At 40.1% G+C, this 110,287-nt stretch overlaps 13 protein-coding genes and 1 non-coding gene across 17 annotated transcripts; 4 read left to right on the plus strand and 10 right to left on the minus strand.

The window, feature by feature from the left end:
• The first annotated feature begins 19,473 nt into the window (after positions 1-19,473).
• lhfpl5b (LHFPL tetraspan subfamily member 5b) lies at positions 19,474-21,801 on the plus strand. The gene is made up of 2 exons (XM_026333053.1): positions 19,474-19,882; positions 21,554-21,801. The coding sequence occupies exons 1-2, from the start codon at positions 19,474-19,476 to the stop codon at positions 21,799-21,801; spliced, it is 657 nt and encodes a 218-aa protein (XP_026188838.1).
• Positions 21,802-22,504: 703 nt separating this feature from the next.
• Positions 22,505-33,885, minus strand: srpk1a (SRSF protein kinase 1a). Of its 3 annotated transcripts, none has more exons than XM_026331381.1 (16): positions 33,794-33,885; positions 33,224-33,278; positions 30,165-30,292; positions 29,821-29,929; positions 29,575-29,662; positions 29,228-29,315; positions 28,797-28,903; positions 28,036-28,201; positions 27,921-27,946; positions 27,558-27,783; positions 27,086-27,475; positions 26,824-26,924; positions 26,426-26,533; positions 26,189-26,258; positions 24,098-24,190; positions 22,505-23,841 (listed from the first exon to the last, which is right to left on the minus strand). In XM_026331381.1, exons 1-16 carry the CDS (start codon positions 33,804-33,806, stop codon positions 23,657-23,659), a joined length of 1,953 nt encoding a protein of 650 aa, XP_026187166.1. In that variant the 5' UTR covers positions 33,807-33,885; the 3' UTR covers positions 22,505-23,656. The 3 variants fall into 3 exon arrangements, 2 of the variants coding, with proteins under 2 accessions (XP_026187166.1, XP_026187165.1); XM_026331380.1 differs by lacking the exon at positions 24,098-24,190 and adding an exon at positions 25,068-25,160; XR_003297206.1 differs by having other exon boundaries at positions 23,787-23,841; positions 24,098-24,410.
• A 928-nt stretch (positions 33,886-34,813) lies between these two features.
• mapk14a (mitogen-activated protein kinase 14a) lies at positions 34,814-43,622 on the minus strand. Its single transcript, XM_026331382.1, has 13 exons — positions 43,554-43,622; positions 43,241-43,419; positions 40,901-41,030; positions 40,737-40,795; positions 38,994-39,105; positions 38,855-38,884; positions 38,487-38,534; positions 38,284-38,398; positions 38,118-38,189; positions 37,327-37,406; positions 36,248-36,326; positions 35,867-36,040; positions 34,814-35,713 (listed from the first exon to the last, which is right to left on the minus strand). Exons 2-13 carry the CDS (start codon positions 43,357-43,359, stop codon positions 35,649-35,651), a joined length of 1,083 nt encoding a protein of 360 aa, XP_026187167.1. The 5' UTR covers positions 43,360-43,419; positions 43,554-43,622; the 3' UTR covers positions 34,814-35,648.
• A 197-nt stretch (positions 43,623-43,819) lies between these two features.
• elapor1 (endosome-lysosome associated apoptosis and autophagy regulator 1) lies at positions 43,820-54,815 on the minus strand. Its single transcript, XM_026333608.1, has 22 exons — positions 54,705-54,815; positions 52,807-52,927; positions 52,497-52,677; positions 52,196-52,343; positions 52,026-52,106; positions 51,799-51,904; positions 51,548-51,697; positions 51,143-51,231; positions 50,749-50,926; positions 49,863-49,991; positions 49,593-49,683; positions 49,391-49,496; positions 49,139-49,276; positions 48,123-48,386; positions 47,854-48,030; positions 47,596-47,746; positions 46,924-47,017; positions 46,623-46,724; positions 46,299-46,425; positions 45,396-45,574; positions 45,107-45,272; positions 43,820-45,021 (listed from the first exon to the last, which is right to left on the minus strand). The coding sequence occupies exons 1-22, from the start codon at positions 54,789-54,791 to the stop codon at positions 44,926-44,928; spliced, it is 2,961 nt and encodes a 986-aa protein (XP_026189393.1). The 5' UTR covers positions 54,792-54,815; the 3' UTR covers positions 43,820-44,925.
• Positions 54,816-55,400: 585 nt separating this feature from the next.
• On the plus strand, positions 55,401-57,144 carry cfap276 (cilia and flagella associated protein 276). The gene is made up of 4 exons (XM_026333415.2): positions 55,401-55,616; positions 56,287-56,403; positions 56,518-56,633; positions 56,746-57,144. The coding sequence occupies exons 1-4, from the start codon at positions 55,542-55,544 to the stop codon at positions 56,840-56,842; spliced, it is 405 nt and encodes a 134-aa protein (XP_026189200.1). The 5' UTR covers positions 55,401-55,541; the 3' UTR covers positions 56,843-57,144.
• Positions 57,145-57,213: 69 nt separating this feature from the next.
• Positions 57,214-68,926, minus strand: smc5 (structural maintenance of chromosomes 5). The gene is made up of 24 exons (XM_026333414.1): positions 68,701-68,926; positions 66,989-67,130; positions 66,653-66,705; positions 66,289-66,451; positions 65,933-66,067; positions 65,460-65,600; positions 65,177-65,338; positions 64,905-64,976; positions 64,419-64,674; positions 64,118-64,272; positions 63,822-63,935; positions 63,635-63,729; positions 63,370-63,502; positions 62,754-62,927; positions 62,402-62,571; positions 62,125-62,248; positions 61,786-61,908; positions 61,008-61,133; positions 60,764-60,859; positions 60,237-60,341; positions 59,956-60,075; positions 59,496-59,675; positions 58,526-58,621; positions 57,214-58,023 (listed from the first exon to the last, which is right to left on the minus strand). The coding sequence occupies exons 1-24, from the start codon at positions 68,853-68,855 to the stop codon at positions 57,871-57,873; spliced, it is 3,243 nt and encodes a 1,080-aa protein (XP_026189199.1). The 5' UTR covers positions 68,856-68,926; the 3' UTR covers positions 57,214-57,870.
• A 1,590-nt stretch (positions 68,927-70,516) lies between these two features.
• LOC113146339 (small Cajal body-specific RNA 2) lies at positions 70,517-70,895 on the minus strand. The gene has a single exon (XR_003297344.1).
• A 1,259-nt stretch (positions 70,896-72,154) lies between these two features.
• Positions 72,155-74,165, plus strand: LOC113145190 (protein FAM107B). The gene is made up of 5 exons (XM_026331628.1): positions 72,155-72,223; positions 72,793-72,820; positions 73,349-73,499; positions 73,624-73,768; positions 74,064-74,165. The coding sequence occupies exons 1-5, from the start codon at positions 72,155-72,157 to the stop codon at positions 74,163-74,165; spliced, it is 495 nt and encodes a 164-aa protein (XP_026187413.1).
• Positions 74,166-76,316: 2,151 nt separating this feature from the next.
• Positions 76,317-84,122, plus strand: inavaa (innate immunity activator a). Its single transcript, XM_026332961.1, has 10 exons — positions 76,317-76,370; positions 80,577-80,672; positions 80,790-80,923; positions 81,062-81,184; positions 81,283-81,517; positions 81,611-81,664; positions 81,767-81,980; positions 82,280-82,429; positions 82,534-83,185; positions 83,375-84,122. Exons 1-10 carry the CDS (start codon positions 76,349-76,351, stop codon positions 83,465-83,467), a joined length of 1,773 nt encoding a protein of 590 aa, XP_026188746.1. The 5' UTR covers positions 76,317-76,348; the 3' UTR covers positions 83,468-84,122.
• A 1,520-nt stretch (positions 84,123-85,642) lies between these two features.
• On the minus strand, positions 85,643-87,579 carry LOC113145191 (lymphoid-restricted membrane protein). Its single transcript, XM_026331629.1, has 6 exons — positions 87,552-87,579; positions 87,397-87,469; positions 87,279-87,306; positions 86,313-86,453; positions 86,108-86,239; positions 85,643-85,801 (listed from the first exon to the last, which is right to left on the minus strand). The coding sequence occupies exons 1-6, from the start codon at positions 87,577-87,579 to the stop codon at positions 85,643-85,645; spliced, it is 561 nt and encodes a 186-aa protein (XP_026187414.1).
• Positions 87,580-88,769: 1,190 nt separating this feature from the next.
• Positions 88,770-91,215, minus strand: rpl10a (ribosomal protein L10a). The gene is made up of 6 exons (XM_026333663.1): positions 91,147-91,215; positions 90,662-90,733; positions 90,484-90,564; positions 89,380-89,528; positions 89,123-89,295; positions 88,770-88,983 (listed from the first exon to the last, which is right to left on the minus strand). The coding sequence occupies exons 1-6, from the start codon at positions 91,149-91,151 to the stop codon at positions 88,813-88,815; spliced, it is 651 nt and encodes a 216-aa protein (XP_026189448.1). The 5' UTR covers positions 91,152-91,215; the 3' UTR covers positions 88,770-88,812.
• Positions 91,216-92,243: 1,028 nt separating this feature from the next.
• fance (FA complementation group E) lies at positions 92,244-95,863 on the minus strand. 2 transcript variants are annotated; one of them, XM_026332802.1, is made up of 10 exons: positions 95,602-95,863; positions 94,333-94,912; positions 94,070-94,114; positions 93,917-93,973; positions 93,569-93,712; positions 93,364-93,487; positions 93,051-93,126; positions 92,879-92,945; positions 92,684-92,804; positions 92,244-92,580 (listed from the first exon to the last, which is right to left on the minus strand). In XM_026332802.1, the coding sequence occupies exons 1-10, from the start codon at positions 95,799-95,801 to the stop codon at positions 92,531-92,533; spliced, it is 1,464 nt and encodes a 487-aa protein (XP_026188587.1). In that variant the 5' UTR covers positions 95,802-95,863; the 3' UTR covers positions 92,244-92,530. The 2 variants fall into 2 exon arrangements, with proteins under 2 accessions (XP_026188587.1, XP_026188586.1); XM_026332801.1 differs by having other exon boundaries at positions 92,679-92,804.
• Positions 95,864-96,739: 876 nt separating this feature from the next.
• Positions 96,740-100,497, minus strand: mkrn4 (makorin, ring finger protein, 4). The gene is made up of 8 exons (XM_026332477.1): positions 100,069-100,497; positions 98,912-99,040; positions 98,575-98,816; positions 97,957-98,057; positions 97,605-97,858; positions 97,412-97,519; positions 96,966-97,065; positions 96,740-96,877 (listed from the first exon to the last, which is right to left on the minus strand). The coding sequence occupies exons 1-8, from the start codon at positions 100,137-100,139 to the stop codon at positions 96,740-96,742; spliced, it is 1,143 nt and encodes a 380-aa protein (XP_026188262.1). The 5' UTR covers positions 100,140-100,497.
• A 152-nt stretch (positions 100,498-100,649) lies between these two features.
• On the minus strand, positions 100,650-107,087 carry ppardb (peroxisome proliferator-activated receptor delta b). Its single transcript, XM_026332476.1, has 8 exons — positions 106,727-107,087; positions 104,950-105,318; positions 104,698-104,849; positions 104,454-104,592; positions 103,867-104,069; positions 103,033-103,239; positions 102,704-102,947; positions 100,650-102,393 (listed from the first exon to the last, which is right to left on the minus strand). The coding sequence occupies exons 2-8, from the start codon at positions 105,257-105,259 to the stop codon at positions 102,146-102,148; spliced, it is 1,503 nt and encodes a 500-aa protein (XP_026188261.1). The 5' UTR covers positions 105,260-105,318; positions 106,727-107,087; the 3' UTR covers positions 100,650-102,145.
• Positions 107,088-110,287: the final 3,200 nt, after the last annotated feature.

The following is a 110,287-nucleotide window of genomic DNA, read 5'->3' on the forward strand; positions in this document are numbered from 1 at the left end:
CTTTACTTAATTAAAAGTACCAATATAACATGTTGAAATACTGTTAAAAATAAAAGTCCTATATTTGTTTGAATTCACATCTCAGACTTTTCTCTGACTTGACCTTTTTTGTAAAATACTGAACAAATATAGCTCTTTGGACCTTAAAACAGTTGTTTAAATGAAACCATTTCTAAAAAATTTACAGCGGAAGTAACTTTGTCTTAAACATAATAACACAAACATCTTAAAGGTAACAAGGGGCATCAACTAACTCAACATCAGTTTGGGGGCACAAGCTGAAATACTTTAATCCTTAATAATGTGTTCTACTGTGTAAACATATGAGTTTTAAAGTAATACCTGAACATAAAGGTAAGCAGTAACACTACAGTTATACAGACAAATAAATGTAGTGGAGTAGAAAGTACAGAAGTACCAACAAACATAAAATGATAGTATAGTATAGGAATTAATTTCTATTACCCACTCTCAATATCACCTGGCATCACTACAATATAGTCTTCTCATTATAGTCTACTATAATTAGCTAGTTAAAGACTACATTAACTAGCAGAGACATGGTCTGAAAAACTACAGGAAGCTGGCTTAGCTTAGCTAGCTAGCTCATTTTCTAACGCCAAAACCCGCTCAACGTAAAAATGTGACACCGGTGATATTAACAAATATACTTAAACGGAAGTATATCTACCTATTTTTCACTGCAAACAAGACACAAGAAGAGTTTGAGTTTGATACAGGCACTGCGGCTCTGGGCTGTCGTGACCTGACGTTATTATAGCGCAATGACGTCACACAGCTGCTACTGACACCTACTGGTAACGACTGGTATCGCAGTATAGCGTTGTTAAAGCGACACCCTACGATTAAAATTATCGCTTAAAAATAGGGTTACGGAGTCCTAAAGAAAAACACAAACAACTACACTAATATATGTTTTACTTCGCAGCTGTTTATAGCTTAGTGGAGTTTTATCCATCGCCGTTTAGCGTTGTATTAGCCCTGTTCGTGATTTCAGCATGTGACAGGGTTCCTACGCGCACCCACAATTTGTGCCATCATCACCACATCGCGTTCAAGTCACATATGTCTGCTGACTGATGCACGACAACATCTTTGTCTAGTATGACAGAAACAAACGTTTGAATCCGACAGGTGCCTTCACAAACTTCGTTGATCCGCGCTGCATTTCTTCTTCGTTGGTGTGCCGCCAGTGACGTAGTCAGGTGACCTGTGTTGGTTGCCAGATTGGACGTTTTGAGCAATTCAGTAAGGGGATTCAAATTGATTTAAAAGGGTATATAATTCGAGCTACGTTTTGTACAATCAAGTTAGGAAGGAAAGAACAGACATGACCCAAAGGTAGCCTACTGTGGGCAAGTTTTTTTTTATTTAAATAAAACCTCTGATTTATCCTATATTTTATATTATAAAGTTTGTATGTTTTATAACTGCTTTTAAATCAGATGAATAAACAGGCATAATATGTGTTTTTTGATTTATTGTGAGAGAGGCAGTTTATGTCCATTGCAGATAAACTTCCATAAATAGGTAAAACACACCAGTATATGCAATGGTAGCCTACATAGCAAATAGGAATCACTGGTTGAAGTCAGTTTACTTAATTTTCCACCATGTAAGCAAATAAAGGTTAATAACAAGGAACACAATTCATTTAGTGTATGTAAATGTGACACACAGCCAAAACAATCTCCATGTAATTGTAGAGTTGGATGGTAATTCTCTTTGGGTTTACCATTACAAATGGCCCCTCATTAGATTCATTAAAATGGTAATCAATGCAGGATTGTTTCATATTTTCTGCTATTTTGCTGCTACATTTGCTTAAGATATTATCTGAATATGTATTCTGTCAAAAAAATGGTATAGAGAAAAGCATCTTGTGAGGTGGCAAGAGGAAACACACACTATGTGCATCTGCATGATTTTGACATTTCCTTTTCCTTATGAAAAGCCTTAGAAAAAGAACGAACACACTTGAAAGTCTAATATCATCTATCTTCTCTGCAGTCTGGAAATATTCTGTGCACTACTTTGAAATGAACATCTGTGAAGCAACGTACTGTAAATGTACCATGAAATAATGAACATGAAATCTCTAGATAATTGTTGCCAGAAGAGGAATTTTGTTTGTTTTTGTTTTGCATTTTGTTTCAGAGTTCAAAAGCAGAAACTTTTCAAGGATAAGCCTGCCATCTGTGGAAGTTTGTTGTCTCCTATCAGACAAGCTAATGAATACTGAATGAATTAACTTAATGTTAGGATGTCTCTCTTTTCCGACTGGGAATAAATAATGTTATAATGCCCAGACACAATGTTTAGTAATTGAAGGCACAAATCTGTTGCCCACTGGCATCAGACAGCAGCAATGCAAAATCACAACAAAGAGACTGATGGTAGACCTTCTTACTATCACCAAAATCAGTTTGCATAGGGCCTCTTTTTGTGATAAACATGTGTTGATAAAGTTTTTGCATATATAAATACAAAAACTCAATCAACACATTGTGTATTACTGTTGTCTCCAACATCTTTCTTCATATAGTTTTTATTTTCTAGCTTAGTCTGGAATCTTTTTGAGTATCTCCTGTGGGTATTTTTTTCAGTGAGTCATTTGGTAACTGAAAGTTCTCCATCCATGTTTATTTTTATCCTTTTGAAGTTAGTAGTATCACTCTTTTTGTTTATTTGTTTGAATTTTTAGTTTCATTATAAAAAAATCAGTGTTGATTGAATGAGAATGCTTTGAATAACTTGGAAATGGAAATGTATCTACATTTCGGCCGCATGAACCAGAAACTTAATTTAGTTCATCTAAAATAATTTCATGCATGGAAAAAATCTATGCAGAAACTACAACCTGTTCTTATTATTAACAAAACAAGGAAGAAAACAGGGACTAAACACAATGTCAAGGGCAAGTGCAAAGGTAAAATATCCCAAATATTTACACATCAGTGTGCTTTAGCACAAACAGAACCTCATGCTTTAAACACCATATAGTATCTTTTATATGATGCCTGAAGCCTGAACACTAAAAGATCAGCTTCAGTCTCATTATTCCATGATATGAATCAACAATCCCCTGTGCTGAGCTGGAAACACATTTGTCATTCTTAATTTCAAGTGATCCAATCACTTTGTCGGCGTTTTAGTTTCTCTGAACAGGAAGAAACAGGGAGCATTAAGTCCCTCCAGTGTGATGATGTTCAAGTTATAATGAGAGGAACAGAGTGTGGCTCAGTCATACATAACAGTACAGAGAACAATGAACAATTGAACTCAGCTGAGAAGCGGTGTTTAGTTGAGTACTGCTCCGCTGCACTGATGCGAGGTGGATGGAGTTTCCACTGAGCATTCATCTTCTACATGACAGAGACATGTGAAAACTACTGAGGGCATCACAGTGCGGGATTTGTTTAATTTTAGGATGATGTATATATGTATGGCATATACATGCGTGCATGTGTATGTATTAAAGTGACTGTCTGTAGCAGAGACCCATCCGTTACACTGATTGAACACGAAGAAATGTGGTGTCTGCAGCTGCTTCACCACCATCACTAAAACACTGGAGCGTGGCTGTTTTCAGTAGCGGTGACAGGAGGCAGCAGTGTAAAGTGGAAGGCTTCTTGTTATAAAGTGCAGTAGAGATATTTTATACTGTCAGTTATATGGTATGTTCTAGCTAAAACTTTGTGTAGAATTCACACACTGAATAATTTGAATGTTTGAATCTCATAAATTCTCCTCAAACAATTAAAGTTACAGTAAGAATATTTTTGAAAAGCTCAGCATCACGGATGTGACTCTGTGTAACATGAGGTAATTCATTCAAATCATTCTCCCTCAAAAGGAAAAAAAAAACAAAAAAACAAAGAAATCATTTCATTTATTGAGAACTGTCATGCATGAAAGAATCATATGACATTTCAAATAAAAGTCTGATTGCAAACAGTAGAGAAAAAAAACAGCTTGAACATTTTAATAAAAGAAAATAATACTTGGGGCATTTCTCATATCCTCTGACAGATCTGTTGTTTAGGCATTTCTGACAGCAGGGAGGACTCGGCTGTGTGGCTGGTCTTTTCTCTTCCCCCTCATATCCAAAGCAAACTTTAACTTTGAACTCAGCTTGTTGGGCAAATTGTATTATTAATGGTGATAATATAAGCCAAAGTAATTTCCTGGTTACAAATCTATGAGCTGTGAAATTTGTCATCTGATGTAATTTCTGTAGTAATGATGCTGAAGAGAGAGAGAGAGAGATGATTGTGAGTGATAAACAGTTCTGCATTGCAGGTCCTGTTTGCCTTACATATCACAGAAGGGTCAATGTGATACCGAAGCCATGACAGCTTAATATTTGTATTTTGTATTTCTCACCCATTGTCTTAACAGGTTTTGAATTTGTCTTAATAAAAACCAAAATTCATTTCTCAAAATATGACCTCACGTCATCTGATCTCACCTCATCTTTGGAGAAATACCTCTCTCACTTTCTGTTTACCCAGTGAGTAGCTCAGTGCATCCAGTTGCTCTACATAAATGCCAAGCTATAATAGACAGAAATGATCCCCAGAGAAGTCATTTAGGACTCCTCAGCTGGATGAGCCACCTCCCTCTGAAGCCAAGAGCCCATAAACTAGTTAGAGACATAATCTGGAAAAGTTAAGGTCCTTCACATCTGCGTGCCTCTTGAGGGTTTCTCTGAATAGTGAGGCGTTGCCACATGTCTCTTTGCTTCACTTCACAGGCAGCTCATCATCCACCAGCAGCCTGACCTAGATCCAGTCATCCCCACGCTCACATCAAATGCATATTCATCGGGCTCTCTTAATCATAAGACAGCCCCTTGAGCGCGAGAGAATGCTTTCTAATTAGTTGCTAACATCCAATGGTGGGTCATACGGCTGCATTTATTTTGCTTACCACGTGTTTTTGCGTCACTGTGCTGCTGCAGTCATTTTTATGCAGGGTCAAGAGTGCTGTGGACTGCCTTTTCTGCGGCCACTTGTTAAAAGAGCATCATGATGAGTTACTGTGACTCTTACTCTGCTGCATTACATTTGGCACAGACAGGATGCAGGCTTGAAGCTACCCTGGAAGCAGCAGTGCTTCAGAGAACGCATCACTTTGACTGACTGATTGAAGTTTGTTGCTGCTTACTCTCTGTGGACTAAATCCAAAGAGCGTGCTTGCCTTCTTCAGAATGTGTTAACTGTTATCTTCTTAGCGCAGAAACCTACTGGTCATTCATGCAAGCTGTGTTTTTGTGAATAAGAAAGTACACTCAGTAAAAAATGAACTTAATTCATAACACTTCCGTTTGTTACAGTTTACAAAATGACTGATTGTTGTGTCAATTGTAGTCGGGTAAAATAGCCCTTTTCAGCACAATCCACCAGGTACGGTGGATTGTATTTGAATGTTAGTCGTATAAAAAACATTCTCTGTGTAAGTCCATAAAGCCAGTATCTAATATTATCAAACATTCTGTTATTAGAATATAAAATAAATTTGGCACTGTAATAACCAAACTTATTATGGATACATTTACTATAGGAACAAATAACACATTTCACTGCTGTATATCTAAACTAGGAAGATTAATATTTTGAATTCAGTATGGCTCTTTCATTACAGTCTCATTTTCATAAGACTGGATAAAACCAGTAGAGGAGAAGCTGAGATTTTCTGGCTTTAATTCACTCATGACCCTGCCCATAACCAGGATTTTTTTGCCAGTACAACCTTAAGCTAACCTTTACCTCATCAGATAGATATTGTAGCAAGCAGATGTTGTAAAAAGGATGGCACTGGTAGTTAACTGACTGTAATCTGGGATTTTGCAGAACCATCTGACACTCCTTATGACTGGTCAATTGACTTCGATATGTAAAATGAGTGTAATACACCTTTAAATTTCCTGTTAATTAAGGCAGGTAGTCACTTCATCTATATGAGTCTAAAATTATAAGAAATAAGAGTCAGGTCAGATTTAATTTGTCATAAAGTTTAATAGTTAGAAGTCTTCTATACAATTTGATTATGTACAACAGTCAAAACACTGAGAAAGGGCCACATTTTCATCTGCTAAATTAGCTGCAAAATAAAATAGAGCTGCTCGTCTTCCAGTCTAAAGTTTGGCGCACATAGAAGCATCAGAGGGTTTCATGAGAAAAAGTCCTAATGTTTTCAAAAGGCTGCAAACAGAAAATGTCAGAAAGACAAACAAAAGCAATACAGGGCTGATGGGTTTGGCCAGTTTTCCCCAGAAAGAGTCAAAAAGAAAAAGATGCTTATTAACAAACGCACACACACACATTTTTCTATTCCTACACTTTCGAAAACCCTCTGCTTTTCTCAGTTGACTCTTTAAGTTCCTTAAGTTCCACTCAGCTCTGCAGAGCTTTGTTGAGTCTTTCTCAGCTAAAAAGTCAGATGGTTTCCTCAGCAGTTGGTAGGGACCAACAAGAGAATGGAGAGTTGTGTTGAAATCTTGTTTCTTCTATCTGCAACTGGTCAAGAAAATCTGTTATTTAAGCCTTATTTTACCTTTAGTTCTAAAACCAATCCTTAAACATGACACGAATGTTTCTTTCTGCCAAGGTTTAACTCAAATTGTAGACCCACAGCAGTACACTTACATGTTTGTATCACTGTACAAAACCGTCAATATCCTAGTTACATGGATCACCTTATCACCAGACTAGCCTTCAGAAGTTTTAAAAAAAGCCACAGATCACAATCTCCTCTATTGGCCAAAATGGCCTCACTGTAAACACACAGTGACTGCTTGGCATCTTCCACAGAGCTACTATTTATTTTCAGGAGCTGAACTGAAAGAAATTCCTTCATTATCGCTGCATGAACTGCAAACGGCACGGTGTCCAGTGTCAATCAATAAAAGAAAATGAATTGAATTACCTCAGAGGCAGGGAGCCTAAGGGAAATGTATCGTCTGTTCATGCACTGAATCCCAAGTCACAGCATCATCGAAATTTTCCATTTCAGCTTCTTCATGCAACAGCAACACCCCCACTAATCATTCTACCTCAGGATGCTAACTGAAGCAATTTAGTTTGTGTTGACTGAACCTCAGCGGCTCCACTGCTCATCTTTAATGAAATAAAAATGATTTAGATGCCTAATAAAAACTGCTATAAGTGGCAGTGGTATCATAACCATACCTGAATCTTTAGGGAGAAATGAAGAGGAAAGCTTCTCCAAAAAAAAACATTTTGACTTGTTTGACAAGCAGCGGGTCTAATCTTAAGGGCTGCCCTCCTGTAATTTTGTGTCTGTGTGGCACAAAGAGGCACACAGACCTTTCCCTCCTTCCTCTCAGAGTTAGCTGCGCATCTTGAGCAATGGAGTCTCTCATTACACTGTTTTCTCAAAGCTGTAGCCATGCAAATCATTGTATCTATCCCCTGTGCACTGCATGCAGTGTGAGTGGAAATGAATACACAGCCCATAATATGTGAACATTGCCACGGTAAGGCTCGCAGCAGGCACAGTGGTACATGAATGGCTCACTGAGGAGAAGTAGTGGGATTCCTCCCACACAGAGATTAGATGCAGGTGCAAGGTAGCACTGCTGAGCCAGAGATATAAAGGAAGGCTACCATTACAGCACACATCCCCCAAATGCTATCAAGACTGATCTGCCAATAAACTAGATAAATATAGAGTCCCCTTTTTCATGTGACACCTGCTTTAAAGGTGCGGTGTGTAAAATCTGAAAGATTTAGTGTCATCTAGCGTTGAGATTGCAGAATGCAGTCTTCTGAGCACCCCTCACACAGCACCCCAAGGTGCAAGGTGGCGGTTGCCTGTAAAACCAAACACGATTCCCTGTCTAGAACCAGTATTTGGTTTGTCCATTCTGGGCTACTGTAGAAACGTGGTGGTGCAACATGGCTGCCTCTGTGAAAGGAGACCCACTCCCTATGTAGATGTAAAAGTCTCATCCTAAAATTAAGAAAATGCAACAGATGGTATTTTCTGGTGATCACACACTAATGACAATATATATGTGAATAGTATATTCCATTTCTGCTAATATAAATGTTACAAAAAGAACCCTATACTATCACTGAAGATAAGTGATTAAGGAAACTAGTTACTATCATCTCCAAAGCATCATGTGAATCCCAATCACTGGAGTGGACCAGTGCATGTGTGACAGTGTGATTAATGTGACTTCACACCTTTTGTGTTATTTGACCCTCTTGGCGCTCACATCTAGATAATGAGGAAAGCCTGTTTGCCAACTGAAGTGCCCTTTCCACCTCCCCCCACCACTACCACCACCACATGCCCTCCAGTGCAGCCATCACACCCAGAAGATGCTCCGAGCAGGATTTGCCATTATGGTTTTCCTCATTACAAGAGCAGCTTGATTTGAGCAGTTGATGGGCATCCACATGCTCACTGGGGCCTGGGGAAGTCATCACTGTTCGGGGGGGGGGGGGAAATGTCATCAATAGAAAGGAGTTCAGGCCTGCTGTGGTGTCGTTAGCGCCAGCAGTCTTTAACCCATTCTTTTATTTTTTACCACCCCACATCCAGCCGCTGCCTCTTGACAATTTCCAAACAATGACAACTCGCTCACCTCTATTATATACCACAATCAAAACAGCCAAGAGGTGCGTAGGGGAAAGGAACTCATCAGTTACCTATTACACTTTTCTGTTATCATGCAATGTTTGCAGTTGTCCTTCACACTTTTCAACAACTGCAGTCGACATCTTTACATTCCCTTCATGTACACCCTCTGGGATACACATGTATGGTGTGTTTCCCTAAGCAAACAGAAGGTCAGATGAAAAAAGACCTGGATGCTGTGATGCTTAATAACTGACAATGTGTTGCACAAGTAGACAAGCTGAAATTCAAAGGCTTGTTCATGGTTAGCAAGTGCCTAATACAGTTCTTAGATACCTATTCAGACTCTCTAGTATCCAGGCACAGCCACTGCTTTATGTGATGGAGCACCTTACCTTACCTTCTTTGTTAAGACTAAGCTGTTTTTTATTTTTTCTGTGTTCTTTCTTACCTGCGCCTCCAGTAATGTGATAAATCAACTTACAAAGCAAATACAAGCTGTAAATCCAGGGGAAAAAAACATCTCTAGTAGAGACAAAATACACTATCAACAAAAAAGGATAGCCTGAGTAGCCAAATGTTGCTCAGGCTGAAATGTTGAGACAATGCACACCCAGCTTTAAAGATCGTCTCGGTCTCTCGCTGTTCCAGTTTGTGCTGCATGAATGAGCATATTCACCAGTCCCTGTTTTACCATGTTTAAGACAAATAGTGTTTGTTTGGATATAATTCAACTGAACAGCTTTTATGAAAACGTGTGTGACAGTGTGAAGAAGAGGCACATGATTTGATTCCTTATTACATATCATTGCCACAGGATTGTGAGAATGTGTGCAATCATACTGTTAAAGTGACAATAAGTATAGTCAAAGATATGTGTATGCTTTCCACATTCACGTTATTTTTGAGTGTGCTGTTGATTAACACCACTGTCCCACAATGCAATGCACAAAGGACGTTGTGAGGTGCAAATCACAGCTGCAAAATATTAAAATACATTATAGATGATGCTGAGATGGCTCCTGTAAGAACATTAAAAACAACAACAATGGCATTAAATCTAAAAGTATCTGTTGGAAGGAACCACCCAAATCAAGAAAAAAAAAATAAAAACAAGCCAGCTAAAATCATCTTTACCTTCCTAATCAATAAAATTAGTATGATCACCTAGAAACATTTTGCCAGTCTGTGTTAGAAGGTAACAGAATTCACCAATTCAGTGAGTTTCACTGCAGCACTGTGGCATCCTCTCACGGACAACAAACTCTGCAAGAAACAAAAAACTGTTCACCACATAAAACCACAACACACTGTTTTACTGTTGTAGAAATTACATAAACAAGATATAAGTTGTGAGCTTTTTGTAATTTTGGACTGCCAGGCTACTGTAGCTCTTTCCCCATGTTTCCAGTCTATATTCTAATTGTATACATATATATGTAGGCAGTAGCTTTCCTGCTTGGCAGTTTGTTTGGTGTCTGTTCACGCACATCAGTTTATATTAGGATGAAAGTAGATACATTTTCTTGCATGGTGACATAAGAAACTGCATAGTATGAATATTTCACAATATTGAATACAGTTATTGTATGGAATTGGGACATAGAGGGAGAACTAGAGGACATGCGGTAAACTAAATACCCTTCTGTAATCCATGGTGTGAACTTGAAGAGGAAAAAGAGTGAGGGAGAGATGAATCTGCAGTAAAATCCTTCCACAGTTCAATTAACAGCAAGAATTTCACCACAGCTCTCACACTGCCGCCTCACCAGGAAAGGGGGTTAAAACTCCTCCTACCTATCACTTCTGCTACAAGGTTATATAACTGATGTAGCATCACTTACACATACCCTGACTGACAGACATATGGAGCGACGACACATTAACCATCACAAAGAAATCTCACTTTAAACCTAATTGAGCGGCCTGCTAGAATAAAGAGAACATGCATTGCCGCGTGGCGTCCTCCTGTGTGCACTTGCCCTTATTCATGGCACTTGACAGACAGACATATTGATGGTGACATTTCAAAAGGGCACTGCACATCATGATTGAAATTATAGGTGTGGTTTCTTTAATCATTGGAGGGCCTCTGATATTATGCAAGTGAGAGTATACACAGATAATCAAAGTTCAGAGAATCATATCTTTGCGCACCACAGGGTTAGCCAGGAGAGGTTAGAAAGAATAACGATGTGATTCATTCCAGAGATAAATATGCCTTCCTATCACGCGTGCCCTTGCATAACTGCACCCCTACCTGATATCTCATGCAGCATGTGAGAGCGCGAAGATGAAGCCGGTGTCGTCGCACCAGTAGCAGCTGTGTAGGGAGAGGCACCGGCGGTGTTTTCACGGGGATTCAGTCTGTCAGGAGGACTGAATGATGACCCCCCCCCCCCCCCCCCCCCCCCATCTCACACTTGATATCATGTTCACACATGCAAACACAGACACACACACACACACACACACGCTGGTCTCCCTTGCCAGAAAACAAGGAGGTGCATCTGTTAGTCCTGGGAATAAACACATTACTCACAGATCCAAATGAGGAAGAAGGAAAGTGAGAGAGAAAGAAGTAGTTGTTTGAATATGAAATGTGGATTTTGTGTCTCAATACGTTCACTCTGGCGGATTCAGAAGCGTCTTCAAAGAACATCATACCACAAAGGAGTGATGCAAAATACACCCTGGGTCCTTTTCGACATCAAAAGATAACATAGGCATGCCCCGCAAGCGATAAAACCACTAAGGGTATGTTCAATATTGATTTTTAAATACCTCTGTCTGTCTATTGTGACTCTATAAACACTGTATGTGAATGCACCTGTTTGAACATTAAGGACAGTCTGGTCCTCGTCTCGCTGTTTGTATCTGAGAGTACAGTTTTAATCGATCCTCTGTGCATATACTCTAATAACTCAATAGACTCAATACACTTAATTGCATACTGCCCCCTCTTGGACGATCTTGGCTAATAAAAGATTTGTTGATCAAGGCAAGGAGAGGTCACATTAAAAATACTTTAATGCATTTTCTACATTTTGATTGATTGATTGATTTTCTTTCTTTCATTCTTGCACAACGTGACACCAGACACATTAAAAAAATTATAACCATTATGGATGTCTCAGTTTCCCCAAATACATTGTTAGTTGGGTGAGTGAGGGTACGAAAGCCCATTGTGCTCTTTCTCTCCGGTTTGACATAACAAGACGCCTCTGCCTGAGATCTGCTATTTTAACAGAGGTGTTTTGAAAGAAAATTGGCCTCAGAGCTGGCTGGACAAACATATGAAGCTGCAGTGCTGTAATGAAGAGGAGACAATGTTTGTGCCGGGTAAGGCTTCAGCAAAGGTGGTGGAGGGGGGGGGGGGGGGGGGGGGGGGGTGAGGCTTGAGTTGTTTCACAAGCTGTTGCTCGGAGAGGAGCGCAGAACTGTTGCGGCTCATCTCGTCATGGTCAGAGCTGCTGTAACTATTACAATCCCTGCACGAAACTCACAGAGCTCATTATCTTCAAACATTGTTGCTGCAGGGAAACAGAGTCACAATGCGGCACAGGGTCGGGGTTATTGATTCAACACGAGGGGGTGTTTAGGAGGATATTACAATATGCACAACTCCAGTGAAATTAAAACCACACAAAGGAAGTGATACTACAAAATACACTCAGGGACAGTTTGCCCTCCTGTAACAATTCTCCAGCATACTGATCAGAGTGGTTTATTAAACTGAATACTAAGTAGAGAAGACTAACTAAATCTTAAAGACTAACTAAATCTTAACATTCTCCTCAAAATCAGCATCACCTTCCTCTTCATCGATCATAAAAGACATCAGTGTCTGAGATTAAAAGACTGTTAATAGATGAGATGTCTCCTCAGCTTAACCTGGAGTGCAGTTGAGAAAAGGTTGTTTGAGAGCAAAGCCTGAAAACAAGCATCTTCAGACACAGTCGCATAATATTAAAGAGTAACGCAGCAGAAAGGACACATGATGGTAATGGAATATCTGTCACACTTCTCGACAACATCGTGATGTACTCTGCTCTTCGTCTTAGCACCAGACCTTAATCACATCAAGGAACAGGCATGTCGCCCATTCGATGAAAGTTGCCCATAAATGTAATAAAGCCGCCAAGGTTATTAGAAGTGCCACAGGCCATTTTACAATAGCTCACACACCTCGTATTCGATTATGGAGAGAAATATGATGAGCCAAGGAAGTAGAACTTGTCCATTTACAAAGGACCAGAGGAGTTTTAATGGCTTGTGACTGAATCCATTTGTAAACATTAATTCCTATAGCAATGAGAATCTGCAATGGCTCTGTGAAACCTCACAGCTTTTAAGGAGTGCTGTAACTCAACTGCCTGAGCGTATCGGGTGCCTGTACACAGCATCCAATGCAATGAAATATCTCTCTAGCTTTGATTGCAGGTTACATCTATCAAATTTCCTACTAAGTCAAGTTTTGGGGGGATTTTCCAGAGATCTACTTATCTGGTCAAATATTTAGTTTAATAATGTGACCCAACTTGCATACTAAAGTATAAATAAAGCAGGAGCTTTTCACCTTGTTGCCCACCTTGTGCATCAGGCTGAAAACAATCATCAGACAATGTATCTCACAGCCTTTATGTGCTGAACAGTCATTGTGAAAACAGGTGTTCTGGTTAATTTTATGCCACAGCAGTCATGAAATCCAATTTAGGCAAAAATTCTGGAGAGGATCCAACCTGACAAAGCAGGCAACTGCCCCAGAGCCTCCCAGGGTGCTAAAAGCCCCAGATTCGCTATGTGTCAGTCAGCTTGTGCTAACAAGATCGTGGGTTCTGTGCTATCTGTCCTATCTGGCTCTGTGCCTAATGAATTTGCATTTCATCTCAGAATAATAGACATATCAGCAAACCAGAAAGCCAGCAGTGTTCTCAGACAGGACTCCTGTTTGGTCTCTGGAGTTTTTGGCAAAATCGAATTTAGATGACTTGTTTTATAGCCAAGCTACATTTCATCCGTAACCATCTGTGAGAGTGGTGATGATGGTAGGTCAGTCCACCACTTCAGTCCACATATTTAAAAAAAAAAAAAAAAAAATCACAATGTCAATTCTAATTGGTTGAACTGCCATAAAATTATATGCAGACACTCATGATACCCAGAGGATGGAGTCTGCTGACTTTGCCAAGGCCTTGATGTTTCCAACACGTCCATGTTTTAACTTACAGAAAGACTGGTGCTCAAATGACTATGCCCAAAAACTTTGAAACTTTTTTTTTTTTTTTTTTCAGGTCAAATTTTCGGTTCGGTCAGAAATTACAGCACAAGCAAATAACATTCCCACCAGCCTCAGCGGTACTTTTTGTTCGCTGCTAATTAGCTAATGTTGGCAAGCTAAACTAAGATAATTAACACTACACCAGTTAAATGTTATCACATTAGCACTGTTGGTGTGAGCATATATGTCAGTTCGTTGATGTTAGCATTATGTTGTGCAAAAGTACAATCCCATAGATCTGTGAACATGACTCTTACTCTTGTTCTACGGTCTGCATGGAATCGAACTATTGAACTACTGCACAGAAGGGAACTCAACCCACATCATTTCAAATACATGTTTTCCAAAATAAAATCTCTCACTGCTATAAACTCAGTGGTATTCATTTTTATCATTACATATTCAAATGTTTTATTTATATATATATGTATATATATATATATATATATATATATATATATATATATATACAGTGGGTACGGAAAGTATTCAGACCCCTTTAAATTTTTCACTCTTTGTGTCATTGCAGCCATTTGCCAAAATCAAAAAAGTTCATTTTATTTCTCATTAATGTACACTCAGCACCCCATCTTGACAGAAAAAAACAGAAATGTAGAAATTTTTGCAAATTTATTAAAAAAGAAAAACTGAAATATCACATGGTCATAAGTATTCAGACCATTTGCAGTGACACTCATATTTAACTCACATGCTGTCCATTTCTTCTGATCCTCCTTGAGATGGTTCTGCTCCTTCATTGGAGTCCAGCTGTGTTTAATTAAACTGATTGGACTTGATTAGGAAAGGCACACACCTGTCTATATAAGACCTTACAGCTCACAGTGCATGTCAGAGCAAATGAGAATCATGAGGTCGAAGGAACTGCCCAAGGAGCTCAGAGACAGAATTGTGGCAAGGCACAGATCTGGCCAAGGTTACAAAAGAATTTCTGCAGCACTCAAGGTTCCTAAGAGCACAGTGGCCTCCATAATCCTCAAATGGAAAAAGTTTGGAACGACCAGAACTCTTCCTAGACTTGGACGTCCAGCCAAACTGAGCAATCGTGGGAGAAGAGCCTTGGTGAGAGAAGTAAAGAAGAACCCAAAGATCACTGTGGCTGAGCTCCAGAGATGCAGTAGGGAGATGGGAGAAAGTTCCACAAAGTCAACTATCACTGCAGCCCTCCACCAGTCGGGGCTCTATGGCAGAGTGGCCCGATGGAAGCCTCTCCTCAGTGCAAGACACATGAAAGCCCGCATAGAGTTTGCCAAAAAACACATGAAGGACTCCCAGACTATGAGAAATAAGATTCTCTGGTCTGATGAGACCAAGATTGAACTTTTTGGCGTTAATTCTAAGCGGTATGTGTGGAGAAAACCAGGCACTGCTCATCACCTGCCCAATACAATCCCTACAGTGAAACATGGTGGTGGGAGCATCATGTTGTGGGGGTGTTTTTCAGCTGCAGGGACAGGACGACTGGTTGCAATTGAAGGAAAGATGAATGCGGCCAAGTACAGAGATATCCTGGAAGAAAACCTCTTCCAGAGTGCTCAGGACCTGAGACTAGGCCAAAGGTTCACCTTTCAACAGAACAATGACCCTAAGCACACAGCTAAAATAATAAAGGAGTGGCTTCGGAACAACTCTGTGACCGTTCTTGACTGGTCCAGCCAGAGCCCTGACCTAAACCCAATTGAGCATCTCTGGAGAGACCTGAAAATGGCTGTCCACCAACGTTCATCATCCAACCTGACAGAACTGGAGAGGATCTGCAATGAAGAATGGCAGAGGATCCCCAAATCCAGGTGTGAAAAACTTGTTGCATCATTCCCAAGAAGACTCATGGCTGTACTAGCTCAAAGGGTGCTTCTACTCAATACTGAGCACAGGGTCTGAATACTTATGACCATGTGATATTTCAGTTTTTCTTTTTTAATAAATTTGCAAAAATTTCTACATTTCTGTTTTTTTCTGTCAAGATGGGGTGCTGAGTGTACATTAATGAGAAATAAAACGAACTTTTTTGATTTTGGCAAATGGCTGCAACGACACAAAGAGTGAAAAATTTAAAGGGGTCTGAATACTTTCCGTACCCACTGTACATGATGTGTCATCGTATTCAGTTTTGCCAGAAATTTCCTGTGGTGCTTTGTGGCACAAAGAGAAATTCTCATGCTAAAACAAAGATAAGGTTAAATATTCTGTGGTGCATAAAAATGGCAATAAATAAATAAATAAAAATTCTCAGAGTGACAGATGGTGGGATGATGGAGAAGACAGTGCAAACAGTGTCATTTGCCTCAGTAAAGTGAAACACGCATGCAGCTTTAATTTGTATTCAGGAGTTGGTGGCGTCTCTAAAATCCAAACTGTGAGTGCTTCTCAGTTAATAATAAGGTGAGGACATGGCAAGACAGTTAAACACCTATTCTTCTGCTATCATCAGATCTTTTCTTTGATGAGAAAGAGGCTTTAAAACAAAAATGACTTTAGAAAAGTTTTATTTTCTTCAACGTGTTCGCTGAATCCATCACATCGATGCTTATGATAGACATCTTACTTCTGTATTTAGGAGCTAAAACCCCGCAGCACTGCTCTGAGTCTAAAGCAGATGGTCATGGATTTGTCTGTAATGCATAACCAAGACTACTGAAGGCAACTGTAATGGATTTTTAATTTTGATAACTTCCCCATATCGATAAAGGCTTTCATTATTTTGAGTTTTGAAGAAACATGGCTCAGGTTTTTTGCCAGGAAATAAATGAATAGATTTTCTTGAAAGTGTGGGGTATATCAGTGTTTGTGTGTGCATGAAGCCTTGATGAAGTCCATCTTCCATCTACACGCCTCCTCTTCAAGGCCTTACTGCAGAAATAGGGAGCTTGATGAAATCTTGACAGTACATTCAGACTCCTCAGAAGCTGTCATACGTATTGTAGATTACGCCTCATTAGAGCAGCACTCAGAAGCAGCTCCTCCACATTTTCCTTCCACATGCTGCCTTTGATTAGTCTTCTTATCTAAATTTGACGTCTTCCCTCAATCTCAACCCCCTCGCTGTCTGTCTTCCAGGCAGAGATTGTGTTTGCCTTCTCCGTTACCCCCCGCCACCAGCTGACTGTCCCTCCTGAGCTGCAGGGAGCCTTCAGGGATCCCCTTGAGGAAGTCGGACAACCACTCATCCCTGAATATTGTTTCTCCACACATGGCACGGTGTCATGTAGGAGGCTCCTCAAGCTCCTTGTTACCAACACTGACTGGAGGGTGACAGACAGATGGTACCATGTTCTGTCCGGCTGCCCCTGTCAGCCTCGAGCTATAGCTGTCCTCCCATAATGAAAATGCCACTATAAAAACAGAAATAAAAATAATATCTGTAAGCGATGAACCCATGAAACCATGAAAACACAAACACACAACAATAGCACCAGGCAGCACCCATAAAGGCTTAGAACAGAGCAGTTTACAAAGATAATTGTCAAAGTTGAGAAAACTAAAACGTGCTAAAATAATTGGAAGAACTTTGCAAAATAGGTTTGCAAAGATGTGAGGGGAGTAGAGTTAGAATTGCCTCAAAAATGAAAATGTAATATTGACTTAAATCTCTGGAGTACAGAGCACAATGATGGGTTAATGGTTTTAACTTTGAAACTTTGTGATAAACAGAGTCCAGGATGTGAAGACTTGTGTCTGAAATAAAATCCCTAACTTCACAGTTTATAACAATGTCAGTTTTTTTGTAGAGTTGTTAGTGTTAACGGGGCCCGGTGGATTTCTTTTTTTTTTTTTTTTTTTTCTTGTTAGAAAATAACATTAAATTGGTTTGGTCTGAATTCAGCACAAGCTTGAGTTGAATGAACAGAAATTGGAATTTGAAATGTAAACGGTGGTTTATTATAAAAACCATAAGACTGCCATAACTATGGGTCTGATAACTGCTTCAACACTTTAATTATTTATTATTTAGAATAAAAGTCATTATTAGGAAGAAACTGAAAACACTGTTAAAAAAAATGTTTACATAAAAACACACCAGAAACAGTTTGATACACAAGTGTTAGATAGGATTCTGCTATAGACACAGACCATACTGTGTGATTTGAAGCTGCCCGTGTGTGTGTGTGTGTGTGTGTGTGTGTGTGTGCGGTGTTAGGTTTGTCACATATGTGCCATTTCCGAACTAACACAAACGTCACTGTTGTCCAGTGTACTGTGTTGCAGCTGAACACTGCCACCAACAACGATCAAAAGCCATAATCTGTCCATGTGGTTTCGTCATTTATCAAAATAAGATCCTTATTGTGTTTCTGTCAGTGACAGTAAGTTTGCAGATAAAGCTGCACTCCAATAAGGAAACAATATTGAATTTAATATCAGCAAACCTTTATTTTAAGCTCCCCTCTCTATTGGCTACAAACCACAGCAAACAATCAGGCAGGATGGTCTTTGAAGCTCACAAAATATTATGACATTTAAACAATACTGGAAAAAAAATGGAGCTCAAACCAAATTTAAGAACAAAAATGGAACTGAAGTGTATATGTTTGATAAATAAATATCAAACATTAATGAAGCAGCGTTTCTAAAATGTGCAATTCATGACAGTGTTGTTGTTAATAAAGCATTTACCAATTCTTTATCAGTTTTAAGCCATTAATAAGACCCACCCTGCCAGGTTGTGCCTCCAGCATGACAGTTTTTTTTAACTAGCTAATTCATTCATTACTGAGACCCCTCCAGTGGACTAGCACCTCATCAGAAAGTGGTACCAAGAAAGGGATGATGTTTTCTCCTTAATTGGCTTGAATCTAATGTAACATCCTGTTTGTTCTGCCTTTGAGGGTTAGATGGTAAATGGCTCATACTGCACTTTTCCACACTCAAGTGCACTCAAAGTACATTTTCTACTTGCCCATTCACACACACACAACACCAATGGAATAGCCACTGGGAGAAAGTTGGGGTTCAGCGCCTTACCCAGGGACACTTTGACATGTCGACTCTAGAAACTGGGGACTGATCTATTGCCCCATAAATTAGAGGAAGAGCAGCTCTACCTCCTGAGCCTCAGGGTTGCATACCAAGCTATGTTCTCGTAGAGGAGCACTCGTCCATCCATTCATTATCTATACCTGCTTATTCCCAAACTATAATATTCAAATTCTATATACATATATAGAATATATATCTATATTATTAATATTTAAACTTGCTTAAAAGGAAAACAGGCTTTTACTGTTACAACTGAATTATTTAAAAAAGAAATCAGGAGGGCTTGAATGAAAAAAAACAACAACAAAAAAAACAGCTGCTCATTAACATGTAGTAAATAAATTAAATTAGTCTTAAATTAAGTTTCCAGTTTGTGACGTCATTCTCGGGCACCTGTCGATGGGTGACGTCAGAAGCGAGGTGCTGTCCAGGGTGCTGAATCCTGAGCCATGTGAGCCAAAGGGAGCAATCAGGTGTGGGTTGTTGACAGACTCGGGACAGTAATACAATAACAGGTTGAACCTTTTTTTGTTTGTTTGTTTGTTTGTTTCCTTTTTACAAACATGGATCTGCTTTCAGCACAGGAGGCAGCCAAAATCTACCACACCAACTATGTGAGAAACTCCCGAGCCATCGGCGTCCTGTGGGCCGTGTTCACCATCTGCTTCGCCATCATCACGGTGGTGGTCTTCATCCAGCCCTACTGGATCGGGGACAGCGTCAACACCCCGCAGGCCGGGTACTTCGGCCTCTTCTACTACTGCATCGGCAACGCGCTGACCTCGGAGCTCACCTGTAAGGGCAGCGCGCTGGACTTCGCCTCCATCCCTTCACCGGCCTTCAGGACTGCCATGTTCTTCGTTGGGTGCTCCATGCTGCTCATTGTCGGCACCATGGTCTGTTTCAGCCTGTTCTTCTTCTGCAACGCCGGGAACGTCTATAAGATCTGTGCGTGGATGCAGCTGGCCTCAGGTGAGGAAGAGTGTGGACATCATCATCCTACTAGTGTACTTTTGTGCACTGTTCAGATTAGGATTGTACACAAAAATAACATATATATATATATATATATATATAATGTACAATCCTAATCTGAACAGTGCACACACACCAACTATAACACACATATTAACACATATATATATGTGTGTGTGTGTGTGTGCACATATATATATATACTAGATATATAGTATATAGTGTATACACATATATATATATATATATATATGCAGATACTAGATAACAGCTACATCAAAGTACTGCTAAAAGGTTAGTGTGCCACTAAGACATCATCATTTTGCATCATTTAGTGTATAGGTTAATAGAGGTCACTTGATTTTGTAATTCAGTGCCAATATTAAAACTAAAAAAAAGGAGTTGAGAGAGAAATCATTATAATGTTGATTATTTATTATGAGGCAAGTGTAGGCCAATGTGGTCAGGTTGATTATTCCTGCCCTGAAGGCAGCATTAAGTAAAAACACAGTTTAGAATTTAGGGCTAGGGTCACAATCTGTGGAGAAGCACTACACAGGCAAGCAACTCTACCACTTATTCTTCTTCACTTAGTCATAAAACTACAGTGCATACAAATCTTTACCAAATGTCACGTCACCACCTGGGTGAGCACTGTGTTTCTTTAATGAGTCGTCCTTTATCCTGAGTGTGAGGTGAAAAACTCGTCCTGTCGTGAAGCGACTTCTCTCCTCTCTGGTTTCAGGCGTGATGTGTGTTTGTTCTGGATGTGTAGCTCTTCACTGTGGAAGCCAATAAGGGATCCAGTTTCAGCCCAGACTTTGACACCTCTGATGGCCGATCGGTTGCGCGTGACAAGATCAGGTGTTGCTTTGTTGTTAACTGGTCTAAACTTGAAACATACCAGGGCCATAGGAGCAATAGTTAAAAACCTATTTGTCCAGTGGTGGAAGACGTATATAGATAATCTACTTAAATAAATACAGTATTACAACAATGAAAAAAATGCTTCTTACAACAAATAGCCAATATCCAAAATCCAAGTTAAGTAAAAGAACTTAATAAATCAGCATAAGTACAGTCAGAGGTCTCATTCTGCAGTAAAAGGTCCACTGTGACTCATGTTTGTATGACATCAGTAGATTTTTATACTGACGCAATAATGTGTGAGCATCATTTTAGTGATGCAGCTGGTTGTAGTTGCTGATTCCCAACATAAAGATCAGGCACCACCAAAGGGTCATAAGAGAAATTTAAATATCTAAGAGGTCGTAGGATAAAAAAAAATAAATAAATAAAGTAAGAAAAATAAAGCTCAGTTCTTGAGGAAAGCTAATTACTGATAGTTATATTATTGGGCTTCACTTTAACCTTGAATTTGCTTTGGCAAACCCCAAAGGAAACTTTACCATGTGAAGAGTATTTAACAATTAAGAACGTTTCTTAACATTAGATCATACAAACAGCACCACTAGGCACCGTTGCCCTGCTGCACTATGAATAAATAAAACCTTTGGCACTTTATAGGGGTACATTCATTCCTATCCTGCACTCAAAGCTTTAAATAACACTCCCTGATAATTGCTTATGTTCACCAGATGGTGTAAGAGCAGAACAGTGGTGATTATTGCAAGAATCCACCATTTCTATGTCCTCCTTTCCCTGCAGCTGTGTTGATGGTGATGGGCTGCATGATCTACCCAGACGGCTGGGACTCTCCGGAGGTGAAGAGGATGTGTGGCCAGAGGACTGATAAATACTCGCTGGGGAACTGCACAGTGCGCTGGGCCTACATCCTGGCCATCATCAGCATCCTGGACGCTCTCCTCCTGGCATTCCTGTCCTTCACTCTTGGAAACCGGCAGGACAAATTGTTGCCAGAAGACTTCGAGATGGAGGGAGCAGGTGAGGGTTAATGCACATTGATGAAGATTGTGGATACAAAACAAAGCAGGGAAGTTCCTCCCTGCCTTTGAGCTTGGTTTCCCTGCTCTGAATGTCCAGTCACTTCTTTTTCCAGAATACTTTAAATACTTTAAACTGGATTACTTTTTGTTTTTTTTACAATTGATTTTTTATATTTACTCTTTTAATACAGCTCAGGTAAACATTTTAATATTTCTCCCACATTAAGCTCAATTACTTTTGTAACGGCATATCCACTTTTTATTAGTGATGGTGTTTATTCGACAGTATTTTATACATACATGAACTTGCCTCATCACTATGCATTCGAATTATGCTGTGTACTTTGAGCTCTGAAAAGGCGAACCTATTTACTTTTCTCACTATAGTGAGCAAACTTAAGTCCATTAGATAATGATTTTCCTGTTTTACAGAAAACCCCTGACGAACACAAGAGTTCAGACTTGTGCATAGAAGGACTTTGATGGCATTTAAGGATCCAGACAAACATCTTAAAACAAGATGCATCGAAGGGGCGACGTTCAAGTGTTCACCTCTTTTTATTTCGTTATAGTGGAATAAGACTTTTAGTAAATTGTGTAATTTGTAGTCCTTCACTGCTTCACAGAAAATAACCTACCACAGTTTTTATTCTGTACTTCATGTCAAATTCCCAATAAACCCAGAGAAACAAGCTCAACAAAGTCCAACAAAGTATTGTATGAACATCTGTTTTATTGTATGGTGTGTTGCACAGTTTCGTAAATTGACAGCTCACACATAGTCCGGTCTTGAATTAGACACAAATGTAAATTTTGTTTTTACCTAGGCCTAACCAGATACATAGGCTACTCTGATATGATCAATTTGGGACACCATTACATAACAGCAGATGTGTAATGATCCTTCAGACATTATTGAACAGTTGGCCATACAACTGAGCTTGAACACATCTTCCATACACTTTTATTAAAACACAGCTACCCAGCTAAATAATTTTAGCTAAGATATAAGATCTGTTAAAAACTGTACATAACTGTAATATACATAAAGGCAAACTCTTTGGTACAGATATATACAGTTTATTTTCACTTTTGTCCTTTAAATTGGGCTTCTTAACATGTTATCTTGGTGGAACCTTTATAACACTATATTCCTGAATTGTAATAGGTGTATGAGAATACCAGCCTCCCATGAGAATGAAAGATTTCAATTATTAGAAACTAACAGCAATTAATACCCGGTGACAACTGCATTTCTGTGTGCTAAATGATATGACCTACTTTATCAGTGGAAATCTCTGTAAAAAACTAAAGAGACTGAACATTGCCGCAGTCAGTGTAAATGTCAGCCCAGTGTGCAACTTTCTAAGCCTACTTTACAAATACAGAATGTATACCTTACATTAATAAGATAAAAGTAAAAAGATCACAGCACTAATGAAAATGTACATGAAAAAAGTGATTGAGGGTCCTTTTTAAGGAAACAAAAATGACCGATAAAAGCTACATATCCTTGATTTGTTTGGGTTTTAGTGCAGGAGTGTAACAAACAAGGATGAGTCACTAGCAATACAATGACAGGTTGGGTGTGTGAACGGAGAACAACAGTTGGAGCCAACATGACCACAAAGTAATTTCATCCACTGGATTCCTGACGTTATCACACCAAGAGAAGAACCAATGAATACAAAGCAAACATACATAAAAGCATCAGCTCAATAACGACAACATAAGAAATCCAAAACAACGAAACAAAAACAGAAATAAATATTCATCTGATATGCCCAAACTGGAAAGTGATCTGTTGCAGTCTGTGGTGAAAGGTGGGAGGGAACGGAGCTGAAAAGGCTGGGGGGAGTCTCCACTAGAGGGCGAGCCAGGGGTGGCGCAAGCACTCTGCAGCTGTGGCTCTCTTCTCAGGGATCAGCTCCAGCATGGGAAGCAGGAAGTCAGTAAAGCACTCTGCTTCTTCACGTGGCCACTCATATTTGTCAATCAGCACTTCCAGCAGTCCCCATGGCTTCAGCTTGGTGATGTGTTTCAAATCACCTGCAGACAACCAGAGTGCTGTTATCAGAGAGCAAGGCAGCAACAGAACACAAACTACAAAGTGTGAACACAGTACAAGGAAGTTACATCTAGGAAAACATTAATATCTAGATATATATCACTATCTGTTAAATGTGTTTTCAAAAGAAACTCAACTAATTTAATGTGGAATAAATTTAAGACAGATCAAAAACACAAACTGTCAATAATCTCATAATCATCTCACCAATACTGTATTTTTATTTTTATTTTTTACCTTTCTTGGTGAAAAAATCCTTGGAATATTTGCCGGACAATATAAGCTTACGTGGGATACTCCCCAGCAGCTCAATGATCAGAGCTATGTGGTCTGCACAGCAGATGGTTACAAAAAGAGACGGAAGACAGACAAGAGATTGATCAGACAGTGTCCCAGTCACAGGCCCGCCCTGGGTGTGTGGGTGGATGGCTCAGGAGCAGACGGGCCAGGTTGACAGCACATTCAGGGGCCAAAGTGTTGCAGAGATCGGGGTGAACAGACCAACAGTTGTCAAACACGGCCACCAGGAGCTGCAAGGTTCTGTTTCCAGCTGTGCATCAAGAATCAATAACTTCAGTTTTGCCATTGCTACTAGATACTGGAGGGGACACAAACTAAATTTCACCAATGATAAATTCACACAACTATGGTGGAAGATAAAAGGATTTTCTTTGAGATCTGTGATCAGACGTCTAGCACAATATTTTATATGTATATAGTTGTCTTTATATGCTAACTAAATATTTCAATTGCTTACATCAAGCTAAAACTACTGATATGAAATGTACTTTATTCCCATGTATGAAAATTCATTGGTTTACAAATCTGTTACAAGCCTGTTATATCACAGCTTCATCTTCCTCATTTTTACAGAATCACTAATGGGCACAAACAGAAACCTTGAGATTTTCATCACACTCTAAACATGTAACTCTAAAAACCACATAAATAATATTAATAATAATAATAATCTGAATATGTGCAATAAAACAAATATTCCCTACACTAAATATTGTCTTTGTCAGACCTACTGACACTTTAATTGCTGTCTGATGGCACTGTTTAAAGCAACAGATATTCACTGGTCCGTATTTATTATTACACCAGTAACACTGGCAGACCTGAATGTGCTGACAGAAAGATGTACCCGTCACCCTGCCATCCACCACTTCTTCCAGAGCAGGCCACAGACAGAGGGGTGGCATACCTCTCTTGGTGAAGTATTCCTGTGAGTATTTCCCGCTCAGAGCATAGTGACGAGGGATTTTACCAAGCAACTCAATCATTAGAGCAAGATGGTCTGGAAATGAGGCACATCAGGGGAGGAAGGGGGAAGATAGGAAGTCACAGGGAAACAGTTGGGAGAGGAGGAGATGGCAAATGGGAGAGCAGACAGGAGAAAGATGGAAAACAGTCATATGGAACAATGTATTAGGAACAATGGATGATGATAGCCTAGTACAACAAAAAGCACAGATATGGGTAGTCTTATTTTTTTCACATGAAGCTATTACAAACATTTGAACTCATGTAGGCCATTCACTTTCATATGAAACCAAACCATGAAAATTGGGCTTAAAATAAAATCCAGCCTTCAAAGCCACACAGTGTTACACCAAGGTTCTGATACAGGATAAGTGGTTAGTAAGAGGGGGAAAAAAAAAAAAGAAGTATTTTCATGTGCTGTAGGCGAAAAAGCAGATCCACAGCTGCAAGACGTGTGCCAATAAAGTAAAGGTTAAATTCCAGCACATTCAGCTAAGCAGCACATTTTAGCAAAGAAAGCATCAGGAGGAGAACAAGACAATGTGAAAAGTGAGTGATGAAGAAAGATGAGTAAGGAAATGAAGAGATGGCCCCAGCTCCAGTGCAACAACAATGTGGTTTGAGGTGTTACAGAGGAAATAAACACAGGAATGGTGGTATTCATCACATTATTCTACACCTACATTTATAACTTGAGACTATCTGAAATCACTGTAATGGAGTGTCTCATTTAAGTGTCAACACAAAAATCAAAAGTGCACTTCAATCTCTTATGCAAACTAAACAATTTGAAGATCATAACTTGGCATGCTTATTGTGAAATCCTTCTTAGATGTGAGGATATTTTCAATAACTCAATCACACACTACCAGTGAGACAATTTAAAAGAAAAATGTTACAAAGCTTTTAAGAAATAACTGCTAAAGACCAGCAATACTAAAAACCTCTTTCCAGTGAAGCATATATTTTAAATACAACTAAATATAGCATTCAGATTTAACGCTGTGCAATTGTAACAGGATAAAACAGAGACTAGACCGGAAGAAGTCATCCCAGCAATACCTTCATCCCTGGAATAATCTTCCCCAGAATGTGGTTCAAACAAGTAGTCCCCTGTGGCAAGCTCAAAGGCCTGAAGAGACAACACAGTCGTTACAAACACGGGAAAGGAAATGTATCAAGATGCCCAGTTACACCCACTTCATAAAGCTATTCAGGTCTTTTCAAGGTGCACTGGACTGGACTTTTTTTCTTTAGGTTTTGAAAGAGTGCAGACATTTTTTAAGTGAAACTTCTCACCATGCAGGCTGTGCTCCATATATCAGCTGATGTACTGTATCCAGCACCAATAAGCACCTCTAAGGACCGGTATTGCCTTGTCTGGATGTCTTCTGTAAAGTGTTTATGCTGAAAGAAGGCGATTAGAAAAAAAAAAAAAGCCTCAAAAACAAGTCTTTACTGTTCATGCAACAGACTGTTCCCTGTTGTAATGGGAGAAATACATTCACGAATTATAAATGTGTGCAAACTCTAGAGAACTGAAAAAAAAAAAAAAAAAAAAACCTCAATCAATACACAATAAACACAAAGAGCAAAAAAATCTTTCTATTTTGGCAGTTAGATGGCATGATGTGTCACTAGCTACAAGGCTTCATGCCTAATCAGGAAATCCCTCAGGTCATTAGCAGACAACTCACCACCCAGCAGGCATTTCCCAAGTCTGCAATCTTGACCTTGATCTTGTCTGCATTGAGTGGCTCGAGGGGGTTAACTAGCAGGGATCCTGCTTTTAGCTTGCCTACATGAGAGCAAAGAGAAGAATGAGCTCAACATTGAATAAAAGATGAGTCACATTCACATGGCTAAGCCTTTAATCAAAATCCAAACCAGCCCAGCCAGGACAGACAGCTACCACAAAACCTTTGTATTTAGTAGATGTATTGATTTTGTCTGACTGACCGTTTCTCAGGCTTTCCTGGGCTCTATACTGACAGTCTGGCAAATCTTCTTGCTCCTCCTGCAAAATGCTTTGCTCCAGCTCTCCATCCTCCAGCCCATCAGAAAGGTATCTCTCTGTGACTCCACTGCTGTGAGCACCCCTGCATTCAGTCTCAGTGTCCAGCTCTTTGATATCTGCAGGGTCCACACCGTTGCACACAGGGTAGATGGAGGACTCCTTGTGGTGCTGCTCCTGGCCCCCGCATTTCTCTGTGTGCTCTGCATTGCCATTGTGTTGGTCTTCATCACTCCACTGAGACTGCTCCTGGTCCACATCTACGTGGCCATTACAGCTCATCTCTGGCAGGCCCTCTGGTCCTACCCTCATGACATCTGCATGCACACTGCTCTCTGACAGAGAAAAGAAAGATGACAATTCTTCTGTTGAAATTACTCAAACTGGGGATTTACTTCTGTCGTGTTTGCTGCTTACCCTCTCCTTCCTCGTTTCCCAGCTCCTGAAAAGACACCTGTCTGAGAGGAGCACACACCCGTCCCTTTGGAGACTGTGGGTCCTCATCATCTTCATCTTCCTCCTCTCGTGTCTCTGTGGTCTTTTCCATTTCCTCCAGGTCCATGATGCACTTTTCCAACAGTTCTGCTTGACGCTTCTGCTTCTTTTTTAACTTCTTCTTCTTGTTCTTGGACATTTTTACTGTCTGTTGGTAATGAACACAGGAAATAAGAGCAGGCTTTCATTAAGAGCTGCACATTTGGTATTGGATTGCATGGGTGCGTTAGAATAAAAATGTGGGTGGTTGATATCCTATGCAAAAAGTAAACTAAAGGGCTGTACCTGTTTTGGAGCAGGTGCTGTGCTTACTGAAAAGAGAATATCAGATGTGCAAACTGTTACCAACATGTTCTTATGAACGTAAACATAAATGTGTCTGTGTTTGTGGGTTTCATACTTGCTGAACCAGAGGGAGGAGGTGCCCCTGCTCTCTGCCACTCTGTGGCCTCTGCTGCAAGCTTACGAACATAAGGCTCATTAACGCTCAACAAGATATTCTCTGGCTTGATGTCTGTGTGGATGATCTCACACTTTGTGTGCAGGTAGTCCAGACCCTGCAGTACCTGAAACATGAATGCATGGGAAATGGTTAACTGATTATTAAACTATTAAACTTAACATTTGAGCTTGTGAAATAAACTATTTTGGGTATTTCAGTTTTCTTGTCTTCAGGTGTCTTGGTTTTCTACACAGGTACAATACATGAATGGCTGATACACATGTGCATCATGGGAACACAAATGCAGTCAATCAGAGCAAAATATAATGAAATTAAACAATGAATTAATAATAAATGAATTTCCTATTTTTGATAATGATTTATAATGTGAAATTATCCCCACATCATTTAAGCCTAATACTAATGTGAAGAATAATGCTAGAGTCAATGTAAATGTAATAATAGGAGTGAATCCTTTAATCATTCCAAAAAAGTAAACACTTCATATTTTTTTTAATCCAATTGTCATGTTAATAGACAGGTCTGACTTGCTCACTGCTCATGAGTTCAACTATCACAACATGCTCTGCCCTATTTGGTTCCACCCCTCACACAGCCTGGAAGCTACATGGCTCATGTGAACTAGTGGAAACTATGACTGAACCTTCATCACGAGGCATCGGCACACAAAAGGTGTGATACAGTGAATCTCAGGTTACCTGTCGTATGATGCTCTTGACACCTGGCAGAGGCAGGCCTTGGTAATTGGACTTTATTATCCACTTTAATAAGTGATGCCCCAACACCTCAAAGACCATGCACACATCTGGGACATGAGCAGTCAAGATATAACAATACAGTAATCAACGCAATATAAGTACAGAAACAAAACAAAAAAACACTGATAAGAAGCAATTTACTGGATATGTTTTTTGCAGTTGTTTTGCATGTGGAGGACCAATACTTACACAGATATGTGGCCAGAGGAATGCACACACTGCAAGGGAGTTTTAGTTACAGCTATAGCTATCCCCATAGCATTATCCTAAGAATTAATAAGAATTAGTTTTGTCTTTCCAAAGGAAACAAACTAACCAAATATGGTCATGGACGACCAGCAAGTATTAGTAATTTTAGCTCTGAAGGATACGAGTCCCATTGACACCAGAGATCTTAAAGTCATCTAGCAGCTGGACCACCATCTGCCGGTTGGGATCATCAGGGTCTGAGTTTCTTACCTGGGAGCAACAAAAAGTAACAATGCAATTGAAATCAACAAATACAGGACTGACATATGTGTCCATGTAATACTGGTTGAAATCAAATGGCTAACACATTACACAGTCTGTTATGGCTTGCACTCTGAACCAGATCCTGTTGTGTTGTGCTTATAGGTTATCATGATCTCCAGCTGTGCCTGCAATGGTGTCTTCAGTATGCATTTGTGCCCATTTTCATCTACAGAACCTACTGTGTTCCATTTATTCAGTTACTTACAGATCTGAGGAGTTTGATCTCATCCACGGCAGTCTCTGTGTAGTGCTCTGCACTCTTCACCACTTTCATTGCAACAAACCTCTTCACCCTGCAACCACAGAGCAAGTAACGTTCACTCACAGGAAGCACCATACAAGGTCCTACCACAATAGTGTCAAAGTAAGCTGTGAATATATCTGTTATCCAACTTCAGGCCTCAAAAACAAAACAGTGCTGTGAGAATGTGCAGTAAAGTTTTTCTCATACTGGATGTCCCAGGCAAGCCACACAGTAGAGAAGTGCCCCCAGCCCAGCTTCCGGATCACATGGTATTTTCCATTATAAAGGTCTCCTACTTTGACATGGTGGTAGCCACCTAGAAGAGAAGAAAATGCATTTTGTTTGCATAGTTCAACAACTAAAGTGGAGACAGAGATCAGTGCTTTTATGAGCACTGTAATAATTGTTTACAAACTAAAAGAGGAAATACTCTAACTCAGATGATGTTGTTAAATTTAGGCATTAAACTGTGAAACGCAGTTACCGGGGAAACTAAGCAGTACTAAAATGCTCAACTATTCATAACTGCATTACAATTGCGTATAACTCGCCTTTGCAGTAGTCATTAGGGTCTTCCTGCTCCTCATCATCAGAGCCAAGAATTTCCTCAGGTTCCTCAGGTTCCTGAGGTGAGGCTTCTAGCTGAGGCTGTTGGCGAGTTCTGGGATTGGCTGGCTGCCTGATAGACAAACACACAAATCATCACAGGCTTTCTTAGGACCGAACTTTATAACATACTCTTTCCTGCATGAGTAGTGAGGTCCTTTGAGTGTTAACCTTCACAGAACTTTATTTACATACATACATTCCTATTTAACAAATATTTGGGATTATAGAAATTTCCTGCATATTTTCAAGAATTCTGAATTTTCTTTGGCTCCACCCAATGACTTTAACCACACCTCAATCCTGCTTAACGCATTACAGGTAACTGTTCCAAAAACAAAACAATGGAGCATTCTCACAGGGCAGCTATCCTGGCCAGACACCAGACCTTTAAACCTGACACAGGCTGTTAATTTCTATCACGTCACCTGAGAAGTTGTGAGCTTTGGTGTAACTGCCTTTAATTGTTTTGGTTCAGCCTTGGTGTCACGCAAAGAAAGTGTCCGTCCCAGTTGAACCAACTGAATTTTAACTACTTTTACTTTTCAGAATCCTCCAAAAGTCGACTCATTTTAAATTAATGAATGTGAATAGTTAAACAAACAACAAGACGAATTTTAAAACAAGTCAAGATAATTGGTTTTAATCTGCATCTGAACAAACAAATAAGAGCTTGCACACAGACTGTAAGCAAACACTGCATGCAAATCTAACTTATGATTTAAAAACATTAAGCACCATCTGATCTTCTACATTTTGTTAATGCTGACTATAGGCTATAGAAGAATTGGGGCTTCAATAAATGGTATTGGTAGACACTCATTAAGAAACTAGGATGAGGGCAAAGAAAACTGCAGCTGGAAAAAAAACTGCATAAATCATCATTAAGAAAAAGATTGCAGTACAAGGCCAGAGACAAGATATTGATAAAACACCAGCAAGAATACGCCCCAAGGCTTAAAAGAATACCACAAACAAAAAGATCCACTTAAATCTTAGTATTTAATACAGCAGAACCTCAAAAACTGACTGGGCTCATCCTGAAACACACATTAAATATTCTAATTATAACTAACAGTTGCTGACTTTTTTCAGTCTTTATTTGCTGGTGTTTAGACTAACTGTAGATAAAGCTTATCAAAGCCAGCATCAGCAAAGTAGAGCATGTGTACATTTTGAATATATAATACCCTGTTTAAGGAAATATACTGCTGCTTCATAACCGGAATGTACCTTTTGACTGAGGTTTAACTCTCATTTGACATTTCATGAATTTACTCATCCACAGCAGTTGTGGCATTTCAAGCAAAGCAAATTAGAACATTTCAGTAACATGTTATGTAAAAAAATAATTCAAAGAGCTCAGAACATCCCTGATGAAATAATATATGCAATCAATTACAGTAAAGTAACAAAAAAAAAAAAAAATCACATTGGCATGTGAGCACTTTGTCTATTTATATATATGCGAAACATCCTTAAATATGTGTTTGCCAACCGTTCACTTGCTAACATTAACTTGACAGCCAAACAGCCTGATGTTACTTCCTCCACAGAGGAGATTAGGAGTGCTCATCACTACTGGAGCCAAAAGAGCTTAGTTCACATTCGAATAAATACCTAAACTGGTATATAGTGTCTCACAAATGGGCTGCTGGTTTTCAGATAATCTGCAAATTTATCCCTGACATGGCTACTTGAAGACTACATGCTCGAGCACCGATGACAGAACCAACAGATGCAATTAATTACTGGATTTTAAAGGACACACTAGTTTTCAAATTTTGATTTTCTATGAAACTGTAATGCTGCATTTACTCTTTTTTTGCAATCAATATTTGTAGCAAATGATCAGAATACATTCTAATTCCTAATCTTCCCTGTTCTTATACTCAGTCACAGCCCCTTGTTGACTATCAAAAAAAAAAAGGAAGACAGGAATGAACCAAAGGGAATATACTTGGAGCATCTGGAGCCAAACACATAACTCCACTTAGCCACTGTTTTATAAAAACAAAAGAGCTGCTCTTATTTTGGAGTGGATGTTTCATATTTTTTGCTGGATCTCATTGTTTTAAGCGTAGAAGCAAATCACTGCTGTGACATTCACATTTTTACATGAGACCACTAACAGTAAAGTAATATTTTTACCAACAACTGATTCAGACGTACATACAGTCTATTACACTGGGTCCTCAAGATGCCTAGTCTTTTATGCATATGGTACTCTTTATGGAAGGGCCTATGGCATGGAGTGGTAAGTTATATTATGTTATATTTAGTTTGTCATTGTCATATAATGTGTAAGCGTAAACGACATGCTACTTTCAGCTATGAAGATAACACTGTCAAGAGGTGACTATCTGCAATAGTGCTGTTTTCAGTGAGACACCATGCTTCGGTGGGCTGATGTGGGCTTGTTCATTCTATCGTTTTAAATATAGCCAAGGCTGTTACGCAACATTGGAGCATGCCACTGATGGCATGATTGTTAGATTGTTACACCAAAACTATTAGTATTGGAGATCAGCACTTGAGCAGTCTATTTTAAACTCACTAAATATTGCATTGTCTTAATGCAATCATTCAAAAACAACGTTCAATTGTAGGACATAGCTGTAAAGCAGTTTATTTCAAGCACAGCATACTGCACATTCAAGATGAACGCTCAGAACTTATAGTCCATTTAAAAAAAAAAAAAAACTGTTTAGAGGTTTATGGATTATGCTGCAGCCCTTAATTAAAAATGACAACCAGCCCAATACGCTCAGCCTCATCACTGATTTGAGATAACGCTACGTCAGGCTTTCACTTTTTTTTTTTTTTTTAAATCCCTGGTTCATGCACAGACCAGTATGCAGACTGTTCATGCAGTCGAGGATCTTCGAGATCCTGTAAGCGTATCAACCTGCAACAGCCGCCTCTGACTTACAAAAAGCATGCTAGCATAGATATATGTCATGTACAACAAGAACAGGGATAAAAAAATTTAAAAAAAACTCACTTTTTGTTGGTCTTCTTGGCTTTCGCCCTCTTCTTCCTCGCCTGGAGTGCCAGAACTGTCAGACAAAGAAACAGTGACATTATTTTCCCCATTGTCTGGCTGCTTCAGATGCAGCTACTTTGTCAATAACCAGCTTATTGTAACATGTTTGCCACTACATGTAACCGAAATCACAACTGCATCTGTCGGTCAGGCACCGGCTTGATACTGGAAACCATTAACTAAGGTTAAGTTGCACCTTGGTACCCGTCCTTTACGCAACGTTTGCGTGGCATGGAGTGATTTTACACACTAATAGAGGAGCAGCAGCCGGTGAAGGCTGTCGGTGTCTCAGCCCGTGTAGAAAATGGAAACAGCTAGAAAGCTAAACGTGGCTAGCTAATCCTGACATGTTCCATTGAAGCTAAAGCTAACGTAGCTGAACGGCGCGTTGAATTCAACCACCGTATAAATGCAAGCTCCTCGGCTGAACTTTACATTTGCACCTGCGAGGGAACATCCATTGCAGTATCGACATACACGCGGGCTAAAGCCGCTCACAATGTGCGGAGCGTTGGTGTGAAGGTTTACCTTTCCTCTCCATGTCGGCTGGGCTTCGTAGCTTAGCCGTTAGCTACACCACCACCGAGCCAACGTCCCACGCATGCGCATTGGCTGGTTTTGCTCGGAGGGGGGGGGACGCTTTCCTGGTGATGTCTCCACCTGAGCTGCAAAACAGTTGTTATGGCTTTCCACTGCACTGTAACTGCAAGCAACGACCTGCATGGCTGGATCGATCTATTAGAGGGCCTCGGGGCAAATAGTTGCTGTTGGCTCATTATTGTGGCTGCGCTTTCTTTAGAAATTGAATCATACGCCCTCTTTATAAGACAGAACTTGCTTTGATATTAGGTTAAAATTTCTTAATGCAGTTATTTGATTTACCAACACCTACATCTATATTCAGTGAACCTGGGAGTTTTATGGCACCTGGGCATTAACTACTTTGCCCCAACTTGGAGAAGGAATGAATATGTTATTTATCATACCAGTCCCTTTATTCTTTGTAATTTGCATTTTCGTTTTCAGAACATGTCTCAACACAATAGCAGTGCAGTTAATATCTGGGCCCCTACACAAACATTTTGTCACCATCATGCATCTGTAGCTTGGTAGGTAACATTGACAAGTCACAATATGGCAATTAAAATCCATGAACACCAGTAACAATGACTTCCCATATGAAAAAAGTAACTTTATCTCTTCAATCAAAGTCACATTTCAAGATCAAATGTTATTTTCATGTTTGAGACTGACCAGTCGATCTGTTTTTGTTTCAGCTTAGTTTTTGCGTTTATCACCGTTTTGCTTCGGCAAGACAGACACAGCACCTGCCATCATCACAGGGTGCTCTCGGGAGAAAGTCAAAATATGCATGAACGCAATGAATTTTAAAAATGCAAAATAAATGTGCAAATCGCTGTCCTCTTAGGAAAAAAATTTATTCATTCATCGATGTTCATGGGAAATCACTTGGGACTGGCCCTGCTGATGAAGATTAGTTTTGAAATTAGCAAACAAAACACGCTGTAGAGGCAATTAACAAAACAGTTTCTTAAAAATAAGTCTTTATTTTGTTAAACAAAGAAAGTAAGATTGTAGTTATTCTACCAGACAGAAAATGGTTTAAGGGATTTGTTTTGACTGTTTATAAATACCACCCCCCCCCACACACAAAGTATAAATATATCTGACATCCCTCTTTTGGGCATTTAAGCATTATTTCTATTACATTTTTGTAAACCAACAACACACTCAGATGCACAGATGCGCGCGCACACGCACACACACACGCACACACACACACACAGTCTTTAACCGATGTACATGCTAAAGGTGATTGCTTCATAACATAAACCACAACAAGCCAGAGATTTAAAAAATATGACAGATATTTACACATTTTGAGCAGACGCCCATGAATATGTTTTCCTCTTTAGGTGACTTGTTGAAAAGTACAATCCTTTCAAGGCACAGGCTCAGATTTTGCTGTGTAGCCAAACTATGATGAGTCTCATAGGGCAACTAAGATATCAATATATTAATTAAAATCTGTGAAATTCACCTACCGAGCACCAAAGTTTGGTGAACTACACAGAACAGAAACATTTTCAATTTGTCACCTAAAAACATCAGATTACTTCTGTTGCTGATATGAAATCCTTTGCTTTCCTGTGCTTTAAGTGACAGCCATCCAGGGTCGGTGACAGACTATTCTACCATTATAACATATTACACATTTTTCAATTGATAGAAAGGCGCTTATTCTTAAATTACTGAATAGAAAATTTAAAAACAAAATAGCACAGCGATAGGTCCAGGTGTTTCAGCATCTCAGTCACAGTGATTAGTCATATACTGTGGATACTGTGAGTAATGCGGTTCATTACTCCATGTCATCCTCGTCAAAGATAGGAGGTTCAAAACTACACATCTCCGTGTAGGTTAATCCTGCAACAAACAAGAAAACATTATGACATCAGAATATCATATCAGGGCTCCCCTACTGCCATTACACCGTGTATTATATATTTTGACAAGATTTCAGGGAAAGGAATGAATTTCTTTTTTTTTTTTAAACATTTTTATAGTAAGATGGCATACGTTTCCATTGTTCAATCTTCAGTTCACGGCTTTCAAAGCTTTGGTCATATGGCTCAGCCTCAGGTTCATCATCTGGGTCATGGTACAGAGCGAAATAGGGGTGGGCCAGAGCCTCGGCTGCTGTTATCCGCTTGTCTGTGTCCAAAACCAGCATTTTCTCCAGAAGGTCCACAGCTAAAAAAAAAAAAAAGAATTAAAAAAACTGATCTGTACAGAACTTCATACAATGTCCATGCTCCATTAAACACCCTAGTGTCAGCTTTTCAACCAATATTCCTCACAAAGGGGGAATTTAAAAATTACTTAAGTTGCTGTTAGCAGGGTTTGCACCATAACACAATACAGCCAAAGTTGAGCAAAGCCTGTTCCTTTTGGTATTACCTTGTGGGTTTGCACCGATGAACACATCAGCAAAGTTCCTCTTGGGCATCTGTGGCAAAGAGCTGATGTAGTTTCTGGCCTGGGAAAATACGTACAGCGAATCAAATACCAGCTTCCACTTGCAGAATCATGTCACCTACGTTCAGTACTGCCTGTTTTGTAACGTAGCACCACGTCACTGATCAGTGCTGTTTATGGTAAACAAGGTCTTCCTGTTACAAGTAGCAGTCACTTTTACGTAACAAATATGGCAGAAATTATAGCAACATAAAAAAACTGAAGTTTTGAGGAGAATTATTGTTGAGGCACCTGAGGTTTCAGGCAAGTTTTTCAGATCTGTTTGCCTGCTACCACATGGTTACATTAAACACAAGCAGCGCACACGCACGCACGCACGCACGCACGCACACAGCAAATATGTGATATCCCTGATGTGTTGCCTAGCAGCAGCAAGATGTCTCACCGTGACTGAAATCTGGGTTAGAGGAAGAAAAAAACAAAAACAGAGGTTTGCTTACTTAAACAGTGTTTACACTGTGTATATTATTTTTCAAAGCAACATTTTATTAACATTGTTTTAAATTCTATTTAATAACTACATATTTTCAAAGACTTTTTTTTGTAAAACTGAAATACCTAAAAATATAAAAATAATGAACCTCTGGTATCCTGTAGAAAAGGAAAGGCCCTGCTCTCCTTGTTCTGTGTCACAAGTAAATCACAGAAGAATCTTTAACCCAGTTGCAACACAAATGCTGTTAGTAAACACTGTATTACTAACAAGAAGAGTAGCTATTACACACCATGTGCATGTTTAAATTTGTAAACGCATTTTATTAATGCTTGAATAAAATGAGAAGCAAAGAGCCTCAAAGCTGCACGTGGCAACTGTTACAATCACATGCACCAAGCACCCCAAACACAATTCTCTCAGCTGAAGAGAGAAGAAGCAAGTACCAATCCTACAAAGTTTAAGGGGCAGGACCATGCTAGTTAATTAGGCAGCAGCTACATCAGTTTGTTGCACAGTGGAGCAGAAACCAGTCAGAGAAAAAACTTGCAGGACTTTGTGGACTCACTGATTCCGAAGATAATTTCATCAAGAGCTCAGGCCGTGGTGTTCCAACGAGCATCATGATTAGCTTCAACTGGTCAATGTCTACCAGCATTCAGTAAAGGAATACCAGACACTGGATGTGGGAAAATTTCTAATCTGACTTTCTATCTGAAACTTTGATCACTTAAACAATGTGTAATACCCTGACTACACTACTTTCACATTTCACACAACTTGCATCAAAAGAGGACATCACAGAAAAGAGCACAGAAGTACTTGAAATGCAACCAGTATTTTTCTATGACAGCTTACACCAGGCAACGAAATGATGGAACAGCCTGGATGTTCAAGTATATACAAGCTCAGCTGCTGGTCTATAAAGAATGATGAGAAAGTGATAGATAAACACGGTTCCAAGTACAGATACCGCAGTTAGGCCCATATAAACATGGGCAGCAGTGCAGACAAAAAGTGGACCTGGGCCAAGGATGCACACTGCTGGTGAAGAACTGAAGCATTTCAATGGAACACATTACAGCAGAGCCTATGTGTCATGCCCAAGGCAAGCGTGGAAGCAAGTACTAACATATGATGCCTCAGCCATTGGCATTTTGGAAGAAAAAAGCAGAGTTTATAAATGACAGAGAAAGGAACCACTGAATATCAGTTTGTGCTGACAAAAAAACAAAAAAAAACATTGTAAATCAGTAGTACCACAACAGTGTCAAAAAGGTTTCCAACTGTTTTTTATGCAAATGTGTGTGTCAGAATCTCGTCCGCTATGTGAGTTCTACACTGAAATGAAAAGGATACGGTCAGCACCAGGAAACAGAGGTCGTCCAGTGAGGAGCTCTGCCATTATACACCCCACTGACCAAATATCCACTGAAACACAGAAAAGCAGGGCACGATCATTAAGATTCACTCCATATATGCAGGTTACTGAAAAGGACAGAGGGAGCTTTTTAATGTCATCTACCAGTCATATTGTAATGCATCCAGTTCAACACGATCTCCGGTGCACGATACCAGCGGGTGGCCACATACCCAGTCATCTCATCATCGGTGTGCCGCGCCAAACCAAAGTCCAAAATCTAATTTCAATGCAGAAACGCAGAGCTGTTAGCAGAATGATGACGTGTCTGCATATTACGTTGTGACTGGGAGCAAAATTTCACTGACCTTTAGCTCACAGTCTTCATTCACAGCCAGGTTACTAGGTTTTAAATCCTGAAGGAAGAAAGGCCATAAATTATGTAATTTAAGTTTTGACCATGAGCATAATTTTGGAGAGAATCTGGTTATGGAGAAATATTCCCACGTCTCATAAAAGAAACAAATCTGCCCCATCTTTGTTAATATTGAAAACAAAAGCCTTACATTATTGATGGGATGCAAAACAAAGTTCTTGTTTATGACTTCCCTTTCCTTCAGTGTTTGGACAAGGCTGACTGCCAAGTAAAAGATGTCATAAACCCTAACACACTCCCCTCCTCAGTTGGGGTCAAAAACAAACCATTTGTCAAACAAAAATTAAACATGGCACTTACTCTATGAATGATGTCTGCTGAGTGGATATACTGGAAAGAGACGAACAAGGGCGTTAAATTGTGACATCAATTTAGAGATTTAATAATGTACCACTGGAAAAAAGTAATGCATTCCTACGCAGAGCGCCGATTACCTCACCTTTAACCCTCGGAGGATCTGGTATATGAGGAATTGCACATGTTCATCTGTGAGTTTCTGACATTTCACTATGTTGTTGAGATCAGCCCCCATTAGGTGAGTCACAAAATACCTGCAAATCGGGAAACACAGTTGTCACAGGTTAAACAGGCGAAAACATGACAAGGTGTTTTCTCGCTTCATAAAAGGCCAGAAGGACATAAACGAACATATTTGCAATTCCAACAAATTTCCCCAGAGTTGTTTGCGGTCTGAAACTAATTTCCCCATATGTGCATGTGAGCTTAAACTGGTTTAGCTGAAACCTCAGTTCTCTATCATTTCTCCTCATAGGCTCTAAAAAGGCCGAGCCCTTCGCAAATGGAATGTCATTTAACAATACTCTCAAACAAATGGGCTTAATGCAACTGTATCAGCGGATAATTCAAAACTAATCCCAGAGCTGTTTAAAATGCCCAAACAGCACTTAGAGAAGAAGGCAAGAGCAGGATGCTACAGTGGCAGTTTCGTAGCCAAAACACACAGAGACGCGCAGCTCAACAAAGAGCTATTTCATGAACGCTCGTCTATTCTCACACAGCTCACTGGGTGGGGCCTTAAAATAAGTTATGCTTGAACATGCGGGGACACAGACACTCTGCAAAGTTCACCCGCCTTGGAAAAAAAAAAAAAAAAAAAAAAAAAAAAAAAAAAAAAAGGATATAAATAGGGATCTCTGGTTTTCTCTGTCCCAAAGACACAGGAGCATGACGGGAGCTGTGATGAGCCTTACTGGAGCTTTGTGACTCGGTGTGTATTTCCGGAGCAGGGAGAATCTGCATAAACAGCACCTGCATATCTGAGATTTTTTCCGCTATTCCACTCAGTTTTCAGATAAAGAGACGCATATCTCCTTCTGACAACTTGCGACTCCACATTTATTCTTCTATGCAAAAGTAAACTTCACAGAATGAGTATCAGTTTCCAGACTATCCAGCAGGTCTCTCTCCCTTTTTCTTTCCCTCCAGCGTCCAGACTCCAGTGCTGTCTGCATGTGCGACCCTGTACTGCCTCTAGCCCTCCATGCATGACATGTATGATAGGTATTAGACGCCAGTGTCCATGACCAAGGCTTCAGATATGAAGTGGGTGGTGCACTGCTCACTGCTCCAAAATAGTTAGGATGCCTTAACTGTAGGGAAATATTTTCCATAAAGCAATGCACAAAGTATAAAAGGAAAAAAAACATTCTTATGTCAAGGATCAAGTGGAATTCTTCACAACTCGATCTAGATACTAATCAGTGTGGGGAGAAGAGGAAGAGAGAACAGTATGCTGTGTGAGGACTGAGTCACCGTCTAGTTGTCCACTTCCCATTTCGAACAATTTTCAACATCAACAAACAATAACTACCTGTTTGCCAAACAGCAAAGCAGCTATTGCATGTTGCACATAGCCAGAAATCAGGAAACACAGGGAAGGAAGCTGGTGGTGACATAAATCTTCTAGCAGTAGGAGAGAGAGAGAAAAAGCAACAAACAGAGCTGAGAGTCTAAGAAATGTTCCAGTGTGTTTAGCCCACTGGCAGGGATCCAGGTGTTTCCCAGCCACAGCTGGGTCTGTCTGCTGCTGAGAAACTAAAGGCCGCAGTTGCTATTGTTAAATTATGCACAAGTGTTGCTGAGGTGACAACCGAGCGTCACAGAGAGGGAGCTTAAAGGTAAAGGCAACAGCTTTGAGTTTGAACGAACACACCCAACTTACACATCAGTAAACTCCTTCAGAGAAGTAGCTGGGCTAAAGACATCTAGAAGGCCAATCACCTGCAAAAATAGAAAACGCATTATCAAGTTAACACATCAAACAAGAACTGTTTAGCTTTGTATGCCTAATAATCAGCATAGGAGAAGAGAAACAAGTCGACTCACATTTTCATGTTTCATGTGCTTAAGCAACCGCAGCTCTCTGTATGTCCTTTTGGCGTGGATGGTGGACTGAAATGGCCGAGACAGCTTCTTCACAGCGACCTTCAAACCAGCCTTCACATCATATGCTGAACTGTTAAAAAAAAAATAATAATAATAAAAAAGTGGGCCAACATTCAGTGCTCACACAAACAAGTCTTTGACTATTACTCAGCACTGAACTAGAAAAACACTGTGTGATTTTTATGTAGAGGAGAAAAAAAAAAAAAAAAAGAAATGCATTTGCTCTGAAAACTGAAGTAGGTGCAGTGTGAACTGCTGAAGGCTGAGAAAAAGGCAGGCATCAGCAGAAAATGTCATCTCAGCAGAATGGGAGCAGCCAAGCCTGCAGTCTCCCTTGCACTGTGCACACTAACTTTCTCTAAACTAAACTCGACACTTCCTCCAGCTACGCTCACCTAATCCACAGTCACGACCGCTGGGAAGCCACCTGTGACTGCCGCCGATAATCGGAGGCCCGAGGGTCACCGCGGCTGGGGATACAAGTAACGAGCCAAATTCTGCGAAGCCGTACGGTGACTTTGATGGTGCTCAGCATTTTTCCACTTTGATAACTAAATATGAATATTGTGGTTCAGTAGGTGGAGCAGGTCATCCATTTATAATAGGTTGACAGTACAAACCCTGGCTACTCCTGTCTACATGTCAAAGACACAGAAGCCCAAACTACTGCAGATGGTTAAGCAGGAGTGTGTGTGTGTAAAAGACAAAATGTAAAGTGCTTTGGATAAATGTATTGTATAAAGTCAATTTGCCACTCTATTTATAAAGATAACGCTCCCGTGTGAGTAATTTACCCATTAAGATAACTAATGGTCTTATTATATGAATATACAGTTGGGGGCATTCTTGACAGTGTACAACACCAATTAAGGTTGTGCAAATCCAGTCTGAAACACACAGTGACAGACTTACAGTAAACTCAGGGCAGAGTACAACATATAAACACTGATATAAAATACAACCCAGTGCACTGTGTGGGAGGAGGAGAAAAAAAAACTATCAGCCAATGAATCTAACCAGTAACAGATTATCCCACTGCCCAGCAACAGCACAGCTGCCCGCTTCCATTTGCAAAACAAACATCTGCTCTATAAGTCAAGTGTCCCACTGACAATGTTGTGTCCTAGATAGTATCAGCACAGCCTATTTAATCACCACATACATGCAAAGGGTCCATCCCATGAAAGATTACCCACCCACAACCAGGCAGCATTAAAGAAAGCCACCTCATCACGAAGGTCCTCTAATAAAAAGCAAGGCATGATTTCATCTGCACTGCAAATGACTCTGTGCTGCCTATTGGTTAATCATTACAGGAAAAATTCACTCCCCAAAAGATGAGTGGTTATGAAGGTTGAGGCACTATATTGACATTTTGAAAAGAAAAGCTGTCCTTGTCTGTATTACTCAAATCACACAATAACAAGTATTTCCATTTTGAACATGATCTGTCAATTTTTACATTTTTTTTTTTTTTTTTAAAGTAATAGGTTTACTTGTCAGTGAAAAACTTTTTTGACATTTAACAACAATGAAACAAAACACATCTAAAACCAACAATTACTCAATAATTAATTTATTAAAATAATATTCTGCAAATATTTTGATGAATTTCAAGCAAAGAAATTTAAAAAAAAAAAACAGTTAATATGTATTGATGGCAGGCTTTTGGTCAGAAGAGGGTGACAACTGTTTCATAGACTAAATAACTGATTTACTGAAAAAATAATTGCTAGATTATTCAACAATGAAATCTGTTGCAGCTCTGGTCACACCATCTATTACCCTCATCTCAGTTTACTCGCCTGCTGGTGGGACTTTACACTGAAAACGCAAATTAAAACTGTTTTTTGGGGGTGGGGGTTCTCAAAAATCCTGAACCTGCTGCTACCAGTTCTTAGAAATACTGATTTTGGATCAGTTCGGTGACAGCAACATGCCCACAGATCAGACAAAGATTCACATCCTTCTCAGCAGGTCGATGTTTTTTAAAGTGAGCAGTTTCCTGTAGTGTGGCCTGTATGGATATACGAATATATATATATTTACATATTTATATGAAGTTATAAAGTCTAAGTACAGGTCTTACAAGTAGCCAGTACGAGGTGGAAAACAAGGCAACAGGTTTTTCTGCTGAAAGACTCGTCGGGGCTGTAAGTCAGGTCCAGCTAACTTAACTTTAGCATCTGCAGCGCAGGCCTCGTCTAAATGAATGGAGGTTCAGAGAGGTTACCGGACTGCGCACACACACACACAAACTTCACACATAAACTGATTTACCACACGGATCCGTAGGCACCAGAGCCGACGGGGCACAGGTTCTGGTAGCGCTCCGGGACTTCCCATATCGTCTTGTTCACCTCATGTTGATAAAACTTGGGTCTGTCTTTCTGCGACATTCCTGCAGAACCAGCTGCCGCCGACCACCGACTGCACTTTCTGCTCCAGGTAAACTTTCCCTAAAGTCGAGAAAACAAGAAGCTAAATAAAAATGTCCGTCGTCGTTTGATAACTTTATACAACCTAAAGTTACGCTGCTGCCTTCTTGCGAAACAATGCAGATTCAGCGCCTGCAGCGTGCACGTTTTCAAACCTTCGCACCGCTTGTTCCTCAGTCCTGAGACAGCTCCCGAGATTTCACCCTGCTTGCAGCAATTCAGACGATCTCGCGATAACAAAAAAAAAAAAAAAAACGAGACGAGAAGTGGACAGAAAGTAGAAGTAGTGTTGCTTTCAATACTACCAGAAAAAATAAGAAATGCTCAGATAGGGCTTTTATTTTGAAGTATTTCTACGTTGTGTACATTACAGAGTTAAAGATAACCGTAAAAACACCTCACGACAAGTAAATGGTCGTCCTTTAGAAGTATTTATAGTTAAAGTAAAAGTAATTATCAGCAAAAGGATATCTAAATTGTAAGAAGTACTTGTCATTATGTGACAGAATTGCACCAAACTTATTTTGCATGTAACATCTCAAGTAAGTTTGAGAAGTACAATATTTCTTTCTTAATTACAGTGCATAAATTTGACATGGGTGTTAACGGGAAAAATAATTCTTCCACGGACAATTGTATAAAATACTTCAGTGGCACCGTTATGTCCAAGCAATAGAGTTTTTAATATTAACATCCGGTGAGTCTATTTTAATCCTATCAATTTAGGTATAATATCCTGTATATTGAGAAATCTGCAATAGCCTACTTAAAACACCTATCCATATTCTTCTTTTTAATTGTTCATTCTCTTTGTAGTTTTTGTAATTAAACAACTACAATAATATGTTTGACAATGAGCCATTTTCGTCCACTCAAAACACCAATAACAATATAATGTTGTAATATAAAAGCAAGTATTATTTACTACGATCTGAAGTGATTATTTTCATACTCCGTGATATGATCTTGCAGGGTGTTAAAAGTCAAGATGCTTATTTGCAGTTTTATTTATTTTTGTTGTTGTTATTTTAGAAAATGTCTTTACTTCACAATAAAACCAGATTATATCATCTTAGATTTAACAGAAAATGTCAGCAAAAGAATTCATTATTAAACTAACATTACAAAACTGAACTTTATGGCTTGGCTGCTTTAACAAAAACTGCATAGCCTGATTAAAAACAAAATAACAATAAAAGGAAATGAAATACACAGTGGCAGCGGCGTAAAAATTACACTCTCACACATCTACAAAAAATGTAACCTTTTTCACAGTTCGGGTCTTAGATCATTTTGAAATGCACCCTGGGCTTGAAAATAATAGAATATCCCCTAAATGCAGGCTTTGTCTTTCAATATTGTATTTGGAAACCTGACATATGATAAATAATACCTTATAAAACTGTTTCATTATATTATGTTAACTCCCTCAGTAAGCTTGTGTCTTTTGTAACAAATGAAATACATTCATAGAACATCTGCTGGAGATGCATAAATGTTAAACCATCTGAAAGTTAACACGTCAATTCAATCTCTGATATATACATCATCAGAGTCTTCCTCCTCTCGCTGGTGGCGTGACGATGACTTTAGAGGAACCGAGTCAAATCCATCTGACGTCCTCTGAAAACACAATGATAATAAAAAGAAGCGTTAAAAGTTGTCTTAAACGTAGTTGCACGTGTGCTTGAGTTAAGCTGTTACTGACTTCTCTTGAGAAGGACCGAATTTTGGTGAGGAAAGATTTCTTGGTGAGGTCCATGAGTTCGTCCTCTGCGTCCTCTCCCTCCATTATCGCACAGCTGTCTGCAGTGGGCAGCTCACACTCTTTACTTCCAGAGGTCATAATCAGCTTGGAGTACTTATACTGTAACCTGCAAGTGGAGGGTGACAGAAATAGCATCTTGTCAACACAAATTACAGCTTAATTGTTCCAGTGTCATTTGCATTAAGGCTTCAACAAACACCAAAGGGAACGTGAAGCTCGGCAGCCTCACTTGCGTGTTTTCTTCCAGAAGTAGCAGCTTATACTGATGAGCAGCACAGCAGCGATCGCTCCTGTTGAGACGCCAAACTTGAGCCAGAAATCCAGCGTCACACAAGCATTGACTTTTTGTGCTGGTAGGGACTCTCCTCCGTAACACTGCAACGGCTGCTGCCACACATAGGTGGTTTTCTGAAACACACACACACATAGAGACACTGCGATTTGTCTTGGCCGGAGGTGACAGCTTGAATTCGTTATTCTCCTTACTGAAATAGTTTGACATTTTGGAAATATGCTTTTTCAAGAGTTAGTGAAGAAGATTCATGTAACTTTTATGTCTGTTCCTTAAACATGTAGCTACAATAAGCAGGTATTTGGCTTAGCTCAGCACAAAAACTGGAAACTGGGGTATAAAGTGTTCGCTTGGCTCTGTGAAATGGAAATAACATCTGCCCACCAGCACCGCTAAACCTAACTAATCAACATATTATGTTATGTATTTTTAATACAATACATGCATTATTTCTTAAAATGTTGAACAATGACTTTAAATCTCCCTTTAAACATTAGATTGTAGTGCTTCACTATATACTGTATACTCTATACTATACATAGATGCTATATATGTATCATATATATATATGTATCACATGTACAGCACCATGAGTGAAAAGCAGAAAGTCACCATTTCAGGCAAAATTATCACATGTGAATATCTCAATATCATTTTAGACAATTTTCCTCTAATTTAGTAAAATTGGTATTTTTAGAATCTCTATTTATTTCCACGCAGCGTGGGTGTGAGAGGGATCTGTGATGGATTTTGTGTGAGTTGAGTAAAGGCAGCAAAATGTTTTTTCTTTTGTTTTTTTGTTTTTTTTTTGTCACTGTGTCCATGCCTGAGCAACATTACCTGTATTCCCTGGATACAAGCGCTGACGATTTCTCTGTAGTGGTTTTTGGTGCAGAGTGGACATGCATGCTGGCTCTGCCACAGAAAGTGGAAAGTACAACCATCACACGTCCCCTCTGAACAGTTACTGTGGAGGAGAACACGGTCAGAGAGATGTTTTCAAGCCTAATTACCTCCAAGAAGTCACTTTGTTCGCAGCTTAACTTCAGAGAGCCCAGTGTGTGACATGTTAGTGCCAAATATGGCTGACAGATATACATCATCTGTGTCAAATGTTTAATACTTCTGAGGTCAAAAGTTGAGCTTGGTCGTGATGTAAGATACCTTGGCAGCGTGATGTGGTCTTTAGCAGCCACCGTGGGATTGCATCTCAGTCTGATGGTAGCTGACCTGCCGTTTTTACAAGCCTGAGTCGTCTCGCTGGACCTGGAAACATCACAAACATGACGGACATAAAAGTCTTAGCTTCCGGCGTGTGATATATTCATTTTTCATTCTCTATTAAGTTGCATAATTGAACAAATGATTTTTTTTTAAATCCAGCATCAAATGTTTGCTATTAAAATCTGTATTTGAAAGCAGCACAACGGATGAATAAAAGTAAATTGATTGTGACTGTATTTACTTGTAATAGAATATTACGTCTGGCAGGCTGGATGCAGTAGGAAACAACCATTCTGGAGAAGAGATGCCGTTCAGGGTCGTGTCGGTGGTCACGCCTTCAAAAGACATGTAGAATACTTTTGTTAACTGATAAATGACACTCACACATTGTAAACCTGTGGCTCCCAACCTTTTTTTTTTTTTTTTTTTCCCCAGCACACCCAAAAAACTTTGCCCATCTTGGTTCATCACAGGGTGTATATATGTCTGTTAGGTATGAAAAGTTTACTCAAAGAGATATTTTCTTTTCCATTTTTAAGTGTTTTTAGAGGAGAGAAGAGATAAAGACATACTCTCTCTGATGGCAGTAGAAGTCAAAGGATTAACAAACTCATTCTGATTCATCCTGATAAATATTATCAGAATTTATCAAGTGGATAATGCAAAACCAGTCACCAGAGTCATCCTCTGGTAATCATGAATAATCAACTTAATATAGAAACTTCTTTGAATTGCATATCTCAGGAATAGTTTTACAATCTAAATCAGGTAAGCCACTAAAAATGTTGTTTCGATTTTTTCATGCACTTTTAACACACATTTCAGAAAATGACTAAGCCTGGTGTTAAAAAGACTTTTGACACTGCTCAGTATAGCTTCACATTTACAGCAAATGTTGCTGTTCAGTCCATACCAATGAGTGAGTCACCAATAATGAAAGGCTGTGAGGACACCATGCTCTGACTCCTGATCTCAGAGGGAACCACAGTGGACCGACAGACATAACCTTTGACTTCTTTCTGACTCTCTGTAACGTTGCCCACACATGTAGCTGGCACTCGTCCCTGTGGGAGAAAGGCAGCACATTAAAATTCACATCAAACTACATTTTTACCAAAAAAAAAAAAAAAGAAAGAAAAAGAAAAACACATCAGGATCAAAACCTCCTCACCTCTTTTCCACACAGACCCACATTAAAGCGAAGGAAATATTTCAGGCCTCTGATTGTGAAGCGGGGACTGCTGTGGAAGCCGGTGACGTTGGTCAGAGCGGAGAAGTCATAGTGCAACAGCGCTCCTTCGCTCATCTGCACGGCCATCATACAGTCACTGACACAACCTGAGTATGCCTGGAGGATGAAGTCACAGTGTCGATAGAGTCATTTAAAGATATTTAAATAGAAATGGTATGGAAATGGAAAAGATATTTCATTCTCTGCACCTTGTTTCTCTTTGTGTTTGGTCCACACTGAACACAAGCGGCCTTTCCAATGGACTGCTCGGCCCTGATGAAGGTGTTTGACGGGCAGCTTTCACACACCCCTGTCCCGCTGACCATGTAATGTCCAGGTGGGCAGGGAACACAGGCTGAGTCGGCCTTGGCTGAGCTCAGGGCACAGCGACGACACTGCGAGGCCACGCCCCCGATCACATTAGTGATGTGGATGGAATAGATCTTTGCAACATCCGCGCTGTACTTCCTGTCCTGTGGCAAGAGAAAGAAAAGGTATTGTTCAGCTGCTGCATCACAGTACATGCAAAATATTCTGCTTAAAAAGGATTCAAAAGCTGTTTTTGTTTTTTTTTTTTTAGATCAATCTAAATCTTAAAGTAGTACAGACTTTCATTAGGTTGACACGCAGAGTTCAGTGCAATAACTGATGCAAATCCATTTTCTAGCACACTGCTAGATAAATGTTCAACATTTATTGTGACAGTTGGTGCTTCTGCTTCTTGCCTTTATTCCTCATGCATCCCATAATTGAGTTTATACTATTGTTCTACACCAGATAACGTGAATTGTATCTTGAGTTTAAGAGCCAATAATATTGTTTTCATTTGGTTTCCTCTAATATGTAACTGTAGTTTGTTAAATTGTTTTTTACAATAAAGTCCACTGGTGAACGCCAGCATGTTTGAGCCACAGCACAACAACACACACATGGAAAGAGGGGAGTGAGACTTCAAATGACTGTAACTAGGTCATTTTTAACTTTACAGAAGAAAAAGAAGAAAACACAAACAAGATTATACATGTATAAGATAAAAAATGTGTACAAATCAAAAAAATATATTCACTATGATAGACTGTTGTAACACTGACTTTTGCTGTCTTCACTCAATGAACATGTGCGCCACATTAATTACAGTGAAACCTAAAACTGCAAGCCAGATGTGAAAGTCTGATATTAATAAATGACGGATGATTATATAAAGCTTGTTCCTATTGAGTCTCACCGTGCTGAAGTCCTCTGTGCGCTGAAACGTCCAGGTGAAGCTGAGCGTTGTGTTGCTCTGGACCAGGTAGGAGTATGACTGTTTCCCTTTGCTGCCTTTCCAGTGCTCCACAACATCATTATTAAACTGATTGTATCCCTGCAGAGAGAAGCGTTCACCTCATATTTATTCATACAGATGTCAACCTCAACGTCCCCGTCGTCACCTGAAGCATACATGACAAAAAAAAAAAAAAGTACTTTATTTACTCACCGCCAGGAAGAAAAAGTTGCAGTCAGCTGAACACAGGGTCTCAAACACGAAGGTGATGCGAGACAGTTCACTCATGTCACTGTCTTTAGCCATGGACTGAGGGAGCCTGTGGAGACCATTCGCATTTCACTCAACTCTTCCTATAACAGGATATTATGTACACAGAGCGTATGTAGATTTTTCTGTGTACGTTTGACTTCACCTGTATCCTGAGACACTGAGCGTGAGCATCAGGTAGTCTGTGTCCTGATGCCCAGGGGTTGTGTAAACATACTCTCCAGCCACCTCCCATGCTGTCATTTCAAATTAAAAGAACAATAACACACACATACACACAATAGTAAGCAGCTATGTTCAAATCAATGATTCACTCACTTGTTTTAATATTGTGGTGCAATTTCTGTATTAATATTTTTGACAGTAATGATTTTTTTTTTTGACTCTGAGGTCAGTTTACGATTAAGTCTCTTACCTGTGCGGTATTCAGAGTCGCTGAACTCTTGTCTGTAAATAGAACTCTTCATGTTGTTTGGCATCCTGTTCCACCATTTGTACTCGAAGCCCACCACCGACTCGGTGCCAACGGGGCACTTAGCACAGGCTGAGGAAGCAGTGTGTTATTATGTCAGTGTAGGTTTTAGCATGCCCAGATTTACGCTGTTGCTTCTTCAATATGCTGGCCATTTCCAAGAATAACAAACTTAAACGTATCAGACGTAGACTGTGACTTTTTACCCTTTAACTAGATACCCATTGCACGCACATCACACACCAAATCAAATGATACAGTTCAGCCCCTAGTGTACCTCCAGATACAAGATTTCAAAATGTATGATCGTTTCCCTTGACATGAGCTTTGTGCAGTCTACCTAAATAATACCTTTCTAAATATAATGTATCCATGTGTGTATATGTACTCTATGTGGGCATGTATGCACAGTACCTGGAGGGGAACAAATAAATGTAGGGACATGACTGTATATGTGCATATGTGACCATATTTACTGTATATTTTTCCATACATGTTTTTGGACTGTGTTAGACACACAGAATGGCCCCTGGCAGGTTTTGAACCAGGAACCTTCTTGCTGTGAGACAAAAGTGCTAACCACTAACCCGCTGTTCCACCAGGGAGCCATTGTTCAAAAATTCTAATATACATATCATTCAAGGTGTCTGATCCTTTTTGGTCATTTCAAGTGTGAATAATTGTCTTGGGGAAAAAAAAGTGTAAGTCTTAAATAAAACTAAATTTATTAGAGTCAAATAATAAACATTTATGGAGAGTACACACATATATATCACTGGACAATAAGCCCATCAAACTGACATAAACATAAAATGTGTTTCTAGTTCACCTGTTCCATTTGAGTAGAAACCATCACTGCAGGGCTCACAGGTGGAGGAGTTTGTGACAAAGAAACCCGGATTACATGGTGGACACGTTTGCTTCTCCCCCGACGCAGGAAGCGTCACAGCTCCGTCAATTGTCTCAGTACAGATCTTAGGTTCAATCCATTTGTACATGAGCTGAGTCTGAGATGCACAACAAGCCAGATGTGAATACTTCAAAGAGCCCACCAGTGGCTCTCTGACAGATTTAATCAGCCCAAATAATTCATATTTAAGGAAACCTAATAGTCACACCAGATGGCTGTGGTAAGCGGGATTCTGAAATTCAAATCCCTCAGTGTGATCACCTCTACTGAACCTGCATGAACGCTGCCTCCACATGTGTTTTTTCTACATTACCTTTCCCTCAGAGTCACAGGGAGTGTGGGTGTAGAAATAGTCGCTGTTTGTGCATGCAGGTCTCGGTTTGCAGCTCCCAGAACTAGCCTCTGAAAAAAAAAGGAGAGAGAGAGAGAAACTAAACCAGGGGAAACAGCTGGTGGGAACAAGGGAAAACACACAGCTCACATTAAAATCCACTGATAAGACAAACCTTACACACTCTGTAACCACATAAGCAGTAAATCCAGTATTTCTATGAAGAATACCACCGATATATATATATATGTGTGTGGCATAATGCAAATATGTAATGGTTGTTAGTTCTGACATATCATACCTACTAGAACTGTGTCATTAAGAGCCCTCTGGTGAGTGATATTTTTCTCTTTGTGGACAGAGGATTAGAAATGCAAATAGGAATACCTGCATATTTGTCTGGTTCACACTGATGGCAAACAGTGGCACCCTTTGTGGAGTAGGTGTCTGCAGGACAGGGGGCACAGCGGGCAGATCCTGGTTTTGCACTATAAGTGCCGGGTTTACAATAGAAACACTCTGATGTGTAAGCCACCCCTGGAAAAAAATAATCAATCAACTTTTAATGTTTAACTGGGAAAAGGAGTGAACAAATGTTTAAAACTGCTGCACGTGACACACCGCAGGTGTTGCTCTACCTGAGATGGCAATGTTTTTTAACAGCACAGGCTTGACAGCACTGCCTTGCAGGGTATACGTAGTAGTTCTCCAGTACAGCACATTGTTGCCTTTATTCAGCTCAACCTGCACAGAGTCAATATGAAAAATGACAGAAAGAGAAGAGAAGAGACCGAGAGGAGCTGATACAAAATGAGAGGAGGTGCCAGCAGGTGGAAAGAACTGCTAAAGCTACTCCTGAGCAAACCTTGTATTTACTCCAGTTGGTTTCAGAGATCTTCACCCACCGGCTTTCAGACTCGGTAGACTGACACTGGTCATTCTGAACCTAGAGACGGTTAAGAAAAGAGTAAGCGGGTACCAAATATTCCCTCTGGAGACAGCCATCTGTGTCAGCAACAATCAATTCACACTTACAAAGAACTCAAAGTAGATACTGCTATCAGGGTAGAAATATTCAAAGGACACAGTTCCAGACTTCTTCAGGTTCACGGCATAGGACAGCGTTGCAGTGCACTCATCCGTGTTTGAGGCTACATAATCACCCTTTGGTGTCCAGGTTGAACTAGAAAAACATCAGCAGCAAAAACATCATGAAGAGATTCTTGAAACCAAGAAATATTAGGGGCTTTGATCTACCAAATAAGTCAAGGCAGTAAAAAAAAAGAAAAGCAACTGTATTTAAAATAAAACAACATTATATGAAGTATAAACTTACTTGGAGCAGTTTGTGTGGGCATTCCAAGCGTTCAGTGTCACTCCATGGGTGACAAAACCTGTCGGCAGGCCGTCCCACTCATCAAAGGCGACGCCAGTGCCCAGAGAGTAGGTGCCTGCAGCGCACTGCTCGCACTGCTGTGACTGCATGTCGAGGAACTCCCCCTCACTGCAGGAGAATGCTACAGGAGAAAAAAGACACACAAAAAAAAAAAGGGCACAGAGAAGAGAGTCTTCATGAAGACGTGTTCATGGTAATTTGTTATTTACACATTAATGTATAAAATGAGATGTCAAAGTAGGATACTCACTGCACTGAGTTCCTTTGACTGGATCTGGGAGACCTGTGCATGTGTCAGCTTTGTTGGGAACCGCCACTCTCCATCGCGACTCGAGCACGTCACACTCTGTGTACTCAAAGTGATAATCTGACTGCAGAGAGAAAACACAGGTGTGAGTTTCCCACAACTGGATAAAAACAACCATACGCACAGGATACACACTCAGAAAAGAGGTGGATAAAATTAATTATAATTAAATAGTGATGCAGCTAATGATTAATGTCATTTTCAAATGTTTTGATTCGTCCATCTTACAGTCCAAAGAGTCGATTATAATGTATGACCAAGAAAAACATCAACTCATTGTCAAAATTCGACTGAGCAATTAATGCAGTAGTTACAGCTTCATAAAGACTTCAAGAGAGCATGCCTGTGAAAACAACATGGGATTGTATGTAAAAAAATAGGTCATGAGATTATTAAACCTCTGGATTTATTCCAAAACCAGACCAGCCTCTTTTACAAATAAAAGTCGAGGCTAATATTTGAGCAAGAGATCCTCTCAACTGTTTTTTTTTTTTTTTTATCTCAATTATCAAGGATGTGCTGCAACTCTGCACCTTCAGGCTTTATTTACTCAGCCATTGAGGAGAACACACTTTATCTGATCCTTTTGTAAACATTTAATTTCAGTATTGTCGCAGGATTTTGGAGACAGCAGGACGTTAGGGGCGAGCCTCTAGCTGCATTTTTGACGCCTTTTGTGGATATTGTTACAGCAGGTGTCTGACAAACACTGTTCCACCCTTAACAATGTAATTTGGGATGTTAAAGGTTATCTTGTTAATCTGATACTGAGCTGAAACACAGCATAATCTTAAGGTTTGGTCACTGGGCAACAAGTGGATGTAATATTCCTAGAAAGGTCACTCAGCACTAATGCAAACCCACACAGAGCCTAATGGGATTAATGGTTAACAGAAGCACAGCAGAGATCCACTGAGCCTGTGTTTTCAGTTAGTGCTGTGGTCATGGGTCTGGGTGGAAGGGATCTGTTGTAAAAATTCAACAAACTGGGGATGTGACGAGGCGTAATCGCCTCCCTTAAACAAACATGAGAAAACCAAGGCAACGGGACATCATGACCACTGTGCCTCATGGTCAATGAAGTGGCATGGAAACAAACTCACCAGGTCGCTGCTGTAGGAGATCCCTCCATAAATTACACTTTAGTATCTCCCTTATTATAAAATAAAAGTCTAGGTCTCTGGTTTTAAACACTCTTATGCGCAAAGTATGGTGATAAAAAAGAAAGTGTTCTCAATATTATCAAACGGTGCTGCTGTTATGCAAACTGCAATGAGATATAGAAGATGAGCAGAACACAGGAGGCAGCGTAACATATGGAAGTTCTAGTAAAACAAGTTTGTGGCAAGTGAAGTGAGCATGAGTAACTCAAACACTTGCAAGGGAAACATATGTTTAATTCCCACACACAATATGTGAAGGAGGACAAAGTGTTTCGCTGGTTGTGCTAAAACAAACAAATTTGCATCAGAAAATATACAGTTTTTAAAAATTATTTTATATGATTTTGCTTAAAGTCAATTCCCCAATAAAAAAATTTCAAATGCGGGGCTTGAACATGTTTCCTTGCGTTATCAGACATATGTGTAACTGAGTGAAGCTGTTTTAGGGACTTTAGGTGAACTATTTTTTATACTGGTTAGTAATTTTGCATGCAAGCATGATTTTCTCAACAGTGTCTCACAGGTTTGATCATTTGCCGGATTTTAAACTAATTGATTGTCCATCAGCAAATGCATATAATACTGGTCTGATGAAACCCAACTGAGACAGCTCAGACCTTTAGAATAGAACGGGTTGGTATTCAGAATGAAACAATAGATACAACAAAGTCTCCTCACCTCTTTGCACAAGGGCAAATCTGCAGAGGGTTGCGCAAAATGCAGCCAGAGTACGAAGTGGCTCAGGTGTATCAGGCCTCGCTGCATTGTCGCCTCCTGTCAGTGTTGAAGTGATAGAGATGGAGGAGCACACCTGCGCCCTCAGGTGCTGGCGATCCAGGGTTGGGGGCGGGGCTTCACTCTCAGCCCTGGGCAAACACTGGGAGGTGATCGGCTTTTTTTTTTTTTTTTTCACTGAATCCTCGTTTAACGACTCAGTATTTTAGCCAATCTGCTAATATTATTTTGCCATAAAATTGGGTCTATCGTTTTCAGGAAAAAAACAAAATAAAAAATAACTACTGCAAATTGTGGCCTTCTTTTAGCAAACTGACGGTCTGACCTATTTATTGTATAAAATGTGTACGCTGAAATCAGGATAAAATAAGGCAGGTTGCCGCACGGAAATGATAATACCAGTTTTATAATACAAAAGCCTATTTTCAAAGCAGAAGAACAACAATATTCGAAACTCAGTTTAAAGATGCATGAAGCATAACTGCTTAAGCAAAGTACAAGTACTTCAAAGCTGTACTTAACTATAGTACTTAAATAATGCACCAAGTTATTTTCCATCGCTGTAGTAAACACATCTGGTGTACAAATTGACATGTGGCAGGAGGGAAGCGATTTGTTTTTGAAAAGGCGTTACCGGAAGATCGTGGTTGCTTAGAAACCAGACTGTAAACGTTCCAGAGTTAGAAAAGCGAAGAAGCTAACTAGCTTTACAACAGTAACAACAACAACAACAAATTATTTCTGGGCGTTTGTTTGTCGAGCATCGTGTTGTTACTCGGGATGTCCAGCCGGGATCCTTTCCCTTCCCCAAAGCTTGAAAACGGCTTCACTCTCAGCGGCTTCAGACCGCAGCAGGTGGGTCTGTTAGCTAACTTAATAAAGGCTCAACTAGCTAAATGTGCAAATTTATTTCAAACACACATATGTCCTGGCCATTATTTCTATACTGGATTAAAAACACATTCTCCCTAATTAAACAACACACAGTAAAGCCAAGCACCAGATTCTGGCTGCACAGTGAACCTGGGGATTTTTGGAGGCCTTGAGTTAATTAGCCAAACCTTTGGAAGTTAGAGGTTTAGACTCATCCCTCCAGGTGTTCAACACAATTTTTTTTTTTTTTAATCCTACCCCAAAAAAACTGGCTTATGTGTCTGAGGTCCTCATCTGAACAAACTAGAGGCCTACTAACTGTAAATAAAACATTTAAACTTTAAGTTTTTTGTGTGCTGCAGTTTCTGTGGCCTGAAGTAGCTTTCCTCTATTACACAACTAAGCTCAGTATTAAAACCGAACAAAGTTTAAACCAACGGTGAATAAAGTGAAATAATACAAATCAGTAGTTGATGCCAGGTGTTCATTAGTTGGATTTCATTCTAAACGCATCACAGTTCATTGGCTCAGGTCTAAACACGACTCTTAGTCCAAGTTATCAATAGTGTGGTTTGCATTTGGTATAATTTTATCAGATAAAATTTCTTTTTAAATTCAGACTTAAATGTTTTTCTTGTTTCCCACTGGACAGAGAAAACCCTATGATAAACCAACGCACATGGCCCAGATGGAGGAACCGTGGAGTCGCCTGCATGATGCTGCTACTTTGGCGAGCACCCGGCGGAGTGTTATGCACAATGAACATCAGGTAATTAGATATTCTAGAAAGCATGATTTTGATCTTCACTTATGAAATCAGAAAATATATCATAGTAAACACACCTTCAGAACTTTGAAGGGACCACTCATTTATTGACCTCAGGCTCCAAACGACAGCCTTGACCTCCAGCTGAAGTCGGTCTACGATCACCACAAGGACTTCTTCTGGAGTAAGAACCAGATTCTATACCAGAAGGAGACCGTCTCCGAGGACCAAAAGTGGGTGTTTGTGATGCTACGGTCATAGACTGGCAGTACAGCATCACTGTGTTGGCAGTGCCATTTCAGGAGTCACCTGTGCTAATTCCTCATTTTTTATATTAATTTACAGAAAAAAGGAAACCCAGGACACCCAGGAAAAGGAACACCAGAAAGACATCAGAGTGTGGGTTGACCCACTGAGACGCTCCATTCACAGCATCAAGTAAAACACAGGCTGTCAAGCTATACTGTGATCCCAAATCCTTGCAGCAGATGGCAGTGTGTAGAAACTAAGATTAACAAAGCTAATGTTGCTAAATCAAACCCACACTGGTGTAATCTGACTTCAACCTAAGCCCACTGAGTCGAGGCTCTGGCTTTAGGTTGTTCTCAAATACCAATACAATGGCCTTTTTTTCCCTCCATAGACATTTTATAGGGGTAGAACAGGAAGAAAGATGAAGCCCCCAATATTAATGGATGCTACCAACATCACAGTCGGGTAAATAAAAGATGCTTATTCAATGCATTTTTTTGTACAGCTTGTGTTTTCCTGAAATACCATGCACAAAAAACAGAAAACTTAAAAAACAGAATATAACAATAATAGATGCCTTTACTTTCAGAATGCAAACAAATCTGATTTCACAATCAATTTATCCACTAAATTTGCCACTAATCTCCACAAATCCACTAAATACCTAGTGGAATGAAAACATTTAGTTCACTCATCTGACATTATTGAGATAAAGAAGGTAATGACAGTTCAAATTAAGAGTATTTTTACATAATGTACCTATTAAATACACAGGTGTACTTGTGTTTGTTGATGATGGTGATGTTAGTTTCACACCTAGATCCCCCTAAAATTTCATTTACCTTTAAGGCATGAGTATGTAACATATGTCCCTTTTCTTCATATTTTTGTTGGATGTTTGATCAAAATAACATGAACCTGTTTTGGATGTAAGAACTAACAATATATTTTTTCCTGAAAAAAAAAAAAAACCTGCCAACCTTCATAGGAAAGTTCATGTTCAGGCATGTTCTAAATAAATTTAGCACATACATTTACAACAGTAAAAGGAGAATATTTTATTAAAAATGTAACTGTTGCAAAAGAAAATGCAAAAAGAAGATAACAAATATAGTATTCATACAAATTATAGAACATTAATATTCTGTTTAAGAGCTTAATACAGCCCAAATTATATTTTGAGCTAAACAAACTGAAGGTTAAGTGAACCGAGGCAGGTCATTTCTGCCCACCAGATCCTTGCCGGGATTTTCTTTTTGTGTACCGTTTGATGAAAGCCTTCTCATCCCACTGGTTGGGGGGCAGCATGTAGGCACCGTTATGGACGCACAGGATGGTCATCTCCTCGGCATACTGAAGATTCTGCAGCAGCTAAAGAAAAAACACAGCAGGGGAGCAAGTTCAGCAAGAGGAAAGACAGACAAATTAACGGCTACAGACACACACACACAAAAAAAAAAACAAAAAAACAAAACCAGCACATACAGAAATTGCATGTAAACATTTTAAAAATGCAATAACTGCTGTTGCCCATTTGGGGGCAGTAGAAACCATTTTCTCAGTAGAACCTGGGCTACTTCAAAACATTCTGCTGTAATAATATGTTATACGATAATAAAAAGAAATGTCACAACAAAATTTTAAATAATTTTCATTTTTAATGCAACACATCTATATGGTTTGTTTTCTCAGAATACAGCTGCCTGCTGTGGCTGAAACTAGAGCAGTATAGAACACAGCAGATGTGTGTACGTGTACATGTATATATACACACACACACACACACACACACACACACACACACACACACACACACACACACACACACACACACACACACACACACACAGTCAGGTTAAAAAAAAACACTCACTTTGGGTGTTATGAAGAAGTACTGGGATACTGTCTGTTTGCAGGCTGTGCGGACAACAATGTCAAAGACTCTTCTCTCATTTATAGGATCCATTCCCTACACACAAGAGAAAAAGATTCGGTTGCATCCACATAAGCAAGCAGAGGCTGTTCTTTTAATGCTTGGAAGTATGTGAGTAGATGGTAAAAATGAAAATAAAAAGGAATCGTATTTACAGAAAAACAAAATTTCTGTTACAAAATCCCAAAAGACAGTAGGGGAATGTAAACTGCAGTTCCCTTCAAATCTCTTTGTTCTGCCTGTAGACAGGAGGTACAGTTCATGTAGACAAAGTAAAACGTTATCTGCTATGCTAACATTATTTTTGTGTAGAAAAGGTCACTTTGTTAATGTACTGAAACATGAAACAATTCAGAACAAACCAATATGAAGCATGATTAATGCATTTCCCTGCATGTATTTGTTTCCTCATTTGAAGATGTGCTGCATCTTTTAACTGTCTAAATCTGACTGAAAGTGAGGGCATGTGCTCTCAGGGTGTGTTATGCTTCTTTCGTGACTCTTTGACTGTTTTTTTAGTTTCACATCTTCACCAAATTATATGTATTTCTGAGCAATAGCCCTCAATGCTTTTTTTAAGCCCTCTGAGCTCATTCTTCTCCCATTTTTTTTTATATACACTTGAATTATTTTTAAAATATTGCTCATTTAGGTACCCAGCACTTAGCTTTTCAAAGACAGCTCTTTTCTTTAGTTACTTTGTGCTGTATGATTTCAAACCTGAACGTAATGCACTAACTTGACCACAGAGACTGAAGTGGTTTTGTTTTGCGTGTGGCAATTATACACAAAAACCATGCCTGGTGTTCCTGGCACAAATTAGCTTCATCTGAAGTGCAGCTCTGGTTTTTAGGTTCATATTGACAAAAAAAAAAAAAAAAAAAAACGACTGTGTGTGCTACTCCAGTACCTGGTTGATCTCATCCACCACTCTGAAGGGGCAGCGGTTGAGCTCCTGCAGGGCCATGAGATAAAGCATTGTAGAAACGCTGCGTTCTCCTCCGCTCTGATGGTAGGCTGTTAGCTCATGGAGCTGAGTGCTGCTATGAAACTTCACCCGAATTCGGATTCCATACTTGTCATATTCATCCTACAGTGATCAGATAGCATTTTTATTAATGGAGTAAAAATAATATTGTCTGACACCAAAAGCAATGGACCCAAGTTCCATCAGCAGTTTTAGGCCTCAATGAGGATTTAAATAACCTCAAATGTTACAATCATACAAAGCGTTTTTTAATGACTAAATGTACAAAGAAAAATCCAATTTAATACAAAGTCACTATTTCAGTGAATAAAAGGCAACCACTGAAATCCCACTATTACTATGAGATGTCAGCTTAAGATGGTTTTTATGTGTCTGCATTTACCTCGTTCTCTGAATGCAGATCCACCTCTCCTGCACACTGCATTGAGCGGAAGAAATCGCTGAACTTATCATTGATCTGTTCAACGAGCTGCTTCAGAGGGTTCAGCCAGCGTTCTTTAGCCTGTGACACATACTGAAGTGACTATGCGTACATTTATACACAGGATGTCCATTTTTGTAACATCAGAAATGTCTGAACTATATTTCTTTAAAAAAAAATTTTAAAAAAAACCACATACACACACAATGCAGGGGAAGCTACTACAGTAAAACAGCCACTACCTCTGTTATATTTTGTCGATAGGTATTCAGCGCATTGGTCTTTGCTTCCAACTCTTTCTCCAGATGTTTGATCTCCTGCTCTCTCCTGTTGTACTCATCAACAACCTTTAAAGTGAAGAAACAGAGCATAAAAAAAAACATTTATACTTCACAAAATAAAGTCATCAATAAATTTGTTGATTACCATAAATTATAAACCATCATAATAAAATGGCTTTGTATATCTGATCAAATTTTTCTGTGGGGATTAAAAAGGCAATTTCAAGTTCTAATGTTTCCCAGACATATTTTCATAATGTGAGCATTTTAATTGCTTGTGAGGGCATCTTTCATAATTACAGAGACCACAATTTTGAAACCACAACTTCACTGACACTTCAAGACATTTCAAAGAGTTAAAATTGAATAAACAGTGTTTTCTTCAGGGATTTCCAATGAGATAGGCTGAAAACTCTAATTCTGAGAATTAAGTATTAATCGTGTTTGTAAATGCAAATTAAACGTTGATTCTTATGTGCTCTTCTTACAGTTTCACTGAGACTAGTGAAGCACTCAGCTCTGGATCGCTCCTCATTCAGCATGGCCTCGATCTCATCCAGCGTGTCAGGCAACTTGCTGAAAGCCTTCAATAAAAAACAAGAACCTTTAACATTTTAAATTATAATACCATGCTATGCTCAAAACGCCCCCACAGCAGTCATAGACCACTACACAATAATATAGCAACAGTCACTTCATTCAGCACTGCAATGAAATGTGATAAATACTAACCTTACTCAGGTTTGCAGGTAATGGCTCACCAGCCTGTATGCTACACTTCAACTTCGCGGTCTTCATCAGGTTTGTGCATTGTTCTTTCAGCTGATTCCTTCTCTGCTCCAGAAGACGTAATATTTGCTGGAATAACATTCAGTTAGTCAGTTAGCATAAAGTGATGGTTTGCTGCAAATAGTAAATTATGCAATACACAAGTTATTGTTACAAACATATATGCCAAGTGTGGATGCTTGATGACATAGGGCCTTTGACTCCTGGTCATCTGAGTGAGCAACATACTATCAGAGAGTTTTTGCAGGTTTTAGCAACATAAACTTTAAATGTTAAGACCATTTTGAATGCAATTTAAGAGCTATCCCATATCCAATGAAGGACATGAAGAAAAAGCAGCTGTGTATTTATGTAGATTATGAATAAATTCATTTGTAAGTGCTTCTTTTGTTAATCTGTGGTCCTTGGACTTCATGGGAGTCTGGTATAAATAAGATGCTGTCTGGTGTCTTAACGGTGCTGCAGAAATTGGTGTGGAGTGTGCAGGGCTGTGGTCTTGACGATGCTCCTGATGTTAATGAATATTTGATGACAGGCAACTGCGAGAGGTTTTTTGTAGCAGCGGGTTTTTTCTAAGTTCCAATGTGACTCCAGTGCCTACAACTCCTAATTTTATTTTTTTATACTATTTATGGACCCGTGGAAAGCCTGTGTCAAACCTATTCTGCCTCACTGATGTTGCAAATGTATGCAAGTGTGTGTGTTTGAGAGAAATACTCACATCAACGATCTTAAGTTCAGAGGCACCTTCTCTACAGTCATTCTCCAGCTTGGCCCTCTCTGCTGTCAGCGCCACTGTCTCCAAAGCCAAGTACACTTTCTCCATAGTTAGCTTGGTTCTTAGCTACAGATGGATGGAAAGACAAGAAAAACAAAAGGGCACAACACGAGTCAAACATTTGATACAGAAAGGAGGTCATGAGGACACAGACGAACTTGATCAGAGACAAGCCTTGAAGTACAACTGTTTAAAAAAAAAAAAAATACAGGCCAATTAAGATTTCAAATATCATCCTACCACAGCTATCATTGCAGACATAAGCAGGTTCTTTATCCATACCTTCATTTGGGCCATGAGCGCAGAGACTATGGCCACCTTTTGGGAATTGACAGCTGCAATTTTCACGTTTGTGTCCTCTTCGATCTTCGTCAGGTCAATAGCACTCTGCTCCATCTGCCTCAGACTAAACACGAGGTTAGGCCAATTCTTAAAATCAGTCTAAATTAAACTACTACATAGATGAGCATATGTGAACAGTTCAACATATGGCATGATAGATGGGGAAAGTTTCAGTACACCTTACAGTAGTCTTTGGAACATTTTAAATGAGGCTTACCTGTCCTGCTTGGTACTGATTTTCTGCTCCAGCTGTCTTTTTTTGCCCTTTAATTCACAGAGATGCTTCTTCTCTGCCAGCAGTTCATTATCCCGGCGATCCAGGACAGCGGCTTCCTTCTGCAGAGCCTTCATCTGTTCATCTATCTGTTGTAACTGCACCGCACAGGCCTGCTCACAGCGGAGGCAAACAGTTAAAAACCAGCCTTGGTTAAACACTTAACCGATTACCCCTAACATACTGAGATGTGTCAAGGAGGTGTACGTTTACAGGAATACCAAATTTCTAAAATGTTGAAGTAGAAGAAAAGAGTAGGACAGCTTCTCCAAATTTGCTCCTTCGTCTCCCTCACCTTCATCTTCTGCTCTTGCTGCCCTTTCTCTTCAGCGTCCACAGTGATGGTGAGATACTGGGAGGCGTGCACTGCGGAGTTACTGGTGCTGATCTTGTTCGAGTAAAAAGACCTCTTCACAGTGTACCTCTCGTCTGTTGTGTAGAACACTCTGAGGTAGGGCTCCTCAATTACCTGTTGAGAAAGAAAAAGAAAAGAAAAAAAGAAAGAGGTCAGCAGGGTTCCCTTTTAAATAAACATGGACACAGACATACTACTCCAGGCAGTTGTGAAGTCTCTGCGGTCCAGCTGGGAAAAACAGACCTGCCAGATTTAACTTCAAATCTTATAGTAATAAACCACATCACTGATCAAAACAATTCAATTTTCATTTCAGAAACAAATTTCTTTGACATCAAACTCAATAATGTGACTTAATGATATTCGGAGACATTTGATGAAAGTAAATGAGATGATATCATTTTCCTGGGTAGTGCCAATTTAAGAGCCTCACTGACATAAACAGTCTCTACCTATACAATTTCTGTCCATCCAATTTCACCAAATTGGCTGAATTTAAAATGACATTTATTTCCCTAATTCCACAAATTTGAAAAATGTAGGAAGTGGAGCTGACCGTTTTAATCATGGCTTTGGTTTGCTCTTTGCCCACAGGCACATCATGGACCTTGTACTGATGACAGAGGTAACTCATGACTTCATCCGGGGCATCAAACATCTCACGCAGGTAGGTGAAGAACCCAAAACGCCTGCAATAAAAAGTAAAAATAAAAAAAAACGAGGGTAGTGCATATAAAAACAAAAGACAGTTACACAAATGAATACACTTTATATCAATTTTAGAGTTCATTACAGTTGAAGCAAAATGGATTTTCTCTCACCGGAGGGACTCGATATTTCGGGATGGCGGACGCTTAGAACACGATTCCTCTGGAGCAGAAATGGAGTTCACCTTCAAGTTCATCTTATCACGGACCTGAGGGCAAGTACAGGTGAAACTACATTCTACACTTGGATAACAGGACTGTCTGACATTAAGGAGGATTTTCCACTCAAAGTCATCCTGACCTCCGTCATGAACTTCTCCATGTCATCTTTCCTCTGGAAAACAAAAGCCCGCAGGTCGTGAAATGAGATGTGGTTCTCCACATACTTAGCAAAGCGATGGTCTTTCACATTGATCTAAAGCAGAAGAAAAAATATATATATATGAATTTACATTTATAGCTGCTTCCACATATATTCATGTTAACCTTAGGGAGTGAAATAAAGCGGTTATTAAATGTTTACATACTGCATATGAATCTTACTGTAAATTATGTTGCTTAAGCAAAATATTACCCGCATGGTTCACTGGAACTCACCACCAGCATCATGGGCTCGTGGACGTTCCCTTCAAACAGGTGTCTGTTCTTTCTGAGCCACTGAAGGGCAGTATAAGTGTCCCTATGGCGCCCTCGCAGCTTCTCTTCTTTGGCATTCATCATGTTGTTCATGTCATTGAGCTTTCTCTCCAACACTGCCAAACAGAGGAAAAAAACATGATCAACACAAAAGACGCACTTTGTCCTTAACTGATAATGCCAGAACCCAGTGATTAGCGTTTATAACAATAAATGTGTTTTATTGTTAGATCTTTCTTTGTATGATTTGTGGGATACTCACTTTTGGACTCAGCAAAGAGGTTGTCCTTCTCTCTGCGCAGGTCACCCTTATCTCCCTCAATCTTGGCTCTCTCCTCTTGGATACGTCTCAGCTCGATATTGACGACATTGATCCGTGGCGTCACGTCTGGTTGGTCGCCAACTTTGGCGAGCTCTGCCTTCAAGTCCTCAATCGTCCGTCTTGTGTTGCTAATTCGCTTCTGATGGTCCTCCTCCTCCATCTGCTTTAGTCTCAGTGTTTGTTTAATATCGTCAATCTGAAGAGAAAAAACATGAAGATATGACAATCATGAACAATCCATAAAAACAAATATTAAGCCTTTATTCATTGACAGTAAATGATTATTGCAACTCAGAAGCAGACAAGTGTAATTACTCAAAAAAAACCATGTGTTTCTACAATTTACGATCTTTAAACATCTAAGACAAGAATGTGGAAGACAGGGTGTATTTTCACTGTTGAGGGCTGTGGATTTCTGAATCACACCTCTTTGTGTTTTCGATCGAGCTGATCTTGTTTCTGCTTGCACTTCAGAGAAGCCTCTTTAATGGCGACAGTCTGAAAAACAAGAACTTGGTTGTTACCAACAGGGTCTCATACAGATTGCATTCTAGTATTTCATTCTAGTATCTACACATTGATTCAAATCAGATTATACATTTAGCAAAATTTACAGATTTCATTCAAGTTTTCTGTTTAGACCCAGCTGTCATACTTTAGGTGGATCTATCAGAGTGTAACGATATTTGCTCTCACACCTTAGCCTTTATTTGTGCCTCAGTTGGCTTCAGTCGGTTATCAATCTCCTGAATCTTATTCAGCATGGGTGCCTGGGCCTGCTTCAGGGCAATGAGCTGATTTTTGGCGTCCTCTCGTTCTTTCTTCACACTCGCGTGTTCCTTGAGGGTGGTCTCATACTCCTAGTGCCACAGGGAAACAGAGACAGCTAACACAATCAGAAGAATCCAGGTTTTATTACTGAATGCATACTGTGTTTACGTGTCTCTTCTTTATAGAGTATTTCATTTTCAGACCACTCACCACCCATGGTTTCTTCTTCTCGAGCAACTCAATCACATCCATATGCCTTTTCTTTTCGTAGTAACGGTTCACATCGTGTTTATTCCTCTCATTCCTCTGTTTGGCCTTCTCTAGGAAACTGGCCTTTTCCTTCACTGCGCTCTAAAGAGAAACAATTTGAAACACTGAAAACCCTAGAAGAGTGTGAGGCAAAACTGTCTTTACATGTTTTTAATAAGAAGCAGTCATAATATGTTATGACTGTGATTTTATTTCTTAAATTGTAGTATAGTAGCCACAAGAAGTCCAATTCCATGTCAAAATTAATAAAACTGTTACATTTTGTTTATAGTCTATTTCTATAGTTCTCAAAAAGTCAATTTTTCACAAAAGTTTGTATTTAAAACATTTTTCACCACATTTTCCCCAATATCGTAATGGGACATAAAAACAGGAACAAGCCATGTGGACATCAATATAAGCTTTATTTTTACCTCCAGTTGACGTTCTTTGTTGCGAAAGTCTTTGAGCTCACAGTGATACTGGTACATCTCCGGTGGTCCCACTGACTTCTCGGTTGCCTCCAGCAACTCGATTTTTGACATCTTTGCAAACTCTCCCACCTTTTCCTGTAGATACAAACCAATCACATCAAAAGGAAAATGGAAGTCAGTAGGACTAGTGTCATTAAACATTAATTAAACATTTACCACACTTTCATTTTGACTCCTCTGCAAAACTCCATAAATAATACTTGAACTGTATAACTGTAGACCATAGAAAATTTCAGCAGTTTTTACTCTTATTACCTGACTGTTTTAAGGCTTATACTGTAGCAACACAAATGTACCTGAGGCAGAAACTGGCAGAGGTTGCTGACTTGAATGCGCAGAGCCTTGACCTCCTCTTCCACTGTTTTCTGGTTACAGTGTCTTCCATTCAGCATCCACAGAGTCTGATTGTTCTCCACATGAATCTCTCTGTTAATCACTACATTACCACTTTTCTTGTACCTTAAAAAAAAAAGAGTGTGATTCTCCAATCAGATACATAAAACACCGGAAAATTTTATAGAATGGCACACTATTCATAAAATCATTAAATCTATCACAGTCTTTAAATGAATTCATCATCTTCTTCTAAATAAATGGAACACCAATGAATTCAACCTTATAGTTAGTATTAGTGAAGTGTGTCTACTTCACACCACTCACAGTTCAATCTCAATAAATCCTTTGGGACACCCACGCTTGACATACAGTCCAACCTACAGAAAAAAAGAAACTAATATTTTAACAATCATAATCAGAAAGATATGAATATTTTTGTCACCTAAAATAACTATAATAAGACTGGGTGACCTTGATGCAGGGATCTGAAGCAAATCATAACATCCAATGCAAGCGGACAATAAAAAACAATCAAATGACACTATGCTTATTTCATGCTTCCATCATGCATTTCAGTTTATTAACTGATCTTCTGGAAAGATGTTTCAGCCCAAAAACATGGTGACTATATCGACCAGTGGTTATGACACTCCTACCTACCTTGTCACCTCTACCCAGGATAGCTGTCTTGCCAGCCAGACCCAGACAGATGGCACAAACTATGCTGGACTTCCCAGTTCCATTGGCTCCAACAATCATGTTCAGATTAGGTCCAGGGTAGACCACAGAGTAGTCATAGGTCCTAGTAAAGCACAAGGTAGATATGTAAAATTTTCTTGGCATATTTTAAAGTAGAAGTGGACCACTTTGGCCAATATTAAAACCTCCTCCACTAAAATAATAAAAAATGTATGTACTTTTATGGATTTAAAGATAAGAAAGAGCAGGCGATACACTAATTATTAATCTACAAATCTTTTTGGGTTCATGCTAGTGAGAGACTGTCCTGTTACAATGACTAAGGGTGTTTCACATCCTTCAAACTGTAGGATTCCATTATTCTGGTTTTACTAGTAAGTTTTTTGACAATCCAGATCAACCATGCTGAAGACTCCAAGGCTGAACACTTGTTTGTAGATCCTACCTCTCAACTCCATGTACGTCAGCCGATAAATAACATGAAAGAAAAGCACAGAAATGCTAAATATGTGTTCTATAACAATGTCACTATTCTGTAGTTTGTCCAACAACAAGTGGTGGCAAGTTTATTTTTCTAGTGTAAAATGTCTTCTACTGTCGTAGCTGTTTAAAAAACTATTTTAAAAGGTACCTCATCAAAAATGTTCATGCTATTGGCCAATAATTATATGTCAAAACTGGTATCGGCCTCAAAGAACCTACATCCATTAGAATATAGTTTGCAGTGCTGTTAAAGTGTATTGTGGACAAAATATTAGAAACACTTCTCCACAGTATCATTAAAAACAGCCTCCAAAATGACCTTTAATGCAAATTGTAAGATCTATTCAAAACAGCTTTAACCAAAGCTAAACATGGTAACCTTCATGAAACGACAACTGAGTCATGACTGTTGTGTCAGCCTGAAGAAGTCTTTATTAGACATGTGTCTAATAAAATGATAACTGAATGAAAAGGACCAGCAAAAGCTATGGATTCTAAACCATTAAAGACCATCACATAATAATCACATGACTGCAGCATATGATAATGATAACAAACATACAGCTAGTATCATAAAAGTGATCTACAGAGACAGGAACTTTTATATCTGATGGCAAGGCCCCAACAGATCTCAACATCATGGAGTCAGAATGAAATATGACAGAATGAAGATAACATCCAAAATTAGCTGAAATTGAAAAGTTTTTGTGAAAATTGTAGAAAAGACCATGAACAAGATTTGAGGGTGAATCGTCCCAAATCTCTTATTTTTGCTCTGAGTAGCAAGGAGGCTGCCTGGAGCAGCTATAACCAAGCACACAGGAGTGCATCCTTTGTGGAAGTCTTTCAAGTAAGGACTGACACACCGCCTTCCCGGAAATCAGTTTTCTGCACATTAAGGATCATGTCAGTTTAAACCTGTTGTCTAGAGTAATCTCTATTTCCAGGTTCTCCTTGAACATTTACGTAGGTGGGACACGGAAAAGACGCAAGTGTGGAAAACTTGGATGCGGTACTTCGATTTGGGATTCATCCACGGATTCCACTGCTATATACATTACTCATAGAGCACTGCGCTAACTGGTTTCTAGCGACTTAAAGGGAACTGTTTGCTAACTTAGCCGCCTAGCTTCCAGACTAGCAGCGGCTCATTTAGCGTTAACCAGCGAAGAACACGTGACGTTACTTACAGGAAGTTTTTCATAGTGATGCGAACTATGGCTCCTTCCACAAAAACATCCCCTTCTCCGCTCCCATGGCGCTGTCCACCTGACAACACCCCACCAAGTGCTGAAGTGCTGCTGTTAACATGACTGAGTCGCTGTCTTTTGCTCGGCTCGGTCATGTTGAGGAAAATATGTGGACCAGCGCAAGGCTGCTACGAGAACGGTCGCCCACCGTTGCGCGCTTCGTCGAGTCGTCACTGCGAGCTGGTTGGACAATAGAGATCACGTGTACACACAAAGCTGTGGCGTCTCGTAAACGTTCTTTAAGATTAGTTATCGCGACGTCTTAGTTTATTTAAAAAAACACCATGTAACAAAAACAAAAACCATTAGACAGCAAGGTCATGACAATAAATCCAAATGTAAAATTGATTCAGAATAGGTTTTAAACTAATGGTTGTGAAATTGACGTGAACTGTTCATTAACTTAGCCCTTCTTCTACTGGTTTCAACAAAAGGACTCAAACATATATGAAAACATTTTCCTCATACTATGAAACTTTTTTTTTTTCACCTGTTCTACCTGTTCTGGGTGGAATTGTAAGTGAAGAGGACAGACAATGAATGATCCTATCACAACATAAAGACCAGATTTTATTTTTATTGTACAATTGGTTTTAATTAGGGTAAATGTGTTTGTAATTATCAGAACAACACAAATTCAAACAGTAGTTTGAGGTGCTGTTGACCTGTACTGCCTTATGCTGGGAGGTACTGGATACTGGAATATTTAGTCCATCCTCAATGTTGTAATTAGGTTGGAACATATATTAGAAACAAACAAAAACATGAATCAGTTTAAACTATTATTTACAACCATTAAGTAAGAATGTATTACAGGGTGTTAACACTGCCTTAGCAATAAGAGGCTATATTTTCAATATACAGCGGTGTGAAAAAGTGCTGGCCCCTTTGGATTTTGTTTTCCCTTAATAAAAACCGTCATTTAAAAACTGCATGATGTGTTTACTTGTGTTATCTTTGACTAATATTTAAATTAGTTTGATGATCTGAAACAAAGTGTGACAAACAGTACAGTGCAAAAGTTTTAGGCTCTAGATTCTAGATTATGGCTGATCTCACTGTCACTGGGTGTGTCTGAGATTTGATTAGCAGAATAGAAGCAAATGGGGCAGACTAAACTCACAGAACATGTTCCCCAAGACACTGGGAAAAACATAAAAGCCAAAACACGTTAAAAAAAAAAAAGGTTGTGTGAACACATAGCTACTGTGACAATTAGTGTTGTATGCTTTGTTGATTAAACTGATTATAAGTATAGCTGATACAAAGAACTTATGCCTTAAAAAAAAAAAAAAACCCTTACTTTACTTTTAGTGTCTCAAACATTCACACATTTGTTGCTCAAAACAAGGTGGACAAAATACAATGACTTTTAAACATCCATCCATTTTCTATACCCACTTACTCCTAACCAGCGATCTGCTGGAGCCTATCCCAGCTCTCTTTGGGTGAAAGGCAGGGGTACACCCTGGACAGGTCACCAGTCCATCACAGGGTCACATATAGACAAACACAGACAATCACACTCACTCCTATGGGCAATTTAGAGTCACCAATCAACCTGACATACATGTTTTTGGACTGTGGGAGGAAACCAGAGTACCTGGAGTAAACCCACACAAGTACAGGGAGAACATGCAAACTCCACACACAAACGAAGTCAGGAACGAGCGGCATCTCGTGAGGAGTCGTCCTAAGCGGTTTCAAACCGTAGAGTAAACTACCCTCCAGGGTCCCTGCTGCTTTTCGGTTGTGGTTAGATCAGAATCGCCTCTGTACTCATCGCCTATAGCGAAGCCTGAGCCGAGCCCAAACTCACCCAGAGCTAGTATATCTGATCAATTCATCACCTCTGACCACAACACGAAGCGTGGAGGCCCTGGAGCTTAAAGTCGCTTCCGCTCATCGCCACGGAGGCTTGGGAGCGTTTTTCCTATCATCTCTGATCAGAGCAGAGCCGAACTCTGACCAGATCAAATAAGATCAGTGTGTAGGTTTTAAAAGAAAAAGACAGACACACACTCAAACAGCACCATTCGCTCACTCAAACACTCACTCAAACGCTCACACAAACATTCCACACGCAAACCAGTCAAACAATGAGGAACAAGGAACATCCGGGTCGGCTTTAAAGCAAAAGCCGCATGGAATCATGGGGCATTGAAAGCAGGCAATATTTGTATATCGACCCCGTGTGGCCATTAACGGGAAAGATCTTCAAGCCTGTCTAGCTATTTTTTTTTGTGCAAAATTTCAGTTCTACAGTTAAACAAGTCTATATAAGAAAACCAATAATACTAAAACTAAATAAAAATCATTACTCAAGTCACATCTAAACAGGCCTTGAAACTAATATCAACAAAGGAAAGCTGTAAATATTGTAGGACATATCTAGTTTAAACAGTTGTTTAAACAACATATGTGAACATTGAATAAGTTTTGAATAGGTCACTGAAAGGGGATGTGATCAAGAATGACAAACACACTACCACATGAACACAATAAACACAAAGAGTAAAATCTTACTGCTTCATATTATAGCAAGTGTATATTTGCTTAAAAGTCATTGTTGTTAGAATTCTGACTTTATTAATGGACTAGGTGAGGAGCCAGCCGGTACCATACTAGGTTTTAAGCTGCATTTGTGTCAGCGGCAATTAACTAATCTAGCTTCTTATGCCTGGGGGGGGGGGGTAATCTTGAATGGCGTAATAAGATTTCAGTGTCTACTACACTATTGACTAGTGCTAGGTGGCACACTGATTCTGAGGATTCATCAGCAGCACCATGTTAGATGCAGACACAGACAAAAGACAGCGAGGAGGTGTGATTCTTTAAACAATGGAGTAAAACAGGGACGTTTATTGCCATGGAGGGGCTGACTGCAAAAAAAGTAAGCTTTTACACGTTGCTTTCCTATGCCTTGAGGTCAATGTCTGGTCTGCTGGCCATCTGTCAGAGGTTTAGCTGACTTTTGCCAGCTTGTAATTTATACCTGTGGTTCTTTTTTGTCCAGTAGACTTTATATCTCTTTAAATGTTATCCGTTACATGATAAGAAATTTAAGTGTGTGCCTTCTTACATTTGTCACTTCATCTGATAGTGGCAGCACACTTATTTATGGACAACAGCACCAAAAGATCCGACATGTATTATTTAGCCACCATCACACACTCACCTAAAATCTCACCTAAATCCAATCCATGGAATCTTGTGTTGATGTTTCCAAAGATACTAGGTCAGCTAGCCACAGTACAGTTGAAAATTTTTGTGCTATGAGGAAGAAACTGTTAGTAATCATGTGGAATTATTTTGCCCTGCAGGCCTTGGAAGGACAGGGTTTTCTATCTATGGCTTTCTATCTCCCAGCTCAACCTCTCTGCAGGGGCTCGAGATGGGAGAGGATGTGGCGGCTTATGTTGGTAATGGGAGCAGTAAAAAGCACAATCCCAAAATACAGAGCGTGGGTCTCATAATGATCAGCTGTAGGGCAGTTTAAGAAAGAAATATGAGCTGGTTATCAGCTGGTTTCACTTTGTGTGAAAAAGGCTGCTCAGGCCAGTTACAGCAGCATCTACCATCTGTTCCCTGATCAGTATGCTCCTTTCTCCCCTATCTTGTTTCAGTGTAGCAGTTGTATCTGTGTGATGGATGACATGTTTATATCCCATGTTGTTATGAGTGCAATTAATGCAGATGTGTATTTACACTGATTTGTTTGCTGAATTACTTGTAATATTTTGGACCAAACCAGCCTCTCTGACAGGCTGAGCAAACCATTACGTCACCTTTGCGTTCCAAGTAAACACAGCTCACCTGCTTAAGCAACACAGCGGGTACTGTCGCTTTTAGACTTCATCTAATTACCATCTGCCCTGTCAGGCGAAGTTCAAACAACAAGTTTTCTATGTTAACAATGTTAGCTCAGTCTGTGGCTGTGAACTAACATAATATAATACTTAATAATGTTGTTAAATTACTAACAGGGTGTTACTTCTTTTTTCTTCTGTCACACCATTTTCTACTTGACAGAAACCAGGATACGGATATCACAAAAAAGGTATAACACAGAAACGCCAAACAAAAATGGAAATACAGTTTATGATGCTGTGGATTAGAATATTTAATGAACTGAAATGAAAACATGAATCAATCTGTTTGAATGATGGATTGATAAAATTGCTTTGTTTGATTGATAAAATATTGTTTCATAGAATATCTGATATTATGTTATTATCTTCAAGGTACTTACATGAATGAAAAGTGACTGATTCTGTTATTATATATTTCAATAATGCAGGGTGAGATATGTTTATGTTGTAATTCCTCCCAGAATGGAGCATAATCCTCCAAGTTGTCACTGAAATTTTCTTTTTTAATCAGCTTTTAAATATTTTACCTAAAGACTTTGTCACGCAAAAAATCAAGCATAAATAAATACTCACTTACTATGTAGTTACTTGACAGTGTAGAGTTAATGTTTTTATATTTGTCTGTTTTAAGATAAGCTTTACTTCACTGTTAATTTATCAAATCTACAGCGTAAAAGGTAAAAATCAACATAAAGTAGCTGCTTCGTCTTTCTCAGAGACCTCAGTTGGCCACCCACCACTGTCCCGTCAGTCCACAGCAGATTACAGCAGCAATGACAGCATTCAGCCCAGAAAACTGAACGGCTCCTCAGTGGAAACACCGAGCTACCAGAACCTGCACCGGGAGCTGCTGCTCAGCCATAAACGGTACAGGACAGAGGTCAAACACAGAAAATATCTTTGATCTTGTCAACATCTGCAACAGTGCAGAACACGGTGGCTGGTGTTTGTTTGTGTGTGCGTAAAACTGTGACTCTGATGGACCATGCAGGGGCTTGCTGCTAGAGGAGAAGCCGGAGCTGAAGCGAGTGTTGGAGCAGCGCAGACTGGAGCTGCACAAGGAGGAAGAGATGGCACGACAGCGCCCATCAGATCTGGAGAAGGAGCTCCGCAAGAGGCAGCAGAAGCTGCAAGAGGTCAGAAGTTGAAGCACACACCTGAGAGGCATTTCACAAAGTTATTATTAAATGCAAATATCTTTTCTTTGGCACAAACACGCAAGAGTTGTTTATGAAGGGGGTTTGAGCATTTAGGACTCAATAGTAGTAGTAATTTATTTTACCTCCAACCCCACTTCTACCGGAGATTATTTTTTAAAGATTTAGACTCTGGATCATTAACACAGATTTATAGACAGACAGACAGACAGGACAGAAAATGTGGTCTGACAGACTGGGCGCAGATTCACCGACATCTTCTTTGTTTTTCCAGTATGAACAGGAGGAGATTAGGCGGCGAGAGAACCAGCAGAAGATCCCAGAGTTTGTCCGTGTGAAGGACAACCTGAGGCGCACACAGACATTGGAGCAGTGAGACCCAAAGGATGTCATCAGCTTCTTCTGCATCATGCCATAGTGGCCCTATCTTTATGTGTACTGTCTGCTGGCATTTGTATAAAAAAAAACATCAATACATCTCTTAGTGGATTTAAAATTTTAAATGTCATAATTTGTCTAAGGCATCATACGAACTAGGAAACTCAAGGTCCATATATAGAAATGTAAAGCTCAGTCACAGTTGTGTTTCTGACAAGGAGGTGAAAGCTCAGTTTTATTTATTATCATGTGAATCAGTATATGCTAAAGAAAACTACTAGTTCAGATGCTGGATATTTTTTTATTTTTTATAGTCATTATTCTATTCATTTTTAAATCAGTGATGCTTCTTCCTGGGGCAAAATATTCTGGTTTGCTTATTGGAAAGGTCATCAGTTAAGGGGTTAGGGTTATGGTCATATGGTCTTTACTTTAAAAGACAATATTTATCAGACTGCTAACAGAGACATTTTTCAACAGAACTGTTTTGTTTTTTTTATCAGTATAAATTCCCCTAGTATTCCAAAAGTGAGTTTGTTTATCTGTTTCTATTACGACTTTTAATTTTTAGTGTGTCCGTGTGCTGGGGAAATAAAGCCTTTATGGTTTGCAGGGATGCTTTGTTTTGTTGGACACAATTCAAAGCACTGGGGATTAATTTGCATGCAGCTCTTCTCCCCAAGGACTGGCATGGTTCTTTCACATGGATATGGCACTTTGTTTAATTAGCTGATCTTTTCATTCCATCACGGGACGAAAGGAGAAAGCACAGGCCATCTGGAGCTGGCTTTTCAGGATATATAGGCTAGTAATACCCAAAGGCCTGATTAAGGCACTGGAAACATTTGTGTTAGTCAGGAAAACCACCAGATGAGGGTGAATACAAGTAGCCGCTTTGCTTTTTCAGAATTTTATGTGAGTTATTATAGATTGCATCTGCATATCAGAAATGAACAACAACCTAGTTTTACACATTGTAATGGGTGCAAAACACATTCATACACAAACACACACACACACACACACACACACACACACGTATTATTATGGTAAAATTATACTGTCTAAAATTAAAGGACTCACAAAAGTGTTCTTTTATTATAGCTGTAGCTAAAAGTGTCAGTTCCCTCTTACCTCAAGTAAATAACACTCAGTTCTTCTATGAAAGCACTAAAATCAAAGGGTCTTTTGTCATGCAGCTGCATTTTCCATGAATAAAACAAATAATCAGTGAAAAAACAGATTTCTTTCTTATTATTTTCTCCTATAAATCACCTGGAAAGTTAGCAGTACCCCTTAGAAGTGGTGATAAATAAGTGGAGAGTAATGATATTTCAAGCATACTACTGTCTACTGTGTCCTCAATCTTAAGGTCAGTCATCCAGGCTGATTAAATGGAAGAAAAATGCTCATTGTGTTGTTTGGTATCATTGTGTGACCCACACTAAACATGAGAACAAAGAAAGAAAACAAATGGGGAGATAGTAAGAAAATAATTGACAGTTGCTAATATTATGAAGAAAACTTTGTTACATGGGTCTTTAAATGCTAAAATGCACGCTGACAAAACGCAGCGCTTTTTGGATGGATGATTTATTTTTTTAAGTATATTCTTGCATTTAAATTCTTGGATTTGGATCAAACGTCACATTTTGTTTGCCGTCATTATAGGAGAAGGCAGGCTGGTGTTGCTCTCCAAGACTATCACCACCACTTACATCCCAGCTGCCCCCCCCCCCTTTTTTTTTTTTTTTTTTTTTTTTTTTAACCACAACTTTGTGTCTCCCATTCATCTTCTGTGCCTCTTTTCAAATTAAAAGCCCCCCTTAGTCAGTCGCGTGCTGTGTCAATACGCAAAGCGTGTCTGGAAAGTCAGCAGCGACGGGTCGAACCATTGACAAAAAGTCCGGGGAGATCAGTGGCAGGAAGAACTTTACTTATCCTAGTTAAAAATTCGGCTACAAAAAAACAAAGATCATCTACGAGGTTATACAAATATATTCAGAAAGTTCCAAATAAACTCGAAGATAATTTATCGAACAAAACAATACGAATAGCAAAACTCATTAAAGCCGTTCCCCCCCTACGCCCAGAAAGTGGAGTTGGCTGAAGCAGATGTCCCAAACGCTGCTTTCACATCTGACCAGAGAAAGTGCAAAGGACAGAGAAAGGATGCTATAAATGAGACATAACAGTCCACAAGGTAAGTACGAATGTTTTCAGTAGGTTATCAGCGTGATGTAAAGACAAATAATGGTGAAATAACGAGCAGCAACGATGGTACAACCAGTAAGAAACAAGGAACAAGTTAATGACAGAGCAGTTATCTAGCTCAGTTAAATGAATCAGCTATTTCGTCTGTATAACGTGTCTTTATGAAAAGCATTCACTTTTTGTCAGTATCGTAAAATAAGAGTAGTGGGAGTAGTATTCAGATTCTTTACTCAAGCAAAAGTAGTACTACTGCATCGTAAAAAAAAAAAAAATACTTAAATGATCAAAGTAAAAGTATTCATTATGCAACATGGCCCATTTCATTGTCTTATATAATGTTGCTCCCAATTATTTTGATGCTTAGAAATAAATATATCTATATATGTTTTTAGGACTTAGGGCTCTTCTGTAAAGTTAGTCACAGGACAAGTTAAGACTGTGATTTTTTTTGTTGATTTTTTTTAATGTAGCTTAGAACAACTTGATCCTGATCAGATCTAATATACAATAAAGTATCATGTTGACATTGAATGCATATTTTTAACTAACAATAATAGCTGAGTAATTTGTATAGTTGTTTACTGAAAGATACTTTCCACCACCAAGGAAATTTACTTAAGTTCTGTGTTTAACTGCAGTAAACAGTAACGTAGTCATGCAGTATTTCAACTTTGTCCTAATTTCTAATTTTTACTACACTTCAGATTGAATGTTTGTACATTTTACTGCATTTTTTGTAGCTTAGTCACTGCATATCCATTCTGTATAAGTAGTACATTTATTTTGATACATTTCAAGACATTTTGTTGCTTCTGCCTCTGTATTTTAACTCCAGTTAAAGTTTAAATGCATGAGTTTTAATGGATTATTTTTATAGGGTGGTATCATGGTTTTAACTTAAGTTAATGAGCTGAGTATTTCTTCCACTGCTTACAATAATAATTTGTGTGTTAATCAACTGTAGAATAGTATTCAGGCATCCTCAATCATTTCAACTATAGCGCTAAAACATTGTAAACACAAAATAGCGACGGTGGAAGCCTGTGTTTAATCATTTGCTCTGTGTTGCACCATGAATATGAATAGATTGTTGTCACAGATAAACAACACTGTAGATTTTATGTGGGGCAAGTGGGCTGGCCTGCGGACATTGGTTGCAGTGTCAACAGCAGAATAAACACAGTCTCCTAGAGTCCACAGGTTGACAGACATGCAATGCTGCTGTGGTGCTATAAACAACACTTCAGTGCTGTTGTGGCCCTGGACTCCCTCCCCTAGTTCTTTTGTCACTTATGGGCACTTATGCGTGAAAGGATGTAACCACATCCTGTCAAAGGTCTGAGATGACCAATAGTGTCCATTTAGAAATGATGATTCAGAGGGACGAGGTGTCACAGTCCCTCACCAGCCCTTCAGCCTCTGGAGAACAATAGAGCATCTCTTCTCGCTTTCTGTATTTATGCGGCCACTGGGCTGTGACAGTGCTGGTGTGTCTGGCTAACATATGGCCTCCAGTGACTGAGAGTAGTGCTTATTACCCCTGCATTGTCTCTGCTGGAAAACTAAGATCCCTGCACTGCTTGGCAGGGTTGGTCTGAGTGAACGCTGACAAAGGAAAGTGGCTGACGGTGTTTGAGTCTTTCTTCTCACAACTATGACTGTTGAGTTTTATGTTATCAGAACTGCCTAATTGCATTTGCTGTTGTCTGTGGGGTTTCCAAACTCAGCAGTACTTTTCAAGGCAAAGACCTGACATGCTTTGTAATACAACACTTCTTTCTTTTTTCCCCTCTCCTGCTGCTCCCCCACATTGATGGACTTTTCTTCCAGCAGCCCATATTGTGTACAGTGTGGATCCATTTTGCTGAATGGATTTTGGCTTTTCGTCAGACTCTGAAATAAGGCATGCTGTAAAGTCGTTTGGTTTCTTCCATAGTATCAGCATTCAGTGGAGAATCTTAATTACAGCCTTCGAACAGGCCTCGGTCTGGTTTCAGGCATCCCTCACTGTTTCCACGGCAAGGCCGGTCCCAGTTGGTAATTCCATTGCCAACCACAGTGGTAATGAGCAGGGTGCTGGTGGCGGCGTTCCAGGAGATCGTAGCTCCACGGGCTCTTGGGAAAGGGTGGGGGGGGAAATCTGGGAGACAGTGAATTCACATTATGATCTCTTGCTATAAACACCCACTTCCTCAGATGGTCCAGTAAGCAGTGCAGATGGGTGGGGATGGTAAGCTGTCACATTCCTAGATAGTTGTCATCAGAGGTGATCACACACTCCTCCCCATTAAAATGTTATGACTACATCAATCAAGTCTGCCTAGTGGCGACTGTGCTATCAGCAGCTATCCCTTCAGGAAATGGCAGGCTATTCAGCTATATCTGAGTAATTTCAACACTCCCATGACTCCAGATTGTTATGACAAATGGCATCCATGTCTTGGCAATAAGCTGCAACTTCCAGTGAGATTCGCTGTTTTACCCAAACTCACCCACCCACTCACCCACTCACTCAGCCTAGACCTCCAACCACAGACTCTTGAAAACCTTCAGAGAAAAGTTATAGGGTGTAAGTGGGTAAATTCCACATTACCCTGCCTGTCTCTGATTACCAGGCTGGAGTCCCGTCGCTATCGTTAGCTTTAGATCACTGTAGTGTGGAGCCATGTGCCTCAGACTACAGCTCTGACCTGTCACAGTAAAAACCCACTGCCCTTTTGCCCACCTCTCACTGTGATCTAGTTTCAGTAGTATCCCAACAATGCTGCATAAAGCAGGCTTGTCAGCAGATATTGCTCCGGCAGCAGATTATTGAGGCTGGTTGGTGAATACAGGGCCTTTGTTGCATTGTTGTTTTTCTGACTCGAGCTGACGGGCTATTCCTGATTGTGCTGCCGGTTGCCCAGAGCTGCATCAGTTCACATGAGTTGCTGTGGTGAATGGGTCAGACCTAAAGGATACACAATAATATCCTGTTAAAAGATGTTCTCATCCACATGGGCTTTGAGTCTTCCTGATCCCCACAGGAAAAAGCCAGATACCGATCTCCAAACAGAGGGCGAGACAGGAGCTGAGGTTTATACACTGCCGCCTTAGCAACACACTCATTCTGGTGTTTATCCATGACTAATAATACATCACTGGCTTCTCCTGTGAGTTTTGTTTACATTATTATTTTAACACAGAAGATGGTCCAGGAGTTATCAGACTTATGAGCTGAACCCATGAATATGTGGTATTGAAGTCAGCCAAGTGAATTACATTGTCAGGTTGGAGCCCACAACTTTGTGTTTTGTGATCTTCAGGCATTTTTAAGGAAGGGTGGTGGCAGACGTGAGTTTCACAATAAATGAAATGACCTAAAAATTTAAGAAAATAAAGGCAGCATTTTCTGAAAAGTCCTCCTGGGGCGATTCACCACAACAACCATACACAGCTCTCCTGTCCTGGTTTTAAAAGCCTCATCTTATCCCCAGATTTTATCGCCAATCATTGTTTTCCTCTTCTTGTTGTTGTTTCTGTTTATTGTTAGTCAGATGCTTGGTGGAAAACAACAGTGACCAGGCCCATAAACATGAATTGTGCTTGTCTGTTTGTGAAAGTGTGTTAGTGAAACGGGCAGCGTTGCACAGGAGTCAGCAGGGACCTTGTGAGCTGATGCTGTGTGGACAAGCCCAGCATTGAGACATTCTTCCACTTCAAAGCCCCCAGAGGATTTTCTACACACTGGTTGAATAGGAGCTGAGGGAGGTGGGGTGTGTGGGGCGAACAGGTGCAGCCCATGAGTGGGGTAATTCCTGCTGCCATCTGCTTTCTTTATCAGGGTCTGGGCTCTTTAAACGCCCTCTGACACGCCTCATGGCGACACGCTCCCCTGGCCAGCCGCGCTGTGCCCCGTCACCATGGCACCACGTTTCAGATTAACCCCCCGCACATGTGCCGAGTCAACAGTGGGGGTCTGCCTCTTTTGTGTCAAGGGAGGGAGGAGGAGGAGGAGGAGGAGGAGGAGGAGGGAGATAGAGACCTGCATGGATAAGTGTGTGAAAGGAAACTTGCCACTCACTCGCTTTTGTTAAGTAAAACAGCAGGAGCAAACATGAATGAAGCCATGTGGCAGGAAGACAACAGGAGAATCCATATTCTTTTAAGTCATCTAACTTTTCTAATCTGTAAAAAAAATTGCTTATTTCAAAAGGTGTTTCAGAAGCTGGAGAGCAGATAGCAATGATGACGGCCATCGAGAGTAAAGAGGAGATCAGTGACACTGACAGTGGGATTATCTTGCACTCTGGTAAGAATGCCGTTTAAAGAAATATGCAGTACATTATCAGTACAATACAGAATCTGATTTCCACATACTGTACATATTGGGGCTACAGAACTCTGATATTCTGTGTGTTCACCACAGGTTCGGACAGCCCCACGTCCCCGGTGAAAGACCTGACCACCCACACCAGAGCCCTGAAGCTGAAGCAGCAGTCTCTGGAGGAGCGCTTGGAGCTCTGCCTGTTGGAACTCAGGAAACTGTGCATCAGGGAGGCAGTAAGTAAGCTCGAGGATGTTAGCTTATACACACTATCAAAATACTGCACTTTGAGTAGTTGTGAGACACATTATTACGTTTTAATGCGTTGGGTCTCTAAGGGTCATAATTTTGCTTCTTTTGTGATCAACCCACAGGAACTGACCGGTACACTGCCCTCGGACTATCCTCTCATGCCTTCTGAGAAGCCCCCACGGGTCAGAAGGAGGATTGGAGCTTCTTTCAAGCTGGATGAAGGCCTGATCCATCTGGATAAACAGGTATGGGGTATATTTTCGGAAGAAACTGAGTCAACAAAACAGGCTTATTGGTCAGCTTAAACTAAATGTCAGAACTTGTATGTTCTCGTATATTTTAGGATTCAGAGTTGCAGGTATTGGAAACTGACTTGGCTCTCCAGCGGCAGATTTACGAGGCGGCTCGCAAACTTTCCCTGGAAGAGAATCTCAGTAAACCGCAGAGGAAGAGCCGTCTGCAGCAGTGCAAAAGGGAGGAGAAGAAAGTGAAGGAGCTTCAGGAGGCTGTGTTACAACACAGGATCAAGAGCGAGTGCAGCTCACCATGCATCAACAACTCAACCAACCAAAACAAAGGTGCGTGACACTGCTGCCCCCTACAGGCCAAACCTATGAACACAGACAGTTGGCTGGATGCTCACTTTTCAAATATTTGTTTTCTGAATGCAGATCTTAGCGTGTCTGATGACAGCTCCCTGTCTGATGTGGTAGCCCTGGATGATGGTGAGTGGGGAGTACACATCAGGAAGTCAGCACCCTGCAAACAAATTCCCTGACAGTCCTTTCTCGTACTGACTGTTTGATGTTCTCTCTGACCATCCGCAGAGGTGGACTCACCCAGCCCTGCCTCTCCCCAAGTGCTGGACACTACCTACTCAGACTGCACCCAGCTGTCAAACAAAACCCTGCAGTCAATAAGCCAGCTGTGTGTGGAATATGAGCGCTCTCCTATCCAGAACTCTCCCTGGAAGGAGTCCAGTCTGGACCAACCCTACCAGAAATCCACAAAACTACGGTCTCCTTCCAGCAGCAGGTCCAGGTAAGAGTCTGAAGTGTGTTAACATCTCTCTTACTCTGTTGGCTACAGTAAAATCTCATTGTGAGATAGGGCGGTTCTACTTTACAGAAAGTAATCTCAACAAATAAATAAATTGTATGCACATTTTAGAAACTACGCTGTTTAATTGGTTGAAAAAATGTCTGGCTGTTTGGATAAAAACATTTGCATTTCATCTTGGCAATAAAAAACATTAAAATGATGATCAAACACAATAAGCAACACGCTTACACGTCCCGCTGCATGTCTCATGTCATCCCTTCTGTTGTTGTTGGTTGCAGTAGTCCAGCAGGAACTCAGGTGTCTGCAGAGAGTTGCAGGATTCCTCTCACTCAGTTTGTCAAGAACTCTGCCCTGCGTCAGAACCACTCCACCAGCGCCCCCTCCACCCCGGAGCTGCATGTGCGTCGTCAGTACTCACAGTCCTTCAGGTACACCAGGAAATCATGTCAGACACATCGACTGAATGATGTTTAAAGAGTATAACAACCTGTGTTCGACAATTTTACATGATGTACATGGCGTTTCTCCTCAGACTTCCAAAAAGTAAGCCCCTTGGTGAGAACAGTCGAGGGCGAGCCAGGCTGCCCCAGCGGCTCTGTGTGGCTGACTTCACGGTACATTCTCCAGAATATTCGCTGATGCGTCAATACCAGTCCAGCTCTGAGGACAGCAGCTCGGAGCACTCGTCCTCCTCCTACATCAGCTCCCCTGGCAAAGATGCTCCCACCGAGATCACAAAGCTGTGCCCGCCGCCTTACGGGTTTCACTTAGGAGTGCAGAAGAAAGGGCTCTCCAGCTCACAGAAGAACAAAATCCCTTCTCAGCCGAGCCATGTCAAGCCCACAGCAAAAAACAGCACTCTTTCCCCACAAGACCTAACCATGGCGAAGGGCTTCCTGTCCTCCCCTCCTGTGCCAGAAAGCCCCCATCAAAGACAGTGGCAGGAGGGAGCATTGTCCCCGAGGAGAATCCTAAAGCACCCGCCACCTTACACCAGGCTGGTGCGAACGCCCTCGCTGAAGGAGTATCCGAACCACGCCATCAGGCTGATGCCTAGGGAGATTGTGTCAGAGGAGCTGAAATCCTGGCACCAGAGGAATCAGCTACAGAAGTTGTGGCCAAGCTGCACGGATCAGCAGAGTGTCATGAGCCCCACTTCACCTCACCTGCCCCCATTTAAACAGGTTGGTCCTAATTATCCAACAAAGCCATAACATTTGTAGCATTTTTCATAAAAATGAACTGAAACGATTAACTGATTAACATAAATGCAGATTAATATTCTTTCAGTCTACTCATCTATATAAAGTATATTTATTTAGAATGCACAAAGTGATTTCATTACTTTTTTTTTTTTGTTGTTGTTGTTGCAGGGTTCAGGAAACGTGATCCTCCAGAGAGCTGCAGATGGGACTCCAGTTCAGTGGTTTGTTGCAGAGGATGCTGAAATCGTGAGTCAGGTGTAGCTGGACCTTTAACTCCTTTGCAGTATGTAAAGTAGAATGTATGCTATTCAGTTCTATTTAATCTTTGTATTTATTAAGGTTTGGACTCTCTGTGAGATTGTATGTTAACATGATGCAAAAAACATGGACCTATCAGTGCACCGACGAGCACATTTCTCTCCTTTTAATTTAAAACGTATTGTGAGGTGTTTTATGCCAGTTTTATTTATTTTAAAGAGACTTCTAAGGAATAGTTCCAAAAATGAAAATGAAAAGAAATGAGGTTCATGGAACTTCACAGACGTGTCAGATGGATCATGAACGTCCTGTAGTTTCGAGGATTTCTTTGTGGCTGGCACACAGTTTGCACATAAAATTGACCTACAGTAGTTTTCAAATAAGTTTCCCCATTTCTAATATAATGACAACATTATACTATATTTATCTTTTATTTAAATATTCCCCTTCACTACAAAGATATTAGAAAACTTGGATATGCTTTTGAAAATGCATTGCTCTTTTTTTTATATAGTTCAAATGTAACATCTGTCTAGCCATGATGTGAAGTAAGCTAAACCTTAATGTTTGCTGTTAACTCTGTAATTAATCACTGATGCCTTTAACAGTGGTTTTCACTACAGTGTGGTGTTTTGCTACTAACCAAGTGATTGTATCAGTTTTGATATTTTTTTTGTATATTTATAATTAAAAAAATGAGAATGAAAATGATCTTTGTAGCATTCCGCTCTTGAAGGTGAATTTAAAAAAAAAAAACACAAAGTATATAAGAGCACATGGATGAACAACCAAAAGCGTCATCAGATTATTTATATCCATCCATTCATCATCTATACCCGCTTATTCCTGTTCAAGGTCACGGGGATCAGCCAGTTTATACAATGGACATTTACATATTCGTCAAGAAGGATCATGGGTCAAGTGCTTCATTGTGAAGCTTCCACAAATAATAAGTCAACGTTACGACACAGAACAGCACAAACAGGTACATGCAGAGAAGTGCCCAGCGACAGTGATACAGCCAGCGAGCCAGAGGACGATTCCGCCACAAAGATCCGTACCTGAGGAGAAGAATAAGTGTCTGTCCAGCGGAAATCGTCACCGCAGTCATCAGCTCTAACAAATATGTTTGACTTACGTGGCCGCAGACATCCGTCTGTAGGTGTTTGTGCTCTTTTTATCTGCCTTTGGCTTTGACAACACAGCTTTGCCCTTGCGTCTGTGTCGCAAAGTATCCAGAGGTGAACTGCAACAGAGTACAGGTCAATTATTCCAGCAAAGTAACAAGTAACAATGATACAATAATTCAATTCCTTAATTATGGCTGTACAAGATTATTTGACAGGTTTACTTAGGCAAATCTCCTGGGGTTTGATTGTGGACTGTCACGATTTGTGAGATTTGCCAACATATGACATATAAATATTATATTTCATTTTCAAAGAGGAACAGAAGTTTAGGAGCCCCTTCCAAAACCTACATAGTGTTCCGCATTTTTTTGGTGGTGCCGTGTTGCTTCGAGGGGGGTCGCTCTGGGTTTGGGATGGGAGGAGCGTCCGGAGGAAACTGAGCAGGTGAAATTTCTGCATCAAGTGGCCTGAAAAAAAAAAATCAAGAAAAGAAACCAAGGTGATGCACGCTTGCTCGTCACGTGGCCCAGACACAGAGCATAAACTTGGAGTCTCCAGTCGACCTGTCATCCACTGAGCAGCTATCGTCCTTGGTCATGGCAAAGCAGTTGGTCTCAGAACTCAGGGATGGAGACGGGCAGGAGAGGTAGGACTTTGTGCTGGACATCTCTCCTTGAGATGCCTGCTTCCGCAAGGTCTGCATCTTCGTCTCCTAGATACAAGAGGAAGACATTTAATTTTTTTCTAAATACCCCAGAAGACTTTATTAGGGTCACATCTTTACCTGTGTCGAGGTGGAAATTAGTGATATACTGATCCTTCGACGCATGCTGCTCTAAAAGAAAAAAAAGGGACACAATTAAAGGGAAGAATGACAATGGGGCAATCCTACTGTTATTATATATTATATATTGTACAACAAGCCAAATATCTGCACACCTGCTGAGAGCTTCTCTTTCTGCTTTCACTTTCCTCTGGATCTACAATAACACAACCAGACAGTCGGTCAAATAATGCGCATGGCAGCAACACAAAGAAAAGGAGCCACTCAGAGACCTGGTGACACTCTGGGGTCCATGGTCCATGAGTTCTGCTGCTGGATGATCTTCTTGGCTTCATCCAGCGCCGCCACGTGTCTGTCATGTCGCCTCCTTAGATTGTCCACATGAGCCACCATGAGCTCGACTGCCCGACTCACTCGAGCCTCCTGCCCAACACAGATAATAAAATACCACAGTATATGAGATTATTGTATATTCAGGAGCTGTTTTTAATTTTTTTAATAAGGTTAGATTTTGGGTTGCCAGGTTCTAAATCCCTATTTAACTGAGGCCTCCCCCAGATTTCTTTATTGATTTGTTAATATTGTTTATGTGTCTGTTTCTTCCAGCTGCTGTGTCCAAAATGTGTATTGTTGTTCCAGTGTGATATCTGCTATAAAATGAAATGAGATAGCAAAGTACTAAGCTGTCAAAAAACAAAATACCATAGGAGTAAAGGAGTTTAGGTGTACCTGGTGTACAGCCCCAAGCACCTCAGCTGTGTTGAAGATTCGTTCCACAGTCCCACTGAGGATGTCCAGGGACAGCTCCAGCCTCTGCAGGATCTTACTGCGCTCACTGTCCAAACACAGGCCCTTCAGTGTCTGAAAACACACATAAATACATGAATGCCTGTTCTCTAGTGACTTACTTCAGATCATCTGTCATACACTTTACCTCCAGCGTCTCCTTGCCTCTGGTCAGCTCCAGCTGGATGTTCTCCTCAGCCAGATTGCGAGCGTGCTCCTCTGCCTGCAGCCTTTGCCTCAGGGTGTACCGATCGCATCGGAAAGCCAAGGCGATCTGACAGAAAGCTGTCTGGGTGCACAGTCAGACTCGGCTCACTGATATGGCTCTCAGTTTTTGATACATCAATGAAGTTTTTACATTTTGGTTTGATTTAATGACAGATCTTAATTCCTGTTCCTGAAGAGAAACTATATTACATTCAGCTGCAGGTTTTTTAGGGTGAAATGACAATGAAACTAAACTTGGAAAAACAAAAGTCAATTTGAATTTGAAGAGAATATTTAAAGACATATGCTTTAACATAACTTTTCTGTGAAGTAAATGTACCAGAGCCTCACTATTTAAAAGTGCAATGTGTAAAATGTGAAAGATTTAGCACCATCTAGTGGTGAATGCAAAATTCTGAGCACTCGCTCACACCCAACACCTAGTTTCCAGGTGTGAGGGAGGGTACATTAAATGTCACTTTTAAAACAAAATATGATTCCCTGTTTAGAGTCAGTGTTTGGTTTGTCCATTGTGGGCTACTGTAGAAACATGGCAGCTCAACATGGCTGCCTCCATGGAAGGAGACCCGCTCCCTATGTAAATTGAAAAGGCTCATTCTAAGATTAAGATTAAGATTCATATTTACAAAATGACATATTTATGAGACCTCTCCAGAGTGTACCCCTGCCTTTCACCCAAAGTGAGTTGGGATAGGCTTGAGCAGACCCCTGTGACCCTAATTAGGAATAAGCGACTATAGATAATGTATGGATGGACGAACATTATATTTAAATGCTATATTCCTGTTAATACATCTTTCATTTCACCTCTCATGTCATTTTGGTGCATTTATATATACAACATATACTCTCGTATATAATGGTGGACAAGAAGTAAGAGGCTTACCTCCAAATCTTTCTCTGACATCTCCACACTGCAGGATTGAAAGTTGAATTAAAGTCAAATAAAAGTGGGATTATTTAAATATATTAGGGTGGTGTGAATGAAAGCCAATAAATAGTACCTGTTGAGGCCTACACGCTCGATGATGGAAAGCTCATTCCAACTTGTGCCTGGCAGTGCCTCTTGCTTGGTTTCTGTTTTCAAAATAAAATTTAATGTGAATTTAGAGTCAATACACTGGTTTCTGGTCTTTTCATGAACATTTTTAACAGTTACCTTCTTCGCTGTCCTCACTGTCCAACATAGGGGACAGATGAAAAATGTTTGCGTCCGCATCAGGCTGAAAGAAGTTTTTAAAACGTTACCTTTGTCACCTGTTTACACAATTATTAAATACAAAGGGTTTATCTGTAACAGCAATAAGACTGGGCAGGACAGCTGGCAGATTTGACTCACCTCAGCGTTCATTACATCCATATGCCTTACACAATATGATCCAGTTGAAATTATGAAAATTGTCTTCAGTCAATGGTGGATTGCTAAAATCAAAACTACATCCTCCCGAGTTCCTGTGTTTGTGTGTATGGTTAATTTCCACCCTCAGTCTTTCTCCTGTACTGAGAATAGATAATCCACTTAAGGGATCCACAGTGAAAGCAGAGCAGGATAACTGGCCCAACAGATTCATGGGTAGCTGTGGCTCTCTCTACCTGTTGCTGTGTTTTTATCTATAGCAATTAAATGCCATTGTCATTGAATTAAATACTGTATGCACATGAGTAAATCCCAACAGCTGTCAGCTCAAAAGAAATATTTGGATTTCCTTAATGGATCAATGCAGGGAAGGGGGTTTGAAAAAAATGTTCACAGTAGACTTAACATGGAAAATAGTGAATAGGTAAATATAGACAGGGACATTAGAAGTACAGAGAAAAATAATCCCAGTAGTGTAACTTCTGCTTTAATGTAAATGAGTATTTTTGAGCCTAGTTAAAAATGGTAAACAGAAGTGATTTTACCTATTTTGAGATTAACATTTTTTTCCCTATGGATCAATCTATTTTTGATCTTTGCATAGAAAAGTGTCTAAAGATTACAAGATTGATGTATTTGCAAACAGCTACTTTACATAAAAAAACACCTTAGTAAATGAACCAAGTTGTAAAAAAAGGGGGTGGAGTAAAAACATACTGCAAACATTTTTAAAGTGCAAGGATAAAAGGTGAACGGCAGTGCCTCAAATCACTTATAACTTCCAGATACCATCAGAAGTGTCCTAACACTGGCAATTTTGTCACTACAAGCATGCTTTTCTGGTCTTTGCATAAATTCAAATAAACCTTACCTATCAGTGATCGATTTAGCTTTATGAAAAAAAAAAAAAACTTCAGTAGAATATTGAGACTGATTAGGTTAAAGAAAACTCATTGTTCAAGCTCATTAAACTCTAAGCTATAAAAACAGTTCCAAAATAAGGTTGACAAAACAAGTTCACTTTGGAGCAGCTCCACATTTTTATTAATAGAAAAGCTGAAATTTAATAGAGGCGCTGGGGTTTGCCCATGGTGCTCTTGATGTAGAGGGCACGCACGTTCTGCCAGTTCTTCTTCAGCAGAGACACCAGGAAGTTGACAGCCAGGTGGATGTTATACACGAGCTCATCCTCTGTCATCTTCACGTGTCCAACAGCCACAGCCAGACACAGCACCTAGAACACCAAGTAAAGATCAATATACAGTACTGTGCCATAACCTAACAACCAATCGCTTCTTTCAGCTCAAACAGAGCATAAAAGAAAGTAAACTGAGGAAAAATCCATTCTAACATGAACTAGGAGCTGAACATACCTTCTTCATCTGGAATTTGATGGTGGATTTGACTTCATCCACCTTGGTGTTCAAGTTCTCGTTGTGGGTGAGCAGGGAGGGGAACTTGCCGGCCTTGTTCAGTCCAGGGCCCAGGATACGGGGAATCTGCTTAATCAGAGACTCTGAGGCCAGGAAGGCATCATACTTCTTGGCTACAAGAGGACAGTAAGAATCAAGAATCATTTTCTTTTTCCCTTAGAACTGATGATGTGTCTCGTGTCATGTTAGCTTCATACCAAGCTTTTTGACCAGTTTCTTGTTCTTGTTGAGCTTCTTGAGAGCCTCGATGTCCATGTGTGGCATGTCAGCAGCTTTGGCCTCATCACAGTGCTGCTGGTCTCCCAGGATACACACAGAGAACTTTGGTCTTGGGAGAGTCTTCAGCCTGTGTGTTAACAAAGCAGTTATTGACAACGCGCACAACCCCAATCCAAACCCAGTGGCATCAAATGAAACTATTCAGATTATAAAAGTATTAATCATACACATAATATCCATGGGCAATTCTGCACCTTTCTGTACAGTGGTTTGTTTTCTTAAAAAGCAGCTCAGCCAATATTGGACAGTTTACAAATATTCAGCACAGTATAGGTGTGGTTGCATCTATTTTTTTATATCCATTTTGATTTTCTTTAGTCCATTTCATTTACGTAAAGAACTATCTTCACTGTCATTTTTGTGACAAGGCCTTTGGGATTAAATACTTTATCAATTAATCCTATACTTCAAGCTACCATACATGGATTTAATTAGAACTAGGTTGGTTGACTTAACGTTGTCATACTTTAAGGCTGAGGACACACTCGACGATTTTACACCCGATTTTCTACCTCCAGCCTCACAACAGCCAATGACAGCAAACAAAAATAATTAAATCAAACTGTCAGACTTTACGATTTGTTGAAACTGCCAGATCTTACAATCATCTATGTCCTCAGCCTAAGAGACTCAAATTATCTGCCATTCCCAAATGATATCTTCCTGATTTTACTGTGTAGCAGAAAAATTCTTACCCATACCACCACCATGGCTGGCGTCCAGCTGACCTCTTTCATAACAACGTAAAATGGTCGGCCCGAGGACGTGAACTCACCAGTTCAGCCACTCAAAGCCTCCCCTCATGTTTTAAGACCCAGGGTAGGGGTCCGTCTGCTTCGCCTTCAGCCAAGGCTGAGCGGGCTCAGTCAGACTACCCAGAGTACTTCTCCATGTCTGCCCCTGGCCTGTCTGAATTAATTTACACTTTGTCAAGTACCTGTCACATAAAAGCGTGTTCTCAGACTCAGACAGGGCTGGAAGCAGACAGAGAAAAGGTTGGGTGAAACAGCGAAAGGTCGAACCTGACAGTGCCGGAAAAACGCTTGTCCTTCTGAGGATCATAGTTTTTCAAGCTGATCTGCAGTTCCACCGACTCCACAAACCTGCGAACACACAAGTTACACATGACATCCCCATGCTGCATTTTATTTTAAAAGACCAAGTGTAAAATGTTTAGGACACTTCTTGGTGTAAACCTACTTCCTTGGCTTGGCCACAGAGCCCTGGAGAACCTCCTTCACAGCTTCATACAACGTGTCCCTGGAGACCTTGCTGTGAAGTAGAAAATGTTAGGAAGCTAAAATTAGTCAAATGCCTCGTTAAACCAAGTTCTCCGACAGTGCTGTACATTAGCATCATAAAACAGGTACAAAGTATAATAAGACCCAAGTTAATATTCCCCGGGAGAGTCCATCTAAACGTCTGATAGTGGATTGTAAACTTAAATCTGTTTAAAAACTGCGGATGATGATGGATTACATCTTAAACTGAACGTGGTGTCCAACTCCGGCAGATGAACCGGCCGCATACGAAACATTTACCCCAATATAATTCTGAAAAACTCGAACAAATCTCATAAGCGACGCGACGCTACATAACATAACACATTTGGGTCGTTAACACGACTCAGTATAAAGGGAACAACAGCTTAATTTTCAAAAATTTATGATTCATATGAGTCTAACCTCATTTTGGCGGCTCGTCCCTCTCGTCTCGCTACGGTGAAAAGGAAGTACCGAGGGAAGTGACGCAAAATAAAGGCGTCCCTCGTGACATCATAAAAACGCGCAGACGATTTTTTTTTTTTTTTTACAATAAAGATTATCGATAGTGTTATTCTTAAATGTTATATAACATTGTCGCTTAACTAACAGTTGTAATATCATCATTTTAATTTTTTAATTCATTTTTTAAGCAGAAAAAAAATCATCTGGTCTTCCAGTGACTTATCCAGTACTTCTAGGAGCCAGGAGCAATCCCACATTATATGATGATTATAAGTATCTGCTCCTTTCCATACGTCACTCCGTTATTGACATTCATCATTCTAAGGTCCAACTGGCATTTAGATGGCATTTACTTAGATGGTACTTGGTAGCTTTCTTGTATATTTCAAATATCTGAGCAAAGCTTTGCTGGGAATTTTGTGGCTACTACAGTAAATTCCATTAACCTAAAGCAAAGAAAATGCAAATAGTACAATTAATACACTTGCACAGTCCTCAGAAGATACCTAATCAGGCAAAAGTGAAAACCTGTCTGGGGGATCACAAGCTTCAGAATACAGACCTCAGACTCATTATTTAGATGAAGACAGATGTATCGAATAAAAAACAACAAAAAAGTAGCAAAATAATGGAAAATAGAAGAAAACTCTACATCACTAAGCTCCTGAGCTCATTGTTTACTATTATGAGTCCACATTTCCATGAGCCAGACAATGAGCTTTTAACATCAAGAGCAGGTACCGCATGTTCCTCAAGGTTCACTGCCAGGCTTGTTTTCCAACCAAACCTGCCCACTGCTGATTTCATGAATCAGGTGTGTTCAGTCAATCAGAAGCAGACAAAGTGAAATGGTACCTTCCAGCTTCTGATTGACTTTTAATTGTACAGAGCTGTGTAGTCACTTAGGTATGAATAATGAATAAGGCTCAGTGAAACAAACAGAAATTCTATTAAGACATATTCTAAGCAACCTATAATTTACATGGCAATAGACTGTGAATTGAAATGTTTTATTTGTAAGTCAAAAAGTACACATGAACTTAGTTTAACAGCTTTATTAATATGTATGGGCAAGTACCCCTCAGGCAACTTCTCCTGTGAGGCATCTATAAGTGGAGTCAGGTGTATAAAGAAATAAAGAAATATTGACATCACAATAAAACTCAGAAACTGTACATGAATAAATAGGTATAAATGTCCTGCAATTGCATTATTTATTATACAGAAATTATTAAATTATACATATGCTGTGAATTAATGCTTAAGGGCTCTTAAAGTGTTATCACTTCATGTGTGTGTGATTCTTTTCAAAGCAGCTTGGAGAGACTTTTTCAGGAAGGTCTCATTTGAAATCAGGCAACCTGACAAGGACTGTTTGTGTGCAGAAGTCACCTGGAAAATCAAACCAAAACATAAAAGATTACAAATCTAATTTTACCCACTGTTATTATGTTCAAATTAACTTTAAAAAAAAAAAAAAAACACCTTACACAACTACTATATTTGGTGAGGACTGTGAGCATCATTTTTGCAAACTTCACAGATTTTATGAAATGAGGACCCTGGCTGACAAGCTGTTCGGTGAATTGTGCGAAAAGTTCTTCATTCAAGTCAGGCTGAAAAAAAAAAAAACAGACATCTCAATAACAATGAACAAGTGTTCTTACAGCAGAGTAAACATCCTGCTTACCTTGGAGTCTAATAAGCTGTGGATAATGGAGAGCAACGCCTCACTCCACACTATGTTGATTGTCATTCTAGATGAAAAACAAAGTAAATGATGGAACCCACAAACAACATATGGCAATTTGACTCCTTATTGCAATTAAAAAAAACACAGAATTTAAACAGTTGTATCTCACTGAAGCACAAGTAGTCTGTAGTGGGAATCCAGGCAGTCTTCTATTAGTCTGCTCAGCAGCTCAGCCTGTGGACTTCCTGAAAACAAAACAAAGTCAAAAATAGAACATCAATTGATACTGGGGCCAAAGACTGGGTAAAAGGTCCTGGCGCAGCACTCTATATCATCAAAGCATCTCTGTTGTTTATGCACACATGAACGCTGATGCTATAACTCTACACCAGCTCTAGGAGACTGCTCTGACTGATCCCTCTAAAATAAAAAGCATTAAAAATGTATGAATTTACTCAGCTGTAGCAAAAGCTTTTCCTCACCTATGTTCTTCTCCTGGAGAACCGGGCCTATCAGAGCGTGGCACATTGGTCTGGGATAGTGGTTACACAGCGATGTTGCTGTTGTAACCAGGCACCTGGAGGCCGGTTCAGACAGGGACAAGACCTGCACATATCACACCAGGACATCTCATGAGTGTCTAACAATGGAACATAGCTTGAATCCTCTGGAAATCCAGTGAGTTACCTTCTCCAGCAGGAGGCTCTTGATGAGTGTTGCTGCTGTGCTGTAGCTCAGCTCAGGGGAGAGAGCCAAAACACTGCTGCACAGTTTAGTTAGAATCTGCTCTGGTAAGTCAGGAAAACTGAGTGTGCTACACAACACCTCCACCTGCACAGGAAACACACACATATGGAATTACCACCAACGTATATCTGCAAGCAAATGCATGACTGGGAGAAAGCATCCTGAACGGCTTTCCCATACAGATTAATGGAGTGAATAAAGTATTACAAACACCTCAACATTTAATGCAAAAATACAAAAGTGTTAATGCTGGTGAAAAAGTCAGATATATAATTTTTGACAACTTACTTGGGTGGGGTCACAGTCGTTCAATACTTTGAACACATCCACCGGGCTCTGGTCCCACTGAAAACCAAAAATAAAAATGACTTTTATAGTAATGACAAATATCACTTAAGGTCTTAGCTGACTGTGTTGTCCAGAAAAAAAAAATCTTCTTACCTCTGTTGGACTTTCCAATAATTCTTTTATTTGAAGAACAGAGAGCTAAAAAAAAAAACAAAACAAAAAAAACAGATCAAGTTTTGTTATTTCAACTATAACCTGTAATAAAGGTGTTGTCAGTGCACTTAATTTGATGAATGGAGAAAATTCCTATCAAAGGGGGTATCTAAAGATCTGAAACTTATTGAAAAAAAAACAAACAGGCAACATTTGAATGTTAAATTTCACTGTAGTCAGGACAGACAAAGCCTGAGGTCTACCTTTATATGTTCAGGCAGAGTATCGCATGGACTGTCAGGTGCAGGCTGCAGGTCTTCAGCAGGATTTTCACCTGGAGCATTACTGTTCAGCCTTCCTGATGTCTCTTTATGCACGCTCCACTCTTCTGCATCAACGCTCTTGCTAACACAGACATCCATCTTTATCCGTTTACTTCGCTGTCCGATTTCTTCCCCATCTGACTCCACAGAGACAAAACTTCCCTTCCTTTTCCTTTGGGTTCCCAGCTTCTCTGACAAATCATACGCACTGGCAGATTTTGCTATTTGCCCACCTAGATACATCCAACCTCCGGCTTCACCAAAACCAACCAAACGCTGTGACAGTTCCTTCAGTCTCTGGCTGCAATGTGGAGTGTATAGAGGCTCTTTGGTGTGGGTCCCCAGGCTTCTCTCCAGCTGTTTACAGAGTGTGGTGACCCAGGCATTCGGATGAGGGTCTTGGCTGAGGCAACTGAGTAGCTGCAGAACAGAGATCCGTGGAAGAACAGAGTGGACTAGGTAGATGAAGGACAGCAGGTTTTGTTTGAATAACGGTGGAAACAGGCACACCAGTGGTTTACTAAAAAAAAAAAAAAAAAAAAAAAAACTGTGTGAGGTACAGACGTGGGTATGTGACATAAAGTATATGTCAATTATTTTAGGCAGAAAGTCCAGTAAAAAATTAGGGCTAATCAATGAATAGAAAAATAATCTACAACTATTTTGATATACTGAAAATTTTACACAAAATGTGTATTTAGTAAATAGGAAAATGCACTTAGAGTACAGAAACTAAAAGTACTCATTCATTGCTCTGGTGCTATATATACACACACTTATCACAAAAATCAATACAAGTTTTATAAGAAAATGCTATATTAAGTAAAAGGGTTGGCGTTTTTATACAAAATGTATTTTAGCAATTAAGTTTGATTTTAAGTTCACTAAAACTGTATATACTGAGCTATTTTAATGTACAACACACTACTCATCCTAAGAAACTCGTGACCACACCCTCCCCCATTCATTTAGTTCTTTGTTTAAAATATCGTAATGCTAACCTGTCAAACATCTAAAAACTTCTGTCCTTCTAAAATGTAGCGAACTAAAAGTGGCATAAATTCATAGTCAACGCTGTCAAATATGGCTGCTCCAAGCCGTTTCTATGGCAACGGAAAAGTCTCGTATAACCAAGTCAGCTCTTCGTTAACGTAAAACCTTAACCGTAAAGTTAACGTTACATCCCGGTGAAACCCCACGCACTCTTACACGGTGAGCGGCCGGTCTCCAGCCTGCGGACAGAGGACTTCGTCCCGACACAGCGTCTCTATGAAGCTGCTCAGTGATACGTCAGGGTTAGCTCGCCGCTGCCTGTGGAAGACGTTCAGCGCTCTGTGGGCACCGGAGGCTCCGGACATCAGCGACCGGACCAGCAGCATCGACTGGCTATCAAAACGGTTCAGAAACATACCGGTGTATGACCCCGGCCGGTGAGGCTGCGGGACGTGAACCAAACTATCGCCTCCGCGCCAGACTTGATATTTCTTCTTCGTGAGCTTTTTTTTTTTTTCCCCCCCCGTGCACCACATCCCCACCTGGCGACAAGCTCCTTCATCGTCATCGTTTTTAACAGTAAAACAGCACGACACGCCTTTTCAGTGAGAAAGTGTGAAGCAGTATTTTATTTTCTGTGTACAAGTACAACTCGCTTAAAAAATAAAATAAAATTTAAACATTGTGTTCCTGCCAATTCTAGGATAAGAGTACTATTACTACCAATAAGACAGACATTATCAGGATGGGGTACAATACATTTTTTTTTAATCTTCAGACAGTTAAAACCATGCACAAAACTTTAAAATAAAAAGGTACCAATTTCTGCAACAATTAAGAAATGAGCACTTAATTAGTATAGAGATGAAGGGGAAAATGAACAATCTGCAACATGTTTGAAGCACTATGGCCATGGAGGGGTTAAAAAAAATAAATCTAAAGACCACAGATTAACCACAAATCATTAGAACAGGGCAAATCTTAAATTTTAATCTCCTGTGCTCATATCTAAAGTGGGGGTTACAAACCATGTGCCATGGAGAGCCAAGTGTACCTGTTGTCATTTCCAGGTAGACTGTAGAAAGTAATTCACAGACTAGTTCCCCTCTGCTAGTCGGAGTGCTGGTTAGTGAAATTATCAGCTGTAGTCAGAAAATCCTGGATACACCTGGCCTTTCACGGCACATGGCTGAAATATCTGATCATGACTACTCAAAAGTTGTTTCCATACGAGGAGGACAAAAGGTTAAAGACATATAGCCAAGTGTTCTCTTGAGGCCAAGGGATTATCTATAGCTAAGGCCCCATTCAGTGGTTTTGGGCACTGAAAGAAAAAAAAAAAAAAAAAGTAAGCTCAGAAACCATACTCTTCTGACAGATAGAAAGGGAAGTCAAAGTCATCCTCATCGTCGTCATCCTCATCAAAAAGGCTCATGGCTATGAAAAAATTAAGCAGGTTGAGACCATCGTAGCTGTCATCATCATCAAGATACTGTAAAATGTAAAAAAAAAAAAAAAAAAAAAATTAAACATTTCACACAACAGCTGGGAGACGCCTGGCAATTACTTTATATATTTACCAAAAGTGATCCACGATGCACAGGTTTGTCATGCCGATAAAGGCAATCCGTTTTAAAGGGACATCGTCTATAACGTGCATAGTAACTGCAGCTTTTCTTACTAGAAAGAACCAGAGGATTTCATAAGTATTATTGTTAAACAGCATTTATTAAGCTTCACAGTCAGATGTGTTAACTGTATTCCACATTAATCTTCCTTAAATTCATACTGCTAAGCAAGCCAAAGTTCATTCTGTCATTGTATTCTGTTAGCTACATACCAGTTAAACCTGACAGTTAGTGGATGGAAATATTTAGTGATGATTACATCCCCACCCTACTAGTCTGGTTGTTGCAACCCATTTTAATTTAGTTGTGTAAAAATCTGTTAGTACACAGAAACCGCTCATGCACAAAGCTCTCGGTGTAATTAGTTTCTGCAATCAAAACTGAATCACACATCGTACCTGAATTTCTCCTTGAAGGCAGCAATTACACCTTCCTTGGCTTGTCCTTCAACCCAATATTTGTTCGGCACATAAAAGCCAGACTTCACTCGGCACTGCGGGCAGCTCCTGAGGAGAATTCATTTAAACAGGGACATCAACTCAAATTCCTTTACAGTGTGTTGTCATATATTAAAATATTACTGAAACCTACTTTACAACATCCAGCCCAAGGTCTCTTGTTTTCCTCCAGGTCATTATGCACTGCAAACAGAAGGAGTGATTGCAGTTTGGCAAGATACCAAATACATGGTTTCTTGGGTCCGTCTTTTCATACACTTTGTCCATGCAGATGCCACAGGTCACATTTTTACTCTGGAGAAAAGCCTCTTTTTCCTCTACTTTCTCCAAGGCACGAGAGGCTGCAGCTGCAGCCCCATTCTCTGTGGTCTCTGCAGAAGAGGTATCCTGAACACAAACTTTGTAATTAGCTAAAGCCTCCTAGGTTTAATCTAGGTTAGCGTACTGCTCTATATTGTAGAATGCAACCCAAATTAGACGCAAACCTGCTCATTTCTTCCATCAGATGCAGCGGCTTGATTCATGTCAGAACTTTGGCCCAATTCCCGAGAAGAAGTTTGAGAGTTAGTTAGACTGGAGTTAGTATCTGCTTAAAAAAAAAAAAAAAAAATTTTTTAAAAAAAGCATGCATATTATGGGAATAGCTGATCAGGAGGAAAAAAAAAAAAAAAATGCTGTTTAATTATTAAAACGATCGTTACCCACGTTGAGTTTAAAAAATAAAAAAGTCAAATCAGATTTCTGCCATATTCTGCAGACTAATCACATTGCAAGGTCTCATGAGACTCACAACTGTATGCAAGGGAGAACCAAAACATGACAGAAGCTGTAAGGACTGAAGGCAGATGGGTGGCAGTATTTTGGATTTGAAAAGTAAAAATTTTATGGAAATACTCCAAATCTCCAAAGCCATTTGAACAGACAACTCAATCTTTTTCATAACCAAGCAGAATTGGTTTTGAAATGGAAATATTAAATGAGTCAGTAAAAATCAAATCCAGACTGTGTTCATCAGAATCAAATCATGAAATCGGTAGCGATACCCAAGCCTATTATCCACAACCTGGAAAATAAAATTCCTACTGTAACTAAATTTCCAATACCTTGTGGTTGTTCCTCAGCAATATTTACTGTCAGCTGGCTAATGTGTTGCTGATCTGAGGCATTAGCCACTGACTCTGATCTTCTGCATTCCAGCCTGGATGTTACATCAGTCTGCAGAAGAGCAGGCACTGACCCTCTTCTGTCTGGTGTAGCATGAGCCACACCGGAGGAGACAATGGGCACTGAACCTCTTCTACCTGCAACACCTGTATCAACTTCAGGCTGAAGAACATGAAGATACCTAGGTCGGGGGAGGGGGGTGGGATATATGTGCATGTCATCCTTTTTCATTTAGTTACAGTGCATGCAACTGCAGAGACAGCAAAAGTAGCTTACCTGCAGCGTTCACCATACTTGCAGCCACCTTTCTGAAAGTACCTACATATTTGGCCTGAAGGGACAGTTAGCCTTTCATGTCGATAGTTGCATCTTGGACCGAATCTGCAAGAGCCATTTATGAAACGCCTGTAATGGGGGGGAAAAAAGGAAAAAAAGAAAAAGAAAAAAGGAGAGATCACATTTCCAACATGTAGCATTAGTGTAACTATATGAAGCAAAGTCAAGTCTCTGAATGGTAACAGTCTATTACAGGACTATGGTTATGACTACCAATTGTTTTTTTTAATTAATTATTCAGTTAAGCTGTCTATTTTAACTAGTTCAATTATTGAATTATGGAGAAGAAGAAAAAAAAAAAAAATCCTTCCACAACTTCAAGTCTAAAATTATTTTCAAATGTCTCGACGAAAAATCAACTCATGCAAAATAAGTTTAGTTTATAAGAACAAAAATAAAAGCAGATTGTGCTTATTTGTGATAGACGTTGCTACGTTTTGAAGTTGAAGCATGTGTTTAGTGATTCAAGTCGCAAACAAAATCAAGTCGTTACAAGCGAAACATAACAACAAAAATACATAATGTGAAATGAAAAAAAAAAAAAAAACTAGACCTGTTAACGCCATTGAAAACACCAAAACAAAAAACACCGTGTGTGTTTACGTAGTGTGGGAAAAATCAACTTTGAACGGCTGTAAAAAGCTAACCAATGGTGACCAACTTTGCTAAGTAGTTAGTTAACTGTGTTCACATTTTAGCTTCATGTCGAATGTGATAACTAGTAACCATCACGAGGCCAAGGGTAAGTCGTTGCCGTTTATTGACTTAGGTACTGAGCTAATGCTACGTTAACTCACTTTAAGCAATATTTTCACTAGAGCGAACGTGACCTCCACACACCCACAAAAAGTTCCCCAAGCTAACTCTTTCCCTAAAGGCCACACCATGACCATGTTAACGGGAAACATCAAGTCTTCGCTTAAAAAAATATATATATATCTCGAATAACAAAATATCACTTTTTCAACATAACAGCAACATTTGAATATAGCACACGTTCTGCGCCACATAATGTTAGGTGTTGGTGACGTTTCTCGGTATTACATATTTTTGTCAATTATAGTGGCTTTAAAGACACCCAAGCTCCTTTTACCTACCTACACAAAGTCCCACTACGAGCCGAGTCCATCCTCCATGTGTTTTGAGCATGCCACCAAGCGCCCTCCATCCTGCAGTCTAAATAGATAGCAGCCGGTTGCTTTTTACCAATTATCTTATCAACCAACCAATAGAAACGTGACGTTGCACGTACACGTTTTGTACGTAAACTCCCGTTTATCCACCAGCTCTATTCATTTCTCTGACTACCATTTAATCATTTATTGCAATCACTCTAAGGACTACTTCAACAAACTACAGTCCAGTTTAAACGTATACAGGCACCTACAACCATCCTCATATTAAAAACAACTGAGGAAATTCTCTGTTAATATTTCCAATGAAGCTTATTAAGTGTAACTAGGTTACATGTGACTGTAAAGATGAAAATATTTCTATTTTCTCTTTAAAAAAAAAAAATGTCACACAGGCATAGAGGTAGCGCAGATACTTTGTTTGGTATACTTTCTTGTTTTATGCATTCATACCCTTTGCTAACTTGGCACTCATCTGCACATCAGCTAATATCAAATTTGCAATATGTATAAAAGAAAACAAATTAATCAAAAAAAAAGTCAGATTAGATGAGACAATGGAATAATGTCACAGATTATACATCAGAGGTAGATAGGGATCAAGACAGAATAAGAGCACAATAGGAGATTTCTGAAGGTGGATTCGTACACCAATACTGACATTCAGAATAAGGACACTAGGATAAAACCACCTGCATAATATGGAAAAATGTTGGAAACATAAAATCTGGATACAGCATTGTAAGGCTGGTACACTCTGTATCTTCCCAATCAAGACAATTCAGACACAGTACACAAGATGGCTAATAATCTCAGACTGTGGAAAGGCTGGATGCGATTTCTAATCGTGACTTTTCACAATGATGTTATCACTCTACAGTCTGTTGTCTTTAGATAAATCCTGCTATGGTGTTAATCCAGCTTTCTCCTGTTTGATGATATATCTGGAACAACCTAGACTAAATAGGTAGGCATACCATACAAAAGAACACAAATACATGAAACAACGTGAGAATTCATGTTTTGCCCTTACAAATATGATCAACAATTACAAATAATTAGTAACATAATTATAAAGAATAAACCTAGAACAAACCTAAAATGTCATTTTGATAATTTGCATGTCAAAAAAAACCAAAACAAAAAAAACAAACAAAAAAACCCCCCCAGAAAAACAGGCTGTCCCTTGTATTTCAACAGATCATGTGTTTGTAGTGTCAGCTTCAGAAACAAAATCTGTGTAACATAGTCTAAGTTACCCCTTGGGTAGATGGCTTTAAGACAAAACCTAAAAACCTTGGTTTTCCACATTTATTGACAAACTGAAATGGTATTGCACAAAGAGCACTACACTGCTGGAGCCAGCCCAGTTTGTGTTCTTTAGACCAAATGGAAAAAACGGGGGTCGCTGATGATGATGATGATGATGATGTAAACAAAAACCAAATTGTGCATATTCACCTAGAGTGTGAGAGCATTAACTCTTCCAAAGACACTGGCATCCAAAGAAACTCTCTCACAGTAGAAACTGACAGCCTCTTTCTATTTTAAATATTATATTGTATATTGTGTAACAATATGAAACGCTTTCCCTTTACAGTAAGACACAGTCAGGGTGAGGGAGGAGAAGCTCTCTCTAGATACTGCTCAGGGGCCAGCGGTGGTACAAGGATGAAATAGGAGCAGCCTTGGTGAGAAAACATAGTCTCTCTGTTAAGTGACCGTTGTGGGAAACTAGGATTTGCAGCAAATGATTCCAGATGTTCATCACACACACACACACACACACACACACAAACGTGCATGCACACGCGCCCACACGCACACACCCACACACACATTGTACTTTACTCTGCTGAAGGTAATGCCGACATTGTGAAGACTGATGATTGCATTAGCACTACCATGTGACTTTGCCTCATCTGCACGTTAAAATCCATGCCCGTACGAGGAACAGTGCTTGAACTGAATGCAGTGTTTTATTATGAATGTAAATTCAGTCTGTAACAGTATTGCTGAAAGCAGTCCGTGCTGGAGAATACTAATACATGTCTTTATAGATCTCCTGTAGTAGAGGGTGGAGGGAGGTCTCTGATTCAGTTTTTTTAATTTTTTGGACAAGCTGAGCGTTCTCAGTAACCAGCTGACGAAGGTCAGCCATCTTCTGTAGCAGCTTTGGAAAGAGGTAGGCAGAGTCAGAGTGGTTTGCTTGAAGGTGGAGGTCCAGGGCCTGAAGGATGTTGTCCTGACTCTGCTCCACCTGCTTCACGTTCATCAACCCGGGACGATCTAGGAGAACAATAAGCCAAGAAGGGATGGTTTTTAATGAGTCACAGTTTCTTTTAACACGTTTTCAATACCACACACCAAAGTATGACAGCATGATGGAAAAGGGGACACTATGACCTAGAAATATTATTACATTGTAAGTTTTTACAAGCAATGATATAATTAAATGAGTGAATGCCACCTGAAACCAGTGCAAGTGGCATAAATGAATAAAAATAAATTATTCATATTAGTAAATACCTTGGCTAAAATTGAGATTTGCACACACATGACATTATTCAAACTTCAAAAGAAAACCCTTGACTCTCACCTCCACAAAGAATAATGGCAGCAACAAACAGAGCCAGGTCACTGTCATCCAACTCCAGAGCATTAAACTTAACAGCAAACTCAAACTTGGGCTCCATGATCTCATTGAAGGGCTTTCTTAAGCTGCGCAGGAACTCCCTGGTCACAAAACCTTTGCCATTAGCCACCAACAGTCCATCTTTGTTCATGAGAGACGGGAGCATGGCAAAAATAGCTTCGTGCACGCCATACTTCAGCAAAGTCACCTGCAAAGCAAACAACTTTAGCACCTTCCTAAACAGCCACATAGAAATGATGTTACTGTATAGCACAGTGAGGAGTGTGGCTCACCTGGTCATTAAGGAAGAGGTCCACAAACCCTGGAATGCACTTGGCAAACTCTGTGAGCTCTCGCACAGTCTCCACTGTTGTGCACTGGCAGCGGTAGAATACATGGACCCCAATCTCCTTGGTCAGGGGCGCACCCGGAGCTAACTGGCTCCATACCAGACCGCTTTCTGCCTTCCAGAGTGTGTCCACGTCGTAGATCACAAATGGCTAACAAGGTGACAAAAATTCATTTATCTTGATTAATAATAATAATTTACCTGGTACAACATATCAAGGATTAGCATAAAACATCCACTCCTCCGTTCTCTATTATGCTTATACCAATTCAGTGTAACCCCTAGTCAGATCACTAGTCTATTGCAGGGTTGACACTTACAGGGAGGGAAACACTCACACCTACAAACAATTTAGAGTCACTAATTAGCCTAACCCTAAACTGCACGTCATTGATATGTGGGAGGAAACCGGAGTACCAGGAGAAAACCAATCCAGACATGAGGAGAATCTGCAAACTCCACATAAAAAGGTCCCGGGTTCGAATGGGACTCAAACCCAGAACCTTCTTGGTGTGAGACAACGCCAAACACTCTACCACCGAGTGGTCCTAGCATAAAACATTAGAATGATATATATATGCAAAAAATATATATTTTCTGGTTAAGAGTTAAACTAAAACAATATCAATGAACCAGTAGTTAAGGATCTGAGTCTCAGATCCTTGACAACAGATGTAACATTATATTTCAGAGATGCTATGATGGTGATGTGGAGAGTTTAGTATGCATATATCTGTAAAACCAGATTGGCCAGCTCAGTTTAAAAATTTGAATGTACCGCGGTGTTGCTGGTTTTGCCCGTCAGGATGCTGCGGGCCTTCTTCTTGGTCATATTGAGGTTCTTCAGGTAGGCTGTGTTGACTTGTTTGGCCAAAGCTTTCAGGTCTGAGCCACCTGGTTTGCCAAGTTTCAGTTCCTCTGCAAGCAGGCCCGCCACCAGCTTCTTCCTCTCCGCCTCAGGCATACGTCCATAACGGATTGCTGAACAAACATATACAGAGATGCTGGTTTTATTTTGAGTGGGCATTTGCAGGAGTATGTCACTTTGTCAGAATCAGTGTTGGATACTCAGGAAGCAAATGTGTTTTCTTTATTACTGTTTAGCAATGCCTCTATCAAAAAGAAATGACTATGTGCATTTGATGAAAACAAGTTTTCCTTTTACACCACCTATACTGAATTATGTAAAACGGTTTCAAAGGAAATTACAGAGGATAAGAAATCAGTGAGCAGATTTGTAATTCACTTCATCCTCATTAAAAAATCCACTGAGGCCATCGTGTCTTGGATTTGCAAAAATTTATAAAATTTTTTTTTAAAGCATCAACTTTATAAAGTATACATAGTATACAAGTTTTTTCTCACCATCATGGGACATTCCCAAAGACAGGCACTTATGGAAGCGACAATATTGGCACTTATTACGATTCTTTTTCTGAATCTTGCAGGAACGCTCGCAACGTTCATATTCCAGCTTCATCCGCACAGTTCGCCGGAAAAAGCCCTGAGTTAGGAACAAGCAACCCGTTCAGCAACTGGCAGAGCAAAACTACCGTTATCAGACTTTTATAATCTATTCTTTTCTGTTGTGATACATAAACTGTATTACCTTGCAACCTTCACAAGCATGCACGCCATAGTGGAAGCCAGAGGCCTTGTCCCCGCAGACCTTACACTCCACACTGATCCCAGACCCTGTGCTGTCTTCTCTGCCAAGACGCAGCTGTTCTGAGAGCGAGGGTGACGAGGTATGGGACAGATCTGCGTTAAAGAAACACATGGTCATTAAAAATCAAGAATGTTCTCTTCTCTAAATACAATGTGCTTCTTTTTTTAGGAAGCAAGGAAGCTAAACTCTCACCTGTGTAACTGGATGCTGCGCTGCTGTTTTGCTTGCTGTGATCGTCCTCATGATCCAGACTCTCATTCTCTCTTTTTTCCTGGTCTCCTCCCAGGCTATTAGATGAAGGCTCTACCTCCTTCTCCTTCTCCTCCTCATCCTCACTTTCTCTTGCCTTCAGTTCTTGCAGGTCTGTCAGCTCCGACACACTTGTCCCCCCACAGCTGTCTGAACCACCAGACTCATCAGCCGTGTCCTGAGGAGACCTGATCTTGCAGTAGCCGTTCACCCTCTCGTGCTGGTCTCTAGCACTTTGCTGACACCCTTCCATGGTTCCTGATGAAGCTGACTCAGCGACTCCCCTGCTGTCACGTTGCCATCATAGCTCCACTATTTAAAAACAAAATAATATTTTTTAACATGCAATATTAAATTAACAATGTGTACCTAACATAAATTATATATACAGAACAATAGTAAGCATCAAATCACTGTTAACAGGATTCAGAAATCCACATATCTTCCTAACTATTAAATCCTGCAAGTAAATGGTTAACGGTCTAATTCTTGTGCCCAGCCACTAGACAAACTGTGAATAAAGCTTGTCATAACAAATAGCACAGCCAAAATGCACTCCCCCAAATATCAGTTTTTCATGCACTCACACTGCTATATGGTGTGGCTACTTAGCGTCTGTGTTACATGTGACTTAGATTAATTGTGTGTGTTCCTGTGTAATTACATAGCACTGGTTTCATATTGCTTTCTTGTAAACGAGAATGGACTACAAGAGGTTTCCTGGTTAAATAAGCTTTGAAAAAAAATCTAAAAGGTACTTATTGTCATTTAGTCGTCTCAAAATATCCAACCAGAGGCTGCATATATGATGCTAAAATAAAACTAACCAGGCTAAACTCACAAATTAATACGTACATGCACAACACTAAAACACAATATTCCCAGTTCCCAGCACTGTTTTAATCTGACATTAATGAAACATTTGCATCTGCTGTCCACTGTCCTAAAAAGTCAACTTTGCCTCTATTGGAGCTTGGAGACATCTGTATTATTGTTTGCCTTGGGTCCATGGTAGGGTTCACAGTGTACTTGGTGGGTGCTTTAAGGGGACAGTGTGCATGCACTATGTACACACTGTGCTGGCGGAGACTGTAGGGAAGAGGGCTTTCTGAGTGGGAGTGTGTGTGAGTGTGTGTGTGTAGGGAGAGAGGGGTAGAGGGGTGGGGGTCACATTTTTGCCCCGGGGCCCCCTAGTGGATTAATCCGTCCATGAATGTAAAGGTGCCCTGACAAACATCCGCAGCGTCTACTTATTAATGATTTACTAATGTTTTCAAAATGGATATTATCATCACATGACGACTCAAAACAGGACAACGTATAAACTGTGTTTTCACAACATTTCCACAAAACAAACAGCTGAGGTTAAGCTCTGTTAAGACTTGTCCAGCACACAACCTGTCACACTGGTTCTCGGAAACATCTGCTAATATTGCTGGAAACTGTACGAGTCACTGACAGAACTGTAACTGAATACAAACATCTCAGAGACAGAAGGACAACGGCTGTCCACCGCTAAACTTGGAGTGAAGACGATGTTAGCTGGTAGCGCCTTAGTTAACTAGCTTTAGCCGTCGAGCAGTGTCGGCTAGCTAACTTGGCTAGTTAGCTAAGGCTACTAACCTTGAATGTTGACCGAGTACTACGAGCTTTTAGCGGGGCTGACCCACATTCCTGTGTGCCTTTAAATAACGTTAGCTGGCTTGCCAACTTAGCTTACCTCTCCCGATAGTGCTGCTGATTCAGAAGATTTTTTTTTACGCTACGGGAAAACGCCAATAGGCTAAAATAAACAAGTAGCAAAACCAGTCCAGAGTCCCGTCCGAGATCGATCGGCTGTTGACAAGTTGTTTGAAGTCAGCTAGCGGCAGGAGCTAACGTCAGACCGCAAACACAAACTTAGACCGGGTCAGGTCTCCGTGTGGTGGCCGAGCTGACAGATCGCTGAACTCAAATGAAAGGCGACACAGTTCGGACCCTTCTGTCGGCTTCCATAGCGCACACAGACAGGCACAGTTAGGTGATAATCCCTCTCCGACTGTCTCCTTGTTGCTCCTAGCTTTGCTGGGCTTTGCTTTACTCCCCCCTCTCCTCCTCCTCGTCACATGCCAGGACATAGCGCCACCCCTCAACACACACACACACACACACACACACACACACACACACACACACACACACACACACAGTCATGTCTCGCTATAGTTGTGAGGACACTCAGCCATAATGCATTCCCTAGACCCTAACCCTAACCCAGGAATGGTCTTCTTCTTTTCCGTTCAGCTGCTTCCTTCAGGGGTCGCCACAGTGAATCATCTGCCTCCATTTAACCCTATCCTCTGTATCCTCCGCACCCACACCAACTATCCTCATGTCCTCCTTCACTACATCCAAGAACCTCCTCTTTGAGTTTCTTCTAGGCCTCCTTCCTGGCAGCTCTAACCTCAGCGGAGATTCCTGTCTAAACTCATCTGTCAGCCTGTCCATCACCACAGCAAACAAGAAGGGGCTCAAAGCCGATCCTTGGTGCAGTCCCACCTCCACCTTGAACTCCTCTGTCACCCCTACAGCACACCTCACCACTGTCTTACAGCTCTCATACATGTCCTGCACCACTCGAACATACTTCTCTGTCACTCCAGACTTCCTCATACAAAACCACAGCTCCTCTCTCGGCACCTCGTCATACGCTTTTCCCAAATCTACGACACAATGCAGCTCCTTCTGGCCTTCTCTGTACTTCTCCATCAGCATTCTCATAGGAAATATTGCATCTGTGGTTCTCTTTCTTGGCATGAAACCATACTGCTGCTCACAAATGCTCACTTCTGACCTCAGCCTAGCCTCCACTACTCTTTCCCATAACTTCATTGTGTGACTCATCAGCTTTATTCCTCTGTAGTTACCACAACTCTGCACGTCTCCCTTGTTCTTACAGACGGGCACCAGTACACTACTCCTCCATTCCTCAGGCATCCTCTCACTCTCTAAGATCTTGTTAAATAGCCCAGTCAAAAACTCTACTGCCACCTCTCGTATCGTTGTGGCTTTGTTTGGCCTTTGCCACCTCTACCTTCACCTTACGCTGCATCCCCCTGTACTCCTGTCTGTTCTCTTCTGTCCTCAGTGTCCCACTTCTTCTTAGCTAACCTTTTCCTCTTAACGCACTCCTGAACTTCCTCATTCCACCACCAAGTCTCCTTATCTGCTTTCCTCTTTCCAGATGACACACCAAGTACCCTCCTACTTGTCTCCCTGATCACTTTAGCTGTAGCTGTCCAGTCATCTGGGAGAACCTCCTGACCTCCCAGAGCCTATTTCAGCTCCTCCCTGAAAGCCACACAACACTCTTCCTTTTTCAAATTCCACCACTTGGTCCTCTGCTCTGCCCTTGTCCTCTTCATCTTCCTCACCACCAGAGTCATCCTACACACCACCATCCTATGCTGTCTGGCTACACTCTCCCCAGCCACTACTTTGCAGTAACTGATCGCTTTCAATTTGAAACGTCTGCACAAGATGTAATCAACTTGTGTGCTCCTGCCTCCACTCTTATATGTCACCCTATGCTCCTCCCTTTTCTGGAAAAATGTGTTCACTACAGCCATTTCCATCCTTTTTGCAAAGTCTACCACCATCTGTCCTTCTGCATTCCTGTCCTGCATACCAAACTTACCCATCACTTCCTCGTCACCTCTGTTTCCCTCACCAACATGTCTGTTGAAGTCTGCCCCAATCACCACTCTCTCACCACTAGGGATACCCTGAATCACCTCATCCATCTCCCTCCAGAATTTCTCCTTCTCTTCTAACTCACATCCTACCTGTGGGGCATAACCACTGACAACATTCAACATCACACCTTCAACTTCTATCTTCAGACTCATCACCCTATCTGACACTCTCTTCACCTCCAGAACATTCCTAGTAAAATCCTCCTTCAGGATAACACCTACTCCATTTCTCTTTCCATCCACACCATGATAAAACAGCTTGAACTCTGCTCCTAATCTATAGGCCTTGCTACCTTTCCACCTGGTCTCCTGAACACACAAGATATCCACCTTTCTTCTCTCCATCATATCAGCCAACTCTCTAGTTTTCCCTGACAAAGTCCCTACATTCAAAGTCCCTACTCTAAGTCCTGCACTCCTGCCATTCCTCTTCTCTCTTTGCCCATGAACACGCCTTCCCCCTCTTTTAGTAGTAGTCCAATTTCCACTGGCACCCTGTAAGTCAACAGCACCAGTGGCGGTTGCTAACCCAGGCTGCGACCGAGTATGGAAGTGATATTTGTGATTTGCATGTTTGATTTGGCTTAAATTTTACATCAGATGCCCTTCCTGACACAGCCCTCTGCATTTACCTGGACTTGGGACCGGCACATGAAAACACTGGATTGTGCCCCCCTGTGGTTGCACTGTCCACACAAGAATGGTATTAAAGTAAAATGTGTCCAGACAACAATAGAAAAACGTTTACATACACACAAACACTGACTGAGGAGTTGAGGTCTAAATATTAAATATATGTTGTTGTTTTTTTCAAATACAAACTTCCAGAAAAAACAAACAGTGTTTCAAGTGCCTACAAATGATACTTGTAGTAGTTTAAAATTCATATTGTGCAATCACGTGTGCAAAACGGTTTCAGAAAGTTCACATTTTTTGCACTGTAAATTAAATAGATAACACTGCCATTTCTTCTCATAATGGGGACTCAATAACGCAAAAAGACAAAATGTATTAATTTTTCAAGTCAAAAACTGAAATATTTCTTTTACATTCAGACTGTTAAATTAAAACCTGGAATCAAGCTTAGTTTTAAGACAAAGGACTACATCAAGCAGTGGCAGCACCTTGAGAGAGGGATTGTCACAGTATGAACAGTCTCCTCCACCCTGTTCATCATGGGCATGAACCTCATAATCAAAGAATTCCCAGGAAAATTGAAAGCATGGCTGTATCAACATGGCCTGCTCCCCAGACTGATGTGGCTGATGACAGTGTACGAGGTTCCACTTACAGCAGTGGAAGGAGTAGAACGTAAGATCAAATCACACCCCGTGGCTTCACATCCGTCAGGTTGTACATCAGATCTGGGCAATTACAATAACTACCCCTCTCTTCCCTGGTTGAGGAGTTTCAAGTAGTGAAGTGCAGGGCGGCCATGACCTTCAGGGACTCAAGAGACAGGCTTAAGACTCCAGTCAATGCAAACAGACTGAAGGAGAAGTATCCATGGATGTGTGCTGTCACTGACTTATACACCAAAGCAACTT

This window comes from Mastacembelus armatus, chromosome 7, assembly GCF_900324485.2.
Source record: "Mastacembelus armatus chromosome 7, fMasArm1.2, whole genome shotgun sequence".
Classification (NCBI taxonomy): Eukaryota; Metazoa; Chordata; class Actinopteri; order Synbranchiformes; family Mastacembelidae; genus Mastacembelus; species Mastacembelus armatus.

Excerpts from the sequence above, each read along its gene's own strand:
- lhfpl5b (XM_026333053.1), top strand. The coding sequence starts at position 19,474 with ATGGATCTGCTTTCAGCACAGGAGGCAGCCAAAATCTACCACACCAAC. Across the intron at positions 19,883-21,553 it reads GTGGATGCAGCTGGCCTCAG|CTGTGTTGATGGTGATGGGC; the intron begins GTGAGGAAGAGT and ends CTTTCCCTGCAG.
- srpk1a (XM_026331381.1), bottom strand. Across the intron at positions 27,784-27,920 it reads CAGCACCTGCTCCAAAACAG|ACAGTAAAAATGTCCAAGAA; the intron begins GTACAGCCCTTT and ends CATTACCAACAG. Across the intron at positions 26,925-27,085 it reads CCAGGAAAGCCTGAGAAACG|GCAAGCTAAAAGCAGGATCC; the intron begins GTCAGTCAGACA and ends GCTCTCATGTAG.
- mapk14a (XM_026331382.1), bottom strand. The coding sequence starts at position 43,359 with ATGTCGCAGAAAGACAGACCCAAGTTTTATCAACATGAGGTGAACAAG. Across the intron at positions 39,106-40,736 it reads CTGAAGGAGTTTACTGATGT|GTATTTTGTGACTCACCTAA; the intron begins GTAAGTTGGGTG and ends CCCGATTTGCAG. Across the intron at positions 38,885-38,993 it reads AGATCCTCCGAGGGTTAAAG|TATATCCACTCAGCAGACAT; the intron begins GTGAGGTAATCG and ends GTCTCTTTCCAG.
- elapor1 (XM_026333608.1), bottom strand. The coding sequence starts at position 54,791 with ATGCAGCGAGGCCTGATACACCTGAGCCACTTCGTACTCTGGCTGCAT. Across the intron at positions 49,684-49,862 it reads CGACTCTGAATACCGCACAG|CATGGGAGGTGGCTGGAGAG; the intron begins GTAAGAGACTTA and ends TTGAAATGACAG. Across the intron at positions 46,426-46,622 it reads GACCACATCACGCTGCCAAG|TAACTGTTCAGAGGGGACGT; the intron begins GTATCTTACATC and ends TCTCCTCCACAG.
- cfap276 (XM_026333415.2), top strand. The coding sequence starts at position 55,542 with ATGTCCAGCCGGGATCCTTTCCCTTCCCCAAAGCTTGAAAACGGCTTC. Across the intron at positions 55,617-56,286 it reads GCGGCTTCAGACCGCAGCAG|AGAAAACCCTATGATAAACC; the intron begins GTGGGTCTGTTA and ends CCCACTGGACAG. Across the intron at positions 56,404-56,517 it reads TTATGCACAATGAACATCAG|GCTCCAAACGACAGCCTTGA; the intron begins GTAATTAGATAT and ends TATTGACCTCAG.
- smc5 (XM_026333414.1), bottom strand. The coding sequence starts at position 68,855 with ATGACCGAGCCGAGCAAAAGACAGCGACTCAGTCATGTTAACAGCAGC. Across the intron at positions 66,452-66,652 it reads GGATTTATTGAGATTGAACT|GTACAAGAAAAGTGGTAATG; the intron begins GTGAGTGGTGTG and ends TTTTTTTTTAAG. Across the intron at positions 62,249-62,401 it reads ATCAGTACCAAGCAGGACAG|TCTGAGGCAGATGGAGCAGA; the intron begins GTAAGCCTCATT and ends CCTCGTGTTTAG.
- LOC113145190 (XM_026331628.1), top strand. The coding sequence starts at position 72,155 with ATGGGAGAGGATGTGGCGGCTTATGTTGGTAATGGGAGCAGTAAAAAG. Across the intron at positions 72,224-72,792 it reads ACAATCCCAAAATACAGAGC|AAACCAGGATACGGATATCA; the intron begins GTGGGTCTCATA and ends TCTACTTGACAG. Across the intron at positions 72,821-73,348 it reads ATACGGATATCACAAAAAAG|AGACCTCAGTTGGCCACCCA; the intron begins GTATAACACAGA and ends CGTCTTTCTCAG.
- inavaa (XM_026332961.1), top strand. The coding sequence starts at position 76,349 with ATGAGACATAACAGTCCACAAG. Across the intron at positions 80,924-81,061 it reads AACTGTGCATCAGGGAGGCA|GAACTGACCGGTACACTGCC; the intron begins GTAAGTAAGCTC and ends ATCAACCCACAG. Across the intron at positions 81,518-81,610 it reads CTCAACCAACCAAAACAAAG|ATCTTAGCGTGTCTGATGAC; the intron begins GTGCGTGACACT and ends TTCTGAATGCAG.
- LOC113145191 (XM_026331629.1), bottom strand. The coding sequence starts at position 87,579 with ATGTTGGACAGTGAGGACAGCGAAGAAG. Across the intron at positions 87,470-87,551 it reads CAGTGAGGACAGCGAAGAAG|AAACCAAGCAAGAGGCACTG; the intron begins GTAACTGTTAAA and ends TTTTGAAAACAG. Across the intron at positions 86,454-87,278 it reads TGTCAGAGAAAGATTTGGAG|ACAGCTTTCTGTCAGATCGC; the intron begins GTAAGCCTCTTA and ends CTGTGCACCCAG.
- rpl10a (XM_026333663.1), bottom strand. Across the intron at positions 90,565-90,661 it reads TCTGTGGCCAAGCCAAGGAA|GTTTGTGGAGTCGGTGGAAC; the intron begins GTAGGTTTACAC and ends GTGTGTTCGCAG. Across the intron at positions 89,296-89,379 it reads GAAACTGGTCAAAAAGCTTG|CCAAGAAGTATGATGCCTTC; the intron begins GTATGAAGCTAA and ends GTCCTCTTGTAG.
- fance (XM_026332801.1), bottom strand. The coding sequence starts at position 95,801 with ATGTTTCTGAACCGTTTTGATAGCCAGTCGATGCTGCTGGTCCGGTCG. Across the intron at positions 94,115-94,332 it reads CTCTGCCTGAACATATAAAG|CTCTCTGTTCTTCAAATAAA; the intron begins GTAGACCTCAGG and ends TTTTTTTTTTAG. Across the intron at positions 93,488-93,568 it reads AGAGCCTCCTGCTGGAGAAG|GTCTTGTCCCTGTCTGAACC; the intron begins GTAACTCACTGG and ends TGATATGTGCAG.
- mkrn4 (XM_026332477.1), bottom strand. The coding sequence starts at position 100,139 with ATGGAGGGCGCTTGGTGGCATGCTCAAAACACATGGAGGATGGACTCG. Across the intron at positions 97,859-97,956 it reads CTGATGGAAGAAATGAGCAG|GATACCTCTTCTGCAGAGAC; the intron begins GTTTGCGTCTAA and ends GTTTGTGTTCAG. Across the intron at positions 97,520-97,604 it reads CTTGGGCTGGATGTTGTAAA|GAGCTGCCCGCAGTGCCGAG; the intron begins GTAGGTTTCAGT and ends AATTCTCCTCAG.
- ppardb (XM_026332476.1), bottom strand. The coding sequence starts at position 105,259 with ATGGAAGGGTGTCAGCAAAGTGCTAGAGACCAGCACGAGAGGGTGAAC. Across the intron at positions 104,593-104,697 it reads ATGCTTGTGAAGGTTGCAAG|GGCTTTTTCCGGCGAACTGT; the intron begins GTAATACAGTTT and ends TTCCTAACTCAG. Across the intron at positions 102,948-103,032 it reads ACCTCTTCCTTAATGACCAG|GTGACTTTGCTGAAGTATGG; the intron begins GTGAGCCACACT and ends TTTGCTTTGCAG.